Source organism: Peromyscus maniculatus, chromosome X, assembly GCF_049852395.1.
Source record: "Peromyscus maniculatus bairdii isolate BWxNUB_F1_BW_parent chromosome X, HU_Pman_BW_mat_3.1, whole genome shotgun sequence".
Taxonomy (NCBI): domain Eukaryota; kingdom Metazoa; phylum Chordata; class Mammalia; order Rodentia; family Cricetidae; genus Peromyscus; species Peromyscus maniculatus.
Genome location: NC_134875.1, coordinates 109984261 through 110115448, shown reverse-complemented (window position 1 = coordinate 110115448; position 131188 = coordinate 109984261). Strand labels below are relative to the sequence as shown.

The following is a 131188-nucleotide window of genomic DNA, read 5'->3' as shown; positions in this document are numbered from 1 at the left end:
GGGGGAAGGGGAGGGGGCAGGAGGGGGGGGAGAACAAGGAAATCTGTGGCTGTTATGTAGAACTGAATAGTATTATAAAATAAAATAAATTAAAAAAAAAGAATCACTTAATCTCACCAAAGGTAAAATCATGCAATATTTATTTACCTACACCATATGTAAGCATTACTCTGCAGCAGTACTGTCCAGTAAAAATAAGATAGAAGTCACACATGTTAATTTTCAATTTCTACTAGCCACATTAAAAATAAAAATCATTCAGCAAAGTTACTTTTTGCTATATTACACTATATTGTACATTTAAGATATTTAAAATAGCCTGTGCATAAATATAAAGATTATCAATATTTTGCATCTTTCATATTAAGCTGTGACACTCTGGTACATTTTACACTTGTACATTGCAATTCATAAACAACATTTTCATCAGAAATAATTTTATTTGTATTTAAATTTCACAATATTTATGGTTTTTTATACTGAAGGTCTTTTATATATAATTAAAAGTTACCAAAAGTGAATAATCCATTTTAAGGTTGTTTTGATATAATATTTTGAGCACTCCAGGCATTTAATCCAGTGATTGGTATAGCCTAACCATTAAAAATAAGATTTCTAGGTCCAGAAATGCCTAGGCTCAAGACCCAGACCACTTATTATGTGGCTTAATGTGTCTTAAAATAATCTCCTTGCTTCTAAAATGAATCCAATGGTATAATTTATGGAAAAGCCTTAGATCTGTGCCTGACACATACCAGAGCTCAAAGATGTTACCTTAAAAACTGAAGAGCTGTTTAAGTGAATTGACCTGCAGAGAGATTGTAGCTGAGTTTGAGAGGAAACTGGAGTCTGGCATGGCTCCCAGACCACCCATCACAGCTGGAATGTGTGATGTGCTATGTGGGGGATTTTTTTCAACCCCCATGTGGGCCTCAGAGGAGAGAAATGTGGAAGTTCTCTCTTACCGGGAAATGAGGCGAACCATGGGAAAAAAGAAAGGGCGATCATTTAAGGGAGGTCAGTTCAGTTGCTGCTCTAGATAAAGGCAACATACTGTGTGGGGGCTGATGTGTGGTGCTGGGCCCATGCAGAAGTATTGATTTGTTCTTTCCAGGAAGAAATACACATTATTTATTTTTAATAGGCTTTCTGGTTCTGGAAGGTACCTCCTGTGACTTTGAAATAACTCACTTGTGTGGTTTGGGTACTGGCCACTTTGGCAGGATGGTGTTCTGTTTTGATTAAGTAGGTACACAGGGGAGTTCTGTTCTTAGGACCATGATTAATGGAGGAAATTTTCTTAGTCCTTCTCTCACTATTCCAGCAGTCTCCCTAGAGATTATTATGACTAATAACTTGTTTTATGGTGATGTTGTCTCCCATCAAGTAAAATGTGGCTTTCTACACAATGGTTTGAAAAGTTTCCAGTCCAGAATGGTACTTATTTACCAGCTTTCCAGACATTTCTGCAGCACTGTATGATTTTGTCCTCGTGACAATTACCCACTGAGGTAACATACTAACCTACTTCTTAGCTAAGAACATTGGTGGTCTGAATGAGAATGGCCCCCATAGGTGCATATATTTGAATAGTTGGTCCCTAGTTGGTGAACTGTTTTGGGAAGGATAAGAAGGTGTGGCCTTCCTGGAGGGGGTATATCACTGGGGGAGGGCTCTGAGGTTTCAAAAGCCCACATCATTCTCAGTCTCTCTCTCTCTCTCTCCCTCTGGATCCAACTTTCAGATAAGATGTGAGCTCTCAGCTACTGCTCTAGCACCATAATTGCCTGCCAGCTGCCATGCTTCCTGCCATGATGACCATGGATTCACCCTCTGAAACTATAAGCAAGCCCTCAGTTAAATGTTTTCTTTCATAAGAGTTACCTTGGTCATGGTGTCTCTTCACAGCAATAGAACACTAGCAAAGCAAACAAACAAATGAACAAGGGATAGGTGTAAAGTGGGTAAAAAGCATAACCAGCCATCGTAAAGAGGGGGAGCTGCACAAGCAACTGGAATCTAACTAATCGATTAATTCGTTTAGTAAATGCATAGCAGATGGTACTTTTTCCAGTAAGAAAACTAAGAAAAAATAGATTTATTGAAACATTAAAAATTTAAATCAGATTCTTAAGAACATTTCCTCAAGATATACTGTCACACATGCCACATTTTGGAGTAGGGATTCCAAAAGTTGTACTAAAATAAATATAACTCGCTTCTATATTTATGAATTTATTCATTGTTTCTGCAAACATATATTAATATCTCTTAAATGCAAGGCTTATGAGAGAAATGGAAAGTGGAAGAAAAAAATGTTCCCTTAAACAAGTTTCCCATATACGAGAGGAAAATTGGAGAGTCACAGACAAGAGAGAATATAGACGTGCCATTGAGTTTTCAGATGTGGGAGCATCAGGCAATCCAGGAGGGGCTTCACAAAGGTGCCCAGGAACCTTAAGAAAGTTTGATTGCATCGATAGAGAGCATGCCCAGGCCCATCAGGGATAAGAACTGACATTAAAAGACCAACACCCATCTGGGGGCGGGAGGCATGGCGTAGGGTGAAGGGTGTTTGCTGCTCTTACAGAGGACCTAGGTTTGGTTCTCAGCACCAGGAAATCGGACACACTTTTCTTGTCTCCATGGATTTGTTTCACACATGTGGCAAACATAAAATAATTCAAGCAAACACAAATACAGATGGATAGATAGACAGGCACATAGATGGACAGATAGATACATCTATCTTGAAAGCACGCATAGCCAAAACCTGAGAGCAGTGGAATTTCTCACCAAGTCTAAGTGGCCACATTTGCACCTACTTCAATTTTTTTCTTTTCATGTTTTCTTAATTTTTTGTGCAAGTTAAGGCAAGCACTCTAGCTTGCTAAGTCTTGGGACTAAGCTCTGTCCCCTGTACTGAGGTTCACTTTAGAATAGTTGAAGAAAAGGGTTCCCTGAAGATCATGACCTAAATTATCTCATTGTGTTGAATTCTCCTGCTTAGTTTAAGCATTTCGCCAATTCAAAGCAGCATCAGGAGAAATTCTGGATAGTATACAGTGGTGTAGCTCTTGCCAGTAAGGACAGGCAGGAAAGAAAGCCGTTTGTAATTATATATGGATGTTATTTTTAGTATAAATTAGTTCAAGTGAAGCTCACAGATTAGGCTGGGCTGGGCTTCACCACTTCTGGTCCCAGAGAGAACTGGCCTACATTAGAAAGTTCCTTTGAAAAATTTCTGAGCATATGCAGGCATTGCACTCAGGTATACAAACCCACACTCACACACAGGTACACATAATTAATAATGAAATCAAATATTTTAAAAGAAAACAAATAATAAATCAATAAGGTCATCCTTTATTTAAAAAAAAAAAAAAAGCAGCTGAGGTTTCCAGGTAAGCATGTTTTGTGCCATCCTGGATTTGAATAGCTTTGTTTGGTGAACCCAAAAGGGAGTGGTTGTGTGATTTTGAGCTTAGAGATCCCCTACGCTGCATGAGTCCTGTGGAGCTGTTCCTCTGGCTGGCATCACGACATGACCTTTACTATCACAGCCTCTGCTCAAATGATAAACCCAAAGATGTGGTGTAAACTCTTCCCAGCAGGGTTTGTGTCAGGAGGATTAAGATGCCACCTGGCTTGTGCCCTCATGGAATTACTGATCTCAGTGGCCCAGAATGGCCTCTGAAATTATTTTTAAGCCAAGTAGTTGAGAATTAGTCATCGCCTAGAATTTAAGATGTGTGCTTCTTGGCTTCATAACAGAAAAGTTTGCTCAAGGCTCATGCAGTATATTTCCCCTCAGGCACAATGTGTAATACAACTGTGACACTTTGTAATTGTTGTTTGTATTGTCATGTAGAAACACAGACCATCTTGGGCTGCTCATTTTGGCCTCCAAAAGGAAATTGCTTCAGAGATTGACACAAGAAGGTGTGGTCTGACCTTATCTGAATACTCCCTTAGACATCAGGACCCATCCTGGGTTTTCTCCCTGGATGAGTAAGAAAGATACATGAGGGCTGGAGAGATGGCTCAGTGGTTGAGAGCACTGGCTGCTCTTCCAGAGGACCCGGGTTCAATTCCTAGCACCCACATGGCAGTTTACAACTGTCTGTAACTCCAGTTCCAGGGTATCTGACACCTTCACACCAATGCACATAAAATAAAATTATTCTGCTTATGAGTGTTCTACCCACATTTTTAAAAAAAAGAAGAAAGAAAGATACATGATTCTCTCCAGCTTAGGAAAAAAAATACCCAAAAGACCAAGACTTTTTAGTTGATGGTCCTCACTGATTTTTTTCTGGCCTTTTGGCTCCTGTGGATTCCAGTACTTCCTACATGATCATGTCTTGGCCAAGAGCTTAGTCCTCCTGAAGACTCACTGCTGTTGCCTTCCTGGGTGTTTAGTCTCCCCGACTCATTGTCCCTAAAGTACCTCAATTCTCTCTATAAAGAAAGAACTCTCCAGCATAGGGAACAGCTCAAGTGCCAGGGACAGATCCTGATCTCGCTGCTAGGAATTCCACAAACAGACCAAGCTACACAACTCTCATGGGGTGGAGCTCAGTCCTGCCTCATCTTGATGTGCCATGCTGTTTTCACGCCCATGGGAGGCCTGCCCCTTTCTGAATAGAGACAGAGGAGGAGTGGATAGGGGGATAGATGGGAGATGGATGGAGGGACCAGAAGGAGAGGAGGGAGGGGAAACTGTGGTCGATATGTAAAATAAATGAAAAAAAATTAACTGAAAATAAAAAAAAGGAGCTCTCCAGGCTCCTAAAGGTCTTATCTTCACTGTGGGCCTGCTTAACTCACAGTACCTTAATTAAAGAAAAACTCCATGGCCATCTTTTCCAACCTTCTCTTCTCCTTGTATTTATATCTGATACTTCTATGGACACTTGCCTTAATTCTGTAGATGTGTATGGGTGTCCTTTATTACAACCCCTATCTTCTGTGTTGATGATACCAATACTATGTCTGTATGCAAAGGCCACATGATCCAACAGCTTCATTCTTGAGTATTTAAACAAAAGAATGAAAGCAGGTACCCAAAATGACCTATGTCACTCATGTCCATTGTGGTACTATTTAGAACAGCCCAAAGGTGTAATCAAGCCAAATGTCCAACAAAATATGCTCCCATACAATGGAACGTAAGTTTGACATTATAAGAAATGGCATTCTGATACATGTTACAATATGGATGAAACTTAAAGACCTTATGCTAACTAAAATAAGCCAAACACAAAAGGACAAAAAAGTAGTATGATTCTATTTAGGTAAAATATTTAGAATAGGCAAATTCAGAGAAGTAAAAAGCAGAACAGAAGTTCCAGAAGCTAAGGCAGGGAGAAAAGATATTTAGTGTGTAGAGGGTTTAAGATGGGAAAGTTTGGGGTCTAGATAATGGTGATTGACAGTCCGCATTGTGGATGCAGTGAATGCCACTGAATTTTACATTTACAAACCATTAAAGTGATAGCCATTGTGATGCATGTTTGATGAAATCTCCATTGCCAGAGCCACATGAGTCACTGTGGATAGGCTTCTTGCTTTCAGTACCTTCTGCTCACTTTGTCTCCAGTATATCTGTGTACAGCGATGGCCCCTAGAAGTGCTCAGATATGAAAACAGATGAACGTATCTAAGGAGAGGACCAACTACCTGTTAAAGAGTTTCTCAGGTTATGCATAGTCTATGCAGTTGTGCTGTGGCCCTGCAGAGGGGCAGACATACTTACCAGGTGTCTTAGTTTCTTTTTCTGTCGCCATGATAAAATAAGCTGATCAAAAGCAACATAAGGGAGAAAGGGTTTACTTTAGCTCACAATTCCGAGTTATAGTCTATCATAGCAGGGAAGTTAGGGTGTCAGGTCTTGAAGAAGCAGAGGGAGAGAGAGAGGGAGGAGAGAGAGAGAGAGAGAGAGAGAGAGAGAGAGAGAGAGAGAGAGAGAGAGAGACTGACTGACTGACTAAATGCATGCTTCCAATCAGTTTTTTTTTTTTTTTTTATCTCTTAAGACAGGATTTCTCTGTGTAGCTCTGGCTGTCCTGGAACTTGGTTTGTAAACCAGGCAGGCCTCGAACTCACAGAGATCTGTAACTGAAGGTTTCCTGTGTCCACCTGGCTCCTGCAGCCACTCGGACCCAAGTAAACACATGGAGACTTATATTACTTATAAACTGTATTGCTGTGGCAGGCTTCTTGCTATCTAGTTCTTATATCTTAAATTAACCCATTTCCATTAATCTATAAGTTGCCATGTGGCTTGTGGCTTACCAGTACTTTACATCTTGCATCTCATGGCGGCAGCTGGCAGCATCTCCTGACTCAGCCTTCCACTTCCCAAAATTCTCCTCTCTGCTTATCCTGCCTATACTATACTTCCTGCCTGGCTACTGGCCAATCAGTGTTTTATTTATCAATCAATCAGAGCAATACATTCACAGCAAACAGAAAGACATCCCCAGCAGAGATCCACCTGCCTCTGCCTCTGAGTGCTGGGATTAAAGGTGTGTACCACCATGCCCTGCTCTCATTTCCTTTTTTTATACAGCCCAGGATGGACCAAAACCCAGAAAATAGTACCACCCTGTAGAGAGCTGCGTGCAGCCGCGCCTCAAAGATGGCGCTGGCTTCCACCTTCCACCCTCCCGACAGTGAGTACTCTCTGTGATAAACAACTCCTTATTTGGCTAAGGCTGAGGATTTGGCTTGCTTCCACGCACCTGGACCTATCCACAGTACCCACGTGGCAGATTGGGGTTGGCTGCCCAGAAGCTATTTAGATTGTGGGTTGGCTTTTCCCGGGGTCTGAAGTCAGAAGATTGTTTCAAGGTTCCTGAATAAACTGCTTGGAGAAGAGCCTGGTGTTGCATCTTCCTTGCTGGTCGAGGCGGACACAACACCACCTACTTTTAGGTTGGTTCTTCCCACATCTATTAATGTAAACCAATCACCCACAGACATACCCACAGGCCAACCTCAGCTTGATAATCTCTTGTTGAAACTCCTTTCCCATGTGATTCTAGATTGTATTAAGTGGACAATTAAAACTACCCAACCCCTCCCCCCCCCCCAAGGAGTCAAGGTCTATGTTTCTGAGAACAGCAGAGAGGAGGAACAACAAACTGAAAAGATACAATTCTCACTTGACACAAAGTAGGACCACTAGCTCGTGCCTTTGCAACACTCCAATTCCTCACGCTTCTTTCTAGGAGCAGCACAGCTATAATAATCGCTGTCACTTCTCCAAGAGTACAGTGTCTGGTATTTGTCCAGGAGACAAGCAGATTTTTCAGAATCAAACACTTGATTCAGACAGAGATCATGGTTCACAGCTAGCCAGGGTGAATGTTTGGTGCTTTTATTCTTCTTTCTTTAACTTCTCTCTAGTGTGTTAGAAAATCCTGAGGGTGGGGAGATGTGATTTTTCTTAACTAAAATTGTCTCCAGTAAATCTTCATTATATTCTGCAAACTTCCAAGTTTAAAAGCACAATGAACACGTTATAAAAATGACCTTCAATAATGATTTATGATATAATCTATAACCTTATGTTTAGTGAGCTTAAAATCACTTCCCACTGAAATAGTACCAGGCAGTGGTCAACACTCGATCCTGAACATAGTCAATAAAAGTACCTAAATAACAGTAGCAGCCTACTTTGGCTTGCTTGTGTGTGATGTGGAGCTAGGACCAAAATCTTCTGACTCTTATAATCCAGAACTCCTTTCCCAGACAATTTTGTGAACAGATTCCATGTGGGGATAAAGATCGGATTTCTTGGCCAGGCTCAAACTGACAACTCAGCTGTATGAGAACGTCTGACAAGTGAGAGATAAAGTGCTCAGAACAAGATGTTCAGAACTAAGAGTTCATTTGGGACCTGTTTTAGTTACTGTTCAATTGCTGTGAAGAGGCACCATGACCAAGGTAACTTATAAAAGAAAGCATTTAATTGGAGGCTTGCTTACAGTTTCAGAGAGTGAAACCATTATCATCATGGCAGGAAGCGTGGCAGCAGACAGGCAGGCATGGTACTGGAACAGTAGCTAAGAGCTTACCATTTATCTGAAAGTTAGAGGCAGAGACACTGGACTTGGTATGGACTTTTGAAACCTCAAACCACACCCCCAGTGATATACTTCCTCTAATGAGGCCATGCCTCGTAATCCTTCCCAAAATAGTTCCAACTAGGGACCCATTACTCAAATATATGCGCCTACAAGAGCCATTCCCATTCAAATAACCAGAGTCTTTTTATAGGCTGTATGTCTTCCCACCAGCATGGGCACAGCTACAAGCTGTGCTGGGATGTCACCTTAGCTGAAGGTTTATTGTGGAGGTACAAATTAGACAAAACAGGTGGCCCTAGGACCAAAGGAGGTGTCTTTGCCATCAGTGCCAGTTGTTGAAACAAAAATAACCAAAATGTCCAAAATAATATAAATGTCTTGGATCTGGAAAGACATCCACATGGAATGGGGTACAAGTTTGTGACTAGAAACCAGTGCCAGATGCTGGCAAGATTCTGAATCATAGTGAGTAAGGTATATAGTAAGGCTCAATTAGTGGCTCAGAACAGTTACCTCCAGCACTGTGGAGAGAGAAATACAAGATCTGGGACGGCTATAAAAATAAGAGTCTGGTTTGGAAGACACAATGACAATTTCAGTATAGGAACTAGCCACAAGGTTGAGACTTTGGGTATCTTTTGGGAATGCTTCTTGCTATAGCAGAGAAACAACTAACAATGGTTAAACCCCAGAGATAAGCAGACTTACGTTGTTATTTGGCCTTGCTCTTTGCTCTTTTGGGGGCCCACCACCCAGCTCCCAAGTACTTATAAATGCCCAACCTTAGCTTGGCTTGTTTCTTGGCAGCTTTTTTTAACTTTAAATTATCCCACCTACCTTTTGCCTCTGGGCTTTTTCCTTTTCTTACTTCTGTATATCTTACTTTCACTCTTACTCCATGGCTGGCTGGGTGGCTGGGTGGCTAGGTGGCTAGGTGGCTGTGTTGCTGGCCCCTAGCATCCTTTTCTCCTTGCTCTCTTGCTCTTTCTACTTACCCCCTCCCCAGATTTCTCTATTTATTCTCTCTGCCTGCCAGCCCTGCCTATCCTTTCTCCTGCCTTGCTTTTGGTCATTCATCTCTTTATTAGACCATCAGGTGTTTTTTAGACAAGCACAGCAACACAGCTTCACAGAGTTAAACAAATGCAACATAAAAGAATGCAACACATCTTTGCATCATTAAACAAATGTTCCACAGCATAAATAAATGTAACACATCTTAAAATAATATTCTACAATAGACCTAGGATTTTATTAGTTTTCAGTGTTTGTCTATGTAGCCTTTATTCAACTGGAACTGGTACTGTAACTAAAGCTGACCTCATACTTGTTACAATTTTTCTTTCCTTACCCTCCTAAACTCTAGGATCATGGGCATGAGCCAACATGACTGGCTTCAATCTTAGGATTATGTCTCTCTGCTTCTCTGTCTGTCTCTATGTCTCTTTCTCTCTTCCTCTGTGTGTATGTTCATGTGTATGCATGTGGAAACCAGATATCAACCTTGGGTGTCATTCTTTGTCTTATACATTGTACACTGTCACTGGGGCTCACTGACTAGGCTAATCTGGGTGGTCAGCAAGCTCCAGAGATGTTACAAGCACACACCATCATGCTTTGATTTTTATATAGATCCTGGGAATCAAAGTCCAGTCCTAATGGTTGTGTAGCAAGCATTTTACCAAGTGAGCCATCTCTCAAGCCCCAATCCTACATTTCTTTGAGCAGCAATGTCATTGAGATTTCAGGGTTTTTTTTCATCCTAACCTTCTATTATTCTTCAATATATTGTCTAGTTGATGGCATGAACCTGAGAGAATGGAGCATAAAAATGAGGCAAACTAAAGTCGCATGCAATAGTCAGCTTTATTCAGCACATCAGATAATTTATACTCTGAGAATTAGGAAGATTCACCTGAGTAAAGTATACAACCACAAGGACAAGCCACACATGGCAAAAAAAACCCACATATTTTCTCATAGAGGCATATGAATAACAACACCTGAAGTAAGTCACTCCTATCTGCTACACATGGGAGGAACACAAAAATACATTCCAAGAACAATTCTGTGTTTTGAAGAAACTAGAGTCACAAACTCTTGTTTTCTTGGAGTTTTCTCACAAGCACCCAGAATTCCCCTCACATGACTCCATTCTTGGATCATGTTGTGACTTCTATCTCACCCCTTTTTAGTTTTTGATTGCAGGATATGCAAAGTGGTTTTGATTTGAGATGTTATAGATAAATCTAGTTGTCATTTGATGAGTATCCTATAAGCAAGCAAATGATATTAGGACAGTGAAAGCATTGTGTGTAATACTCTGCCACCAAGAAGCACCAAGCATAGAGATACAAACTATGTCCTGTACTATTAGTTACATTATATTGATCAGAAAAATCTAGAGACTAGCTTGAAAAGAGACCCATATGATTAGTAGTTCTGATATCTTATAGATCATAAGCCCATATTTGCCTTTAGTAGGAATACAAGTGCTATGATGGCCTATGCAAATGGGAAGTGATTCAAATCCCAAGGAAAAATTAAATGCAGTCCCTTCTTCAGATGGATGAATGAGTCTTTTATGGTCTCAAGGTCCAGTCAGAAACACAGAGTCATTAGTAAAATAACTTCTCCCTTGGTGCATAGAGCTGTAACTTGGCCCCAGGTGGGCAGACTTCACTTCTGGTGATATGATCGATATCTCCTTTTGCTGTTTAGCTGGAGGGCGGTTTGCTATCTTTCTGGTGACTTCCAGAGTGTTCTTGATGGCCCAGGGCTGGAGGAGCCAAAGAGGAATCCATGATGTTTCAGTGGATCCATCTGCAATGACAGACACATACCCCTTCCAAATTTTCTTCTGGAGAAGTAAAAGTAGAGCAGGTTAATGCATCAGCTTGCTTATTTCCTTCTACAATAAAACCAGGGACGCTAGAGTGTACATGGAGTATAAGTCAGTTGCTAGAAGTACTAAGCAGAATCTGAAACAATATTTAGGGGTTATGAATTAACCATAATAGATGAATCAAAACAGCCAGTCCCATTTGTTTGGCTAAAAGAAAGGAACCATTAATAGACTGATAATATCTGGGCCATGAGCCACTCTATACCATTAGATGACTACCAATAAAATAAATATCTCCCTGTGGAATGGGAAAAGATTGGACCATTTTTGTAATCAAAAATTCAGTTTGTATGAGAAAATCCCATAGTTTGCCAGCTGGAAAATGATTTCCTATCCTTCCATAGTAATCTGAAAATGAAATTTGAAAATTCATAGTGTTCTGTAATGCTTTTTAAAACTGATTGTTAGGACTGGAGAGATGGTTCAGCAGTTAAGAACACTGACTGCTCTTCAAGAGACCCCAGGTTCAATTCCCAGCACCCACATGACAGCTCACAACTGTCTGTAACTCCAGTTCCAGGGGACCCCAGACATACATGAAGGCAAACACCAATGCACATAAAATAAATAAATAAATTTAAAAAATAATAAAATAAAAACTGATTGTTAGTTAATGCAGCAAGGATCAAGTGCTGTAGGATGTTCTGTATGTTAAATGTGTTGCTCTGATTGGTTAATAAATAAAACACTGACTGGCCAGTAGCCAGGCAGGAAGTATATGCAGAAAAAGCAGAGAAGAGAATGCTGGAAGGTAGAAGGCTGAGGCAAAGAGATACTGCCAGCTGCCACCATGAAAAGCGAGATGTAAGGTACCGGTAAGCCATGAGCCACATGGCAACTTATAGACTAATAGATATGGGTTAATTTAAGATATAAGAACAAGAAGCCTGCTGCGGCCATACAGTTTATAAGCAAGCTGCAGCCATGCAGTTTATAAGCAATATAAGTCTCTGTGTGTTTACTTGGTTGGGTCTAAGCGGCTGCGGGACTGGCGGATGAAAGAGATTTGTCCTGACCATGGGCCAGACAGGACCAGGAAAACACCAGCTACAAATGGCACCCAATAGGTTGGCAAGAGTTTCCACCTAAAACCTGAGAAAAAAGATTCTAAAACAGAGCTAAAAATAGCTTCCTAGTTGTCTCTCTCAAGTTAGCAGCAGCCTGAGGGTTTGAGCTACTCTATGGCGGGTTCATGGCGTGTGTGTGTGTGTGTGTGTGTGTGTGTGTGTGTGTGTGTGTGTGTGTTTGACCTAAGCTATGTTACACACAGAGGTGTCTCCAAGCTGCACACTATGCTGTGTGTTGGATATAGTTTTTGCTAGTTAAAAAAAAAAAAAAAAAAAAAGGTTTCTGTGCTACATGATTTGATAAAAGCATAGACCCACTGTTTCTAAGAGTTGATGGCTCCCAGAGCCAGTGGTAAATGTACCACCACCATGTTGGGAAGCTGAGGTGGGTGGAGCCAGCAGCCACAGCACAGTTTCAGTCTTAGAATGCTGCAGTTTCAAGCAATAGTTTCACAATAAAATGGATTCAGATGGAATAGTTTACAATGTGTATAAAATATATGTAGGTGGGCATCTACCCAAGGAATGCTGATTTATACCATAAAGATACATGCTCAGCTATGTTCATAGCAGCACTATTTGTAATAGCCAGAACCTGGAAACAACCTAGATGCCCATCAACGGAAGAATGGATGAAAAAAATGTGGTACATATACACAATGAAGTACTACTCAGCAGAGAAAAACAATGAAAGCATGAAATTTGCAGGCAAATGGATGGAACTAGAAAAAATCATCCTGAGTGAGGTAACCCAAACCCAGAAAGACAGTTATGGTATGTACTCACTCATTGGTGGATTCTAGATATAAAATAAAGAACAATCAGACCACAACCCATAGAACCATAGAGGCTATATATATAGCATGGAGGTCCCTAGGACAACTGTGGCATATAAATTCCAGTTTTACTCAATTATTGAAAAAAATAGCCAAATGAATGGAAACACATGAACTATGAACCAAAGGCTGAGGGGCTCCCAGCTGGATCAGGCCCTCTGAATAGGTGAGACAGTTGATTGGCTTGATCAGTTTGGGAGGCATCTAGGCATTGGGACCAAGTCCTGTGCTCATTGCATGAGTTGGCTGTCTGAAACCTGGAACTTATGCAGGGACACTTGGCTTAGTCTGGGAGGAAGGGACTGGACCTCCCTGGACTGAGTCTACCAAGTTGATCACAGTCCTCGGGGGAGGACTTGTCCTGGAGGAGGTGGGAATGGAGGGTGGGCTGGGGGTAAGGGGAGGGCGTGGGAGGGGGGAGAATAGGGGAACCCATGGCTGATATGTAGAACTGAATGATACTGTAAAATAAAAAATATATATCACAAAAAAATATATGTAGGCTTGAAAGAGACAAAAAAAGATGATATATACAGTTATATAAAGAAATACATAGTTTTAAAAAATAAAGTCTTTACAGAGACAGTAAAATCAATATAAAAAATAAGCCACATAAAGATGGATATTACACAGAGAATCTGGATTGTGTTGTCTTTGGGATTTTTAACTGCAGAAAAACATTTGATTGTAAAAACTGTTGAGTTAAGTCAATATGTATATTTTAAAGGTATCTTGACTTCAAAATTTAGATGTAAGGATATGTTGTTTTGGAAAGGAGGCCCTGATTTTGTTTCCACAGAAAGCCAGAGGCTATGGATTTGTTCCAGATTAAGATCCATCAGGTTTGACCAGCCAAGACCCCCTGAAAGGTCTCCAATGACACCATGGCCCAGATGATCCAACATCCAGAATGGTTTCAAGGCAACTGGCTCAGAGGATACACCCTCACGGACTACTCCATAATCCTAAAATTTTCTTTGTGTCCCCATAAGATACAGTGCCCCCTTCCAGCAGGAAGTAGTAAGAGAAGCTATGCCCAAATTCCCAAATATACCAAGCTGGCTTTGGAGATAGAATTGGCTCATTCCTTCTCTAAACCCAAACATATTGCCAAAAAAAAAAAAAAGGTTGAGAGATTCTTTTGTTCCATATCAGAAGAGCCCTCTGGTGTGGGACAGAGAAAATCCAATATTTTTATTTAAATCGGGTTGATTATAAATGTGATCTCTTTCTAAAGAAGAAAAGGGGATATGATATAGATATGACAGGATGAAAAGGTAGATTATTTAATCTACTTTTAAAGAGCAACTTCTTTAAAATGTTTTACATTGCTATGGATTTTAGTTTATTGATACAAGTTTAAACTTAATTTTGTTATACTGTATATATATTTCTGCTCTTATTTGAGGTTTTATGTTTATGTAACTCATTTAGATTGTAATGGTAATTAAGAAATACAGATTAATAATTAGTCTTCTATGATAGTCAAACTTGTAGCATGTTAGTTAAGTTTTCTAGGTATACATAGATATATTTCAGATAGATAGGTAATCTTTAAACACTTCAAAGACCAATAGAATATAGCATTTAAAATGTTTTAAAAATTTAGACTTTCTGGACAGTGAGACATGTCTGCTCCTGGCAGCACCGGATTTACTTCAGAAAGGAGGATGGGCATCTAAGACACTCCATATGGAGTTTATCTTCACCTTGGAAAAATAGCCATTTGGGCAAGAAATTGTTCTTGCCTGGACTGCTTGAAAAAATGTATCAACTGGACATGCAGGACCCATAGGAAGGTGACCACTGAACTTTGCTTGGCAAAATGGTCCTTCAGGTTCCTACTTTGCAGAGGAAACTGCCATACATTCTACAGGACACAGAGAAAAGTGACTGATAGACTCTAGGCCTGTGGACTGAAGACAGATGCCCCAACTTGACAAAGAAACTTTGGAATACTGTCCAGGCTGCCAGCTGTCTCTGTCTACTCTCACAAGACCCCGAAAGTTGCTTGTGTCCTTCTCCCATTTCTCGGGTAATATTATATCCTTCTGAAGTCTTTGATGTAGTTAAAGACTAGATAGTTATAATTTTCCTTAGTTATGATAAAAGATAAGTTAGATATGAAACCTTAGACTCATAAATATAAGACAGATAGGATATCTTCTTTAATTTTGCCAAATACAAATAGACTATTATTATAAATAGACTAGATATTGTAACTATAATTCTTGCTTGATAATTGTTGTGTTATCTGTAATTTTACTGTGTGAAAGTTAAAACCTTCCTTAAAAAAAAAAGAAAAAGAAAAGGGGAAGTGCTGTGGGATATTCTGTATGTTAAATGTGTTGCTCTGACTGGTTAATAAATAAAACACTGATTGGCCAGTAGCCAGGCAGGAAGTATATGCAGAAAAAGCAGAGAAGAGAATTCTGGGGACAGGAAGGCTGAGGCAGAGAGACACTGCCAGCTGCCACCATGAAAAGTGAAATGTAAGGTACCAATAAGCCATGAGCCACGTGGCAACTTATAGACTAATAGATATGGGTTAATTTAAGATATAAGAACTTAGGGCCGGGCGGTGGTGGTGCACGCCTTTAATCCCAGCACTCGGGAGGCAGAGATAGGCGGATCTTTGTGAGTTCGAGGCCAGCCTGGGCTACCAAGTGAGTTCCAGGAAAGGCACAAAGCTACACAGAGAAACCCTGTCTCGAAAAACTTTAAAAAAAAAAAAAAAGATATAAGAACTAGAAAACAAGAAGCCTGCTGTGGCCATACAGTTTATAAGCAATATAAGTTTCTGTGTGTTTACTTGGTTGGGTCTAAGTGGCTGCAGGACTGGCAGGTGAGAGATTTGTCCTGACTGTGGACCAGGCAGGACCAGGAAAATGCCTGCTACAATCGAGTCCATATAACTGTGGACATCAGTTCCTCCCTGATTTACTAATTGAACAAGAAGAGTAAGATAAGCACTTAGTATTTTATGGCCCTTGCAGGGTAAATAGATCCATTCCAAAGTTTCTCCTCTTATGCTGTAATATCAGTAGCAGACAATGTGAAGGGAAAAAATATGTAAGTTTAAAGGCAGTGAAGGAGCCATACTGTACACAAATGCCTTTTAGTCTGGATTCAAATAGCTGTGGTTCTTTTCTTGCCTCTCAAAATAACATTCAAGGCCTGTCCAGTGCAGCCCCTCCTTCTAGAGTTTTAAATAGGTTGGGTAGTGCCTGATTAGGTAAACATTTTGATTTTGCTGAAATTGCCCTTGGAAGTACCAAGAGCAGTTCATGAGGCTGTGGAAGAACTGGGAACTGAATTCCATTCCTCTGGCCTGCCCTAGCTTGCCTAGGTTGTAAACTTAGCATTTTTTTTATTTTTTATTTTTTTTAAACTTAGCATTTCTATAGGCTCTCCCAAATCCTCACCAGGAAGTGGAGAGGATTGAAGATTAGATTATCAAATTCCTCACCACATGCTTCAGGGTCACTTGCAGTCAATGGAGGATCCATATCTAAAGGACCCAGGAAGGGAGCTCAGGAAAGTGTCACTGTCACAGTTGTCAGTGGTGCTGTTTGGACTTTTACTTTTTCCTAAATGGGAAAAGAAATCTCATTTTGCCTCTTTTACCAATTGTAAGGTTTGATCATCCAGTTTGTATTCACTCAATGAATTAGCCATCTCTTCCTCATGATTAATATCCTCCTTATCTTCCTTAAGCATTTTAATAAGTCTTAATTAATGCCCAGGTGACCTGGAATTGAACAGAGTTCTTTTGCCCTGTCCCTATTTCTTCATCTGAAATTCCTTCTTCTAGAAACCATCAATTATGGGACTGGAGAGATGGCTCTGTGGTTAAGAACAGGGACTGCTCTTCCAGAGGACCCAGGTTTAATTCCTAGCACCAACATGGCAGCTCACAACTGTCTGTAACTCCAGTTCCAGGGGATCCCGTCACCTCATATACACATACATGCAGGCAAAACACCCATGTACAAAAATTAAAAATAATAAATAAATTTTAGAAACCAGTGATTATATACTTGTGTTCCTCCTTTCTTTTAAAAAAAAAAAAGATACACAAGCTTGACAAAAGGCAAAATCCTCCCTGGTTTCTGCCCCATCATGCTCACTCACCTTTCTGTGAGGGCCCTCACTGTCTTATAGCTGACTTCAGGTCCCTGATTCGTGGTGCCACTTGTTTACCGCTCTCGTTGGCAGTGTGAACCTGGGAGAACAGGGCCTAAAAATGAGGTGAACTAAAGTCTCATGCAATAGTTAACTTTAGTCAGAGCATCGGGCATTTATACTGTGGGGGTTAAGAAGAATCACGTGAGTGGAGTACACAATCACAATGATGAGCAGCAGGTGGCAAAAACATCTTTCTCCACAGAAGCACATGAATAACTACAGCTGAAAAAAGCTCACTCCAATCCACTACACCTGGGAAAGCCACGAAAACACATTCCAAGAACTGTTCCATATTCTGAAGAAACTGAGGTCACAAGACTCTTATTTTCTTGGTGTTTTCTCACAAGCACTCAGAATTCTCCCACAACTCCATTCTTGGACTATGTTCTTGGGTATGTTGCTTAATAACAAATAGCTGTATCATTCCCTCATGCTAGTGTCCCCAAGTGCAGAAAACAGGGTATTACAGTTTGAATATGAACTGTCTCCCACAGGCTCATGGCATATACATATATGGTGATTCTATTTAGGGGATAGCAGAACCTTTAATAGGTAGTACCTATCTGGAAAAAGCAGGTCACTGGGGACCAGTCCTTATGGATATAGTAGCCCAGGAATCTTGTTGTGCTTTTTCCCTTGTGCCATGCAAAAAAGACTATGCCCCCACACACACTCTCATCATCATGCCTTCTGCTCCATGACAAACTTAAATCACTCTGAAACTGTGAACCAAGTTAAACATTTCCTCCCCTAAGTCATTTCTGTCAAGCATGTTGTAATTAGAAAATTAACTAATACATAGAGAGAAGTACTTCTCAGAGAAATTCCCCTGAGACTCCCTTGACAACAACTGTGTCATATAACTGCCTACAAGATCAAGTAGGATATTTTTTATTATTTTCCCAGTGTGAGGGAGACACCAGAAAAGAGGAACGATTAGTGGATAATGAGATGAGGTGACAGCATCTGCCGCAGCATGGCAGAGAGGCTGTATCTTGAAAGGAAATGCCGAGGCAGAGGGATTCCCCATCAACTATCCCAGACATGACAGCCAGACCAATTGAACCCCATTTCCCTGTGGGAATGGGGATCCTAATACCCTTGTTTGGATGTCTCAGTCTTGTATTGGACTAAGTGGTTGAAGAGGTCTTTACCATGACAAATGTTTATAGAAAATCCCCCGTAACTGAATCCTGCAGGCTCAAAGCACTGTCATCATGCAAGAAGTATTAGGAAAGTCCATATTATGCCCTTCTGGAAGCCTGGCTGCAGCCACCAGTTAGGGCTTCACCCCTGAATCCATGTTAGGAACTTCCAGACTTGCCCTGGCCCTACTCAGGCGAGGGGTGGCGTTACCATCCCAGGGCTGACCTATGCCCCTTCCACCCTTGGACTTGTATAAGAGACCAAGGTCACATAGCAGTTTCTGTAGTAGGCTTTTGAGATATCCTGACAACTGGGTGTCCTGATAAAACTAGATGAGCCCTATCCTCACAGGCAGAATTCCAAATCACAGTTGCAGTTAATGTCTAAGTGGCATTTGCTATGAGCTGGAAATAAATTTCATGCCCTTTTGTTTACTGAATGAGACATAGAGAAATTAAGAAATGTGTTCAAGGTAACACAACTAATTAGGCAGCAATGCCAGAATTTGAAGCTAGGCAGCTTGCTCTGGAATCTAGTCTCTTCGCCACTTGACTGTCTCTTATCCAAGGAAATTCTGCAAAATAGCTGTAAGGAGAGAAAGAAGCCCAAAATGAATGATGTCCCAAGAGAATGTGTATTGTTGACATAGGCACAACCATGACAAAACCCAAGGCCTCAGGCCCATGGGAAACTGGCCAAACCTATCCCCATATGGGTCCAGCTCAGGATTGATAAAATCTCCTTCCCCTAGTCCAAATATGAGTATTTACAAATGATTGATTCATGTGTATAAAAACTAGCTTCCTCCTCGTGGATGTTTAGGACTTGAGACTGCTTATCTACAGAGACTTCCTACTGACCCTAGCTAACAATACTCCCTCCCCACACCTCCTCTGCCGTATATAATAAACACTGCTGAGGTCACAGGATACAGAGGAAGTAGGTGCACCTCCATCACAGCATGCATAGTGCACCTGACTACAGAGTTTTTGGTACATGTGTCTATCATTTCTTCATCAACTCGCCACCCCTAGTCAGGGTTCCAGACCCAAGCTTTGCAGGTCATAGCACACAGCCAAAAATAGTTGTCAGCTCATAGAGGCAACAGGAAACATACGGATGAAGTGGGGAGGAATGATAGGCACTGTCCTTTGTTTTTTTCTGTGATTCCCCCCCTCCCTGGTCTGGAGCCTTTACCCAGCTCTGTGGCAACAGCTCATGGTGGTTTCTGTACTTGGGAGGCCCTTGGCCAGGCAAGATCAGCCACGGCTCATGTTAGAATAGGGTTGTCACTCAGGTTACACTCACCATTTCCATATATTGTAGTCTTTGTGAACTTTTTAAGATATATAAACAAAACATCTTGCTTCTGCTGAAGTTACTTCAGAGAGATTTTTAAGACTGCCTGCTTAATGCTGACATGAAATAACTCTGGTCTTAACTCTTGGAGTTATCCCACACCAATACCTCAAACACACAGCTTTCTCCAATCAGTTTTAATTACTGTCGTCGATGGGTGTTTTTATTTGTTTGTTTACTTGTGAAGTGCCAAATATAAAATTCACTTTAAGAAGGCCTTTTATACAGATAGAATTCACTCAGGGTTCTTATCAAAACTTGTTTACTACTTTATAAAATAAACTAAATCTGAGCTACAATACAAGGACTGTTTATGAAAAATAATATTTTGAGATAATAATGATTAAAATGAATCTCCCTCTGATTTTGGACAAAACACTTAGGTAACACTGATTCTTGTCTAGGCAAATACAAAAATTCTCAAAGCTCAAAAATTATATTCAATCTAGGGGCTGGAAGTAGAATCAGTATTAGAACACACGCTTAGCATGCATAAGGCCCCACCTAGGGTTGATTCCCAGCACCATAAATCATAACCTAAGTCTGGCATTTAGGATTTGCTTTGGGATGGTGTATGAGTCACAGAGCAGATACATCAACTATCCAGCCAAATGATGACTCTCTAATTATAAAATCCAATTCTGGGGCTGCCATTACCTCATCTCAAATGGCATACAATGTGTGACACTAATGACATAACCACCAACAAGTACTTCATTCAACCTCTTTGACTGCTTCACACTTACTTTAAAAGATGAGCGCCGGGCGGTGGTGGCTCAGACCTTTGATCCCAGCACTTGGGAGGCAGAGGCAGGTGGATCTCTGTGAGTTCGAGGCTAGCCTGGTCTACAGAGCGAGATCCAGGAAAGGCACAAAGCTACACAGAGAAACCCTGTCTCGAAAAACAAACAAACAAACAAAAAAAAAAAAAAAGATGAGCAATACAGAATAAAAACTTTATTCTGCACTGTTGAACTAGAAACTGAAGTTTTTGGACACAGTACAAAAACCACTAACTTAGACGTTCTTGTTGCACTGATTAAGGATAAGGACTGGCCTTGGGTAAGAGGATGAACCACAAAACTGGCAACCCCCTGACTCTGATGTTCCAACTTTCCAGGCTGTTTAGATCCATTCAGATGGGCCACCCAGACTCATAGAAAATGAATATTGGCAGCGACATTCCAAATTAGCAGCTCAAAGCTGAAATGTAGTTTCTGGGAAGAGCAATGGATAATATGCTCCCTTCCTTTCAAGACAACCTGTCTGCAAGGTAGAGAAAACCAGGAATCATGTGACTAGGTGAGGGTAGCCTGTGGCAACAACTTCAAAACTTACAACCAGAAAAGTGTATTTCTTATTTGTGTCTTTCACAGCTCTGTGCTCTTCTGTTACTTCAGGCCACAGAGGCAAATGGAAGCGAAACCTCATGAACCAAAGCAGGGGTGCTAGAAGGAGGAGAGGGAGAGCGTTTAGGAGAACAGAAATGTAACTTACCACAAGTCATGGAATTCTCTGTCAGAAGGGCTTCAAGATTTTTTTCAAAACTGCCCCCTTACAACTCTGTTACCTAGGAAAGTGTGTGTGTGTGTGTGTGTGTGTGTGTGTGTGTGTGTGTGTGTGTGTGTTATGTATGTGTTGCATATATGTTGTTTGTGCATGTGGAGGCCTAGGGTCAATATTGAGTGTCTTTCCTCAATCACTCTCCACCCTTATTTTTTGAGACAAAATTTCTCACTGAACACGAAGCTCATCAATTCAGTTAGCCTGGCTGACCAATGATTCAGCAATCAACTATCTCTACCCCTTACCCCAAGGCTGAGGTTATAGGAGCATGCTGCCACCTCTAGCTTTTTATGTGGTTTCTGGGGACCTGAACTCAAGTCCTCCTGCTTGTTGGGCAGGCATTTTACAAACTGAGTCTTTTCCCCAGCCACCAACAAACTTTTACAAAAATGTCTATTTTGTTTCTAATTGTGTGTTTATGGGGGAGGGAGATTTAAGTGCACATGCATGCAAGTGCCCATAAAGGCCAGAAGAGGGTGCCAGATACCCTGGAGTTACAGGTAGTTATGAGCTGCCCAACATTGCTAACTGGTCCTCTGGAAGAGCAGCCAGAGCTTTTAATTACTGAGCCATTTCTCCATTCCCATCTTAACAAACTCTTTATTGTGGATTTTTTATCTCACTTCCTAGAGCTTATTTTCATAAACAATAAAATAAAGGGACTAGATTCTATTACTCTGAAAATGCTTTCAAACTTGGAAGGTGAGAGGAACCTTCCACTAGCTAGGGCCTATACCATACTACCAAAGTTTTTTTCTAAAATTTTGTCTGACTTTTAGAAAGTACCTTATTTGAAATAACATATTTAAAAACCTGATATTTCAACTGGCATTCTACATTTGAACTCTAGAACACAGAAGATGATTTTAGTCATGCTAGTCTCAATTCTTCCACAGAGAATTGATAGCAAATTTCATGCTAAAACAAACTTCTGGAACAGAAACTAAAGGAAAGAATTTATTGCATACAATTCATGCCCATGGCCCACTGTGGTCTAAGTCTCTCTTGGAGTCCGTTTGGGAAAAACACAATTGTCCTTTGCTTCTTTGATTTGGATGTGGAAGAGCTTGGCTCAATCCTTCCCAAACCTTATGAGGAAGTCCATGCCTTGTCCAGGTGTCTGCAGAGTCCTAGGAGCCCCTGATTCCTGCCTAATTTTTGCTAAGATTTCTGGTTCTTGGTGAGTACCACAAGTACATTTCTTACTGTCATTTACCTTGTCTCTGTCCAGGTGGGAAACACAGCCCTGCTTCCTCCATCTAACTGAGGGAAAACAGCAATCTCCAAAGCAAAGAAACTCTAGACTATGTATTACAAAAGCTAAAACAGAGCTAACAAAATAGATCCTTAAGCCTTTATTCCTTAGATGTTTAATCCCAACATTCTTGCTAGTGATACTATAATTCTTTTTACATAGTAACTTAAATCTTTCCCTAATGAACACCTTGATCTCGGTGTTTTCTTTTTCTCTTTTATTTTCTATTCTGGGGTTCAAACCCATGTGTGCCAAGCAAACACTCTACCATGGATCTACATGCCCAAACTACTGAGCTGCTGCTTTTAATACTATACCAATTTGCTTATGAATACAAGTGCCTCTGTTCCTTGTGGATGCCAATACAGTTCCCAGAAAGGGGTAGAATGGAACATCTCATACTGTACTAATGAATAAAAGAACCAAAAAAACTGATATGTTAAGAACTGAGGCAACAACTATTTGTCTGTCACGAGGTGGCATGGGTGAGGGAGAGATGACCCCCACTCACCCCTTGTCCTTCACCACCTACAGATGAGATATCTGGTCCTGGGGTCAGGAGAGTAGGAGAGCTAACCCTGCCCCTCACCAGCTGCATCACTCAGGAGAGCACGCCCTGAACCTCACTCTGGCAGCACATTAGTGTAGACAGACTTTTCTTTCCTGCCCACCAGTTCCCAAATAACTGACACGAAGACTTAATTATACATGGTTGGTCAATACCTCAGGCTTATTACTAACTAGCTCTTACAACTTAAATTAACCCATTTATTCTATTAGTTTATGTTTTGCCCCTGGCTTGTGGCAATGCCTTGCTCCCTTTGAGTCTCTTGGTGACTCCTCTGATTCCGCCCTTCTTCCCAACATTCTCTCTGCCCTGAAAATCCTGCCTAGCTATTGGTCAATCAGCTTTTTAGTAACAATGAGAGCAACACATTTTTACAATGTACAGAAGGATTATACCACAGCACAGTAGAGCTGACCCTGTTGGCAGGGGCACCGGTGATTTGGCCCTGAGAATGTGCATGGGAGATCTGGCCCCACCCCTCATCTGTTATGCGGGTGGAGTGGGTGAGTGGAGATGCCCTCCCTCTAGCCCCACCCTTTACTGCCTGTGGTGGGTGGGAGAGCTGCTCCTGCCCCTCACTGGTTGCAGCACTGGGGAGAGCAGGTCCTGCACTTTGCCTGGGCAGTACAGTAGAGCTGATCCTGTTGGTGGGGACATAGGTGAGCTGACCCTGAGGGTGTGAGAGCAGGAGAGCTGGCCTGGCCATCCCATATGCCATGTGGTAGCATAGGTGAGGGAAAGATGCCCTCCCTCACCCCTTGCCACCTGCAGCAGGCAGGAGAGCTGGCCTTGGGGGCATGAGAGTGGGAGAGCTGAACCTGTCCCTCACCAACTGCAGCACTCAAAAGAATGGGCCCTGAACCTCACTTGGGCAAAACAATAGATCTGACCCTAGAGGTGTGACTGCAGGTCAGCCAGACCTGAGGGCCTGAGAGCTGGAGAACTGAACCTTCGGTCCTTGCTGTCTACTTCATTGAGTAAGCTAGCCAGGGCAGTGCTGGAGAGCTTGCCCAGGTGGTGACAATGAGGGAAAGCTGGCATGCTGACCAACCTACCTACCAGCCAAGCCCCGAAGCAGCCCTGAGTTAGCCCACCCCAAAACCCACCTCATCTATGGACTGCTGGAACATGTGAAGGGGCCGGAAACTGCAGACCCAAAGCTGCAGGACCTTCATCACGTGAGGCAACAACAGGATATCCAAGAGGAATCCCAGTGAGAACCCAACATCGATAGTGTAGCAGAAACCAGAGGCCTCAAACCAGACCATTGCAATGAACACTTACAAGTAAAGATGTATGGACTGAAGAGTAAACTGCGTGACTCACTGGGCCACACTACAGTTTCCATGTCAAGATTTTGTTTGTTCTGTTTTTGTTTTCTGTTTGTTTTTGTTGTTTGTTTTTCTTTTAAATTTTATCTTATTTTGCAGGGAAGGCTGCGAGGGCAGAGGGTGGATACAAAGGGATGGGGAGATGAATGGGATCAGAATGCATGCTGTGAAATCAACAAAGAATCAAGAAAAAGTTTTAAAAAAAATAAAAGAAGTGAGGCAAATTAACATTTGGCCCTGGCTCACAGCTGCCTTCCTTTCTATCCATATAAATAATTTTAGTGAATGTTTCATTTCTCTTTCCATTTTATAGTGATTTCAGTAGAACACACTCTAAAAAGCCATAAAGTTTATAATATAATAAATAGATGCTAGCAATCTATGTTAAAAGACCCTCCTGCTACCAGGATTGCTCATGGCTCTTCTTTCCTCAGAAAAGCCAGTCCCTGGCCATGTTGCCCGTCTACTCTTTCTGGCTCTCATTCTCGCCTCACATTTACACTAGTCCTCATTTGCTCTCTCCCTCTCTGCTCCACCCTCTATGCTCTCTATCTTCATTCACTCCAGGAATTCCTATCAATTTCTGTATAGGCAATTCTGCCTATGTCTCCCTCTGTTCAGTGTCTAAAGGCTTCGTCTTCCATCTCCAAAGGAGCCTAGTGAAAGACTTTAGAGCCTTCTCAAACTGTAATGGTATAATTACATTTTTGCCTTGTTGTGACAGCCTGAAAGAAAACATTTGATACCAGTGTTAATAATCTTTCTCAAGAACTCCAAAACATGGTGGCTTAACACAATGGCAATGCTGTTTTCTTTCACTAGTACCTTTAGTGAGTGGTTCTTCTGTCCCTTATGTCATCTGGAGTTGCAGTTATCTGACTTCTTTGGTAAATTCTGGCTGTCTGGTGCCTTCTCAGCAAGCGTCGCTGACCCATATACCTCAGTTTTCCTTCATATGGCTTCTCGATGTGGTATCTCACAGCACAGTGACTTGTCTATGAGAAGAAAATATACTAAGAGAAGGATGCCTTAACTTCCAGTATTCTTGATGACAGTGATGGGTAGGTTTTGTTTTGGTTTTTGTTTCCAAACTTTTATTGATTTTTTTGCGGATTTCACATTATGCCTCCTGATCCCACCCATCTCCTTGCCACCCAATCCGCACTCTGCCTTTGCAAACCCCCCAAAAAATAAAACAAACTTCAAAAGAAAAACCAAAAACCAAAGAAAACTAACAAACAAAGCAAAAGAACAAACACAAAAGGAGAAGAATCTCCTTGTGGAAGCTGTGGTGTGGCCCGGTGAGTCACACTGTTCATTCACCCTTAGTCCTTCCAGCTTCCCTCGCAAGTGTTCACTGCCATGAGTCACTGGTCTGGGTCGAGGCTCCCCTCTGCTACACCATTGATTTGAGAGGCTCTCACCGGGGTTCTTCTGGGTTATCCCTTTGTTGTCCTGTGTCCTGGGGATCCTGCAGATTTGGATCTGTAGGTTTGTCCCCTTCACATGCTCGACAGATCACAGTTAGGGTGAATGTTCAGGTGGCCAACCCATAGCCCTGGTTCTGGGCCTGGGTGGTAGCTGGGTTGGTCAGCCTGCCAGCTCTCCCTCATCTTCACTGCCTGGGCGAGCTCTCCAGCACTGCCTCAGCCAGCCCGCCAACGCAGCCTGCAGCAAGGAGCAGGGCCAGTTCTGTTCTCAGGCCCCAGGTCTGCCGCACTCACACCACAAGGACCAGCTCTACTGTCTTGCCCAGGTAAAGTACAGGACCCCCTCTCTCCACTGCATGTAGGGGGCATATGGGGGCCGTGTCCACTCTCATTTGTTCAAGGCTGGCTCACCTGTGCCACCACCAAGAGGGTCAGCTCTAGTGTGCTGCCCAGGTGGGGTGCAGGGCCACCTCTCTATGTGCTCCAGTGAGGGACAGGCCTAATTCTCCCAGTCTTGTGACCCCCGGGGCCAACTCTCTCGCCCACACAGGTAGCAAGGGGCAGAGGGGAGGCATCTTTCTCATCCATGCCACTACATGGCAGACAGGAGGGGGCAGGGTCATCTCTGCTGCTCTCAGGACCTCAGGGTCAGCTCCCCTGCGTCCCAACAACAGGTCAGCTCTAGTGGGCTGCCCAGGTGAGGTGCTCACCCCATGGTGAGGGCTGGGTCCATCTTTCCAGAGTGCAATGGTCAGCTCTCCTGCAGCAGTGTCCAGCAGGGCAGGGGGCAGGGCCAGCTATCCCAGGGCCAGTGAGGGGCGTGGGCAGCTCAGTATGGCGCTTGGATGTCAACATGCATGGTTCCCATGACCCCCATGGCAACAAGGGCCATGGACATCAACACAGACCCCAGCTGCAATAGGACCAAAGGCCCAGACATGGCCCTCTGTAGCAGCTCAGGGCAGACATCACCATGGCCCTGGTGACAGCACAGGCCATCCAGATCAGTAAGGCCCTAATAGCAGCATGGCCCTTGGACACAAACATGGTCCCAGGTGGCTGACCAGACCCCGAGCATCTGCATGCAGAGCCCTTGGTGGTAACAGGAACCACAGACATCACCCCAGACACTGGCCACTGCAGCACAGCTCCCCCAAATCAGTATGGCCCTTGTAGTGGCACGGCCTTCAGAATCAACATGGTCTCAGGTGGCTGACCAGACCCTGGGCATCTGCTCAGCCCTTGGTGGTAACAAGATCCACAGGCATCAACCCAGACCTTGCCTGCTCTAGGGCCATGGACCCAGACATGGCCCTCAGCAGCATCCCTGGCTCAGGGGACACCACGGCCCTGGGTAACAGTGCAGGCCACTCAGCTTAGCATGGTCCTGACAGTGACATGGCCCTTGGACTCCCACATGGCCATAGGTTACTGCCTAGACCCCTGGCATCTTTTGCATTGTACCAGGCACTGAGTCTCTCCTCTGGCTTAGCCAGGCTAAGCCCCTGAACTCCCTTGAGAGTGATGATGACCCACTGGAATGACGTGGTCCTTGCTCAGTACTCCTTGAGTCCTGGGGAGACCCACAACTACAGGCTGCAGTGACATTTTCCTTTTCCTCTCTCATCTATGGGGACATGTCTTCCATATCCTCTCATTCCCCCTTGGGATGCCCCTTAGAAAACCCTAGCCTCTCCACCTGACACCCGACCTGAAGGGTACTAAACTTATTCGCTTTTGCAATCCAAGTTGGCCTCAATACCCCTTAGATAATCAATCCAAAGGGCCACCTAAGGGCACCCTAGACCCTAATATTATTTGGAACCTTCACAAATACTGTGAGTGATTGGGAAAATGGAAAGAGATTCCCCATTCCCTATTTCTCTTTTCTTTGCTCCAAGCCCTGTTTATTTTTGTCTGGTCTCCTCCACCCCTCACTGTGTAAATATCCTGTCTTCTCAGTTACCATAGATGGATCTGTAAGTTTATTACAAAGTGGAAACTGGGAGCCAGACCTACCAGAAGGGGAAGAAAGCAAATGAGTAGGCCATCTGCAACACACACCCTGCACACACTTCACTGGCTGGTGCATCCTTCAGCTCCCTCCTGCAGCATCCTCATCTATAGCCAGGACTCAAAAATTTCCTATTTCTAAGCCTTCTTTGTTATCAGCTTACTATATTCAGTTTTACAGGGATTCAGGTGTCTTTAAGGTATGAATGGCATTATGTTGTTTTCTACTATGCCCACTCCAATTAAAAGCTAGCTCTGGAGTTGGGTTATGGTTCCCCCTCCTCTAGACCCAAGCATGATTGTTTAAAGGTTTCTTCTGAAATCTCATATTAGGTGAGCCACCTGACTATGTGACAGAGAAAAAGAGTACAAAACAAAATCAAAAAGGGACAGACTATTCCCAGTGGGGATGACTGCTGCTCATCTCATGCTCTGGTCCGGTTTAACTCTCTAAAACTTTTGCTAAGGTATAAATCTTATCTCAAGATTTATAAGACTATATAATTATGTAAACTTTCCATACTTCAAGATTTGTAAGCATACTTAGTATGATGAAAACTCTGTAAAATCTGTAACAAAAGGATTAATTTAAAACTCATAACAGCAGGTTGACAGTTAAAAATCTACACATAGGTAATCTTTTTTTATTATAACTTTTATTGACTCTTTGTGGATTTCACATCATGCATTCCAATCCCACTTATCTCCCTGTCTCCTCAAATCTGCCCTCTGTGCTTGCAACCTCCCACCCAAATCAAAACTAGATAAAAGAAAAACCAAAATCCAAATAAAACAGAGACAAAAACAGAAACACACACACACACACACACACACACACATACACACACACGAAGAATCTTATGGAAGCTGTAGGTGGCCCATTGAGTCACACTATTTACCCTTTAGTCCATTCATCTTTTCTTGCAAGTGTTCACCGCCACAAGTCATTGGTCTGGCTGGAGGCCTCTGGTTTCTGCTACACCACTGATAATGGGCTCTCACTGGGGCTCCTCTTGGATCTCCTGTTGCTGTGGAGATAGAGCCTGCTGCTTTGGATCTGTAGGTTCATCCCCTTTACATGCTCCAGCAGTTCATAGCTCCAGCCCAGATGAAACCATAGTCCTGGTGTCATCACAGGCCACCTTGATCAGCACTTTCCCTGCAGCAGCATGGCCCTCAAGCACCAACATGGTCCCAGGGGGTTGACCAGATCCCAAGCATCTGCAAAGTCCTCTGTTGCAACTGGAGCCATGGATACCACCCCAGATCCTGGATGCAGTAAGACCACAGACCCAGACATGACCCTCTGCAGAAGCCCTGAACCAGATGACACCAAGGCTGTCCCTGATGGCAGCCTGGCCTTGGACATCCTCATGGCCACAGGTTGTAGCCAAGACCCCAGGCATCTGTGTGGCTTTTGGTAGCAACATGGGCCACAGACATCAAAACAGACCCTGGCTGTGGAAGGATCATGGACCCAGACATAGTCCTAGGCTGCAGCCCAAGCTCAGATGTCACCATGGCCCCAGGTGGTAGCACAGGCCACCTAGCTTGGCATGGCCTCCACAGAAGCATAGCCCTCAGACACCAGCATGGCTACAGATGGCAGCCCAGACCCCTGGCATTGGCATGCACTTGATGTTATCAGAAGCTATGGACATCAACATAGACCCTGGCTTTGGTAGGACCATGGACCCAGACATAGCCTTTAGCAGCAGCCTTGCCCAGATGACACCATGTCCCCAGATGGCAGTACAGTCCACTCAGATCAGCATGGCCCCCACCACAGTACAGCCCTCAGACACCAACATGGCCCTAGGTGACGGCCCAGACTACAGGCCTCTGTCACGCACAGCACCTCAGCCTCCTCGGCAGGCCCGGACATCACCTCGGACTCGAGGGCAAGCAGGCCATTCACATTAGCCTGTTCCTCACCCCCCCTCACCTCTTCAGATCTGTCTTTCTCCTCAGCCCATGAACAGCTCCAGCTCTGCCTCTCTCTCTTCCAGCTCCTGACTCTATAATGCTGGCCACTCCCACCCCCATCCCCCAACAGTCTTGGCTCCTGGTTGAGAGTCCTATTCCCTCCCCCCAGCTGCATAGCATGCCACAGAACTGTTGCTTTTGTTATGTTGCAGCCCTGGAGTAGAAACCCCAGGCAGCTCCTGGTTGAGTCCTGCCCCTCCAGAGGCATGGCATGGCACAGAGCTATTTGTGATGGGTAGCTTTAATTGTTAACTTGAATCAATCCATAATCACTTGGGATGAGAGTCTCAATAAGGACTTGTCTGGCTTGTGTTGGTCTGTTAGCATGCCTCTGAGGGATTTTCTTAATAGGTTTAAGCGAGGTGGAGGTGGGAAGGCCCCACCCTGAACGTGAGCAACACCATTTCAGGAACTGCACCCCGGACTGCATTAAGGCAAGAAGCAGATAAGCACCAGCTAGCGCAAATGCATCCGTGCATTCACTCTCTTTCTTCGAGTAGCTTTGCCAGGGGAGTTTGTCATCATACCCAGAAATAAAACTAAAGCAATGACTAAACAAAAAGAATCCACGGCTGTCAACATAAAGCCAGATAGGAAGCAGATTAGACAAGGAGGAAAAAACAAGTCCTACCCTGATACAGTGATATGTATGTGGCAGAAGGGAAAGGGACTGTTGGAGCCATCTGTGGAGACCAGTTAACCCACTGTCTGTCACTCCCAAATACTTAGTGACTGCTTCTCCAATGCCTGCTCTCAAGTCATTAGGACAATTAGACTTGGAGGGAAAGCTCCTCATTACTTGAAATGGGCTTGTCATTTTAGATCTTAGGCTATTCACAACAGTCAGTCTAGTAACAGTCACCTTCGAAATCAACCTTTTGGGTTGAAGATCTCTTTGTAAAACTCCTAGAGTTTTTTCCTGCTTCTGTTCTTAATTTTAAACACTGACTGCATGGTTCAAGATTCCATCATAATACAGAAGACATGCCAATTGTTTTAACAGACGAAACTGAATATAGTAAGTTGGCAAGAAAGCAAAAAGAAAACACTGAGATAGCCAACTATATTAAACTGTAGGAGGCAGGTGCTAAACCAGGGGCTGTGAAACAAAGGGAAGAAATGAGACTATACTTAGAAGATCAAGGGGAGGGTTGGCAGACCTCCAGAAGGGACCTGTTTGACTGATACTTGGTACCCCAGAAGGTATGTACAAGATTTTGTAGTACAGAGAACTGTGCCTCTGAAAAACCCTTGAAAGGCTGACTCTAGAGAAACTAAAAACAAACAAACAAACAAAAACACTTAGAAGTGCTATTTGCTGGGTCTGTTTGTGGGGTCTCTGACAGTGCAACCAGGATCTATCCCTGGTGCCTAAGCTGGCTTTCTGGAGCCCATTCCCTACAGCCTTGCTCAGCCTTGATGCAGGGGGAGGGGCTTGGTCCTGCCTCAGCTGAATGTACCAGGCTTTGCAGTCACCCCATGAGAGAACTTAACCTGTTAGAGGAAGTTATGAGGGGTGGGTTGAGGGGTTAGGCAGGGGGTGGAGGAAGCGGGAGGAGGGATGAGAGGGAGATCTGTGGTTGGTATGTAAAATGAATAACAAAAAGAATAGAAACACCTTTAAATTGTGAAAAAAAATAAGTACTATTTTTAATTTTGAAAAATAGATGCAACTGAATAACATTGTGTTAAGTGAAATAAGTCAGTCCCACATAAACAAGTATATGTTTTCTCCCATATGTGGAAGCTAGGGGGAAAAGATATGAAACTAAAGGAGTACACCAAAGTATATCATAAGCATGTATGTAAATGCCATAATGAAGCCCCCCTGTACATTTAATATATATTAATAAAAATAGGTGTTAGGGATTTAGCTCAGTGGTAGAGCACTTGCCTAACAAGCGCAAGACCCTGGGTTCGGTCTTCAGCTCCAAAACATAAAAATAAAAAATAAATAAATAAATACCTCCTGGAAAATTGGAACCAATTATTGGTGGAACCAACTGCTGCTGACAAAGTCAAAGGCCATTTAAGGGCTGATGCTCATAGATATAGGAGGCAGTAAGAAAGAAGTCTGATAGTTTGCATAAAAATGGCCCCCATAGGCTCATAAATTTGAACTCTTAGTCACCAGGGAGTGGAACTCTTTGAAAGGATTAGAAGGATTTGTAGGTGTGGCCTTGTTGGCATAGATATGGACTTGCTGGAGGAAGCGTATCACTAGAGATGAGCTTTGAGGTTTCAAAAGCCCAAGCCAAGACCAACATTTCTTTCTCGACCTGTGGATCAGAATGTAGAACTCTCAGCTACTTCTCTAGTGTCATGCCTTCCTGCCTGCATGGCATCATGCTCTCCATCATGATGAAATGGACTAAACCTCTGAAACTATAAGCAAGCTTATGGTTAAATGCTTTCATTTATAAGAGTTGCCTTGGTCATAGTGTGTCTTCACAGCAATAGATCTAAAATGAAGTCTTTTGTCCTCTGTTCAGCCCAATAAGCTATCTTTAATGCTCTTCTAGGTAAAGCCTAACAGGGACAGCTAGCAACAGAGGTGTCATTTGCAGAATCTCATCCTTAGCTTCTCAATCACATACACATTACTTTACCCTGAGATGGAATAGTTTGAGTGAGCTATTTTGCTTCCTTTAATAATTTTTATACTTTCTTTATGGGTGGGTACTTGTAAGGGGAGAAGATATAATGAAAAATCCAAATGAGGATATAGCTCAGTGCTACTGTACTTGCCAAGCATGTGCAAGGCCATGGGTTTGATACCCAGCATATAGCCCCACAGCCCCCCCAAAAGAACTGTCAAGTCAGTAAGTGAAAATATATTTTCAACTACAATCTAGGAATAGATAATTAATATTGAAGGGCTCAACCCAGTAGTACATATTCTGGGGTAGCTATGTAAATATAGCCATCTGGATCTTCCCTAAGTTTTGTATGGTGTTGCTTTGTTGTACTGAGGATCAAACACAGGGCTGCCCTAGGGCTTTTATATTCACTGAAGGGGTATTAGAAATAATTTCTTGTTTATGCCATACTACCTTGAACTTGCCAGATCTAATCTGATCTTGGAAGCTAAGCAGGGCTGGACCTGGTTAGTACTTGGATGGGTGAAATAATTTCTCAGGCCAGTGAGATGGCTCAGCAGGCAAAGGAGCAGGCAACCAAGCCTCAGGACCAGACAGTTCTATTCCTAGAACCCACTTGGTGGAAAGAGAACCAATTCCTGTAAGTTGTCCTCTGACCTCCATACACATGACATTAGCACACACATACACACATGCAGGCAGGCAGGTAGGCATGTATGCACACAAATTTTTTTTTAATATAAAATAAAATAATTTCTTGCTGGTAGAATCAGAAGTATAGATGAGAAAGAAGAATCTAGCATACCCAGAATCTAGACACAGAATTCTATTTGAATGTGTCCTACTCCCTTTACAAAAGACAATGAGGCCTACTGTCTGAAATATTTCTTCCTTGTGTTTGTTAATCTTTTCATTGATCTGACAAATGCCTGAGGAAAATGATTTCAAACTCAGAAGATTTTATTCTGGCTCACAGTTTGAGTTCATAGTTACCTGGCTCTTTAGCTTCTCAACCTGTGTGCCATGAGGCAGAATGTCATGATGATAAGGACCATGGGGTAGATTAAAGTGGCTCATCTCAAGGCACAGGGAAGACAGAGCATCGTGACCCAGAGTCCCTTGAGCCACATACTTTCTCCTGTCACATACCCACCCCCTAAAAGTCCATTTAACTATGACCTCAAAAATGGACTGATCCATTCAGTAGGTCAGAGCCCTTATGATCCAATCACCTCTCTGGAAACACTAGCTGTGAACTAAGCCTTCAACACATGAACCTTTTGGAGAGATACTTATACACAACCAGAACATATTCAGAACATTGTTAAGCCTATTTTGAACTCTTAGAGAATAGTGGAAGGCCTAAGAAGTGAGTCACTGAGCTTAAAGAAACAGGTTCCTATTTCAGGACTGGCTGCTCCAAGTTCTTGATGATTGACAGAATGTAGGTTTGAGTTCTATTTTTAGAGTTATGTCCCAACCTGGTTGTGGGGGAGGACATACTGAATTTTCCCAACTATTGCTGACCATATGCATTTCTCTCTGTTAGCCAAAAGTACCTGAAATTCTGGGGAGTGATCTGGGCTTACATTCATTTACAAGAGCTCTAAGGTAAGGGTGGTGACATCATTAGTAAGAGAAAATCCTAGAAAAAGCGACACTGGGGGTGTGTGAAAGCATGGTCAGCAGATCATCTATCCATGAAAATTCCTTCCCAGAACTTCCCCCTGAGATTTTGGAAATGTTGTATAGAGAAGCCACTTCTCATCTTCCAGTTCATTATCTTCTAGTTTTTTTCCATCCTACTATATAGAGACTGTGACATCCACTTTCATCCCTTTCTTGTGTGGTATTAATTTTAAGTGTCAATGGGATTAAAAATACCAAGAAAACTGGTGAAGCACTGTTTATGGGTGAATATGTAAGGTTGTTTCCAAAGATTTTTGAATGGATGAAGTAGAGATACGTCCTCAATATAAGTAGATACTGTACAAAAAGCTGAGCACCTAGACAAAAACAGAAAGAGGAAATGTTACCTCTGTCTCCTAAACCTGGGATATACTCTGTTTTCCTTCCTTTGTTTACCAGGGCTCCATGTTCTCTGGCCTTTGCATACAAGAATATATACTAGTTGCTTGCTATGCACCTCTTACCATCAATTTCTAGTGACTTTGGCCTCAAACTCATAGTTTCACCATAAGTTTCGGTGGCTTTCAGACACCTTCACATGTCCAGCTTGCAGGAGGCCTGCTGTGGGACTCCTTAGCCTCTATAACCACAAGAATTACTAACCCTAATAAACTCTGTGTAATATCTACATATCCTATAGATTCTGTCTTCCGAAACACCCTGCCTCCTTACCCAGACTCGGCCCTGTTTAGTCTCCTCTATCTGGCTATTGAACAAGTCTTAGTTTTTTCCCACCTGTATATATGTTCATTAAATAAAAACAAAATGAAGTTCACTCTTCAAGTAGGTTACAAAATGTGCAAAGGAGAAGACTCCAAGGCCCTTATCATGTTCAAACACTTACGTTGAGAATTTCATGGCAACTTTTGAAATCATTGAGAAATGAAGGGCCACAACAACAAAGAATGAGGTATATACAATTTGGAAGGGACTAATCATAAATCTAAAGAGTTTTCCATATCCCTGCTCAGTCCTTTAAAGTGGAATTTCCAAACTCTCTTCACAGCTGTTTTAGCAGTCCAATACATATATGAACACACATACTCTACCCAAAAGGATTGCTGATCTCATTTGAGAAACAACTGATTCCATGCTACCAACCATAGCTTTAAGTTAGCCAGAAAAGTCAGGGCAAATTTTTAAGGAATCTGACATTATACAAGAAGAAATTCAGAAAATAAAAAATAAATAAATGCCCTACTCTATATATGATAACCTACAATGATTGGGACTTTGGGGGAAAATGGAAACCATTTTGCTCCTTCAGTAGTGGTTTCTCTCTTAAGATTTGCCCAGGATGTTCATGCAGCTCATTAAGTATGTTATTATGTTGGCTTATGTTTCTCTACCTAGAAAACATTTATGTGAAATGAATCCAAATAGTTTAGGCCTCATAAGCAAATCCACTTTGACTAATAAACAACTAATTTTCTAAATAAAGCAAGGTGCTTTTTCTTAAATGAGAATCTAATTGTGAAATCCTGTATCCTTAAATCTAGCCAATTACTAGCATCAACATTTTAAGCCTATGCAACTTGAATCTAATTTCTCATCAGAAAAAAAAAGAATAATTTCTCCATCATCAAAATCTGAAATGAGATGCAAGAACGCGAGCCTCAGCTGGCAATTAACTCCTGAAGTAAACAAATCCATATGCTGGGACCCTGGAAGATCAGGGTCTCTTCCATTACTTCTCCTCCTCCAACAACCCACCCCTACTTCACACCACCCAACCAATCACTTTCTAATCCTTAATCAATTGGCCTTCTTTTCTGCCATTTACTGGGAACTAAGAATGGCTTCTGTTCTAATGAGATTTTCTTCCTCAAATTCCAGGGAGAAAACATTATTGTTCATATTTTCATGCAGAGCAACTAGTCAGGTGTGACTGATTGACTCTTCCAGCCTTCAAGCTAGAACTGCATAAATTGACACTCTCAAAAAGAAAATTAGCATGTAGCATCTGGGCCTCTTTTTCACTCAGAAACACATTGATTAACAATTAGTCTTCTGGCCATAAACAAATAACTTGGAGCACTGTAGCCTACAAAGACAGAACCTGCCACTCTCTCTTGGGGGACATGCTGCTGTCTGTCCCTTGGCATCCAGTCAGCCACAAGAGCTGATCATTATTCATGATGTATCCTTTGAATTGCTGCAAACATTAGCAATCAGGTTCTGTCTTATTATAGCCACAGGAAAAAGTCTCTCTACGGACTACATGGGTAACCTGCAGGCTGTCTTGAAATGTAGTTTGTGGACCACAAAAGCCTAACAAAAGAAAGACTTGTATAATGAAAATAAACAGCAGAAAACAGAGCAGCCTTTGAAGCATGCATGGGCTGTGCATAGATGACATTTTCATAAGACTTGAGGACATTTCTATACAGTAGACTTCTCAAAATAAATTTCTTTGAATAGATTATAAAACCAAACTGTATCTTTAGTTTTTTCCCACCTGTATATATGTTCATTAAATAAAAACAAAATGAGTACTCCTCTATGCAAGGCATATTAGGTACTGGAGACACAATAGTGAAATAGCATGATATTCCCAACCTCAGGAAGATCAGTCCAGAAGGAGATAGTCAATTAAATAAGAAAAGCTTTGTAACAGAACCTTTGTAACAGAGGCTCTGATGAAATCAAGGGCTGAAGCTTTGGCAGAGCAGAGATGGAGCTAAAATGCACAGCTAACATCTGTACTGCTGAGCAGGCTGGGTGGAGACACTGTAATGAGTAGCTGTCAGAACAGAGAGGTTGGAAGAGAGGGCTAGGACAAGGAAACAGCAGATGTGAAGGCTTGAAAAAGAAAGGCACCACATTCCACCACTGGAACTACAAGACCACCTGACCAGGAGGCTAGAGTAAGGAGAAAGGCATTGCATGAGATGAAAAATGGATTGCTGGACATGGAAACATATGCCTGTAATACCAGCGCAGGAGGAGTGGACTACATAGTGAGTTCAAGACTAGCCTAGACTAGCATAGGAAGACTCTCTCAAAAAGAAAATAAAAGGGGAGAGATAAAAACAAAGGGTGGAGTGGCAGATAGTGTGGTACTGGTGAAATTATTAAGGCCACTGAACGTAGTTAAAAGGGAGGTTTATTTTGTGGGGTAACTTACAAGTGAAGGGATAGTTTACAGGGTCCGGGAAAGGTGTGGTGCACAGTCCGGTGGTGTTCTCTGGAGAACTCTGCCCGGTCTACCGCCAGCGTCCAGGGTCCAGGAACCAAGAGGCCGGTGCATCCGGATCTCGGGTCTTCAGCGTTCTCTCTTGGCCCTGCCTTGTAGGTGTGACAGTTACCGAAGCCTCAATGGGGGTTGGAACTTCCAGATCAAAGCTGGAATGACTACCCACTACAATGCCGGGATTGGGGCTTGCCTATAAGATCAAGGAAAACAAAAGTTGATTGGATTAAAGTAGTTTCCCCTTATTTTTAGTTTTGCTTTCTAAGATTTTAATTATCCAGTCAATAAAAAGAGCGAGCACAGTACAATATTGGGAGAGACCAATAATGTCTCTCATATGACTTTGTTAAACTATATTGAATTTGATCTACTTTATTATGATCACTGTATTAATTCCTTTTCTTCATAGTGCACCAAATAACTGAGATAAGACTTGTTTTGACTCATTTTTAGGATTCAGTTCATTGTGGCAGTAGAAGAAACTCAAGACTGGCAGCAGGGGCTGGAAGCTGTTTACTCACATCTGGGGAGACTAGGAAGCACAGAAAGAGGAATGCTGGAGTTCAGTTGAAATGCTTTTTCCCTTCATATTCAGTCCAGGACTCCAGCCCATGAGATGGTACTCCTCACATTTAGGGTGGGTCTTCTACCCTCCATTGATCCTCCATGAAAATGCCCTCACAGATACATCCAAAGGTGTATCTAATAATGCCCTAGAGTCAGCATGTCCAACCTTTTGACACTGAGGTATTGTCATCTACAAAGCTCACACTCCACAAGTGTGCAATCAAGTAACAAAATATAATGATGGGGCTTGAGAGATAGTCCAATGACTAAAAACACATCCTACTCTTGCAGAAGACCTAAGTTTGGTTCCCAGAACCCACTCAGGCAACTTACAACTGCCTGTAACTCCAGCTTCAGGAGATCCAACACCCTTTGTGGTATCTGAAGTTACCAACACTCAGGTGCACCCTAAACACACATAATTGAAAATAAAAACAAATCTTTAAAATAAAATGGCAAAAATCCTCATACTCTTTTAAGTAAGTTATGATTTTGTTTTGGGGTACATTCATAGCTATCTTAGAGTGCATGCAGCCCAAAGGCAGAAGGACAGCTATGCCTACTAGACAACTGTTGATCTGATCAAGTTGTTAGTGAAGATTATCCAGCACAGTTATCTCTTATGATACCTAATTTATAAATTAAACTTTATCATATATACATATGATAGCATTTAGTTTCAGACATGCCCTGAAAGTCTCGGAATATCTCCCCAATGGCCAAAGTGGGGGGGACTATTACATGTCTCCCAGTTTTCCTTCCATTGGTTACAGAAGTAGCACTCCCTGTCCTTTCCATGGCTTCATGGTGAATTGAATCAACTTTTGGTTTAGTACAATGACATGTTCTGGCCAATGAAATGTTAGCAAGCAGAAGCCATGAATGAGCCTGCATGGTTTAACAGCTCATATTCTCCTTTACATTCCTCTGGCTCTTCTTTCATGACAGTGTATTACAGCCCTTACAGCATATTTTGGCAATTATCTGTTTCCAGGTCTGTCTCTTTTCTGCACTATGGGCTTTCATATAGACTCTTCTCTAGATGTACTGTAGATATGAGAAGGAAGTGACACAGCAGAACTAGCAGGATGCTACTCCCTCAGACCTTGAAGAAGTCACACTGGTCTAAATATAGTTCCTGGTTGCTACAAATCTATTAACTTCATTTCAGAAATCCTGATTCATACTGGCCCACCAGAAACCAAATGATTACTGCCAGTATGTTTCATGATTAATTTTTGCTAAAATACAACTAGAATGAATACCTTTTAGGTTTTTTTTTTATTCATTATTTATTTTACATCCTGGCCACGGCCTCCCCGCATCCTTTTAAATTTCTACCTAACCAGTTCATTTTTTTCTTTAGATAAGTCACAGGCAATACTTAACAGAAGGTAACTTAAGGTTTATAAAATTAGAGCAAAGAACGAGGGCTTTAATATTAAAATGGCTCAGATATTCTTAGCCTGATGTCAGGGTATGAAGTGTCAGGGATTGGGGAGATGCACAGGAAACCTTCTCTGCAGGACAGTGCACAGAAAGGCATGGGACACACTGAACTAGCTCCATCACTGGTTATTTGTGACTGACACTTGGGTTTCCATGAAGCTTCAGTGGCCAATAAAGGCCACAGGGCCCTTACATATGGAACTCTCTGACAGGCAAAAGCAACTTGTGAAAACTCAGTAAAACAGTACTAAGTAAATTAAAATGCAATGTGGCTGGTGTTCAACTGATATCTCCAGCTCGGTCCACTTCTCTCTCTCCAAACCCGCTCTCTCAGAAAAAAAAAACACCAACAGAGATGGCGGCTCCTCCCCTGAAGCTGCCAGCTCCCCCATCCCCACCCCAAGCTTTATAAATGGGCACAAACCCAACTTGTGGAGGATGCATCATCGCCCCATGCCTATAGGGTATTTAAGACCCCTCCTATAGATCAGCCATGTTATTTCCCTCCTGCCCCTTACCACTCCCCACCACAAGATCTCTGGGGGATGGAGGACTCACCTGGGAGTTGATTTGCTCAAATATACCTGGTCTTTTACTATTTAATTCAGCTTGATCTGGTTTACTGCATCAGCAGAGAAACCTATTATCACATCACAGAAAACCTATCAGCTGGTTGTAGCATTATACTGTGAGCAAAATTTTATTGTGGGATTGTAATTCTAGGAAAAAGGATTAAAGAAAATTTCACAAATATTTGAATCGTCCTTTGTAGCTAGAGTTTTCCTGAACCTTCCTTTTTGAAAAAAAGAAAAGGAGAAGTGCTATGGGATGTTCTGTATGTTAAATGTGTTGTTCTGATTGGTTAATAAATAAAATGCTGATTGGCCAGTAGCCAGGCAGGAAGTATAGGCAGGACAAGGAGAGAGGAGAATTCTGGGAAGTGGAAGGCTGAGGCAGAGAGACACTGCCAGCCGCCACCATAAGAAGATGTTAAGATCCTGGTAAGCCACGAGCCACGTGGCAACTTATAGGTTAATAAAAATGGGTTCATTTAAGATGCAAGAACAACTAGCTAGAAGCCTGCCACGGCCATACAGTTTGTAAGCAATATAAGTCTCTGTGTTTACTTGGTTGGGTCTGAGCGGCTGTGGGACTGGCGGGTGAGAGAGATTTGTCCTGACTGTGGGCCAGGCAGGAAAACTCTAGCTACAGTCCTTGGTTTTCTGGAGATGAGCAAAATAATCAATCATGTGTCAATGGAGCATTCACATTTACAACCCCTAGTTAACTAGAGCAGTCTCAAGTTACAGTGTTTTGGAGATGTACATGAATGTATGTATATGTTTGAGGGGTGGGTGAGAGGACAACTTCAGGTGGTTTTTCTCAGGTCTTAAACATTTATTTGAAGGCTTGTTAATCCCAGCACGCGAGAATAAGACCACTACCACAATTTTGAGCCAAATTTGAAGCAAACTTTAATTAAATAATGACCAGGATGATGGACTCTGGACACGTACATACTGGGGTTCCCAGAAAATGGCCACAAGCTACATTGGCCAGGTGCTTATAAAGGCAAACCCACAAGACTACATACTTCCCACATTTGTCCAATGGAGCACAAACATACATCCTGATATACTTCCTGCCTATGTATCTCCCACTCGCATGTGATCAACACATCCTGTGCAGTTGGGTCGACCAACCTTGTTTAGGGAAGTGGAAACATGTGGCTTGTTATCTTATATGAACAACAGCCTCCAGCACCTCAGGGAGTATCTATCTTTAGGAAAGGGGCTTACAGGTTAGAGGCATTTTTGTTTTATGGATCTCTTAGGCACAGTAATTAAAACTTAAAACATAACCTTGGCTCTCACAGGCTCTGTCTCTGCATCCTACCTCACCATTGGTGGGCTGTAAGTACATAGCACTGTGCCTGGCTTTTTATGTGGGCATCTGAACTTGGGTCCTCATTCTAGCAAAGCCAGAGCTTTACCGACTGAGCCCTCTCCTTGGCCACAGATTGCCATTTGGTCAAATTTAGCCTAGGAACATCTACCCATGAATTTATTGCTATATAGGTTACTGGAACACAGCAGCATTTTGGAATGGGGAAAGTTGCTTCAGATCACATGGTACAGTGAGGATCATAGTCCCTTGCAAATTTCTACATCCTAAACAGAAGCCCTTTCCTGTTTATTTAAAAAGAACTACAGGCACATTAAGGCATTCTCAGATCTAGGAGAAATCATCTTCCCAAGGGAAGAGTCTCCCAATTGGTTATCCAATACAAAGTGGTCAGCTCTGAAATAATATACATAAAAAGAACATATAGATTGAGCAGGTTGTAGTTATATATTTAGGGATATATAACATATATGTGTGTGTATGTATGTAAATATATAGTTATATACTATTAAATATTATATAAATGAAAAATTAAAGAAAAAGGGGCCAGCCAGGCATGGTGTCACACGACTTTAATCCCAGCACTTAGGAGGCAGAGACAGGTGGATGTCTGTGAGTTCAAGGCCAGCCTGATCTACAGGATGAGTTCCAGGACAGCCAGGGCTACACAGAAAACGTGTCTTGAAAAAAAAAAAAGAAAGAAAGAAAGAAAGAAAGAAAGAAAGAAAGAAAGAAAGAAAGAAAGAAAGAAAGAAAGAAAGAAAGAAAAGAAAAAGGGGCCATGAATTTGAGAAAGCAAGGGGAGTATAAATGGGAAGGGCTAGAGAGAGGGAAGGGAAGGAGGAAATAACGTAATTATATTTTAACTTCAACTAATAAAATATTTTAAATGTTTTGGGTTTGTCTGTTAATATTTCTACCACAATTAGTACATGGCTTCCCACTTGATTTTTTTCTTTTTTCTTTAGCTTTGTGTCCTCTTCAGGACACCTGGTTCATGGCTTATGCATTCACATTTGCATAGAAATCCAGGCCGTACAGATATGGCTGAAGGTCAGCCCAGCCTAATCTAGGCTGGCTCCAGAGTTCAAAGAGCACAGCAAACAAAAATTCAATGCCTGGGAACCTCAAAAGTCAGAGGTTATCACTTTGGTTTGCTTTTACCCCATCAAGCAAATTCTTGGTCAAGGACACACTTCTGACCCCCCACAGACAGAAGTAATTGTTGGGGAAGTTGTCCCCGAAGGCCAGTCTGCTCTCCACACCCGGAGTACACGGGCTCTGCTTAATATTACATCACACCCATGTCTCTCTCCAAGTCCATTTCAGTCTCGCTTGAGTGTCTCCCTCAAGAGACGTCTTGCATTTGATTTTGTCACAAGTCCTCCAAGTGTTCCACCCCGGGGCCAATTTCACACCAATTTTTCAGTTCAGGGCTGCTTGATCACATAGGACATATGAATTCAGACTATAAATTATCTGAAAAATATCAGGATATTAATTCTAATGGGTATAGATTTTTTTTTAATTTTCAGTCAAATTTCAAACAAAAGCAGGAAAAGATTATTTTAGACCCCAGCTAATGAATGGCTTTTATTTCTACTCAGATACAGCCTTTTCAGAGTCCCACATTTATACAAAACTCTTGTGTCTAATGCCCTATCCAATCTGTGCTCAGAGCCTTATCTCCTGGCCAACAAAGATATTCTCACTCAAGGGGAGTACTCTCCCACTCTGCCAGCAGATACAAGTGTCAACACTTGTATATCATGCAGAATTGGATGCCCAGGTCTAATTTTGCTCCTGAACTACAGTCTGATAGTGTATAATGACATTTCATGCTGCAGAATGCATTCCCATCAACAACACTGGACCATATATATAGCAAAGAGTCCATAAGATTATAATGCAGTTGGAAATTTCCTATTGAAAAAATTGAAATTAAAAAGGAGGACGTGACTGTTTCTAAGTATGGTGGAGGAGGTTTATTGTAGATTAAAGGGAGAGCATATCTAGAGGCAGAGGCATTTGTGAGAGTTGAGAGTGAACATGACCCTGAACCAGGCCGAGAGGGGGGAGTGGAGAGAGGGGATTCAGGAGACCAAAAGGCCAGGAGGGTAAAGAGTAGACAAAAGGGGCCGAGTTACCAAAATGGCTGGATTATATAGTGAAGATCAGCTGGGGAAAGGGTAGCCCAGACCCTGGGCTGGAGAGTTCAGGGTAGGGGTTGGAGTGTGCCAGCCATTCCCTGGAACAGGTAGGGGATGAGGGATGCTGGGAGAACCTGGCAGCCAGATCCATTTTGATATGTTAAATAGGCACTTCAGTTAACTGTTAGTCCTGTGTTTGAGACCTAACACCTATAGCCTAGTGACGCTGAGGCTGCCCCACTGTAGTAGTGTGGTGTATTTTATGTGTCTGTGCTAATGCCTGTATAAAGAGACTGAGTTGTCAGTCACTTAAAAATGTAACGCATACGCTGAGCAAGGGTGCACACACCAGTTGTGGATTATTAGTTCAAGATGTGTTGCACGAGTATGGGGAACAGGTTCCCAAAGGCCAGCTAAGCGCCAGGGACAGGTCCTGATCTCTCTGCTAGGAGCTTTACAAACAGACCAAGCTACACAACTGTCACACACATACACAGGGCCTAGATCAGTCTCATGCAGGTTCCCTATCTGGGGAATGTTTGTTTAATTATATAAAGATATGTTGTATTCTTTTTTTCTTTCTTTTTTTTTTTTTTTTTTTTTTTTTTGGTTTTTTCGAGACAGGGTTTCTCTGTGTAGCTTTGCGCCTTTCCTGGGACTCACTTGGTAGCCCAGGCTGGCCTTGAACTCACAGAGATCCGCCTGGCTCTGCCTCCCGAGTGCTGGGATTAAAGGCGTTTTATGTTGCATTTGTTTAACTCTGTGAAGCTGTATTACTGTGCTTGTCTAAAACACCTGATAGTCTAATAAAGAGCTGAACATCCAATAGTGAGGCAGGAGAGAGAATCAGGTGGGGCTGCCAGGCAGAGAGACTATATAGAAGGAGAGAAGAGTGAAAAGGGGGAGAGAGAAAAGGGGAAGGAGAAGAGGATGCAAGGGGCAGCCACCCAGTCACCAAGCCAGCAACAGAGTAAGAAGTAAAGAAAGACATATAGAATAGACAAAAGTAAAAACCCAGAGGCAAAAGGTAGACAGGCTAAATTAAATTAAGAAAAGCTGGCTAGAAACAAGCCAAGCTAAAAGCCAGGCATTCATAAGTAGAAATAAGTCTCTGTGTATTTATTTGGGAGCTGGGTGGCTGGGCCCCAGAGATCAAAGAGTAAAAAAAAAAACCAACAACACACACCTGCAATCACAGCACCCATGAGGCTGAGGCAGGACTGAAAATCTGAAGCCAGCCTGAGTTACATAATGAGTTACATATCTCAAAAAATATAATTCATACAATTATATATAGTACATATTTGATAATTACAATGACTGTATTACTAGTTTATTTATTTACTATGCTACTCTTTTTTGAGGGGGGTTACAAGACAGGGTTTCTCTGTGTAACAGAGTCCTGGCTGTCCTGGAACTTACTTTGTAGACCAGGCTGGCCTCGAACTCACAGAGATCCTCCTGCCTCTGTCTCCTAAGTGCTGGGATTAAAGGTATGTGCCACCATGTTGTACTATAAAATAGTATGCCAGGCCTATGAGGTAGCTTAGTGGGTAAAGATACTTGCCAGTTTGACCACTGGAACTCATAAGGTGGAAAGAGAGAACCAATTACAAGTTATCCTCTTACTTCCACATGCATACTGTGGCAGTACCAATACACACACACACACACACACACACACACACACACACACACACACACACACAAATATACATAAATAAATAATGTTAAAAAACAAAACCGTATGCTATGTTAGTCTAGCACAGTGATTCTCAACCTTCCTAGCTGTGAGCCTCTAATATAGTTAGTTCCTCACGTTGTGGTGACTCTAAACATAAAATGTTTTCACTGCTACTTCATAACTGTAATTTTGCTACTATTATGAATCATAATATAAATATCTGATATGCAGGATATCTGATATGTGACCCCTGTGAAAGGGTCATTCAACCCTCCACAAAGGGACTGCAATGCACAGGTTGAGAACCACTGCTCTAGCAGCTCAATCTACCAGCAGCCACATATATCTCATTTATCTGGTTTCTTGACTGTATCATTTTGCCTTGTGTTTGATTTAATCTTGTGTTGCTTTGTTCATTGCAGCTGTAGAAGCAACAGGCTATGCCATATCATATAGCCTAGGTACATAAACAATGCTGTATGATGGTCCCCCAATAACAAAATCACTTAAAGAGACTGTTAATCCACTTTCCATCACTGTGATAAAATCATGAGATAACTTAAAAAGACCAGAGGTTCATACTGGCTCTAGTTTCATAGATTTCAGTCTATGAATATATGGCTCTATTGTTTCTGCTGCCTCCCCCCATGAGACACATCATGGCGAGGAACATGTGCTAGCACAAAGTTGCTCACCTCGTGGAAATCAGGAAGTAGTGACAAAAAGGAGCTATGAGCAAAATATATTCTTTAAAAGCAAAACATTTCTCCTGTGATCTACTTCCTAATGGGCTCCACCTCCTAAAGTCTACCACCTCCCAATAGCCCAATAAGTTTTGAATCCATCAGTGGATTAATCAACTGATGAAGATATAGCCTTAAGTGATCTAATCACCTCTTTCCTTTGAATAGGAACCATGAGCTTGAGGGTAAATATCAAGTGTAAACACTAACAGGTATTCCCCCCCCCCAGATTTTGTATTCATGGATAAGCAATAAATAACTACAACTGCCTTATTATTCTCCCTATAATTGTTTGTTTGGGGGGTTAGTGGTAGAGATACCCAGGGCTTGCACATGCTCAGCAAGTATTCTACCATGGAGCTTCACTCCCAAGTAACTATGCATTTAACGGGATGCTTTCCTCATTTTACCCAGTGCTTGTGTTTTGTAGTAGGAGAGTTTTCATATGATGCAAACTGATATATGGCCAAATAAAGACATCCTATAGAAGCCTAGAGAGTATGTAAACATTAACAAAGAGTCTCAGCTTCCCATATCATCTTATGTCAGAACCAAGCTGTTTTGGAAGATCCACACCCCTCCAGGAGATTCTAATGTATATCTGAAACATGAATCTAACTAGTCTTAATAAAAAACAGGAGTTGCCGGGCGTTGGTGGCGCACGCCTTTAATCCCAGCACTCGGGAGGCAGAGCCAGGCGGATCTCTGTGAGTTCAAGGCCAGCCTGGACTACCAAGTGAGTTCCAGGAAAAGGCACAAAGCTATACAGAGAAACCCTGTCTCGAAAAACCAAAAAAAAAAAAAAAAAAAAAAAAACAGGAGTCACACAACATATATTTCCACTTAAGAATTATTGCAAAAGAAGGTAAGAAGCTTGGATGATTATATTGCTTAAGTTTACATAATAAATGAAATTATTCTTTAAATTTACAAAGATGAAAGGCTTTTGCTACACATGATTGCCTTCTGATGGTTATTTTTACAACTAATTAGATACAGAAGATTTTGTTGGAATTATATAATATAACTTACTGGACAATTCCATTTTCTCAAAGGGTAAGGAAAAAATAGATGATTAGATCATGTTTCCCGCATGAAAAATTTCTTTGGCCAAATTTTTGCTGAGCTCTAAAACCATTTTTAAACTTTTTGCATCATTTGATTTGCTGAAATCAGGATCATTGTGGTTGACCTTTGGCAGGTTTTTAGCTGAATGGATAATAATTCAGCAGTTTTCAATTGTCTGAATGATAAGATAACTGAATAAGTAGATGGAAAAACTGAAAGTGCCAAGTGCAGCTGCTTGCCAGTTTGCAGTTCTTACTCAAATTCATTAAAATGGAATGAATGAAATGTTCTTTGTGAATATGCATAGAATATTATACAATATTTACACAGAAAATATGCTATGATTTGAACAATTTTCCCCCTCCAAAACTCATGCCAGAATTTTATTAGTATTGTGGCAATTCAGAGAGGTAATTGGGCCACGAGGGCTCTGCCATTTCAAAGAAGGAAATTCCAACCATTTTTGCTTTCTAGCTCTGATTTCTTCCATGTTAGAATGCAGCAAGGCCCTTACCATGGGACTGGAGAGATGAGTCACTAGGAGCACTGGCTGCTCTTGCAGAAGACCCAGGTTAGGTTCCCAGCACCCACATGGTACCTTACTATATATACATCTGACACTCAAGCTTCAGGAGAGCTGATGCCCTCTTCTGGCCTCTGTGGGTACCAGGTATGCAAGTGGTATACATACATACATTACATAAGTAAGAATGAATAAATCTTTAAAACAAAAAGAAAATGCTTACCAGATGCCAGCACCTTAACCATGGAGATCCAAGCCTGTATAACAGTATGAAAACAAAGTTATGTTCTTTATAAATTACCCACTCTATTGTATCCTGTTACAAAAAGTCAAAATGGCTTAAGACAAGGTGCAAACTATACTATGCAAATTATCAATGGGAATACTTGTGGAAACAATTTATGCTTCCTGAAAACGTGATACAAATAAAAAATTCAAAACTAATGTTTCTTTAGATTGTCACACTAGAAAATATTACAAAGTAAATGAAAGAAAACTGTTATTTTGTTTTGACAATCCTTGTTATGTCAACTTGACAAAGGCAGAGTCATCTGAGAGGAGGAACCTCAATTGAGAAAACACCTCCATAAGATCCGGCTGTATGCAAGCCGGTAGGACATTTTGGGGAGGACCCAAACCATTGTGAGTGGTGCCATCCCTGGCTGGTGGTCCTGGGTTGTATAAGAAAGCAGGTTGAGACCAAGTTTGGATAAAGCGCAGGGACAAATAGCCAAACGAATGGAAAGACATGAACTATGAACCAAAGGCTGAGGGCCCCCCCCCCCAACTGGATCAGGCCCTCTGAATGGGTGAGACAGTTGATTGGCTTGATCAGTTTGGGAGGCATCTAGGCAGTGGGACCAGGTCCTGTGTTCATTGCATGAGTTGGCTGTTTGAAACCTGGGGCTTATGCAGGGACACTTGGCTTGGCCTGGGAGGAGGGGACTGGACCTGCCTGGACTGAGTCTACCAGGTTGATCTCAGTCCTGGGGCAGGAGAGGCTTTGCCCTGGAGGAGGTGGGAATGGGGGGTGGGTGGGCTGGGGGGAAGGGGAGGGGGACGGGAGGGGGGAGAATAGGGGAACCCATGGCTGATATGCAGAACTGAATTGTATTGTAAAATAAAATTAAATTAAATTAAAAAAAAAAGAAAGAAAGCAGGTTGAGCAAGCCACGAGGAGCAAGCCAGTAAGCAGTACCCTTCCATGGCCTCTGCACCAGCTCCTGCCCTATTTGAGTTCCTGTCCTGACTTCCTTTGGTGATGAACAGTGATATGAAAGTATAAGCCAAATAAACCCTTTCTTCCCCAACTTGGTCATGGTGTTTTATCCCAGCAATAGAAACCCTAACTAAGACAAAACACTTAAACATTACCTGCGTTTTACAAATGAAAAAAAAATGTATTAGTTTCTTTTCTAGTTACTGTGAAAAAATACTAACCAGGAAACAAGGGAAGAAGGATTTATGTGGGGGCTCATGGTTTGAGAGGGATGGGATGATAGTGTTCATGGTAGCAAAAGAGTATGACTGGGACTCACATCTGGAAGGACACGGTTGCAGAAAGAGGTGAATGTGCATGTGCACCCCATGTTCCCTTTTCATTCAGTACAGAAGCCTGGCCTTTGGGACAGTGCTGCTCACATACAGGGTAGATCTTCCTTCTTCAGTTAAACCTCTCTGGAAACTCCCTCACAGACACACCTCAAGGTGTGTCTTCTAGATAAGTCTGAATTCAGTCACACTGACAACAGAGATTAACCATTACAGGAATGTTGAAATTTGTAAAATTGCACAATTGAGTTGCAATTTAAACTAAGGTCATCTAACCCTAGAGCCTGTGTGCTTAAGGATTAAATTATACTGGTCCTTAGGGATATGTGAACTGCTGACTGAGAATGGGTGTGGGATTCTGGAATGTCTTCTATGGTGGTGAAATAGCTATAAATATATGTCAAAATTCAGGGAGATTAACCTTTAAAGTTGTACACCAGACTGTACATGAATAATATGTCAAAATAAAAGAAAAAATAGAATCTGACAAAGGTATTTAAAGGCCAAATGTTTTAAGCACAATAAACAGCAAGTATCCTAAGGTTAGTTTTTTTTCTCCTACTTAAATCCCTCATAGTGGACATCATACCTATTACTGATTAAACTTCAAGACACTCTAATTACCACAGAGTCCTCCCTTCATCTCTTCCTACTTTCAATCTTAATCCCAGGGTTGCTCTAGCTTTTCACTAAATCCTTTTCTCTTTCCCACTAACTCTCAGATTCCCTCCTCTCTGTTTCTTCCTTTCTCTATTTTAATGAGTGAGTTTTAAAAAATTTTCATTACATTTTATTTCTTTCAGGGATGAACACATATAGGCCACAGCAGCATATACAAAGGCCTCCAGACCTTAGCACAACTGACACCATGTTGGACAAACCATTCTGACCTAGCACATAAGCCCCAGCATCTGCCAAGATGGAAGTAAAGACTGAAGCCATCAAAGACCTAGTCCGTAGTTCCAGGATCCAGGAAAGTCCCTAAATGTACTAACTTGGCTTTTTGGCTTCTGTAGTTTTGATTTTTGCTAAGTGTTCTTGCTAACTGAAGTGAGTCAACAGGGATGTGGGTTTTGTATATAAAAGACACAGGATGGTGAAACTTAGGGCTGCACGATTTGGGCAAGTTCCATGTGAAGCCACCAGCCAACAAAACAGACTTTCTATTTGGCTTTAAAAGTGTCCATGTGTGTTCTCTGGTGGAATTACCTCACAAAAATACATTCCATAAACTTGTGGGAACTGATTCTCTCCTACCTCCATGTGGGTCATGAGACTCAATCTCCACATAGGTTCTCAGGCTTAAACTTGGGTCCTTGGGCCTGGAAGCAAGATCCTTTACCACTAAAGCCATCTCACCATCCTGGGTTCTCTTTCTAAGTCCACTGTGAATGAAATAGAACAGGAAACAGAAAATTAACTTTAAATACTTATTCACTCATTTTGTGTGTGTCTCTGTGTGTATGGGTATGTATCATAAGTGTGTGTGTGTGTGTGTGTGTGTGTGTGTGTGTGTGTGTGTGTGTGTGTGTGTGTTTGAATACAGGTACATGCATGCAATGGCACATGTGTGGAGGTCAGAGGACAACTCTTAGGAGATGTTCTCTTCTACCACCTTGTGGGATCTGGGGATCAAACTCAGGTTGTCATGCTAATCCTCAAAGTTGTCCTCGGACCCCCCACATACATGCGGTGGCACACACATGCCCACAAACATACACACAGAAAATATACAAATAAATGTAATTTTAAAAATGTTAAAGCACTGTGATGAGCACAAGGCACAGCATTAACCAGTAGCACTTTCCCTCCCTCCCTCTTCTCCCTCTCCCTCCCTTTCTCTCTCTCTCTTCCCCCTACAGATCAGGATATAGAACCCTCAGCTACTCCTCCAGCTTACCACAGATTAGCCCTCTGAAACTGTAAGCAGGCTTACTATTGAATGTTTTTTTTCTTTCTTTTTTGGTCCCCCCCCCTCCCTGAGACGGGGTTTCTCTTTGTAGTTTTGGTGTCTGTCTTGGATCTCACTCTGTAGACCATGCTGGCCTCAAACCCACAGAGATCCGCCTGGTTCTGCCTCCTGAGTTCTGGGATTAAAGGTGTGTGCCACCACCTGGCAAATTTTTTTTTTATAAGAGTTGCCTTCATCATGGTGGTCCCCCAACACAGGAGTTTAGACAAGCAGGTTTTTCCATGGGAGCTAGAGATCCAAACTTAGGCCCTCATGCTTCCATGACAGGCACTTTTTCCAACTATACCATCATCCCCATAGCTGGAGACAATATACTTTTTATGTAGAAATATTTTCAAATGAGAATTTTTAAATATGGAAGGTGCAGAGAGAGCTCAGTGGGTAAAGCGCTTGTCTGTAATCCCAGAGCTTCTATGGTAAGGTGGGAAGTAGAGACAGGAAAATCTCCCAAAGCTGGCGGACTATTCCCAGATGCTTGAAGGCTAGCTAGTCTGGCATACACCAGGATAAACAATATGAGAATATGCAACCCTTGTGACCTAAAATTCAGCCTTATCAATGGTAACCCTATACAATGCACATCAGGAGCCACCAAGATCATTTATAGGACTATTATAAAGACACATAGTGGGATTCAACTGAAAACCCTAGACCTGTGTGCCTCTATTATGCCCTCCCCATATCATGCTTAAAATCTCTTCCCTACAAACAATTTTGCTTCATACTGGCTGTGGTGGTTTGAATGAGAATGGTCCCCATGGGCTCATATATTTGAATACTCAGTTCCCAGTTAGTGGAACTCTTTGGGGAAAGTTAGGAGGTATGTATAACCTTGTTGAAGTAGATGTGTCACTAGAGGCAATCTTTAAGATTTCAAAGGCCCATGCCATACAGGGTGGTTCTCTCTGGTCTGTGGTTGTGTCTCAAGATGTAATGTGCTCCAGGGCCATGCCTGCCTTCCTGCCTGCCTGCTGCCATGCTCCCTACCATGTTGATCATGGACTCTAACCCTGGGAAAACATGAGCTCTCAAATTAGAGTTTCTTTTAAATGCTGCCTTGGCCATGGTTTCTTATTATAGCAATAAAAAAAATAAGTAAGAAGTTGCTAGTCCTGAAATAGCTTTCTGCAGTGAAGTCAAGAATCCTATGTTTGCCAGGCATGGTGCGCACGCCTTTAGTCCCAGCACTCGGGAGGCAGAGGCAGGCCAACCTCCGTGAGTTCCAGGCCAGCCTGGTCTACAGAATAAGTTCCAGGACAGCCAGCCAGAGCTACATAGTAAGGCCCTGCCTAAAAATAAATAAATAAACAAATAAATAAAGTCGGGTGGTTGTGGTGCATGGCTTTAATCCCAACACTCGGGAAGCAGAGGCAGGTGGATCTCTGAATTCAAGGTCAGCCTGGTCTACAGAGCAAGTTCCAGGACAGTCAGGGATACACTTGAAAAACAAAAAACAAAATACAACAAAAAACCCCTATTTCATCTGAGTAGAGATCTATGAACTCAGGCTGCTATAGGTAGCACCAAGAATTTGTGTCTCTTGTCTGTGGCCTCACTTTCTCTAACAGCTGCCAGGAGCCAAGGAAAAGAGAAATGGCAAGTTGTGGTTTAAGGGGTACAGAATTTTTCTTTGGCAAGATGAAAAAGTTATGGAAATACACAGTATTTTAAGTAGTCTAGAGCTACTGATTGTATTTCCCAGACATCAACCAACAGGCTTCATTGCCACTCTTGATTGGTATATTAGTTATCCACTGTTGATAAAAATTACTCCAGAAGATAGTAGGTTGAAACAACATTTATTATCTCACCAATTCTGTGGGTTGGGAACCACTGTCTCTCTTTCATCTGGCACAAGGTTTCTTCTGAAGTGGGAATGAAAGTGTTTGATGGCAAAGCAGTCATCTCAGGCACAACTAGGGAAGGATCTGTTTCTATTCTCACTTAAATGGTGGTAGGCACGATTTAGTTTCTCACTACCTGTTGGTCCAAGGGTCTCGGCTTCTCACTGGTTGCTGGGTAGAAGCCACATAGTCTTTTTCACAGAGAAGCTGAGAAAACAGTAGAGAAGCAAGTGAGAAAATCCACAGAAAGAGTAACAAGATGGAAGTCAATGTTTTTATATCCTAATTAAAGATGTGAAAGCATATGCTTTTTACCACGTCTTATTTGTTAAAAGTCTATCGCTAGGTCCAGCTCACAAACAAGGTAATGGATTATACAAGGCATGAATATCAATGAGGCAAAGATTATTGCGTAGAAAGCAGTAACAGCTGGACTAACATCTGTCTCTATTTAGTAAATAAAGATGAAGAATTTCTGTGATTTGCTGAAGCTTTGAATTCTACATAAGTTCTTTTACAAAATTTGTTATTAAAAACATTTTTGAATTGTATTCTGCTGTGTACAGAAAGGCTACAATATTGCTAAGTGTGCTACTTTATATGGACATCATAGATTAGGTGTGGAGAAACAACTACAAGTCATACTGGAGTTGGACAAATGATGAATCACTGATGAATTCAGCTCTGCTTGGGCTTGGTTGCTGGGAGATTGCTGAGATCTTACACAGCTATTAGCATAATACAATTTGAAAACCCATACATGGGGTGAAAAAATACATAAGGAAGCAAATCATGATATTGCTGTCAATAACATAGCAAACTCAAGCTGACGTTTAAGAGTGACTTAAGAATCAGAAACATGTAATTTTGTTTTGTTCATTCCCTTTAGTACTCTAATCAGAATGCAAATATACTTCCCTCATAACAGGATATTAATAAGCCAATTCACTCATCCTCAGTCAAGACAAGTTACATGATGTCCAAGGAATTTAGAAGTATCTTTGCCATATGCTTATCAAGATAGAATCACAACCACTACATATTAAAGTCATCATGAATGAAACAAAAGTATATACTTCAGATAAAAAGATATGTCAATGTATTGAAACTACCTACAGAGAATATAACTGGATTACTGGAACCTGAGAAAAAACAATGATATAATAGCTGTTGAAGATGTTTTCGTTCTTCTCCAGAAAGTGCTCATACTATGGCATATACAATAGAACAAATGAAAATGGAAGAACCAAGATCACTGGCTTCTTGAAGGCCAATTATACTGTTCCATTGTCATATCTGTAGAACAAAGTGGAAGGACAAATTTTATTCAACTGACTATATAGCTAAGTGCAAGCAAAAGAAAAAAAAGGCAAAGAAAGAAAAAAAGAAAAAAGACTTCCCCCTAAAAAGGTTCAAAAAATATATTTCTTCACCTGGTAATCAAAGCTTTCATTTGTGGGACTGATTCTGAAGATGAATCTTTAGCTAGTCAATTCCTACTCAACAGAAGGAACGCTAAACCATTTTAATTTTACAGCAGCATGAACACTAATAAGTGTCTCATGATGGCAGGGTCAGGCAGTTTCTATCTGCTACTCCTCCTTCCCCCTTAAGTGAAAATGAGAGCCTACCTGGCTTGTCTTCAACTTCCAGATACACACAGGATTCGGCTCCCTCGGTCCTTGACTAGTCTGCACAAATAAAGCCTGAGTAGAAGTAACACTGCCTATCTATTGAGGGATGCTATCAACATTTCACTGCCAGTGGTGGAATCCCCAGTCACCCTTCCCTCCATCTTGAGGAATCCTAAAACTCATCTGGAACTATGGACATGATAAAGTCTCCATTTGATTGCTATGTTTCCATCTGTGCAAACTGACATGTCATGAAGATACGTAGTGCAAACAAATCAGAAATATTTGCTGTTTAATCCCAGTGAGGGGGTGGTTAGAGTGATGGCTCAGTGGTTAAGAGTGTACACTATTCTTTAGAGAACATGAGTTTGATTCTTAGCACATATGTTGGGTGGCCTGTAACTGTAACTCTAGGGGATATAATACCTCTGACCTCTAAGAACATCTGCAAACACTTGCACATAATTAAAAATAATAAATATTTAAACAGAAAACAAATCAACTGAATTTGAGTTTGTTTCGAAGGTACACACTAATTAATCCTGGTTGGTAAAATGTTAGTATCAGAAATGTAAAGAATAATAACCCCAGAAGCAAATGATCGGCTTAAATTGAGGAGAAATATTCATGCATGTAATAGCAAACTCTCAATTTTTGAATACTAATATTTTAATTGAAAAATAAAAATGATATATTTACACTATACGGCATGCTTTGAAAATATGAATACGTTATTCAATGACTAATTGTATACCAATGCTTTAATTTAAAATTATACAATTTTTAAAAATTTACATTTCATGTATATTTTTATCTCAGAAGATAGTGACATTCTGTTTCTGCCAAGTATCAATGTTTAATATGCAGCTGTTTGTACTCAGCCAAAATACATATTTGATGTTCCTCTACAAATAATGAATAAAAGCTCAGTTATGTAGCCTTTAGTTAAAACAGTTCCTTGACAGAAATCCAAAATGTTTTGCAAATGAAGTCACAAGCTTATTTTACTGAAAAATACCTTGATCTTTTTTAATCCCAGCTTTCTTCATTGCCATTCTGTCTCCTATCTGGCCTCTTCTGCTGCCACCAACTGGCTTCCACTACTGCTAAATTCCAGCAACCAGCAGGATTCAATTCAGTGCTTTGTTTTGACTGCTGGGCTCCTGGTAGGAAAATCAACTCAGATGAATAACTACATTTTTAGGCTGGGAACTGAAAATCACAAATAACTCATTTCCTTCACATCTAGGGTTATCAGATAGCCACACAGTAGCTGGTACTTGTCCCAGCAAGTGGTCCAGACAAAGCTCCAGGCTAACAAAAGAGAAGCCATTTCCACTGTTAAATTAATAGTCTCCTCCCAGGAAGGAACAAGGTTAAAACCACAGAGCCATTATATAAAAGCAAACAAAGGTCAAATCAAATGTAACAGTGTACCAATAGACTTGGAAATTCAGAAGTACAAATTCTAACACATTCATACAAAATAACGTTTGAAAATAGTATGTAAATAAAAGTTCAACCATGTTTATTTAGTTTTGTGAAATTTTGAGCAGTAAATATCGCTTAACTTTTTGTTTCAGCCAATGTCATTTTTTGTTAGAGGAATTAAAAGATTAAAAATCCAAAACTATTTAAAATTTACTATTATAAATTAAAGTTAAAATTTTAAATTATAGCCAGGTGGTGGTGGTACACACTTTTAATCCCAACACTCAGGAGGCAGAGGCAGGTGGATTTCTGAGTTCTAGGCCAACCTGGTCTACAAAGCAAGTTCCAGAACAGCCAGGGCTGTTACACAGAGAAATCCTGTCTTGAAAAACTAAAAAAGGTGGAAGGGAGGAGTGAGAGAGAGAAAGAAAAATAAACAAAACAAAATAAAAATTAGTTTAAAGTATAAAATTAATTTAAATAAGCTTTCAGGTAATGGTTTTTGTAAGTGGATAGCTATCATTTATACTTCAGAAATTCTCAAAGGTTATCACAGTAGGGAAATATGGAAAATCATGAATCCACAGGGTGCTTGAATGTCAACATTTATAACACTAAAAGAAAATTCAAGTCATTTTTAAAAGCACAAAAATAATGCATACAACTAGGTAAAACAAAACCAGTTTTGAAGCCAGAGAGACATTGCCCAGCGAGCCTTTTCTTTCTGACTCCAATGCTAGCATGCTCGCTGGCTCACTCAACAGCTTTGACATAAAACACAGTACCATACTTTGCTACAAGGCTAGAATGTTTAGATTACTAGTTCCACATGAGTGAAGCAAGTGAAAAAAGTCAGGGCATACAAGTAACAAAAGTGAAGAGAAATTGCTCACAGGAATATACCTAAATAAGGCCTTCAAGTTCACCTGGTCTTGAGTAATCAGGAATTAGGTTCCAACTAGCTTCACTGTAGACAACACCTATGGTATGTATCCTAGAACAATTGTCTAGGTTACATTACAGAAACTTGAAGGCCACTTTTGCTTAAAAAGAAAGAAAAGAAAAAGAAAGAAAGGAAAAGCCAAACCAAAACACCTCACAAACACAAACAACAAACAAAACTGTTTTTCTAGTACCTATGGACATCTAATGCATGACCAAAATGGCTTGGCATCTGGCCTCATATTGAATCTATTCCCTTGGTTGTCCTAACTTTTCAGACATGGTTTCTCTGTAGCTCAGGTTAGCCTTCTAGACATGCCGAGCCCTCTGCCTCAGCTTCCCATGTGCTGTGATTATAGACATGAGCCACCACACCTGGCTTTGCTCTCTTAACCCTTGAGCTCACTGTACTCAGTCAGTTTTCTATGTAGAGATATTGACTTGAGTTCGAGACTAATGTGGCTTATTACCTGTTGGAGGAACATTCACTATTTTCTACCCAACCCTTACACTTTTGTGGCAGCCCAAGTACAATATACCTCAGCTCTATAAAGTGGAAAGCATGCTATGAGGCTAGGGCATTTATGCCATGTGACGACAATAAGAAAAGGAACTCAATTGCTCCAGAGTCAAGTTCTAAAAGACCTTCAGAAAAGCAATAATGCCAGCAACAGGATGAACTCAATTGTTCCCTGGATAAGTCACCTCAGGTTTGCCCATCCGGTACAAGACCAAGATGTTTGCTGCAAAGAAAAAGAGCATCTATTGAAAAGATGCTCACAATTAATGAGGCAATTGCCAAATCACTCCACTCTCCCCAAAAAGAATCAGTAAAAGCATGCTGCACCTTTTCCTCAACAAAGCAGCCTGATAGCTTCTGTCTAGTGTTAGCTCCCTTCTGCTCAAGAGCTGAAGTCCCAATAAAGCTTGCCTGTCTTGTCTGCCGTACATGACTTAGTCTCATTTCTGTTGATCCCAGCATCCAACAGTAGCTAGCTGGAAGTGGAAATAAAAGGACCAGAAGTTTTTTGTGCTGTGTAGGGGGGATTCCGGGTCAGTAGGGGATACAGATACTTTGTTTTAAAAAATGCAAGCCAGGCAGTGGTGGCTCATGGCTTTAATCTCAGCACTCGGGAGGCAGAGTCAGGAGGATCTCTGTGAATTCAAGGCCAGTCTGGTCTACAGAGTGAGATCCAGGACAGGCTCCAAAACTACACAGAGAAACCCTGTTTCGAAAAACAAGACACACACACACACACACACACACACACACACACACACACACACACACAAAGAGACAGAGACAGAGACAGAGACAGAGACAGAGACACAGAGAGGAAGAAGGAAGAGGAGGAAGAGGAGAAAGAGGAGAAAGAGGAGGAGGAGGAGGAGGAGGAGGAGGAGGAGGAGGAGGAGGAGGAGGAGGAGGAGGAGGAGAGAATGCACTATGGCTAGAAGGTGTAGCTCAGGGTTAGTTACAATATATCCCTGGCCATACTCAAAGCCCTGTCCTTACCTCAGGAGGTTATCTAGTTTGGTGGATCTATATACTTGGGCTACATAGTGACATGACATGACTGATTTTAAAAAACACAGACTTGGGTCTGTTTCATGAAGCCTCTGATTTAATTGGTTCAGGCTATACAGTAAGCATCAGGAATTTTAATTCCCCTGGGGAAGCTAATGTGCAACCAAAGCTGAGAACTACACTCTATGTCATTGGGCAGATATTCAATGCTCCAAGTTTTACAAGTTTCACCTAAGGCAGATGTTCAATGCTCCCATTTTTAGAAGTTTCCCTAACTTATTATTTACCTATTTTATGGGTGAGTAGCTCAAAGGACACTCTGCAAGGGCTGGTTCCCTCCTATCAAGTCATTCCCTGGGATTGAACTCAGGTATTCAGGCTTGGCAGCAAGTGCCTTTACCTGATGAGCTATTTTGCCATCCCCAGAGCTCCATCCAATATGTAATAGTAGCACCAAACTCCAAACTCGTTTTTTTTGTTTTTGTTTTTGTTTTTGTTTTTTTTTTATGAGAAGTTCTTAAAAATTAGTGAACAGCCAAATTTTGGTGCAGGGGGATCTCTGAGAGTTCAAAGCCAGCCTGGTATGCACAGTGAATGCCAGGCTAGGATTGCATAGTGAGGCCCTGTCTTAAAAACAAAAACAAGCAAACAAACAAAAACAGTGATATGGACATATCTTTTTAAAATGTCACGTAAGCCGGGCGGTGGTGGCGCACGCCTTTAATCCCAGCACTCGGGAGGCAGAGGCAGGCAGATCTCTGTGAGTTCGAGGCCAGCCTGGGCTACCAAGTGAGTTCCAGGAAAGGCGCAAAGCTACACAGAGAAACCCTGTCTCAGAAAACCAAAAAAAAAAAAAATGTCACGCAAAATAATCCCTATTTAAATGTTGTGATTCTATTTACGCAAAATTAAATATTAAAAAAATCAGAATGGGATAGGGGGCAAAGATGACTAGGAAGGGAAGCCTGGAGGGAATTTCAGGGATAGACATGTTACTTATTTGGACTAAGGTACACAGACAGATACACTTATCAAAAAATGTCGCCGTAAATAAAGCGGTTACAAAGAGACGTGGTTAATTTGAATGTGGGTATGTATCATTATTTCTAATAACTCCAAAGCCCTGCTATGTTAAAAAGCACAACAAACCGGAGTTAAGAATCAGTGAGAAGGGAGAGCAAACAGCAGGGAGGGTCAAGCCTAAGCAATCACTAGCACTCTGGCAACCGAAAGCACGGTGCTTCTAAAATGACCGAGCGGGAGAGTCCCAGGGGGGAAAAAAACACCCAAGCTTTTTCCGGCACTCGCAAAACCGGCTGAGTGTCCTCACCGGAAGAGTCCGGAAGGAAACGTTGCCACCCGGGCAAAGAACCCGGTAGCAACTTGGTTCCCGCGCGGGTGCTGGGGCTGTGAGGCGCCGGGCGGTCGGCTGGTTTGTGGATCGAAGAAGGAGGACGCCGGGGCCCGCCGACCATCCGCTGCTACTATGATTCCGGTGTCGCTGGTGGTGGTGGTGGTGGGTGGTTGGACTGCCGTCTACCTGGCCGACTTGGTGTTGAAGGTGAGGGCCTCGGGCCTAAGGCCTTAGCCGGCAGAGTCCAGGGCTGGTGCGCGTGGTCCTGTGGTGTCCGAGGCCTTTTCTCCTCCCTTGCCAAGTTTCCTCCGGGGGGCTGGAACCCGCTCCGCCGGCGGTGTCTACGTGCACCCTCCCGCGTGGTGTATCCGTCCGGCGGAGTAAATAAAGCCGGGCAGGCTGCGGGAGGGGTGTGGCGGCCTGCGCCGCTGCCGCACTGCGGGCGCCGGGTCCCTGCAGCTTTGGGCTCCTTCCCGGGAGGAACCTGTGGTGTGGGCTTGGGAGGCAGGGCTCGAAGGAGGAAAGAAACTAAAACATCCGCTTAGGAAAAGGCATTGTTTTCCTTCTTTGTGCTAAGGTTACGACCGGAGAGACACTGCTGGTATTGGGATAAATCAAATTCAAATCGTGATTTAAATCACCATTGTCAAACTCGAAAGTGCACAAATGTATCCGAGGTTCCGGTTAAAATTTAGATTCTGATTCAGCAGATCTGGAAAGAAAGCTAAGATTCTGTATTTTCAACCAGTTCCTCTGTCCCGCCGACAGTGCTGACCCACAGACCATGCTTTAAAGTAGCATGCTTAAGTAGTAAGAATTTAGATAGCCACATTTTCTACTCAAATTACATCCCACACTCCCTTCTTCACAGTGACGACACACACCCAGGGCATACAGTGCGTTTTTTGAGTGTTGTGGGTGTTGGAATGGTAAGAAGAAATTTCAACAGTGCCTGAGCACGTGCTTTAGACACCTTCAGAATGGAATGGGTGTGGAGAATACGAACATAAAAATTCCCAAGGGTTTAAAAATTAAAATCATGAATAGTAAAACCTACATGTGTTCTTTTAAACAAAATGCCTCATGGCATTGTGTTTTAGATAACAATAAAATGAAATGGCCTTTGTGCTTTTTTGTCATATTTAAACTTTAAAGCCAGATCTAGGAAGTGTAGTCCTTAGGAGAACTAGGCTCTGCCAATTCCTAACCTTGGTGACCTTGGACAAATAACTACCTGTGCTCCATTTCTTGTCTTTAAATAGGAATAACAATAGGAAGGATCACCTAAAATTACGGAGAGTATTATATTAATGCATCTCTATGATATACTACATAAATCTGAGGTTAAACGACCAATAACACTTGGATATACTGGGCACTTGTTAGAAAGACAGAACTTCAGGTCTTACCACTAAGACCTGTACAATCAGAATCTGTAGCTTAACAGGACTCTCCACTGATTTCTCTGCACATTTGTTTGGAAATCACTGATGGATTTGGCTGTGTTTAGCAGCACAGGCCACAGTGATTTGGAGATTGGTTTCAAAAGAAAAAACCATGTGGTTTTTTCTTGTTTCATATGTAGAAAATTTTCCAAATAAAAGGAACTCATCAAACTTGTACAGTCAGCCCCAGGTCAAGCAAATGAGTGATAAGGATGTGGCTTTAATTTCTGAGGCATCCTCTATATGAAAGCATCAACCCCTGAGCTAATGGTACTGATCAGTGTCTGGGGTTAAGACCTTGCCTTAAAAAAAAGTGTATATGGCTGTTTTGTCTGTTTGTATGTACACTACATGCATTCAGTGCCCTTGGTGGCCAGAAGAGGTTGTAAGATCCCCTGAAACTAGAGTTACAGGTGGTTTTTAGCCACCATGTGGGTACTGGGATTTGAATCTGGGTCCTCTGGAAGAGCAGCCACTGCTTTATGGGTTAAGCTGTCTTTCCAGTGCCTGAGACCTTGCCTTTTAAAAACATTCACCTTCTCTGGGTTTGCTGTTCTACTGTTGATTTTTCTAGCTTTCCACAGTGGACTGTTGCTGCACAGGTATGCCAATCTCCTTGTCAAGTCCTGGAAAACAAGCAAACTTAAAATGCCATCAGAAGACAGTAGAGACAATTACAGATACTGGCATTCAGACTCAGGTCATTTCTTTATGATGGTAAAAGAGCTGAAATAGCCTTGTAGGACAAATGCATTTTTTATACAGATGACAGTAAGGTACTTCCAGTGCTTTCTGTAACTGCCTTGGTATTTATAGATCTACCTTAGTCAAGGACTTCAGCCTTTCTAAAAGATAAGACCCTTGTGACTGTTTATAAGCAGCTATCACTGTAACCCCTGGGGAAATTTAAGAGCTGCTACTGAGACGAAGAGGATAATGGGTAAATTTTGTACTTTCATTTGGTCAAAGTTGGTTTAACTTGAGGCTTACTTAGATGAAAATAGAAAATACCAATTCAAACTAAGCCGGCTCTTCTGTAGAATCCACTGGAAGTCTAAAAATGATCTCAAAAGATGTCTTTCCTTCGTGTGGCAATAAAATAAACCTGTGCTGTCCACTGTGGTAGTTATTAGCTATATGTGGCTACCTAGCATTTGAAAAGCTTGTCTGAATAGAGATGTGCTATGAGTATAATTTTGATACCACAGTTCAAAGAATACTAGAAACAAGTGTCTCAGTGTTCTTATGTTGATTATACATTAAAATGATATCTTGGTATTACAGATTACAAATACATAAAAATGAATCTCTCCTTTTTAAAATTTGGTGACTAGACAGTTTAAAATTATATGTGGCTTGCATTTTTGACTCACATATTTCTTACGGACTTCATGGTTGTAAGCAGAGGTCAGGATTTTTTTTCCCCCAGGGACACGGTTTCTCTGTGTAGCCCTGGATCTCCTGGAACTCGATCTATAGACCAGGCTGCCCTTGAACTCATGGAGATCTACCTACCTCTGCCTCCACAGTGCTGGGATCAAAGTTGTGTGTCACCACCACCTGGCAAGGTTGGGATATTTTTAAGGGCTGGAATAGTAAGTATCTTAAGCTTTATGGTTCATGGGATCTCTGTTACATATTCTTGGGTTTTGTTGTCTATTTAAAAGAGACAGGATTGAGACAGCATTTCTCTATGTGTGTCTGGCTGGCCTGGAACTCATGATGTCAACCATGCTGGCTGTGACCTTGCAGAGATACTTCTGCCTTTCCTTCTCCAGTGAAGTGATGGGGTTACAAGCACACACCACTGTGCTGGCTGCTTTTGATTGTTGGTTTAGTGGGATTTAGAATCACCATGGAAACAATTCCCTGAGTATAGCTGTGAGAGATTTTCTAGATTAGGATAATTGAGGGAAAAAACACACCCCAAATGTGAGAAGTAGTATTCGTATTGGATGGGGTCCTGGACTGGACAAAAAAGGAGAAAGCACTTAAGCACAAGCTTTCATCTCCCTCTGCCCCCCGACTGTGCATATAATGTGACCAATAAGCACCAACCTCCTCAGCCTTTAGCTGCCATAGCTTCTGCTCCATGATGGGCTCTACCCTGGAGCTGTGAGCCAAATTAAAGCCTTCCTAAAGCTGCCCTGTTGTCACAGTATCTAGACAAGTAACTAACATAACCCCCATCCCCAGCAGTTGTTTTTAAAAAGAAATAATCCCTTAAAAAATTAAAAACTATTCTTATATTGTAGGCTATAAGCCAGATTTTGCTCTTGGACTATATTTCCCTGGACCCTAACCCAGCTACTCAGTTAACCCAAGACCTTTAATACTTTGAAGAATAAATGTAAGGCTTTAAGATTATAAATATTTGAGGCGGGTATTGTGGCTCTGTTTGTGGAGCGCTTGTCTAGCATGCACAAAATCCTAGGTTTGCTCCCAATACTATGTAACCAGACATGTTGTCACATGCCTGTAATCTCAGCACTTGGGAGGGGGAGTCAAGAGGATCTGAAATTCAAGGTCATCCTTGGCTACATGGAAACTAGAGGCCAGCCTGGGTTATGTAAAACTATCTCAAAAAATACTATAAACCAGTGATTTCTCAACCTATGGTTTGAAACCCCTTTGGTGGGGGCAGTCAAATGGCTCTCTCACATGGGTCACTTAAGACCATCAGAAAACACAGATATTTACTTTATGATTCCTAACAGTAGCAACATGACAGTTTTGAAGTAGCAATGAAATAATGTTATGGTTGGGGGTCACCACCACCACATGAGGAACTGTGTTAAAGGGTCGCAGCATTAGGAAGGGTGAGGACCACTGTTGTTGAACCACTAACATCTTGATTTCTTATACAGTACTTATTTTCTTTATTTTTAACCTTTATTTATGTTATAAATCTGTCCTTCAAATTTGAGTGATGCTGAACTTTTCTTTCTCTTAGTCATCTGTGTATTTTAAACATTCTTATGAAGACTGGCTGGGAAAAAATGGATTGAGCATCTCTCCTTTTCATATAAGATGGCAAACTTCAGTTTTTAATCGTGCCTTTTACAGTTGGGGACGGCGGAAAGCAAGGATGCTTTACCAATGGTACTTTTTATCTTTAATTTTGGGGGTTATTAGTAATTTAATTAAATTATCATAAGAAATAGCTTAAATATATATATTTAAGCAATTGTATCATTGTGCTTTTTCATACATTAAAAATCATGGCACCTGACCATATTGGTGCAGACCTCTTATTCCAGGCTATCCTAAGTTAGATTTCAAGTTTGAGGCCAGTCTGAGCTGCATGAGGACCTTGTCTCAAACAAGCAAAAAGATAAAATAGAGGAGGCTGGAGAGTGGTTCAGCAGTTAAGAGCATTTGCTGTTCTTCCAGAGGACACAAATAAAGTTAAAATAAAATAAATAAGTAAATAAGACACTTAGGGAAATTTATGATTTTGTGTTTTCCATGGTCTTTGGGATACCTAATATCCTAACAATTTCTTTTTTTAAAGATGTATTTATTTTTTATTTTGTATGTTTGTTTTGCTGAATGTGTACCACCTGCATGCAGGACTCACAGGAGAACCCCTGGAACTGGAGTGGCAGACAGTTGTGAGTTGTCATGTGGTACTAGGAACTGAACCTGGGTGTTCTGCAAGAGCAGCCAGTGCTCTTAACCTCTTAAACCATATCACCAGCTCCCCATAAAAGGTTCTTAGTTAAGAGAAATTTGGGTTTGTGAATAGTGTACTTTAAATTACTTTTTGTTAAAAATAAAGCTCCCAGCAGGAATCCCAGCACTCAGAATACTGAGGCAGGAGAATTGAGAATTTGAGGGAAGCCTGGACAACATAGCAAATTCCAGGCCAGTCTGAGATCTCTCTCTCTCTCTCTCTCTCTCTCTCTCTCTCTCTCTCTCTCTCTCTCTCTCTCTCTCTCTCTCTCTTTGCTCCTCTCTCTATAGATAGATAGATATTGATGTGTGTATATATATATTACACAAATATACAAATATAAGTTCCAAATATGTTCAAGCTAAATGTAAATAATTAGATAATCAAAAAGTATACAGTAATAAAAATAGGCAAACCTAAAATTCAGTTCTCTGGAAAGACTAATAAAATTGATTAAGACTAGGCCATGAATGATTAAGAAAAAACAGTAACTAAAAATAATTGAGCCAGGCGGTGGTGGCGCACGCCTTTAATCCCAGCCAGCACTCAGGAGGCAGAGCCAGGCGGATCTCTGTGAGTTCGAGGCCAAGCTGGTCTACAGAGTGAGATCCAGGACAGGCACCAAAACAACACAGAGAAACTCTGTTTTTAAAAACCAAAATAATAATAATAGTTGAAAAAGATAATACTTCAAATTCTGTGAACAATAAAACAAAAATAATACTATTACAGTTCTACAACTTTAAATTTCACAACAGAACTTATGAAAAGAAACAGATCAGCCCCAACTATGAAAGTAATTTTAATGATTAAAACAGCAGAATAAAACTATTAAACTTGACTCCATTGATATTTAAACTACTTTATCACAAAGTGAAGCTAAAATAAGATGCAAACAGTAGAATGGATGAAAAAAGAATGCATGCCCCAATGTTAAGAACATTCCTAATTATATTAAAAACAATCAAAACAGTGCTATATAAATGATCAAATGGAGAGGAAACCCCCATCCCCTTTTTAAATTGGCAATAATATTCAGCTTTTTTGGGTGTCAGAGTATTTTAGTTTGTTAGAACTGTCTGTGAGTCAGTTAGTTTAGATGGAGAAAACAAGGCCAGCTATTGATCTTTTTACCCGTTGTTTAAAAGTTGTGAAACATGGCCAGTCAGTTACTTTGTTAGTGTATGCATTGTGAAGAATTGTACACTTACATGTTTGTTTTTGTCCTTGTTGCCAGGTTCAATTTTGGAATGGTGTTTGGCGTAATTGCCATGTTCAGCTCCTTTTTTCTTCTTGGAAAAACATTGATGCAGACTTTGGCACAGATGATGGCTGACTCTTCTTCTTCTTCCTCTCCTTCCTCTTCTTCCTCTTCCTCATCTTCCTCTTCTTCATCTTCCTCTTCCTCCTCTCTTCACAATGAACAGGTGTTGCAAGTTGTGGTAAGTTTATGCTTTTTTGCTTTAAACTGCTGAAAACACATAAAATTTTCTGGCTAGTATGGCTGCAATGTATAACATAAACATGAAAGTAAAACACGTCGTAATTTTTAAAATTACACACTTAACTACAAACCATTAGTACAAAATTAGCAGAAAGTGTCACAGTATTTGATGGCAGTGGCAATACCTGTAGCAGAGAATAAATTAACCACTAATAAGACAAGGCAGCCATTACAGGTACCTCTCAACTCAGGTTGTCTTCTTGAGATGTGATTGCAAGGAGTAGGCATTCTGACTTGAGATCTCTATAACATGGAAGTAAACTGCATCTTAATGCTGTGCAACATTCCCTGTCATTTTCATGGTTTTTCAGAATTTAATCAATAATCTTTAAATTAAAAGTATAAGGCTAGAGTTGAGGGTAAAGGTATAAGACATTTTTGAATGACCACTATCATTTCTTTGAAACTGGCTCTCACTCTGTTAGCTGGACTAGCCTAGAACTTGCTGTATGGCCTAAGCTGCCCTTGAACTCAATGGAGATCATCCTGCCTCAGCTTTCCAAGTGTTGAAATTTCAGATATGAGTCACTACACCTATGTTGTGAATTTTTTAAGAATTTTTAATTTTATTTTATGTGGCATTGCATTCCCTGGAACTGTAGTTACAGACAGTTGTGAGCTACTATGTAGATGCTAGGAACCAAATCTTGGTCTTCTTCAAAAGCAGCAAGTGCTCTTAACTGCTGATCCATCTTTCCAGTCTCTACCTTGTGATTTCTTAATATAAAAAAATAAATAATGTGCTAGGTTTTATTCCTTTGGTTGTAAGATATAGTAATTCTTATTTTAAAGCACAGGTGTAGGCTTATATCTTATCTTTTGGCAATACTGGGGTTTGAAAGTACAGCATCATGCATATAAACCAAGTGCTCTACTCCTGCGCTGAAGCCCCTGCTCTTATCTCTTACCTTTTGCTTTCTTCAGTTTGCAAGAGTACTTGATGTTGGCTCGCTTTTGCTTCATATTTTTTCAACTTTTATTTAAGTATTTCTAACTTACATTTTTATACTTGTAGTTTCCATTCCATGAGTTATAAATGCTATATTTAATCATGTTCTTGTTAATAGGACATTTAAGGATTAGGAACAGATTTTTTTTTTTTTTTTTTTTTTTTTTTTTTTTTTTTTTTTTTTTGGTTTTTCGAGACAGGGTTTCTCTGCGTAGCTTTGCGCCTTTCCTGGAGCTCACTTGGTAGCCCAGGCTGGCCTCGAACTCACAGAGATCCGCCTGGCTCTGCAGATTTTTTTTAAAAAAAGAAGAAATTACCTCTCCTAAGCTGGGACAATGGGGAAAAACTTACATGTGATTTATAGAGAGTAGTACTCAGTCAGTAGAACATGAGACTCTTAATCCCAGGGTCATGGGTTCAAGCCCCACTTTGGATGCCAAATGTAACTAGAGGCTTTTCTCTGTCCCGCCTTGTCCCATAGCCATTTCCAAATAATCACTCAGGGGCTTATATTAATTATAAATGCTTGGCTGATGGCCCAGGCTTATTACTAGCTAGCTCTACATTTAAATTAACCCATTTCTATTAATCTATGTATCTCTACATGGCCTGTGACTTACTGGCTCTATCACATCTTGCTTCTTGGGCAGCTCACAGCATCTGCCCTGATTCTGCCCTTCTTCATCTCTGTCTTCGTTTGAATGTACTGCCTAACCTTATTCTGCTTCGCCATTGGCCAAGCAGCTTTATTTATCAACCAGTGAGAGTAACAGTAAAGGATGGTCACAACTCTTTCTTAGAAGTTGAGATGTTTTGTCAGGTGAAGCTGCATAAGACATGATGTATTTCTTCACTAAACATTTATGTGTGTGTCCTGCTTACTGGCTATGTACTGAGTCCCAGGTCCCTGGGGAACAAAACCCACTGCTCACACTCATGGAACTTTTAGTCTAGAAGGTGAGATGCTATGATTGTTATTTGATTGTACTTTTTTTTTTGAGATTGGGTTTCTCTGTGTAGCTTTGAAGCCTGTCATGGACCTCGCTTTGTAGACCAGGCTGGCCTCAAACTCACAGAAATCCACCTGCCTCTGCCTCCCAAGTGCTGGGATTAAAGGTGTGCGCCACCACTGCCCAGTTTGATTGGACATCATACAAGGTGCTATGGCAACAAAAAGAATGTAAGGTGTATCTGGCACTAGGAAAGAAGAGAGTAGAAGTGTGAGGACAGTCCACATAGCCTGAAAAAGGAAGATGGAACTCAAGAACTGAGCACCTCAGGAATAGAAGGATCACTGTAACATGGAACACAGGGAGAATTATCATAGTGATCATAAATAAGTAGGTAATAAGCAATGTTTTCCATATGAGATTTCTGTATGTGTTTGATTTTGTTCTCTCAGAACATGGCCAATAGGCAGGTGTTGTAGATGATTGGTTGATAAATAAAGTACTGATTGGCCAGTAGCCAGGCAGGAAGTATAAGCGGGACAAGGAGAGAGGCGAATTCTGGGAAGTAGGAGGCTGAGGCAGAGAGACCCTGCCAGCTGCCACAATGAGAAACAGATGTTCAGATACTGGTAAGCCACTAGCCGGTATCTGAACCATGGCAACTTATACATTAATAAAAATGGGTTAATTTAAGATATAAAAACAGTTAACAAAATGCCTACCATGGACATACAGTTTATAAGTAATATAAGTCTTTATGTATTTACTTGGTTGGGTCTGAGCGGTTGCGGGACTGGCGGGTAAGAAAAATTGTCCTGACCGTGGGCCAGACAAGACCAAAAAACTCTTAACAATAGGCAGGATACACTCAAGAAGTTTATTTTGTTCTCCCTGACTTACAGATGAGAAAACCAAAGCCCAGAGACATTACATCATTTGCCCATGGTGACAGGAAATAGTGTGTCCATCATCCATGATGATAAGAATCTATGCATATTATGTTGTACTCTTTTAAAAAGATAAATAAAAGCCAGGCCTATAATTCCAGCTACTTGGGAGGCTGAGGCAGGAGGATTGCAAGCTTGCTTAGCTATAAAGCAAGTTTAAGTCCAATGTGGGCCACTTAGTGAGAACCTCTCCCAACGTAAAAAGTAAAAGAAAGTGTTGGGAGGCATAACTCCATAATCACTTGCCTAGCATGCATTAAGCCCTGGGTTCAATTTGAGGAGTAAGACGGGGAAACAGGTGAGTAGATGGGTTGGGTCATTCATTCAAAGAAGTATATATAATTTTGGCCTGCCCCTATGAGTAATATGGTGAAAGTTTAAGTAAGCATATATAAGAGAACAGTATGAAAAGTAGGAGATAAGATGGGAGATATAGGTAGTATCCAGACTGAAAGACCTTTCTAGAAATTTTCTTTTACTTATAGATTGGTGTTCTGTGCAAAATGGGCCAAAGTTAGATCAAAGATGGGGAGACCATTTAAGAGTACAGATGGAATGATTCACGTTAGAAGTAATAAGGATCTAAACTAAATTTGTGGCAAAGAGAATGAAGGCCCCTGAGAGGCTACCCATGCAGAAGATGGTCCTACACCCATCCATATAAAAGGATTCAGTGGATTAAAAAAAAGAACAGATGAAGTTGGGAGGGAAAAGTGGTGATGGGATAAGGAAGGAGTTGGAGGCTTGACACTGGAGGGTGGACTTGATCAAAACACATTATCTGTATGTGTGAAATTTTCCAACAGTTTTCAAAGGGGAGAAAATGAGAATAAAGGCGGTGGTTTTTCATTACAATTCTCAGATAGAGATTAATTTAATGTGAAGCTGGAGGGTGCAGGGACAGTTTAAGGATGACTCTTGGCTATACAACTAGTTAGTGTTCAAAAAAGACAAGGGAAGGAAGCTCGTTTAGAGAAAATCTGATCATTAGCCTGTCTGCCTGCTAGAATGCAATGGCAATTGTCATGTAGAGAAGAAATTATTCTTCTCTTTGCTTCTCAGTTTAATCAGTATTCATAAAAATACCACGTGTGCTGTACTTTGGAACCGTTAAAAAACCAGAAGCCCAATAGTCTACCGTGCATATTTGTGTATAATTTAAAAAATGCCTTGTCTCTTGTTTTTGATATAGCCCTTGGAGCTTAAGGAACATACTTCTGGCTTCCTCTCTAATTCCCAGCAGTCTTGTTCAGTATTAATTCCCACAACCCTGGCACTGTGTGCTGTTGAAAGAGTGTTCTGCATTCAGTGTTCTGGTACATCTAATACTCTGTGCAATCATATTAGAGACAGATGGTCATCTTGTACTGTTGCCAGGCAATAAGACCTGCCATCTGTTGCTATAGTCAGTCACAAACTCAGACCTCTTACCTTGTCTTACTTATTAGTGTATCCAGAAGATAATGTAGAGAAGGAATAAAGAGCTGGTTGCATAAAATGAAATGAGTTATTTGAAATAAAGGCAAGCTGTGCTTTGGTGTGGGTTGTTTTGTGAGCTAGATGGCATGTATGAGAGCTAATCTTAAGGGAAAACATTTAAAGAGGCCTCAGAAACAGGGAAGCTACTAAGCCAAACAGATGAGTTACCCAGCATGGGAATGGAAAAATTGTGGAACACAAGGGACACTGATATTTGTGGGAGAAAAAAGTCATTCATTGAGGTCTGCATGAAGAGAATTCCACATAACAAGATAGCGCGCGCGCGCACACACACACACACACACACACACACATACACACCACACATTAAGAATGTCGATTATGAAAATGGGTTTCATAATCAGACCATGGGACCTTGGAATGAGTGGACTTTCAAAAATGACTGAACCACACTCTGCGAACCTCTCTTGGATCAAGGCTTAAAAAGTGAAACACATTTGCTGGGCAGCCCCTAAACAAAGTCTGATTGAGAGAGTGGTAAAACTCAGGGTCACAAAAATCCTGGAAGGAAAAGAAAGAATCAGGCTCTTCATTCATGTGAACATGGAACGAGGAAGACATAAAACTAACATCAGAACTATGGGATGATTTATGTAACAGTAAACAGTGTATCTTTGTTCTCAGTTATTTTTGATTTTTAAAGATGTTATTTTTAGAGCAGGTTTAAGTTTATAGCAGTATTGGGAGGAAATACAGAGATTTCCCATGTACTTTCCACACAAACACAGCTGCCCCAACCAGAGTGGTCCACTTGTTACTGTTGGTAAATCTAAACCAATGGACCATCATCACCCAGGGTCCATGGTTTATATTTAAAGTCAGTCTTGATGGTTTAGGAAATGTTGAATATTGTTAGATTTGATACCCCTAAGTTTTTTAATACCAAAAACTAAAAGCAAAGTAAGATTCAAAGGCAAATAAACTGGAGGATACATTTCTGACATGTATTACAAAGGACCAATACTAGTATTTGAAGTGTAGTTAACAGACTAGTAAGAGAGGAATACTGCTGAATCTAACAGTGCATGTCTGTAATCCCAATACTCAGGAGGCAGAGGCAGGAGGGTCACTGTCAGTTCAAGATCAAGCTAGTCTCCCTACCAATTTATATGTCATTCTGTTTCAAATAAAACAACAAGTATATGAATTACATCAGGAAAAAAACAAGTTAGGTCAAGAATAGACTACTGAGACTGCAGATTGAATAAAATGAGCTTGCCTGAAGGTATAGCTAAGTCTGTTTTTAAGAGAGCAGCTTGATAAGATATACATATTTATGGTGGCTAGTCTTATGTCAACAAGCTAGAGTCATCAGAGAGAAGGGAATCCTCAATTTAGAAAATGCTTCCATAAGATCCAGCTGTAGGGCATTTTCTTAATTAGTGATCAATGGGGGAGGGCCCAGCCCATTATTGGTGGTGCCATCCCTGGGCTGGTGGCCCTGGGTTCTATAACAAAGCAGGCTGAGCAAGCCATGAGGAGCAAGCCAGGAAAATAATAAGCAGCACTTGTGCTTCCAGGTGCCTGTCTTGTTTGAGTTCCTGTCCTGATTTCCTTCAGTGATGAGCAGCAATATGGAAGTGTGAGCCAAATAAACCCTTTCCTGCCCAACTTGTTTTTTGTCGTGGTGTTTTGTTGCAGCAATAGAAACCCTAAGACAAAGGTACCAGGATTATAGGGTACTGCTGTGACAGATCTGATCATGTTTTGGGGGGATTGTGGAAGGACTTTGGAACTTTGGGCTAGAAAAGCCACTGAGTGTTGAGAGCTCAGTGGAATGTTCTGTGGAAGCTTGAAAGATAAGAATTTGAGAGAAGTACAGAGGATGGAGGCCTGGCTTGTGAAGTTTCAGAGGGAAGATTCAAGACTATCAGGGCCATTTGCTATTTTAGTTCTGTCGGTGTGGTCAGCTGGGGCTGAAGAATCAGCTGTGATTAACAAGATACCAGAACTACTAAAGCGAAACCTTTGCAGTGCTTGGATACTTGATGCTAGTCGGCAAGAGCTGAGAACCTGACATTGATTAAGAAGAGACCAGCATTGTTAGGGTGACATCTTCTGGGAGGTGTTTCCTGAGAGCACAGAGAAGCTGTGTTCCAGAGGCATCCTAGGTTGTACCGTGTGCTGGCAGCCGAACTTGGTAGTGTAAGAGTCACCCAGGTGGTACTGGTTTGGAAGGCATGAAGGGGTCATGGAGAGCAGCTGAGAGGCCAGGAAAGGCCATTGGTGAAGGTGCAGCCTCAGTGGCAGTTTAAGGCCGAGGATTGAAGGGGTCATGCAGAGATGTTGAAAGTGCATCCCAGTTGCAGCAGAGGACCCCAGCAGTTTTGGAGATGGTGGTACAGTGGGATAGCCACCAAGGACAGCAGCAGCAGTGGAGTGGAGCCAACCAGAGCCTAGAAGACATGTTGTTTGTGTGGCTGAGGGTGGAGCATAGGAAGTGACCCCCTGAGTGGATCCTAGACGTTGAACATTGTGTTGTTTACACGGTTAAGGTTTGGTTTTGATTTGATTTGATTGTGACTGTGTCCTGCTTCTTCACTCTTGAAATATGAAGATAATGTAATTTTGATTTTTACAGGAGACCAGAGCTGAAAGACTTTGGACTTTTAAAAGAGATTTTGAATTTTTAGAGAGATTGAATATTTTAAAAGAGACAGAGATTTTAATGTATTTGAATTTGTAAAAACTGTGGGACTTTTAAAGTTATTTATGATTTTATTGTGAGATCTTGACAAATAAGAAAGGAAGGATTGTGGCTTATTAGTGATGTGTTTGTGTGTCAAGTTGACAAGGGATCATTTGTGCTGGCTAGTCATGTCAACTTGACACAAGCTAGAGTTATCTATAATGAGGGAACCTCAGTTGAGAAATGCCTCCATAAGATCCAGCTGTAGGACATTTTCTTAATTAGTGATTGATGGGATGGCCCCAGCCCATTGTGGGTGGTGCTTATGTCAAGTTGACACACAAAACCAGCCAATACATAAGTAAACAAGTATAAAAAGTAGCATGGTGTTAAATTGATAGAAATGTTCACTGCGCTAAGTCAGATTTGTCACTTTTTGGATGAAGAGATGGCTCAGTGGATATAAGAGCACTTGCTGTGAAGGCAGGAGGATCTGAGTTCAAATTCCCAGCACCCATGTGTCTTTGCAGCCTGCAACCCCAGTATCATGTGGTGAAGAAAGGCCAGTCTCTGGAGCTCACTAGCCATCTAGCCTAGCTGAAATGGTGGAGCTTTGGGTTCAGTGAGAGACACTGTCTCAACACATAGGGTACAGAGGGGTCCAGCAAGATGGCTCAGTGGGTAATCATAGCCACCAGGCCTGATAACCTTTGTACTATCTGAAGGATCCACATGTTGGAAGGAGAGAGCCAACTCCACCATGTTGTCCTCTAGCTTCCACAGGCACAGTGTAGCAAGTATATACCCCCAAACATACATGCAACAATTAATTTACTAGTTAAGGTAGAGAGCAATAGAGGAAGGCACCCATCATTGGCTTCTGCATATGTGTGCAGAAGCATGTATGTACCTGCACACACACAAAAGTTCACACTTGAGAATTGAATTAAGTCACAAAAATAAGTACAAAGAAGCAAAAACTTGCAAAATAGTTAAATGACCAACAACTCATTCCAAAAAAACATAATGCAAGCTATTAAAAACCATAATGAGATGCTAGTTTAAAAAAAAACAGGCCTGATGGTGCATACTCAAAACTCTAATGCAAGAAGGTAGAGGCAGGAGAATTCTTGGGACTTTCTGGCAGCCTAGCCTAATTATTGAACTCTAGGTGAGAGAGATCTTTTTTTTTTTTTTTTAAGATTCATTTATTATGTGTACAGTGTTCTGTCTGCATGTATGTATGTATGTTTGCACACCAGAAGAGGGCACCAGATCTCATTACAGATGGTTGTGAGCCACCATGTGGGTGCTGGGAATTGAACTCAGGACCTCTGGAAGATCAGTCAGTGCTCTCAACCACTGGGCCATCTCTCCAGCAGAAAGGGGGGGGTAAGGGGGAGGGAGGGAGGGAGGGAGGGAGGGAGGGAGGGAGGGAGGGAGGGAGGGAGAGAGAGAGAGAGAGAGAGAGAGAGAGAGAGAGAGAGAGAGAGAGAGAGAGAGATCGAGATCTTCTAAAAACAAGGTAGTGGCTAGAGAGGTATCTCAGATATTAAGAGCACTTGTTGCTCTAAAGAGGACCAGGTTCAGTTCCCAGAACCAACATGGTGGCTCGTGACCATCCATAACTCCAGTTCCAGGGGATCTGATGTCCTCTTCTGACATCATAGGTACCTGGCACATATGTGGTGCACATACATACATTCAAACAAAACACTCATACACATAAAATTAATCTAAAAATTTATTTTTTTGATTTATGTTATATGTATGAATGTTTTGCCTGAATGCATATATGTACACCACATACATGCCTGTTACATTCCCTGGAGCTGGAATTACGAATTGTTGGGAGCCAAGAAATGGGTGATGGATCCTGTATAAGAACAAGTACTCTTAACTACTGAGCAATCTCAACAGCCCTAAAAAAAGCATATTAAGCTAGTTGTGGTATAATGCAGACATGTAATCCCAGCCCTCTGGTGACTGAGGCAGGAAGATCTTTCTTAGTAGGTAGACTCGGCTGTATATGTAAGACTCTGTCTCCCCCCAAAAAAAAGACAAGAAAAAAATAATCATAGAACTAGAAAATACTCAGGAAGAGATATTAGATGAAAACACAAGTTTCAAAATCATGTTGATAATTACAGTATAATTTTTGAAAGTAGGTATAAAGGGGAAAGACTAGAAAGATAGGGCAAAGCATTGAGAATGGTTGTTTTCTCTTTGCAAAGTGAGCAGGATCATAGGCTTCTACTTAAGTTTTCCTGTTTAGTTTTCTTAAGGATTTATTTATTTGTATTTTATGTGTAAGATTGTTTTTGTCTGCATGTATGTACATGTGTGGACTTGGTGCTCATGGAGGCCAGAACAGTGTGTCAGATCCCCTGGACCTGTAGTTACAGTTTTGTGAGCCACTATGTGGGTGCTGGGAATTTAACCCAGCTCCCCTGCAAGAGCAGTATACTGCTCTTAACTACTGATCCATCTCTCTAGACCCCAATTTGCCTGTAGTAAGCACTTTTAGTTAGTATTCAAATGATAATTCATAAATGAAGGGATTTTCTCCAGAGAGATTTCTTTTGGGTTCTAAGTCTTACTGTGAGAAATGTGTGGTCCGTATGTTCAAGCTCTCTCCTTAACAGATACTACCTTGTTCCTGGACCTCTTGGCTCTAAGAGAATCTTACTGTTCAGCCTGGCTATAGAAAGCTTTCCTTAGGTATGCACTGATACTGATAATGCGCAACATTTTTAGAGTACATGATTATAAAACAACTCCTGCTTCTTCATCTGGCCGTGAGTCTATATTGTGTTAAGTCGTGTATCTTTGCTTCTATTTTTCTGATAGGTAAATTGATAAGGGTAAGAGGAATAAAGGGCATGGTGCACCAACACTGACCAAGCACTTTGTTGTAATACCTTCCATTACCTTTTATTACCTCTTATACCTTGTGAGTATTAAAAAGAGCCTCACTGGGAGAATGTCCTGTCTGACTCAGCACAAACTCTTGATATCTCTTAACAGTTCAAAAACAGGATTTTTGACTAATTTTTTTTTTTGAGACAGGGTCTCTCTGTGGTAGCCCTGGCCATTCTGGAACTCGCTCTGTAGACCAGGCTGACCAAGAATTCGGAGATCCACCTGCCTCTGCCTCCTGGGTGCTGGCATTAAAGGCATACACTGCTACCTCTGTCTAGGACTAAGAATTTTAAGAAGAGTTCCCAAATTGAGCATCCAACCCTTAAGGATGGCTCAACCACTGCCAGCTTCATTGTCACCCTGCTTTCCCTGGCACTCAGGGTACCCTCATTCTGTCCCATGGTGAAGTTCTTGGGAATCTAGATATGTAACTTTTTAATGCAGTCCTTCCCATTTTCTTTAAATTGATAGTAAGCCTAATTTATAGAAATTACCTAAATTAAAATAAAACAAAACATTGCTTCTTTTCCTTAGTTATGCTAGAAATAAAAATTGATCATTAATGGTCATAATGCTTTTAGATCATGGAATATTAAGTTTGGAGCTTAGACAGAGTGAAGGTCATACCTCTTGGTTTTTAAATAGGACTCTGCTGTACTCACACTGATAATCATTGCTGTGTTATGTCTGTAAACAGGTTCCTGGTATAAATTTACCTGTCAATCAGCTGACTTACTTCTTCGCTGCAGTCCTCATTAGTGGTGTTGTACATGAAATTGGACACGGTATAGCAGCTATTAGGTAATAAGATTTAACTTTCTTTTTTCTACTACATGCAAAGCAGCTTTTCATTTAAGAAGATTCATTCCTCAAATCTGGTATATTTGAGGTTTTGGATTGTTTGTTTGTTTTTTTCCTTTCGGTAGATATTACTCAATGTATGCCCTCCATTTATTATTTTGGGGCAGCGTCTCTTTTATAGAAAAAAATTAATATATTGCTGATGTGTCCTTTTAATCATGTGATCATCTGTATTCTAACTCTTTCTGTTCTTTGCTTTATGCCAGCATGATTATAATCTCAGTGCTTCAGGGGTTTTATCTAGTCTTTTTTGTTTTAAAATTATGCTTATTTATCGTATATGTATGCGCACACATGCACATGCTGTGGCATGCTTGTGGAAGTCACAGAACAACCTGTGAAAGTTGCTGTGTTCCTTCTGCCATGTGGATCCCAGAATTCCAACAGGTCACAGGATTGGCAGAAAGCTCCCTTATCCACAGAACCAGCTTGCTAACCGGTCCTCTAGTAGTCACTGAACTCAAGTCTCTGCCACTGCTCAGAATGTAGTCAGCAGGAAAGGTCTCTTTCGCCCAGGATGGCCTCAAACTCAGAGTCTTCCTGCCTCAGTCTCTGAAGTATTAGGAAAATAAATGTGTGCCACTGTACCTAGTTCTACCTTATCAACTGAAACAGTTTCCTGTTTCTGTCCCTGTCTCATGTTGGCTAGAATAAAAAGTTGGCTAGAAGTGCTGGGTTCAATGATATCTAAGCCTACCTAGCAACCCAGGTGGAAGATAGAGGATGAGACCTAGGACTGACTTTGGGAATCATGCTGTGTTGGTGGTTTTGACTACCCAAATGTATCTTTCTATTTACACCTAACTAATTAAGATGGGAAGAAGGCAAGGGTAGTCACAACTTCCCTGATACTCCATGGCAATTCCTGCCATAATAAGAAGCATGCTGACAGGTATGTTTTCTCTTTTGTATGTGTGCACCAGGGAAAAGGTAAATCACTATTCTGGAGGAGAAGACTAATCATCATTTTCCAGTTTCTTATGAACAAATCTAGCTTCTGATAATAGACATTCATCTTAACACAGCATGTTTGAACATATATGCACACTACTGGTTTAAAGAGGCAGTGTATATGAGTGTAGGGATGGGTGTATACATGTGTCACATGTGTGGAGGTAGAGAACATTTTTCAGGAATTATTTCTCTTCCTATAGGTGAGTTCCTAGACTTGAACTCAGGTTATCAGGTTTGATAGCAAGCAGCTTTATTACTGAGCAATCTCACCAGCCCTGGTTACCTCTTACAAATTTCATTTTTCCTTCCATATGTTTAGCCCTATAAACTTAAGGGTTTTACATCTAAAAACATTATTATTAATAGTTTCATAATTTACAGTATGTTTGTGAAACAGCTTGGAAAACTTTTAAAATATAATACTTTTATTTATTCTTTGAGAATTTCACATATGTGTATGATACATTTTGATCATATCCATCCCTTACTCCTTGCCTCCAACTCCTCTCAGACCCCCACATCTCCTTCTCCCCGCACCACTTAGTAAGTAACCCACTAAGTTCAGTTAGTGCTACCTGGTACATACATGGTTGTAGTGCCATCCACTGGAGCATTGGCAATCTCCCAGAAACCATCAACTGCCAATCACTCCTCAGCTGGGTGAAGTGCCTCATGAGCTCCTCCCCCAGTCATGCTATGCTGTTGACTGGTTTGATCTTGTGGTCCTATGCAGGCAACTATAGCTGTTGTGAGTTCATGAGTGTACTGGCCAAGTTACATCAGGAAGGTAGTTTGGCAGCAGTCCTTCCCAAACTCTGGTCTTACAATCTTTCTGCCTCCTCTTCTACAGTGTCTGCCTGAGCCTCGAGGGAGTGGGTGTATATCAATGTCCCATTTACAGCTGAGCACTCACAGTCACTTATTTGCTGCACTTTGACCAGTTGTGAGTCTGTTTAACTGCCATCCATTGCAAAAATTAAATAGCACAAGTGTCTCTGATAATGGTTGAGAACAGCACTAATCTATGGATATAAAGATAATTAATTCTTTAGAAGGCAATTTAATATGATATCTATTTAGCAAAACAATAATAGTAGATTCTTCCTTAGGGCCTGTGACTTCCTGTCATAGTCACTATTCTATTACTGTGAAGAGACCATGACCGATGCAACTTTTATAAAAGAAAGCATTTAGCTGGGGGCTTGCTTACAGTTTCGAGGTTTAGTCCATGATCCTTAATGGCAGGAAGCAGGAAGGCACACATGGCACTGGAGCAGTAGCTGAGAGCTCTACTTTCTGATCTGCAGGCAGAGAGAAAGAGACTGACATGGGCTTTTGAAACCTCAAAGCCCACCCCCAGTAACATACTGCCTCCAGCAAGGCCATACCTACTCCAACAACGTCACACCTCTATCCCTTCTAATCGTTTCAAACTTCAACTCCCTGGTGACTAAGCATTCAAATATATGAGCTAATGGGAGCCATCCTTATTAAACCGCCACACCTCCCCACATGTGTTTTAGCCAGGTTTACTAGTAGTAAGCATGAGTTCCCTCCTGTGGAACAGGCCTAAATCCAATCAGAAAAGTGGTTGGTTATCCACAGAACAATCTTGGCAGGTTGGTGTGTTGTTATAGCTCATAAGGTTTACAGTCCTAGCAGGCTGCATAGACTGTCTGCCACTATGAACTAGGAATTGTTTATAAATCTCATTACCAACAAAGAGTGAATTACATAGTTGTCTTGTGCATTTACTGTTCAGCTAGTACTTTCCTCATAGTACCAGTTTGGTCCTGTGAGACTATTAAATATATGTTTTTTAGAAATAAAATGGTGGGAAAACTACTCCTTTTAAGGACTATCTTACCATTAACTTTTTTTTTTTGGTGTTTTTCAAGACAGGGTTTCTCTGTGTAGTTTTGATGCCTGTCCTGGATCTCGCTCTGTAGACCAGGCTGGCCTCGAACTCACAGATCTGCCTGGCTCTGCCTCCTGAGTGCTGGGATTAAAGGCATGCGCCACCATTGCCTGGCACCATTAACTATTTTTAAATGCAGTCAACATTAGCTCAACAGAAATATACCTACATAAATCTTGAGGATTATTTATAATAACTAAGATTACAAATGTGTTTGAATCATATATTTGAGTTATTTATTCCTCCTTGTCCTTCTCTGAAAATAGTTTCTAGTACTTTATATAAATTTCTATCATTGATTTCTCATAAAATTATTAGCTATATCTTTATATTCATCAAATTTCAATTATATATTCAACAATAGCAAAATCCTAAAAATTTGGCATTTTAAGTATATTTCAGTGTTCTCTAGAGCCTAGGCCAAAACTTTATTATTTATTACACTATTTTAAAGTTATGATTATTAGTTTTTATTTTATATGTTTTACTTATTCAGGGAGATTATTTTTTATTTGAATTACAATGAATTTTAAGATTATATCATTATGCCGGGCGGTGGTGGCGCACGCCTTTAATCCCAGCACTCGGGAGGCAGAGGCAGGCGGATCTGTGAGTTTGAGGCCAGCCTGGGCTACAGAGTGAGATCCAGGAAAGGCGCAAAACTATACAAAGAAACTCTGTCTCGAAAAAGCAAAAAAAAAAAAAAAGATTACATCATTATTAACTTAACAAATACTATTATATCAGTAAATTTGTTTTCCTTACATGATTTCTTCCATGTTTTCTTAGGGAACAAGTTCGATTTAATGGCTTTGGAATTTTTCTCTTCATTATTTATCCTGGAGCATTTGTTGATCTGTTCACCGCCCATTTACAACTTATATCACCAGTCCAGCAGCTGAGGATATTCTGTGCAGGTAACAAATAGACTTCATTGTTTTTTTAAATGTTTCTGTGTTGTTTGGGTTTGGATTTTCTGTGCTTAGTGATTTTATTGAAAGTACTCTTATAAAAAATAACATTTGGTTAATAAATTTAGCTTCTTATACTACCTCAAAAACAAATTTGTTTTGTTTTGTTTTGTTTTGTTTTTGCTTGTTTTTTGAGACGGGGTTTCACTGTGTTGTACAGCCTTGGCTGTCTTGGAACTCGTTCTGTGGACCAGGCTGGCCTTGAACTCACAGAGATCCACTTGCTTCTCTCTCCTGAGTGCTGGAATTAAAGGTATGCGCCACCACCACCTGGCCAAAAGCAATTTTTTTAAACCAACATAAATTATTAAAAATTTAAATTAAAAACAGAGGAGAATGCTTTATATTTACTAAAGCAAAGGAATGGTCAAAACCTGAAACCACAACATGAAGAATGTCAACTTAGCTGAAATATACAAAGAAACGTGCAAAAGTCAAGAGAGAACATGAAAAGTCAGTCACATGATAAATCCTAATTCAAGAATGAAGAAAAGATGGTATGCAAGGATTGATGCTGAACTCTGGCACTGTTGGAGTTCAACCAGACAGAAAGACTCACCTGGAGGTATACAACATATATATATATCTCCTTTCAATTCCATAGGGAAGATTTGTTAAACAGGCCCTTCCATGGGTAATTTATTTCTCTACAAAAGCATGTCACTGTATTTCACTGGTAGGGTGCTTGCCTAGCATCTATGAGGCCCTTGGTTTGATCTCTAGCAGTACAAAAAGGCCTTAGTTAAGATTTAAAAAGTATTCCAAGTTTGTGGTGTTTAGAAAAATCTATCCAAAAATTAATCAAATATTGGAATATCAGAATAGTCTATGCAAATAATAGAAAGTCACTTAATAAGAAATAAAATCTATTATGAGAACTAATAATTGTGATTTTTATTCTGTGAAATACAAAATCAGAACACCAAGCAAAATGGATAAAGTAGAAGGACAAATATAAATATAATATATTCATCTCATAACATGGGAGATAATTATAAAGTAAAACCATGGAATCTCATAATTAGTTATATAAAAATAGGTAAGTTCGATTGTATGTTATGAACACAGGAGTCACTTTCTTTTTAAATGTCCATGATGTTGACAAACAAAAAATAAATCCATATATTCACAAATCTCAAATCTAAAGAATAATAGGAGAATTTAGAAATTTGTCTTAATCACACATTGGGTCCATTTAATTAAAAAACAATAGCTTAATGATATGATAATTATGATTAATTATTTATAGATAATAATGAGATCATTTTACTAGATACACAGTATAAAGCTTTTTACTAAAATAAAAATTCAATGCCATACACAGTTATTATAAAATTAGAAATGAAAATAAGTCAGGCAGGCAATCAACTTAAGACATATGAAGACAAGTATAAAATAGTTAAGAAATAATGGGATATGAGCTAGACAGATGGCTCAGAGTTTAAGAGAACTAGCTACTCTTGCAGAGGACCTAGCTAGCTTAGGACCTTAGATCCCAGCACCCACATGGCAGTTTACAGCCATCCTTAACTCCAGGGCCAGGGAATCTGATGAATCTTTAGACTTCCACAGACACCTGATAGGCATGTGGTGCATGTACATACATACAGGGAAAATTATCACACATAATATAAAGAAATATACAGGGAAAATTATCACATATAATATAAAGAAATAATGGGGTAATTAATAATGATACAATCAAAAAATAAGAAATTACAGAAGAGCCAGAGTGTTAAACCCAAGAGTTATTTGGAAAAAAATAAATAAAACATTAAACAACAGGGAGAAACAGCTATCGACAGAATTTATATTCAGATTGGTGAGTCATATGATTTGTGTTTTTTGTTCATGTAAAAGAAGTTTTCAGAAAATGAAGAAATATAAGAATGTGAAGATAGCTGAAATTAACTAAACAGGCTAGTTACACGAGAAGAAATTACAAAAGTTGATAAAGAATTTCCCTAAAAGTTTTATAGGTAGAATAATAAAAGCCTGAATAAAGGCCTGGTGGTGGTGGCGCATGCCTTTAATCCCAGCACTCGGGAGGCAGAGCCAGGCAGATCTCTGTGAGTTCAAGGCCAGCCTGGTCTACAAAGCAAGATCCAGGACAGGCACCAAAACTACACAGAGAAACCCTGTCTCAAAAAAAAAAACAAAAACAAACAAAAAAATCCTTAATAAATTTTTTTCTTAAAAAAGATTATAAAGTGTATGTATGCCTTGGTAGTCAAAAAATGTGTCATTTTAAACATTAAATAATTGCTGAATGTCATCATGGTAGTCCTTTTCCTTTGATATTATAGTACAATGCAGTTCTAATACCTAAAACAATGCTTATACAGTAAATATTAGTTCACTGATAATGTTTATATTGAGGCAAATATTTAGATACACACAGCAGTTAGAATGTATTGTATAAAGCTAACATTCCAAAGTACTATCATAATTCAGAAGTTTAAGTGACATGCATAGTACTCAGCAGATATTTTCAAAATAGTTCAAGCATATTTTGTAGTTTTCTCCACAGTTTTCATTCCATATATATGTATTTTATCAGAAGTAGAGTTAAAAAAAGAAAATTTAGCATAAACTTTTTCAGATCGTATACAGAAGGCAGCTAAGCTTTTCTATTGTTTTGATTGTTGTAGTTGGATTTTTGTGGAGGGTTTGGGGTTTTTTGTTTTGTTCTTTGAGACATGGTCTCACTATGTAGTCCAAGCTGGTCTTGAATGCCAGTTCCTCCTGCCTCCACCTTCAGAGACTTGAGAGTGTAGGCATATGCCCTCTAATACCTAGCAGAAATGAAGTTTTGTTAAGAAAATACAGCACTGACAGATATTTTTTGTGGTAAAGCACAAATGTCGTATATTTCAAGAAGGCAAGGATACTTTAACAGTAAATTTTGAAAATGAAAATTTACTGTCAGGGAAAATTTTCCTCATCTAAGATGTTAAGACTAAAACAAAATTAACATATTAATATTTTTTAAGTCATAGTAAAAGGAGTAGTTGGATATTTCATGTATTTATTAAATATATTAAAGGACAAAGCCAGGTAGTGGTGGTGCATGCATGACTTTAATCCCAATACTTGGGAGACAGAGACAGTCAGATCTCTGTGAATTTGAGGCCAGCCTGGTCTACAGAGCGAGATCCAGGAATCCGGGGCTACACAGAGAAACCCTGTCTCGAAAAACCAAATATATATATATATATATATATATATATATATATATATATATGGACAAGACAATCAAGTATTACTTATGGCATATATATTAGTAAGTCTTGTGGTTAAATAAGGGGAAATAAAGAATTATAAAGGGGCTGAAGTTATATAGCTCAGTGGTAGGGTACTTGTATAATATGCAGACACAAAGTGTAAAATTAAAAAGGAATAGACTTGCCGGGTGGTGGTGGCACACATCTTTAATCCCAGCACTCAGGATGCAGAGCCAAGCAGCTCTCTGTGAGTTCAAGGCCAGCCTGGTCTACAGAGCAAGATCCAGGACAGGCACCAAACCTACACAGAAAAACCCTGTCTCGAAAAAACAAAACAAAAACAAAAAAAAGAAAAAAGAAAAGAAAAAGAAAGAGACTTTTCTTTTCTCCAGATCTGATATAAGCCTGTGTGAGGGGAGTTAAGAAAATCAACTGAAATAAAATAAGGAAACTTCAGAAAAGAATCTCCTAGAAGAGAAACTTATATTCAGTCAGTAATTAGGACAGCAGGAAAGCCAATGCAGGCTCCACAAGCCCTTCAGAGGTGCACTATCATTTAGGCAGATCATTTAGGCATGCGCAGGATATGCTTCCTGGATGGTCTGTCGCAGTGCAGTGACGTATTCAGTGGCACGTCCAATGACGCATGCAGTGGCGTGTCCAACGCATGCGCATATCCTGCCGGAAACAGCACTTAACGCCTCAGACGACGGCCAGCTTTTCTCCGAAGCGCACGCTTTTCGTCCAGCTCTTGGGTTCGTTTTCTCTTGTCATTGTTGAGCTTTTGGGTTTGTTTTTTTCTTGTTGTTTTGTCGTTGTTGAGGTCTTGGGTTCGTTTTTTCTTGTTTTGTCGTTGTCGAGCACTTGGGTTCGTTTTTTCTTGTTTTGTCGAGCTCTTGGGCTCGTTTTTTCTTGTTGTTTTGTTGTTGTCGAGCTCTTGGGTTTGTTTTTCCTGTTGTTTTGTCGTTGTCAAGCTCTTGAGTTTTTGTTTTGTTTTGTTTGTTTGTTTGTTTTTGTCGTTTTGTCGTCGTTGTTCTTGTTGTTTCTAAGCACGCTAGCGCGTGCTTTTCTTTCCTGATTTTTTTTCTACTCCACAGCAATCTCCCACCTGCTTGCTACCCAGTACTGCTACGTGGGTCTCAGCCATGGCCTCAGAGAAACTTATCTGTCTCACCTCAGAAAACGCAGAGATTCCCGATGATTTTGTGGAGCTTCAGCCACTCAATGTAGAAACGGTTTCTGTGGAAACCAGTGCAATTCAAACCATCGAATTGTACGAAGACGTAGGTGTCGATTGGGCACATGGTGGCCACTACCACTCTCCTCTTATTGCTCTGCAGCCACTTGTAGGCAGTACCCTGAGTAATGGGGACCATGATCAGGAAATGGTCATCGTGCAGACACGAGAGGAGGTGGTGGGCTACCAGGACTCAGACAACCTGCTAATCAGTGCTGAATTTGAAGGCCAGATGGTTGTTCCAGTTACTAATCAAGACGACTATCTCCAGCCGACCACTGCCTCTTTGTCAGGCTTCTTGGAGGCAGAGCATGGTCAAGGTGAGCTCAGCCCCTATGAAGGGAATCTCTGTAGTTTGGCGACCATTATCGAGGCCAGTGCAGAAGAAGGGATGAACCCTGACCTGGGCGAAAAACAGTGGGAGCAGAAGCAGATAGAAATTGAAGCTCTTGCAGGAGAATTACCTTTTGCCATGTGGGAGGCTACTGAACAAGAAGATCCCATGGCCGAAGGGCAGGCTGGCGATTCACCTCCTGATTATTCTGAATACATGACGGGAAAGAAATTTCCTCCTGAAGGAATACCTGGCATTGACCTGTCTGATCCCAAACAGCTGGCAGAATTTACAAGCATGAAACCGAAAAAGCCCAAAGGAGACTTCCCAAGACCTATTGCTTGCTCTCATAAAGGCTGCGAGAAGATGTTCAAGGATAACGCCGCCATGAAAAAGCATTTGCACATCCATGGGCCTAAAGAGCACGTCTGTGCAGAATGTGGCAAAGCCTTTGTTGAGAGTTCGAAGCTGAAACGTCATCAGCTGGTTCACACTGGAGAGAAGCCCTACCAGTGTACCTTTGAAGGCTGTGGGAGACGCTTTTCCCTGGATTTCAATCTGCGCACTCATGTCCGAATTCATACTGGAGACAAGCCCTTCGTGTGCCCATTTGATGCCTGCAACAAGAAGTTCGCTCAGTCGACCAACTTGAAATCACATATTTTAACACATGTTAAGAGCAAGAATGACCATTAAAAAAAGTGAGAAGATCCTTCTGAAGCCTGGGAAGTATTTTACACTAATGTGCCTGGGAATAAATATGCCTCTTGTTTGAATAGTTCTAGAAAAGTTATTGCAGATGAATTCTACATATCTGAGGTTTATCTTTTGATAGAGTAAAAGTTAAAAGTTTTATGTTGGTAAGATGCTCTGTTTTGTGCTGCAGTGAGGTTTTTGTGAAGTTTGGTTTCAACAAGATAGACTAATTCACTAACCTCACATAGTTGCTGAAATGCCATGTGTTTTGTACTGATATTTTTTGAAGCTTGGTTTCAACAAGAGACAAATTCACAAAGCTCATATTGTTGCTAAAGATGGCCTTTGTTATTTTGCACCGGACTTTTTGAGAAGTTTGTTTTCAACAGGAGACTAAATCATGAAACTCATATTGCTAAAATATCCTATCTTCTGCAGTGGTACTTTCATGAAACTAGTTTGAACAAGAGACTGTTTCACAAACTAGATATGATAAAATGACCTGTTTTATTCTCCAGTGGTATTTTTATGAAACTTGCTTTCAACAGGAGACTAACTCATAAACCACATTGTTTCTAAAGATGGCCTGTGTTATTTTGCTCTGAAGTGTTTTGAGAAGCTCGAATTCAGCAGGAGACTAAATCACCCGCCTCTTTGTTGCTAAGATGCTGTGTTTTCTGCCGGGTGATTTTTTTGTGATTTGGTTTCAACAGGAGACTACATCATAAACCTCATATTGCTAAGGTATCCTATCTTCTTCTGAAGTATTTTTCTGAAGTTTGGTTTTAACAAGAGACGATTTCATGACCTTTATATGCTAAAATGACTGCTTTATTCTGCAGTGGTGTTTTTATGAAACTTGCTTTCAACAGGAGACTAATTCATGAACCTATTACTAAGGTGCCCTGTATTAATCAACAGTAGTGTTATTGTAAGTTGGTTTTGACAGAAGAATTCATGAACCTTACAGCATCATGTTGCCAATATGCCCTGTTTTGTTTTGCAGTGGTGTTTTTGTGAAGTTTTGTTTCAACAGGAGACTAATTCATGAGCCCCGTATTCTTGATAAGATGCTCTGTCTTATTTTGCAATGGTGCTTTTGTGAAGTTTGGTTTTGGCAGAATAACTCATAAAATTCATGTCAAATTACATGTCTTTATACAACTGTGTTAGAAATGGCACTTTTGAATTCTCATGAATAAGAAGTTTACTTACTATTACGTTTTTTTAATTGTGTATTCCAAGTGCTCATGTTTATACTTTTAGGAATATGTTTAGTAATTGTATATATGGTTTCTGTGGAGTTGATGTTTATAACAGGTAGTCTTTAAAACATGGGCAGTTTTTTTTTTGTTGTTGTTGTTTTTTGCTTTTGTTTTTCGAGACAGGGTTTCTCTGTAGCTTTGAAGCCTGTCCTGGACTAGCTCTGTAGACCAGGCTGGTCTCAAACTCACAGAGATCCACCTGCCTCTGCCTCCAGAGTGCTGGGATTACAGGCATGCGCCATCATCACTGCCCAGCACATAGGCACTTTTATACATACATATTATCCTGCTAAAGAAATGTTATAGGTTTGTTTACTGTCTTAATTTTGGCACTGTTCTTTGATGTCAAGACATTTTGTGTAAGTTTCTCTTAGCAATATTGTACAGTATAGAATATTAGATGATTTAGTCATATTAGCCAATTTAAGCATCTTTTAGTCACTTCATCCCCTCCCCTCATAGTACCTAAGGTGCTGTTGTTGAGTGTAATTTCTTTGATCAATTAAGAGTAGTGTTTGATTTTATAATATTTTGTCTTCAAATTGATTGCATGTTTGGTGTGTACTTTTGTGTGGTAGAAAAAAGCAAAAATAAAGTAACTGTTTGGAGAATTAAAAACAGCTTGCTTGTGTGAATGCGTTAGCTAGAAAATAAGGAAAGGGGAAAGTTGCTGCCATCAGGTCAGTAACAATCAGTAATGGTAATTCTAACAAAACATTTGATAGTGCACAGGACAGTCACTGGTGACAAAGAATTATCTAGCCAAACTGTCTTTTGTGTCACTATTAAAAAACTGTGCTCTGGAGAAAGCAAAAGTTTTATAAAGTATTTCAGAAGTATACTTATAAACAAAGCATTAATGGACAAGGAGTTGTTTAGATGAATGAAACATGTCTGCTTCACACACATCCATTCTCACCTTGCCATCATTGGCAAATTCAGAATTTAGAGGGTTAACAGTACCAACTGCAAGCCTGGAAGACAATTGGAAAGTATCCATAGGGTCAAAAAACCAGTGCTATTGTGTGACCCCACATTTGTTCACTTGCCTATGCCTGTTTCTGTTACTAGCAACTAATTCATACAGTATTATGAATTAGTTTGTTTGGAAGAGATTCTAGTGCATGAAATAAGGAGGGGTTTTCTTTGGTTTTGATTGTTCTGTTGTCATAGCCCAGGCTGCCTTGAAATTCACAAGGTAGTCCATGCTGGCCTGTAACTTGCAGCAATTCTTCCTCAGCTTCCCAAGTGCTGAGATTATAGGCATGACGCACCATGTATAGAATGACTTATCTTTATTTTTTAATATTCTGTCTGTTTAGTGAAGTTAGGAGAGAGGTGGGTGTGGCCATGTGCATGCTATGGCATGCATTCGAAGATCAGAAGACAACTTAAAGGAAATCTGTTGTCTTCTGCCGTGTGGGACTTGGAAATGGAGCTCGGGTCGTCAGGCTTGGCAGCAAGAACCCTTACCAATCTAGTGATAGAATTGGTCCCTTTTATTTTATTTTTTAATGAAGCTTTGAAAGTACTATAAGAAAGTGTGAGTATATTATTACAAAGTGGGAAAGATTTATTACAACAGAGCCAATGGACCATATTGGGGTTTCTGTTTGTTTGGGGTTTACTTGTTGCTGCTGTTTATTGGACCAGGGTTTGTTTCCCTATGTAGCCCAGGTTGGTCTCACTGATGACCCACCCTGCTCTGTGGACTGTTATGTTGACTCCAAGACAGCCATAGCCTTCCCTGGTTCGGTATCCCACTATTATTCTGTTTGTATCAAAAAGTGAATTGATCATATTAAAAAATAATTTACACTTAAAATAGGATGAGGTAGAATTCCCCCCATTTATGTATATATTTATTTTTAGAGCTAAAAAACTGCATTTAAAAAGTAGTTGATAAAAATATTCCTCTGGAAAGCCAGATGGTGGTGGCAGACACCTTCCTTTAATACCAGCCCTTGGGAGGCAGAGGCAGAGGCAGGTGAATCTCTGAGTTCAAGTCTAGCCTGGTCTACAGAGTGAGTTCCAGGACAGGCAGGGCTGTTACACAGAGAAACCGTGTCTCAAAAAAAAATAATAATCCCCTATATTATACAAGGAGGGAGACAGACATGATGTATGGTTCGTCAGACTTTTGTACTTCAGAGGCTGGACTCCCGTGTCGGTCTCTTGGTTGTTTTTCTGCAGGTAGATCTTTAGTTTCTTGGTCAACCACTTCAGCCTGTTTGTCCATTGCTCCCCTCTTCCCTTTCGTTTGCACTTTTTTGTCTAATGAACCATAACCTCCCCTCCCCCACACTCATCCTTTGAGGCCTATTTTGGCTTGGGGCAGGCCTTAGCAGAGTAATTGCCTGCCACCTATTGGAGCAACGCTTGGCTTTTTTACCACAGCTGCAGGCGCGCCTTCCCAGAGCCCGCCTTCCCTGGGCGCGCCTTCCCAGAGCCCGCCTTCCCTGGGCGCGCCTTCCCAGAGCCCGCCTTCCCAGGGCGCGCCTTCCCAGAGCCCGCCTTCCTTCCCCAGGGCCCCTCCTTTCTAGGGCCCCGCCTTCCCAGGGCGTGCCTTCCCAGGGCGCGCCTTCCCAGAGCCCGCCTTCCTTCCCCAGGGCCCCTCCTTTCTAGGGCCCCGCCTTCCCAGGGCGTGCCTTCCCAGGGCGTGCCTTTCCAGAGCCCGCCTTCTTTACCAGGGCCCCGCCTTCCTAAAGCCCGCCTTCCTCCCAGGGCCCCGCCTTCCTACTAGAGCCCGCCTTCCTAGGGCCCTGCCTTCCTCCCAGGGCTTGCCTTCCTAGAGCCTGCCTTTCTAGGGCCCCACCTTCCTAGTAGAGCCCGCCTTCCTAGAGCCCCGCCTTTCTAGTGTTCGCTCTGCTCTTGCACATACATACTTACTTAGATGCATAAACAGTTAAAGCAAGCTGTTTATCACAGAGCTGGTAAAATGATCGTTAATAAGGAGCTTGATAAGTAAATAGGTAGGTTTATGGGCTGGAGAAATGGCTGAGCCCTTAAAAGCATCTTCTCTTCTAGATAACCTGAGTTCAGTTCCCAGCACCCACATAGTACAGCTTGCAACCGCCTGTGGTTCCAGCTTCAGGGGATCCCATATATCTGGCTTCCACAAGTTCACACACACATAATAATTAAAAGATTAGGGGAGGAAGGTTGAGACAGGGTTTCTCTGTGTAACAGTCCTGACTGTCCTGAAACTAGCTCTGTAGACAGGGCTAGCCTCAAACTCACTGCCTCTGCCTCCTGAGTTTTGGGATTAAAGGCATGCGCCACCACTGCCCAGCTAATGAAAAGATTTTAATAATGAGTTTATAATAATTGCATTTGTACCAGATCTAAGACATGGGATTGATGAGATTGCTATAATTTTGATAGTTTTTCCATATTTGCTAACTATATTTGATAAATAATTTTATACTGAGGCATTGAGGCAACTCAGTGGATAAAGGCATTTGCTGCCAAGTCTCATGACCTGAGTTCAGTCACCAGGCCTCACATGGGAGAAGACGAAAACCTCTGACAAGTTGTACTTTGATTCCCATGTGTATGTATACTGTAGCACACATGAGCGTGCACACACTAAAATAATGTAATTTTAAATTTTTAAAATACATTTTCAAAATCTTTAGGGGTTGGGGATTTAGCTCAGTGGTAGAGTGCTTGCCTAGCAAGCGCAAGGCCCTGGGTTCAGTCCTCAGCTCCGAATTTAAAAATAAAAAATCTTTAAAAAAATTTTATTATTGTGTGTGTGTGGGGGGGGGGGGTTATGCAAGCATACACTTGAGGAGGTCAGAGACTGATGTCCATACCTTTCTGCCTCCTCCCCACCAGGTTTGGTGAGACAGTGTCTCTCACTGAACCTAGAGCTCATGGTTTTAGACTGGCTAGCCAGTGAGCCCCCAGGATCTGCCTGTCTTCACCCCCAGTGCTGAAATTACGGATAGGTTCCTCTGTGCTCAGCTGTCATGCAGATTCTAGGGATCTCAGTTCGGATTCTTTGGGGGCGGGGCGGGCGTTCGAGACAGGGTTTCTCTGTGTAGTTTTGGTGCCTGTCCTGGATCTCCCTCTGTAGACCAGGCTGGCCTCGAACTAACAGAAATCCGCCTGGCTCTGCCTCCCGAGTGCAGGGATTAAAGGCGTGCGCCACCGCTGCCCTGCTTCAGTTCGGATTCTTATGCTTGCACAGCAAGTGTTTTAACTACTGAACCATCTCCCCAGCCCTGAGAATTTTGCTTTTTAATTTCACCTTGACTTTGGTTTGTATTTACTTGAGCTTTGTATCAAAGAACATGAGCATGTTTAAATTAAGGATGTATGTGTATATTCTATAAAGAATGCATAGTTAGAAGGTGTTAGTTCTACTTATATTAAATCCTAATCTCATATAGTCTTCATAATTATAGTATTATGTACATTTCCGATTTTAGTATCTGAAATGAAGGCTGACTTAGTGAGCATATGTCTGCTGCAACAGGAAGTAGATCCTTCTGCCTCACCACTCCTGTTCTATTTATAATCTTATTGGAATGCCATGTGTTATGAAGTCAAGCAAACTATCTCATTCTTGCTACGGTTGAACTTACTACTTTGATCCTCTCTCTTTGCAGGTATATGGCATAATTTTGTCCTTGCTCTCCTTGGGATTTTAGCTCTTGTTCTCCTCCCGGTAATCCTCTTGCCATTTTACTATACTGGAGTTGGGGTACTTATCACTGAAGTCGCAGAGGTTAGTAATGGGTCACCTAGGGTGTGCTCTCAGCAGATGCTCGCTTGTAATTTTTAAAATCCCTCCAAATGCAAACACAGTGTGGGGAAATATGTTGGATATTTTTTTAATGTCATGAAAATTGTTTTTTGTTCTGAGCTAAAAAGGTAATATCAAGATTTTGTGTATGTGGTTTATTGATAAAAAGGCTTTGCTTATCTTTATTGTTTATTTTTATATTTCTGCTTTTCAACACTACTAACAAGAATAATTCAGCTAGGTTACCCAGGCAGAACATTTTGTAGGAGTTTTAAGTTATTGCCAGTTCTGTATTTTAGTAGCTACTATGATGCTGTCAAGTCTCTGTGCAGATCTTTTCAAGGGGAACATTGCCTTTGTGTATATATTTGTGACTGTGTTTATATAAAGACTTATCCTATGGTTTTGTCCACTAAGGATATAAGGAGTTTCTCTTGAATTTGTAAAAATTTTATTTATGTTTATATATGCTACACATATGTATGTGCCAGTAAAGGCCTTCTAGAAGAGGGTGTTTGATCCCCTGAAGCTGGAGTTGGAGGTGGTTGTAAGCTGCCTGACATGGATGCTGGGGACTGAACTCAGGTCCTCTGAAAGAGCAACAGTGCCCACAAAGTCTAGAAGAGTGTCTGGGATACCCTGGAGCTAGAATTAGAGCTTCTTAAGAGCCACTTTCCATGGGTACTGGGAACCGAACTCAGGTCCTTTGGAAGAACAGCTTAACTGCTGAGCCATCTCTCTTGAATTTTAATTAGCAGGTATTTTCTATGTGTTTATAATCAGTGTTCAAGTGGGTGTGTGCATGTGTGTGTGTTGATGCATGTGGAGGCCAGAGATCGACATCAGGTGTTTTCCTTAATGCTCTCCCCTAATATGCATTTATTTATTGAGACAGGGTCTCACTATGTAGCCCTAGATGTCCTAAAACTCACAATGTAGAGTGGGCTAGCTTTGAACGCTTATTTTTTTTTAAATTGTATCATTTTATATGTATGGGAGTTTTGCACATACACACACACACACATAGGAATGTGAATATGTGTACACACACACACACACACACACACACACACACACACAGAGAGAGCCATACCTCTCAGGTGCTTGCCTAGGTCCCATTGAAGCCAGAAAAGGGTTTTGGATCCCCTGGACCTGGAGTTACAAACAGTTGTGAGCCACCATGTGGGTGCTGGGAATCAAACCCTGGGTTTCCTGGAAGAACAACCAGTGCTCTAACCACTAAGCCATCTCTCGAGGTCTCCTCCTTAATATTTGAGACAGGGTCTCTAACTTAGCCTAGAGCTCACCCATTTGACTATGCTGGCTGGCCAGCAAGCTGCAGGGATCTTACTGTCTGCTTCCGCAGGTATAAACCACTCTGTGTTTTTGTGTGGGGGTGAGTTCTGGGGATCCCCACTCAGGTCCTCATGCTTGCCCAGCAAGCACTTATCAACAGCTGCCTCCTTGGCTCCTGTTTCTGTTCATTGTGTTGTTGTTTTTTTTTTTTTAATTTTGTTTTCCCCCTAAAGGCTCGCACAGATTTTTCTTTTCTTTTTTACAATGTATTTATTTTGAGACAGGGTCTGACTGTGTAGCCCTCGCTTTCCCCAGTGCTGAGATTACAGGTGTATGCCACCACACCCAGCTTATTTATTTATTTTTAGAGTGACAGAATTTGTTTATATTTATTAGGTACACATTTATTCTGCTTTGGTTCTTTTTAATTTAAAAAATACTATTCTTTGACAAGTTCATATAATGTATTTTGGTTATATTCACTCTTCCCCTTAACTCTTCCCAGATCTACCCCCATCTCCCTGTCACCACCCCCAAACTTCATGTCTTCCCCCCCCATGCGCACTTCTTAATCAGAGGAATGCAATTAAAATTGTTTGACTATAAATTTTGGATTTAGAGATGAATTATTTTATGCATTATTCAAAATATTCTACTTTGAAGAAAACTCCAAGCTGAATGGAAAGGAATAGGAGAGTGGAGAGGGTTGTTTGAGGGAGTTGAGGGAGGGGTGAATAAGTTCAAAATACGTTGTGTGAAATTCTCAAAGAACTAATAAAAATGTTAAAAAGTAGTCTACTTTTAATTAGTGCAGTGTCTATTATTATGGTTAGTTTAGATTGACTATAGCTTGCTATTGTACATTGTTTGGTTTGATTTTCCTTCTTCCCAAGGATTCACCTGCCATTGGACCCCGAGGCCTTTTTGTGGGAGACCTTGTCACTCATCTTCAGGATTGTCCTGTTACTAACGTGCAAGATTGGAATGAATGTTTAGATACCATTGCATATGAGCCCCAAATTGGTTACTGTATAAGTGCATCAACGTTACAACAATTAAGCTTCCCAGTTAGAGGTGTGTGCATTTTCTCAATATAACATAATGCTTCAGGTACCAGTCCCTTCCATTACTGACCCTAAGACCTATTGATTTATTTTGTTTCAATTGTTTTAAAGCAAGGTATTAAAATAAATAGGCCCAAACTAATAGATATTCTTCTTGGTATGCTGGGTATTTGTTTCCTGTATTATATATTGTTGAACTTCTAATTTCTTTTATACTATTATATTTGACTTTTAGAACTCAGAACACTTTTGTTCAGGCTGAGTGTGTAACTCAAGTGATAGAAGATTTGTATAACCTGTGCAAGGACCCGAGTTCCATCTCTAGTACCACAGAAAAATAATAATTTTAAAAATGTGTAAAATCAGCTGGATGTGGTGGTGAACGCCTTTAATCCTAGCACTTGGGAGGCAGAGGCAGGAGGATCTCTGAGTTCAAAGCCAGCCTGGTCTACAGAGTGAGTTCCAGCACAGCTAGGGCTACAGAGAGAGAAACCCTGTCTCACAATAAAAACAAACAAACAAAAATGTGTCAAATCAATATCCATGCTCAACAGTATGGACTCTGGGTGTGTAGCTCAGTAGTAGAGTGTTTGCCTGCCTTTGCAGGAGGCCCAAGGTTCAATCCCCACTACAACCAAAAATCAAAACAACCATCAACTGTAATTAATTAACCACATTTTAGTAAATACACCAGTGTAGTATATTTTCACATGTGTAGACACATAATTGTATCTAAATTTAAGTCTAAATTTTAAGCATTTAAAACATTTTTGAGATTATAATATACTTACATTTCTCTCTTCCCCTTTCTTCTCTCAAAACCATCCCATATACCCCTTCCCACTCTCCTTCAAATTCATGGCCTCTTTTTTCACTGTTATTGCATGCATAGATGTATAATTATATAATATATATTCTTAAGTATAACCTGTTCGGTCCGTATAATGTTACGTGCATGTTTTTAGTGCTGATCATTCAGCACTGGACAACCTATTGATGTGCTCTTCCTGGGGGAGATCATCTCTTCTGCTCCCAGCTATGTCTAATATTGTAAACATAACAAGAAGCAATTCTTGCCAGAAGCATTTTTTTCCTTTGGTGCTAGATAAACACTGAGTTAAACCTGTATATGCTGTTGTATGATCAGATAAAGAACTAATAGCTAACAACCAAGGAAATAAGATCAACGCATAAGCATTCTTTTTTGTTTGTTTGATTTTTGAGACAGGGTTTCTCTGTCTAACAGCCCTAGCTATCTTAGAACTCACTAGGTAGACCAGGCTGGGAACTCACAGAGATCCACCTGCTTCTGTGTTCTGAGTGCTGGGATTAAAGGTGTGCACCACCACTGCCTGGCTGCATAACAGTAATTCTGTAATAATACACAGACATGCAATAAGGAAAAATTACAACAAATCCAAAGAAATTGGCAAAGACAAAGCCCTCTGCACATTTAAAAGAGTCCCTTCCAAGCCAGGTGATGGTGCACGCCTTTAATCCCAGCACTTGGGAAGCAGAGGCAGGTGGATCTCTTAAAAAAAAATCCCTTCCTTTTTCTCACTAAAATATACCTAAACAGAAGCAGTTCTAGTAGCCATGTATGGATGCTAACATGTCCAAACCTATCTGGGGTAGTGTTCTTTAGTGTGTTTTGTTTAGCAGAAACCTTTAGAGAAGGTTGTCTCAACTTCCAAAAAGACCTGGGAAGTAGGTTTGTTGGCCTGTGCGGCAGATGAGAAGGCTAAACTCTGAAAAGGTCACCTCCCAGATCCTTTTCAGATTTAATCTTCCATATATCCATGAGCCTTTTATTATAAAACATTTTCTTTATTTCTGCATTTATTTACTGTGTGCATATATGTGTGTGGGGGGGGTACTGCTAATGTACGGAAGTCAGAGGACAACTTTGTGAAGTTGTTTCTCTCCTTCCGCCTTTCTGTGTGTTCTAGGAATGGAACTCAGGCCATCAGGCTTGCGTAGTTGGGTGACAAGCGCTTTTACTCACTGAGCTATTGTTTTAATGTTATGGTGTTATTATGCCTTCTAAATCTCTTCGGTTTATCTCAGTACCCCTTGTTTTTGAAATGTCATGTTTATTGAAACTGAGTCACTTGTTTTCTCAAATTTTACGTAGTCTTTTTCAAATTTAGAGGCTTGATTTGATTTAGGATTCTTTCCCTCTCTTCCCTTCTTGTCTATTTCTGTCTCTGTCTCTCGCTCTCCTTCCCTCCCTCCCTTTAAAGTATTTCATAGGTAATGCTCAGTGCTTTGTTTTGTATGATATTGGGAGAAGTCCAGATGACTGGTATTCCCTTGTTCACTAATAATAAGTTTTTTGTTTTTGTTTTTTTTTTTAGTGATTAATCTGATTCTTTAAGGTTGGAACATTTGTCAGAGTCCCTTACTCCCAAATGTCCCTTTTTAGAAGTTGGTAGATAGGCCCTTCTTCACTATATACTTCAGAAAGAGCCTGGAGTTCCTATCACAGAACCTAAATCTCACTCTAGCTTTAGCTTTATGGGTGGATCCATTTATAGGGACACCTAACCTGGGGTCAGTGCAGCTGCTTTGTTTGCTTGTTCGTTTATTTTTTGAACAAGGTCTCATGTAACCCAAGTTGGTCTTTAACTCAGTACTTAGTTGAAGATGAGCTTGAACTTCTGGTCTGCCTTCACCTTCTATGTGTTGGAATTATATGTGTGTGCCACCTTGCCTGGCTTATAGGATGCCAGGGATCAACCCCAGGCTTCCATGTGTGCTAGACAAACACTGAACCAACTGAGCTATACTAATGCCAGCACCTGAATGTAGCTTCTTATTTCAAATTGCGTATTTTTAATATTATAAAATTAAATTATAGCCAGTAGCTGTTAAGCTAGATACTGCATTATCAGTTGCTTCCAGATTTATATACCACTCTACTTACTGTTTTTGTCTTTAAAAAGCAGAATTTTTAACAAATATACTTCTATGTAAATCGATTCTAATGAGTACTATGTTTCTTTTTAGCATACAAACGACTAGATGGTTCTACTGAATGCTGTAACAATCACAGCCTCACAGATGTGTGTTTTTCCTACAGAAATAATTTTAATAAGCGTTTGGTAAGTTGCCCCCAAGGCAGTCTTACTTGTCTCACATAGTTCCTATAATAAATAGATAAAGCCAAAACAAAAGCTATAAAACTTTCTTTATTCTATTTACTTTGTGTCATTTAATTAAGAACTTCATGTTTCAGATATCACATTTTATCTGAGAATCTAAAAATTATAGTGGTATGATATCCATAGAGCAAACATGGAATATTGATATTTATTTTATAGTAGGTGCACATAAGTAGCATTCCTTTTATATGAAGGTCATTCCTAATCTGCTGGATTATGAAAAAAACATGAAGGAATGCAACCTAGATTCTTCATGTTAATAAATAATTTTTTAATATTGACTAATATATTTTTAGCATACATGTCTACCTGCCCGGAAAGCAGTTGAAGCTACTCAAGTTTGTAGAACCAACAAAGATTGCAAAACCAGCTCAAGTTCAAGTTTCTGTATAGTACCATCTTTGGAAACTCACACTCGATTAATAAAAGTGAAACATCCACCTCAAATTGATATGCTGTATGTAGGGCATCCACTGCATCTTCACTACACAGGTAGGTATTATGGGAATAGACTCTTTAAAAATCATGAAGTTCATATGTATTCTCAATTGAAAGAACTCAATATAAATCCTTGTGTTGATTCCATTTATTATAAATTTGATCACTTATCAATCAAAGTTTTAACTTGTTCTTATGCGTTAAGTGGAGTTAAAGTAGAAGAAAAATAATTAGCCTATGGAGAATGGCTTTTCTTTTTTCTTCCCTATAATTTTTTCTCAAGTCAGATAGATAATCTCTGATGTTTTCCACAAGGTCATAAAATGTTTCCAAACTCTCCAAAACAGTGACAAGAGCTGCATGTTGCTGAGATTACCAGAATACATAAAAGTGCATGACACATGAATGTGACAAGGTCTCATGTAGCCAAGACTGGCCTCAAACTCCCTATATAACTGAGGACAATGTTGACCTCCTGATCTTCCTGTTATCACTTCCTGAGTGCTGGGGTTATAGGGGGTACACCACCACACCCTCTTTCATATGGCTCTGGGGATAAAACCCAGGGCTTCATACATGCTAGGCAAGCGTTCTACCATCTGAGGTTTATCCCCAGCCCAACATGAACATCCCTTGCCTTTGGCAACCACTAATATACTTTCTGTTTCTATAAATGTGCCTGTTCTATAAGTTTCATATAAAGTGAATATTTTACAGCTGGCTTATTTCATGTAGCATAATGTTTTCAAGGTTCATCCTTGACTGACTATATTTCCTTTTTCCGTTTATCAGTAGATGAATATTTGCATTTTATGCTATTCTTTAAATGGCTTTTCTTCTTGTTTATTACATTTTTGTTTTTAGTCAGAGACTTACTATGTAGCCCTGGCTGGCCTAGAACTTGCTACATATACCAGGCACAACTTAAAACTCATAGAGATATGCCTGCCACTGCCTCCTGAATGCTAGGACTAAAGGCACGCAGCACCACACACAAAACTACTTCATAGTTTTTGTTCTTTTTTGTTTTTCTCTCTGTCACCCTGGCTATCCTGGAACTCACTTTGTAGAACAGGCTGGCAGTGGCCTCAAACTCAGAGATCCGCTTGCCTCTGCCTCCCAAGTGCTGGGACTAAAGGCGTGCGCCACCCCATGTGGCCTGTCTTATAGTTATATAGTGAGAGACAACCTGCATCATTTTCCTTGTTTATTGGTTTGATGTTAAGTGACTCCAGGCAGCTATTGAGTATATTCTCAATAAATGAAGAAACGGTTCTAGTTGGGGTTAATTTAGAAATATGGTTTGTGAGTTTTGCCTAATGACTGAATACATTTTAGACCAAAACAGGGTAATGGAATCCATAGAGTAGGGGGACTTTAAAGATTCCCTCATGTTAATCATTATCTTAGCAATAAAGAAGCAATCATTTTAAATAGCATAATAGTTGGAACAAATTTTTAGAATACACCGCTTTGAAAAGATAAAAATGCTTTTGATATAACTTATATTTTCAAGTCACACTATATTTGGTAGTCATAATTGGTCTGTAGTCTGCTTTATCTAACTGTAACCTCAAAACATAAGTATACATTGGGACATGAGTTTTTTCATTCCATTATACTTAGTGGATGCTTATTAACCGCTTTCTCTTCCTCCTTCTATCCGTCTTTTTTTCCCGTTTTTTTTTTTTTTTTTTTTGAGACAAGGTCTTACTGTATAGCCATGGCTGACCTGGAACTTGCTTTATACACCAGGCTAGACTCACAAAGATCCTCCTGCCTCTGCTTCCCAAGTAATGGAATTAAAGGTTTGGCCCTGATTCCTTATATATAAGGTATATAGCTTGCTTATACATGTGTAGGAAAGGTTTGCTCACCCATTTTAATAGACTAGTGCAATTTTTGACCATATGGTAAATCTATAATGTTGTTGCTTATCTGATATGGATAACATTTATTATTCCTTGTTTTTCATTTTTAGTGAGCATCACGAGTTTTATCCCACGTTTCAACTTTCTAAGCATAGATCTGCCAGTGATTGTGGAGACATTTGTCAAGTATCCTTTCTGGTTTGAAAAAAAATACTTTAAAAGTGTGTTATTTGAGGCTTCATCATTTTTGCCTTGAGTAGAGCATTACAAATAGAGGCCTTATCATTTAATTGCTTACAACTGAAAATGAGACTAAAGATGAAAGAGATTAGGTTTTACATATGAGGGAAAAGTCAGTGAAGAAAACTCGATTGGGTATGACTGTGGGAAGAGCAGTGGGCGGGCATTACAACAACTTAGCTCCCAGGAAGGAAATGCCTGAAACACACAGAGAGGGCTGGCTATCCTTACAGGAGCTTCATGTCTCCACTGCTTGCCAGCTTCAGTTTTCCTCAGAGTTCCAAGGAACACATTTCCACCAAGACACCTCAGGTATGTCTGTGTACTATGTGCATGCAATGCCCACAGAGGCCAGAAGAGGGCGCCAGAAATGAGTTGAATATGCTGAACTGCCTTGTGGGTACTGGCAATTGAACCCAGGTCCTCTGCAAGAGCAACCACTGCTCTGCTGAGCCATGTCTCTAGCCCCACAAAATCATATAGTTATACAGGAAATATAATAGAGATATATAAATACACCTATAAAAAAGGTGCAGAAAGGAAAGAACCCATAATACAACTTGAGAGCTTAATTTACAATAAATTTATAAAGGATGATGCTTCAATTACTCATGAGATGATGAATTCTCCCCAACTTGAGCTTTTTGCTTTTTGTGTGTGTGTGTGTGTGTGTGTGTGTGAAACAGGGTCCTGCAGTGTAGCCCTGGCTGTTCTAGAACTTGCTCTGTAGACCAGGCTGACCTCAAACTCACAGAGATCTACCTGCCTCTGCCTCCTGAGTGCTGGGATTAAAGGCATATAGCACCACTGCCCCACCCTACTTGAGCTTATTAATAATCAGACAGTGGTGGCGTATGCCTTTAATCCTAGCACTTGAGAGGCAGAGGCAGGCAGATCTCTGTGAGTTTGAGGCCAGCCTGGTCTACAGAGTTAGATCCAAGACAGCCAGGCTACATAGAGAAAGCCTGTCTCAACAACAACAACAAAAAGTAATTTTGGGCTGGAGAGGTAACTCAGCGGTTAAGAGCACTGACTGCTATCCCAGAAGACCCAGGTTCCATTCCCAGCACCCACATAGTGGCCCACAACCATCTATAACTCCAATTCCAGGGGATCTAAACACCTATTCTGGCCTCCATGGCCTTCTGTATGCATGTGGTACACATACATTTACACAGGCACACATATATACACATAATATAAAAAAATGAAGTAATTTGGGGACTGGTGTGTTGGTACATGGTAATCCTAACACTTAGGAGGCTGAGACAAGAATATCACCAGCCTGTGCAGCAAGACCCAGTCTCAAGATTTAAAAAAATAATAATGTGGGGTCTGGCATCATAGTTCAGCAATAGAGCATTGCCTAGTGTGCACAAGATCCTAAGATTACTGGCAGCTTTTTCCTTTTTTTCTTAGGCCTGTGTAGCTAGAGTTTTCCTGCCTTGCCCACAGTCAGGACAAATCTTTGCTACCCGCCAGTCCCACAGCCGCTCAGACCCAACCAAGTAAACACAGAGACTTATATTGCTTACAAACTGTATGGCCGTGGCAGGCTTCTTGCTAACTGTTCTTATAGCTTAAATGAATCCATTTCCATAAATCTATACCTTGCCACGTGGCTGGTGGCTTACCGGCATCTTCACATGCTGCTGGTCATGGTGGCAGCTGGCAGTGTCTCTCTGCCTCAGCCTTCTGCTTCCCACAATTCTCCTCTCTCCTTGTCCCACCTACTTCCTGCCTGGCCACTGGCCAATCAGTGTTTTATTTATTGACCAATCAGAGCAATTTGACATACAGACCGTCCCACAGCACTTCCCCTTTCTTTTTTTTTAAAAGGAAGGTTTTAACTTTTACACATCTCCAAAGCCAGCTTGGTATATTTGGGAATTTGGGCGTAGCTTCTCTTACTACTTCCTGCTGGAGGGGGGCGCTGTATCTTATGGGGACACAAAGAAAATTTTAGGATCATGGAGTAGTCCGTGAGACCGTATCGTCTGAGCCAGTTGCCTTGAAATGATTCTGGATGTTGGATCATCTGGGCCATGGTGTCATCAGAGACCTTTCAGGTGGTCTTGGCTGGTCAAACCTGATGTATCTTAATCTGGAACAAATCCATAGCCTCTGGCTTTCTGTAGAAACAAAAGCAGAGCCTCCTTTCCAAAGCAACATATCCTTACATCCAAATTTTGAAGTCAAGTTACCTTTAAAATATACATTTTGGCATAACTCAACAGCTTTTACAATCAAATGTTTTTCTTCAGTTACAAATATCAAAGAGAACATAATCCAGATTCTCTGTGTGGTAGCCATCTTTATGTGGCTTATTTTTTTATATTACATTGAGCCTATTGCTTTAAACTGAAGCCTTTTAAGCTGAAACAGTGCTGTGGCTGCTGGCTCCGCCCACTTCAGCTTCCCAACATGGCGGTGGTAAGTTTTCTGCCAGCTCTGGGAGCCATCCTGGGTCTATGCTTTTATCCAAGCAGCGTGTAGCCCAGAAACGTCTTTTTTTTTTTTTTATACTAGCAAAGGCTAAATCCACCATGCAGCTTAATGTGCCACTTGCAGAGGCCTCATTCCCGCCATACTGCAGATCGAGCTTGCATGCTAGGAACCCGCCAGTAGCTCAAACCGGCAGACTGCCGCTCATTTGAGAGAGACAATTAGGAAGCTGTTTTTAGTTCCGTTTTAGAATCTTTTTTCAGGTTTTAGGTGGAAACTCTTGCCAACACGTTGGGCGCCATTTGTAGCTAGAGTTTTCCTACCTTGCCCACAGTCAGGACAAATCTTTGCTACCCGCCAGTCCCACAGCCGCTCAGACCCAACCAAGTAAACACAGAGACTTATATTGCTTACAAACTGTATGGCCGTGGCAGGCTTCTTGCTAACTGTTCTTATAGCTTAAATGAATCCATTTCCATAAATCTATACCTTGCCACGTGGCTGGTGGCTTACCGGCATCTTCACATGCTGCTGGTCATGGTGGCAGCTGGCAGTGTCTCTCTGCCTCAGCCTTCTGCTTCCCACAATTCTCCTCTCTCCTTGTCCCACCTACTTCCTGCCTGGCCACTGGCCGATCAGTGTTTTATTTATTGACCAATCAGAGCAATTTGACATACAGACCGTCCCACAGCAGCCTGCATTTCTTTCTGTTTGTTTTATCATTAAATCCATTGTAGATTTGTTAGTTTGCCTTTATTTTTCTATTCAAAGTTTTTGAACTTCCAAGTAATATTAACTTACTTGTTTCAAAGAATAGAGCTATAAAAAAAGAATGTTTGAGACTTCAAATAGAGAAGCCTACCGTAATCTCACCTCCTAGTCCAGTGTTTTCTGACTTCTCAAAAGATGATTTCCACTTGCACTTCATAGCTAGCTCTTTAACTCATCTTTACCCAGGTATCTGATTTCTCTTTCTGGAGCTCTGGCTATTGTTAATGCAGTGCCCTGCTTTGCCTTGGATGGTCAATGGATTTTAAACTCTTTCCTGGATGCTACCCTTACCTCAGTGATTGGAGACAACGACGTCAAAGATCTGATCGGATTTTTCATCTTGCTTGGCGGCAGTGTACTGTTGGCTGCCAATGTGACACTGGGACTCTGGATGGTTACAGCACGGTAATATTTGCTCTCATCCAACAGAAGTACAGCTACATGGCAACATCTGTTGCCACTGAAATTCTTACTAGGTATGAAGTGTAAAGTGTTTCCTTAAAACGTCTTGGCCAACATCTTTGAGCTCCTCCTATATCTAGAGAATCCAAACTCTGTAGTAGAAAAGGAGTGGAAGAAATGAAAAGCATAAGTTCTGACTACGTTCTAGGTTTAAAGATTGAATGTGCAAACTTGGAATGTTTGTGGAACAATCTGTAAACATGTGAAAATTCATTGTTGTAATAATATTTTGTGTGACTATATAGCATTTTGGAATAGTAAAAGGGAAAGCAGAATCTGGTGGTAAAATTGTGTGTGTGTGTGTGTGTGTGTGTGTGTGTGTGTGTTTTACTAGAGTTTGAAGCCAGGGCCTCACTTATTCTACTTAATGCTAAGCAAGTTTTCTCCCACTAAGCTATATCCCCCACCCCAGGAAAAAAAATTATTGAAAAGTGCCATTAAGGTGATGTGGTGGTGCACACCTATAATCCCAACACTTGCCTCTATGTGTTTGGGAGGCTACACAAAAGGGTCATAAATTCAAGGTCTTCCATCTTTAGCTAAATAGTAGGTTCCGGAACAGCACTGGCTATATAGCAAGACCCTGTCTCAAACACACACACACGCACACAAAACAAACAAAAAATGGATGGACACACACACACACACACACACACACACACACACACTCGTCATTAAAGATTTAGGGAGACTTGATTTTGGTTAAATGGAAGATTAAGCAAGTGTTCTTGTTTTTATAATGCTTGTCTTTACCTTGTTTGAAAAGTATTTTAAAGTTTAATGGTGTATTATTGTATACTCTGAATACCGAGGTCTGAATTACAATTAAACCAGTGAAATTCTAGGAAAGTATCTGCTAACATAAAAGCAAAAACTCTGTGCAAGTGATGCCAAGTAAATGGATAAAGTTGAAAGTAGAAAAGGCCTGTGATGTGATAAGACAGTTTTGTTGCACAAGTATCGTCTTTTTCACAGTGTATCTTCACACCCTCACAACACACTAGCCTTGTTCTATAGAGTATGCTGCGGGGAGGATCTCCCACAGCAGCATGTGAGCTCAGGCAGTTAGGTGGATTTGAGATCTAAACTGAGTCCTCTAACAGATCACAACAGAGCAGACACTGCAGCAAATCTAGTCACCACTTTCTAGAGTTTTGCAGCTTGGAACTCTTCCAGGGTAGATCTTTTCCTTTATGCTGCAACAGCATTCAACCCTGAGCCATACTCTGTCCTCACCAGCATCTACTATGTTTTTCTCTGTTGGGGGATTAAACACCTACTCTTTGTTTTCCGTCTCCCCCTAAGCTACCTCTGTGAGTACACAAAGACTCAGCAAGATAGTGAGAATGGCTGCCCAAATGTGGATTTCCCAGTCTCGGAACAGACTCTTGAGCCCTAAAGAACCGCAGGTGGTCTTGTGGGTAACCGTGGAACCCTGGGAAATTCAGAAAAGTAGCTGGTCGGTGAAGCTGTTAGTCTTAGGGATATATGCACATACTGTTTCTTTCATGAAAAATATACATTTGATGAAACACACATTAGAAGTAACAAAAGACAATGATTCATTCATTAATAGCCAGCTATATACCTCCTTCCTGAAGTAAGGTACTTCATGAGGTTACCTTTTTCAGAACATTAGTCATCTTAAGCGCCTAAAACTTTTAAATCAATTTTTAGAAATTTTTAGACTTTATTACAAATTTGCCTTCATTCTTTAATAGGAATCATCCACCAAATATCATTTTGAGATTTTATGAATGATGGGCCATTAGTTGCTAACAGTACTAAAAGCATACAAATTTAGTAATTTTTACTTATCCCAGAAAATATGGCATTTGCTGTCTTCTGTGGTCACTCAGGACCAAAATGTATTTGCATACAAAAAATGCACAGACCTTTTTAGGTAAAGCTTAGAGAATGCCGTGAATACTCACATAATTAACTTGATCGCATGCATTAAGCAGTTTACTAATGAAAATGTATGTGTGTAAATCATTTTTGTCAATACTGAGGAAAACAATTGTTGTTTGGTGTGGTACTTTTGAACCCAGCATAGCCTCACATGCTAGGAAGCACTCTACCACTGAACTACCCCATAGGCCTTGAAAATACTTTAATAAGAGGAAATTCTGTCCACTAACTTCATTTTCTGGGTGAAAGCAACAGCAACAACAAAAGAAAACCTCATTTCATATTAGCTGCTGAACACCTCTGTCAGCTAATCTGTAGGGTTAGGGTGTGGGACCTTCTCTCCTCCTGGAAGTCCAGCAGATTTGTATACAAATGGCTTCATTGATTAAGAAAGGAGATGTTACATATTGTCTCTTCAGCTTCACTGTGGGTCTTCTACTGTGAGGACTGTGTCATTCATACACAGCTTTGTCTCCCTGCACAGTGCATGAGATATCATAAGTGCTTAATGTGCTTGAATGGACGATGATTAGTGTTTATTTATGGATAGAAAAGCATGCTTCTATTTAAGTAAGCTGTAAAAAGGATTGTTGAATATTTACTGTATATATATGTTAACATAAAAAAAACTTGGAAGGTCTTTATGTCACTGGTGTATTATGATCTTTATGGAAAAATCCATTTTGGTTTCTGTAGAGCAATTAGAAAAATGAATTATATTGGAAAAATGATTTATTTTGGTGATTTGAAGAAGTATCTTTGTGTTGTCACTTTGTTCAACAGTAAGACTTTATTCTCAGTGTTCCTATTCTGCATTGTTTACATTTTAAGGTTTTTATTTTAATCATCTGTAATTGTAAAGAATGTATATATTATTTTCAGCATCTCAGTTTGAAGAAACATACAGTTAAACTTGACTTTTTGATAATCACTTCTAGGTCATTGTGCTAACAGCTAATTGTAAACATATGCTTCATAGTGATGTGACTGTCTGTCATCATTGTGTTCTTGGTATTTATTGAGCATCCACACACTAGTGGCACACAGATATTTTTTCAATATCTCTTTTGAGTGAGCTGTAATTAATTTTTAGGCCTTAACTTGATGGTATAATAATTGTCAGAATTTGATGTTTAACAATAAAAGAACACATGTAAACCAGCATTTTATGGTTATCATCTGTGTCTTGTTATATTTTTTTATACTTGATCTTAGCCAAAAAGGCCAAGAAGCAATTGACTTTTTTAGTGTACATTTTTTTTCTATAGAAATGTCCCCCTTACATAAAGTAAGATCTTAGTTGTTCTTAAATTCTTAATTCTAAAAGTGGCCTTCTATTTCCATTTATATATTTGTATATGACAGTTACTACAGGCCTCAGAAAAAAATCTTTTAGGTAAGGTGTTCATGTTTATCATTTTGGAAGTGTTTGCTTAAAGAGGACAGCCACATTTCATTAGTGGTGTGTGTTTGTGTGTGTGTGTGTGTGTCTGTCTGTCTGTCTGTCTGTCTGATATGTGTTAGTATTATTATATTAATATTATTATAAAAGTATGCATGTGGAGGGAGGTCGCATGTCCATGTAGAGACCAGAGGAGGTTATTGGATATTCTTTTGTATGACTCTTCACCTTATTCCCTGGAGACAAAGTCTCTCACTAAATATGAAGTTAGGCTTACAGCCAGCAAGCCCCAGAGATCCTCCTATCTGCACCCCCAACAGCATTTGAGTTACAGCTGTGCATGGACACACCCTATTTTTAGCATGGGAGCCAGGGTCTGAAGTCAGACAGATCCTTAAGCTTGCAGAGAAGGCCCTCTAACCTACAGAGCCATCTCTCCTGCCCATTGTTAGTGTTTGGCAGAATTCTCCAAGTTTCTATGTGCTTTTAGGAATTCTTGAAAGAAAGCATTTGGTGCTTTGCTAGTGGTGGCATCCACCTGCAATCTCGGGACTTGGAAAGTGGAGACAGGAGAATCAGGAATTAGTTTGAGCCACCTGAGAACCCATCTGAAAAAAGAAGGGTGGAGAAGAAAGCAAAGGAAGAAAGAAAAACACATTTCAACTAAAGTATGTAGTAATAGTCAGCTTACTGTTTTTCATCATTCCAGATTCATTTTATTTGTGGGGATAGGGGGGCTGGGGATCCAACCCAAGGCCATCAGGCATATTTAAGCTCCAGTCCTCACCCACATAGACTCACATTTTTTACAAAGGGCTTACAGCTTGGCCTGGAACTCACAGAGATCTGCCTGCCTCAGCCTACTATGTGCTAGGATTAAAGATGTATAGCAGCATATCCAGCAAGTCTATTATCTTTTCTAGGTCCCTAACTTTCAGACCTTATTCATAGCATTCCTTTCTTACCTTTCAACCACTTTGTTTAATAAATTTAATGGATTTTAATATTTCTTTTTAGGTTTCATGTATCACTAGACAGCTACAATGCAGGTAGCACTGTGCAATTTACAGAATGTGCACTTCTCCAGTACAGGTCACCTCTTTTCCATTATGGAAATACCTAGCAAAAAGGTTAGTAATCAGGAGTTTGTCTGGAAATTTTAGAATTGGAAGAAAATAGAATAATGCAATTTGGAGGACAAATTATATTGCTTTTGTAATTGGGAAAATATTTTCATATTGAAAAGAGAAATACAAGTTCATTATAGAAAGCAGGTTAATGAAGTAGTGATTTATTGAAAAATGATATGCAAACTAGTAAGCTATACTTTCAAGTTGACAGTGTATTAAGTATTTTCCCATGTTATTAATATTATAATGTTATTTCAATGGTTATATAATAGTTCAGTATTAAATATGACAAAAACAGTACTTATTATTTATAATTTTGTACTTATATAAGTCTTAGTTTGGGTTATTATTGCTGTGATGAAACACCATGACCAAAAAGCAAGTTGGGCAGGAAAGGGTTTATTTGGCTTACACTTAAATATCACTGTTCATCATTGAAGGAAGACAGGACAGAACTCAAGCAGGGCAGGAACCTGGAAGCAGGAACTGATGCAGAGACCATGGAAGGGTGCTGATTACTGGCTTGCTCTTCATGGTTTTCTCAGCCTGCTTTTTTATATAACGCAGGACCACCATTCCAGGGATGGCACCTCCTATAATGGGTTGGGCCCTCCCCCATCAGTCATTAATTAAGAAACTGCCTTACAGGTTTGCCTACAGCCCTATCTTATGGAGGCTTTTGCTTAAATGAGGTTCCATCTTCTCAGATGAACCTACCCTTTGTCAAGTTGACATAAAGTTAGCCAGCACAATACATAAAGGCACTAGGAATATATTTGAAATAGTTGTTTCTATAAATGATTATATAAAATTTAGAAACTTAGGAAAATTCTAGATGAAACATTGGATGTCTTGAAATCTGAGTAGAGTTTTATGTATACACATTGTTTTGTTGAATTTTTCTGTTAGACAGATATACAAAATGACATCTTTCGTTAATTTGCAGTTTTGATTAGAAAAAAATCATTTTAAAATTGCTTATCTGTCACTGTATTTGTTTAACCATATCCTTTTCTCATTTTCATTTTTTAAGTGTATGTGTGTAGTGTATACACATTCATTCAATTAAGTGTTTGGGGCCTCGTGTTCAAGTGTATATGCACATGTGTGCTCATGTGTGTGATGGCCTGGGACTGATGTCAGGAGTCAACCTGGATTTCCCCCCACCTTATTAATTGAGGCAAAGTCTATCAGTTGAACTCAGAGCTTGCCAATAGCTAGCCAGCTTCTAAGAGGATCCCCTGTCTCCACCTTGCAAGAGCTGGTGCCAGGCCCACCCAGTGGGGATCATAACTCCATCCATATGCCTCATGCTTGTATAATGAGTGCTTTAGGCACTGAGCAGTCTCTCCAGGCCCCTTTCCTATTTTTCATGGGAAGAATTATCTTACTGCTTTTCCTCCTTTTCATTCAAGTATAGTGCTTAGCTTTACATTTTTTATTTTACTGTCTGTCACTTTCTGCCTTTAGGAATCTCTTCAAAAAGCCCTTTCTTGTGCCTTTATCAGACTCATGGTATCAGGTCTTAGGTTGAGATCCTTGATCCATTTGGAGTTGCTGTGGAATGTCATTCTGTATGCTGTGAATGTATGTTGCTCTGATTGGCTGACAAATAAAACACTGATTGGCCAGTAGCCAGACATGAAGTATAGGTGGAACAAGCAGATGAGAATTCTGGGAAGAGGAAGGCTGAGTCAGGAGTCTCCAGCCAGACACAGAGGAAGCAAGATGACAAGGCAGAACTGAGAAAAGGTACCATGCCACATGGCTAAACATAGATAAGAATTATGGGTTAATTTAAGTATAAGAGCTAGTCAGTAATAAGCCTGAACTAATGGCTGAGGAGTTATAAAATTAATATAAGCCTCTGTGTGTTTACTTGGGGGACACTAGTGGGAGAGATTTGTCCCAAGCATGGGCCAGGAGGGACACAGGAAAACTTCCAACTACATGGAGTTGAGTTTTTGGTAGGATAAGAGATAAAGATCAAATTCCACTCTTCTACATGTAGTGAGTGATCCAGTTTGACCAGCACCATTTGTTGAATATGCTGTCTTTTCTCCAATATATACTTTTGGCTGTTTTTTTTTTCCAAAAATTAGGTGCCTATTGTAGTGTGGGCTTCTATGTAGATCCTCAATTCTATTTCATTAATCAGTGTTTCTGATTTCAAGGAAAGGGTGCAAGAACAGAGTGGTATAAAAGGTTGAAGTAAAATGATGAAACGGGAATCGTTAAAAGGGATGGTGGCTGAGAGGGCAAAGTAGAAGAGGGAATATGGGAGAGATAACAAATACAAAGGTATTTTGAAGGAGTCATGTGGAAATCTAATGTAGAAGCTTCCTAAAATATATACATACACATAATCAAACAGTTGAAATGGAGTTACCCTATAATGGGGCAGCAGTGCCCCTACTAGACACCACTGACTAACAAATAAAAAGTTCAATGCTAGAAACAGGTTGCCTCTTTTGGAGTTGTTGCACAGTGAGGTCCCGTAGATACCTTACCCCAGTTTACAGGCTATTGCCAACGTTTTTGATTACACTCCAGAACTTGAAAGGAAAACCCTATTACTGAAGATACTGAATACTCAATCATGAAACATGAGAAATCAAGCTGATATGCACCTGGAAGTTTCACCCAAACTGACTAGATTTCATAGTGCTATGAGGTCCTATACATGCTACCAAAGGAAATCTTACCCAGCTGTAGACCCTATTCACAAGGAAAAGGTTTTCCAGACACAGGAAGTTGGTTGCACATATGAGCTCACAGCACTTATGATAACATGCAGATGACCCACATAGGCTCAAACCAGGCAAAATCCCAGCATGGACAGGGGAGGTGAGCACAAAGTCCCACCCCCAGCTAAGGAGCTGTTGGCAGTTGATATCTGCTAGGAGAAGAGAGTCAGTCTTCTTCAAGGATGTGGCCCCTGGTTATAGGTCATCTACATGTTGATGGAAGGCCACACTCTATTACTGAAGATTCCAATTACTTGAATCATGGAACATGAGAAATCAAGCTGGTACACAATGTATATGGACAGTGCAAATTGTACTCTCTCTATATATTTTAGAAAGAGGACACAAAATTGGGTGGGTAGAAAGAAGGAGTGGATTAGAGAGGAGTATGGGAGGGGGTAAATATGATCAAGATATATGAAATGTCCAAAGAACTAATAATTGTAAAGAAAGTATATCATCCATAAAAATACATAGTTATTTTTGTGGAGAATATAAATATAAGTAGTAATTACGTATCTCTTGTTTGAAGAAAATAATTATTTGCATAAGTAGCAACTATTATTTTCTTTTTTGAATCAATAATACAATAAAATGATTATATATCATATGTTTTGACAGAATAGATTATTTTTATCTTTAAACATTTTGTTTTTTATAAGAATAGTGTTTCTTAAACAATATAGTTTAATAGTTACGAGATTCTTCTTATCATATGTCATGATTGAAAGGTATTGCTTCCTTCAGCTTCTTGCTAGAAATGTTTTTGTTTGTTTGTTAGTTTGTGTGTTTGTTTCTTGGGTCTTAAACCTTTAATACCTCTATTTATGAATTATTGAGTAATAGTCTTTAAAGGTTGATAATTCATTTTTAGCTGGGTGTGGTGGTGAATGCCTTTAACCCTAGCTTTCAGGTGGCAGAGATCAAGACAGGCAGATCACTTCAGTTCAAAGCTACTTGGTCTACACAGTGAGACCTGTGTCAAATTTTCAAAGAAGAGAAATTCCTTTTTAGGCGTCTAGATGGCTCAGTAGTTAAGAGCCAATGATACTCTTGCAGACCTGAGTTTCATTCCAAGCATATATGTTAGATGACTCACAACCATCTGTAACTCCCACTCCAGAGGGGTCCAACACTCTCCTCTGCCATTTTTGGGCACATATACATGTACATACACACACACACACACACACACACACACACACACACTTAAAAATGAACCTTAAAAAATCTTTAGAAAAGATATCCTGATTTTAAAGTATTTTTAGTTTTAAATAATAATTAAATATGAAACTTGTTCAAATACATGCATTAGTTTTCTCATCATTTAAATGATGAAAATAGCCAGGCAGCAGTGGTGCATGCCTTTAATCCCAGAGACAGAGTCAGGCGGATCTCTGTGAGTTCGAGGCCAGTCTGGTCTACAGAGTGAGATCCAGGACAGGAACCAAAACTACACAGAGGAAACCCTGTCTCAAGAAACCAAAAAAAAAAAAAAAAAGAAGAAGAAGAAGAAAAGAAAAGAAAGCTGGGTGTACTGTCGCATGCCTTTAATTCCAGCATTCAGGAGGCAGAGGCAGGGGATCTCTGAGATTGAGGCCAGCCTGGTCTACATAGGGAGTTCTAGGACAGCCAAGGCTATGTAGTAAGACTGTCTCAAAAAAAAAAATAAAAATGAGGGGCTGGGGATTTAGCTCAGTGATAGAGCACTTGCCTAGCAAGCACAAGGCCCTGGGTTCGGTCCTCAGCTCCAGGAAAAAAAAAGACAAAAAGCCAAAAAAAAAAATTGAAAATAAGAGTAACTGAGCACCCTTGCACAGTGAGCTGTCTTGACAGCCCTAATTGACCAATGTTTTATCAGTTTAACTTATAGGCCTTCAGAAAAAGTAGTTTTTTTCTCCCAGTAAACTGGCATGCTTGAAACTTATTCTCAAATGATTTCCAGGCAAAGATAATAAAAGTCATTCCAACAAAACATTGAAGTTTGAACTTCAATTGAAGGTTTGGAAGGGATGGCTTGGTATTTGTCCTGAAATTTTTTTAAAAAAAATTTTTGTACAAAATTATTTTTGACAAAGAACCAGCTTTGATGTGCACAGTAGCTCCCATCTGTAATCTTACCATGTGAGAAACTGAAGCAGGAGAATCATCTAAAATTCAAAGCCAGCCTGGGTTACAGTGTGAGACCCTATTTCTCTCTCTTTCTTTCTTTCTTTCTTTCTTTCTTTCTTTCTTTCTTTCTTTCTTTCTTTCTCTCTCTCTCTCTCTCTCTCTCTCTCTCTCTCTCTCTCTCTCTCTCTCTCTCTCTCTCTCTCTCTCTCTCTCTTTCTTTCCTTTTTTGTTTTGTTTTTGAGACAGGGTTTCCTCTATGTAGTTCTGACTCTGACTGTCCTGGAACTCGCTCTGTAGACCAGGCTGGAATCGAACTCACAGAGATCCACCTGCCTCTGCCTCCAAGTGCTGGGATTAAAGGTGTGCGCCACCACCACCTGGTGAGACCCTGTTTCAAAACAGTAAATTAATTAATTTATAAACAGCTTCTGAAAAAAATACATTAGGGATTATCACTGCTTTTTTTAAACTTCTGATTTGTTTCCAGTGTCGTTTTTTTTTTCTGTGTACATGTGTTCTATGTGTGTGTTATATATGCACATGTGTTTGAATGCACATGCCCATGCATATGCAGGGTCCAGAGGAGGATATTGACTTTTCTGCTTGATCATTTTCTTCATTATTCCCTTGAAAGGGATCTTTCACTGAATCTGGAGCTAGGTTGAAGGCCAGGAAGCCCCAGCAATTCTCAGCTGTACCCCATTCAGCACTGGGGTTACAAGCCATGCAGCACCTGACTTTTTATGTGATTTGTAGGGTTTTAACCTGGGTTTTCATGCTTGTAAGCAAGTGCTTTTGGACCAGTACATAATTACAATTGAATTTGTTTGTAGTTCCTATTGGATTGGCATACAATTTTCAGTTTGGAATGGTATATAATTCTTCTAAATATTAAAGTCTTAAAAGAAGAAAGTAAAATGGCATATTTTGAGTCCAGATTTTAGCTCTGTCACCCACTGATGACATTCAAAAATTAAAGACTTTTTGGTTTCTCCTCACTAGTACAGCCACACCTCCACCTTTAAGAAATAGCAGATGTTCACAGGCAAATCTGGCTCGAAGAATATGGCCTGGCAGAGATCATCATCTCACAGAAACCAGTAGCAGAACACTCGGGGAATCATAATATGCTTAATATAGTGTGTTTGTGTGTGTGTGTGTGTGTGTGTGTGTGTGTGTGTGTGTGTGTGTGTGTGTGTGTGAGAGAGAGAGAGAGAGAGAGAGAGACAGAGACAGAGACAGAGACAGAGACAGAGACAGAGACAGAGAGAGACTGCAGATGGGATTTGGAGTCTCATGGACACTAGTACTCTACCACTGATTCTACAGCCCTAGCCCCAGACTGTGTTTCTTAAATCTCAAAACTGAAAAATATACAGATGAGGTAGCTGCATTGAACTTATAGCACTATTATAATATTATACTGTAGTTTTTGTTTGGTTATATTTTTGGTGTGGTTTGGTTCTATTTTGTTTGGAGACTATCTCCTATGTAGCCCAGCTTGGCTAGACTTAAGGTAGTCCTTCTGCTTCAACCTCTCAGCAGCTGGAATTACAAGTATGTGCAACCAACCTAATTTACAGTTGTTTATTTTTTTCCAGTTATTTTTTTAATGTAAAACAGTCTGTCAAAATATGGATCAGCACACAGGAAAATCGGTCTTCTGTCTTTTCTCTTGTACAGTATATACTTCTTGTGACAGAAATTTCAAATACCAGCTACTTTCTCTCCCTGCCACCCTGCAGGTAGAACTAGTCATGTGGCCCATCTTGCCAAGTAAGCTTTTTGGCAGCATTCTTCCCAGAGGCTTCAAAAAGTATTTTCTGTCTTGATAAAAACAGGACTTATTTGGGGCAGGGCTGGGGAAAGGGTTCAGCAGGTAAAGTGCTTGCAGTGTGAACATGAGACCCTGAGTTTGAATCCCCAGTAGACATGTAAAGTTGGGTGCATGCAGTACAATTCACCAGTAATCCATCCCAGTGCTCTTACAACCAGACAGGAAGAAGAGACAGGCAAATCCCTGAACTCTTTGACCAGATAGCCTGGTATATGTAGTAGCTAACAACTGTCTGTAATAAGGTGGAAGGTAAGAACTGTCATGTAGTATTGTCCTCTGACCTTTATACTTGTACTATGCCACATGTGTGCCTGTACTCACATACATGAATGCGCGCACGCGCACACACACACACACACACACACACACATACACACACACACACACACACATACACACACACACACACACACACACACACACACACACACACACACACGGGAGGTGGAAGAATGGGAAAGAGGGAGGGAGGGAGGGATGACCAGGAATTGTGCAAAGCAAGCACTGTATCAACTGCACCTCATCCCTAGTCCTCCTCCTTGTCTTTTCATAGACATTTCATATAACTGAACTATAAGAGGAATATTGCATTCATCAGGTAATAGAAAAAAAAGCAATTGTTTACGATGGCTACATGTAGGGATGCAAAGAGCCTGGGTGGCTGATGACACTGTTTACCCTAGACTATGGACTTGTACTGTTTTTAGGTCGAACAACTGAACTTGTTGAATGTGTCCTTATTGGTTGGATATCGTTATTTCACAGGTGAAAGCATCCTAGTTGAACAATGAGAATAAAGGAGGAAAAAGTTTCACACCAAGTTCTTACTACTTTCCCTCATATATTGGTAGGGTGTCTTTTTAAACGTAAGTATAAGAAAATCCTGTAGTGAACAGAGTGTACCAGGTTCGACTCCTCCCTCAGGGTTTCCCTTCAAGTCTTAGGTGTGGCAGACTTAAAGAATTTTTATCTTGGGAGGAGGAAAGACATGGAGCAAGAGTGAAAATAAAAGGCCTTCAGCGATGGTCCAGTGGTTCAGATGGTTCAGATGGCTCAGCACTTGTTAAACTTGCAGAGGACCCAGGTCCAATTCCCGTCACCTGTATGGAATCTCACAGCCATCCATAAAACCAGTTCCAGGGGCTCTGACACCCTCTTCTGACCTCCATGGGCACCAGGCATGTACATGGTAAACATACATACATGTAAGCAAAACATTTGCATGCAGAAATAAATCTTTTAAAAGGTGAAAATAACCAGGCGGTGGTGGCGCACGCCTTTAAACCCAGCACTCGGGAGGCAGAGGCAGGTGGATCTCTGTGAGTTTGAGGCCAGCCTGGTCTACAAAGTGAGTTCCAGGAAAGGCGCACAGCTATGCAGAGAAACACTGTCTTGAAAACAAACAAACAAAAAAGATGAAAGTACCGCCGGGTGGTGGAGGAGCACACCTTTAATAATTCTGCCTCCTTGTCCAGGTGTATGGACAGAGGCAGATATGAAGAGGTAAGAGAGATGAGGAGCGGGCTGAGGTGGGTGGCTTCATTGCTGCCCAGGGCCCTGGTGATGTCTGGGCCTGGGCTGCTGCTGGGACCCATGTCTGGGTTCATGGCCCTGATACAGCCATGGGCTCTATTGACGTTCATGGCTACTGATAACACCAAAGGCTGAAAGGATAGGGCTGCACAGAGTTGGCCCTGCCCCTCACTAGCTGAAGCACTCATGAGAGAGGGTCCTATACCTCATCTGGGCAGCACAATAGAGCCAACCTTGTTGGCGGAGGTGTGAGTGAGCCAGCTCTGAAGTTGTGAAGTTGTGAGCATGGGGGAGCTGTCCCCACTAATCTGTCATGCAGCGGTATGGGTGAGGGAGAGATCCGCCCACCTTGCACCTTGCCCCTCACCGCCTGTGACAGACAAGGGAGCTGACCCTCCCCCTTACCAGCTGCAGCACTCAGGAAAGTGGACCCTGCTCCTTGCCTCGGCAGCACAGCAGAGCTGACCCTGTTGGCAGAGATGTGGGTGAGCTGGCCCTGAGAGTTGGAGAGTGGGAGAGCTGGCCACAAAAACCTCGTCAGCCATGTGGTGGTGAGAAGAAGGGAAAGATGCCCTTCAACCTTGCCTCTGCTAACTGTGGTGGGCAAGGGAACTGACCCTCCTCCTTACCAGCTGCAGCACTTGGGAAAGTGGACCCTGCACCTCACCTGGACAGTGCAGTAGAGTTGTCCCTATTGACAGGGGTGCAGGTGAAACACCTCGAGAATGTAAGCATGGGAGATCTGGCCTTGCCCCTCATCTGCCATATAGTGGTGTGGAGGGTAAGAGATGCCCTCCCCCACCCCTACCCCTCGCCGCCTGTAGCAAGTGGGAGAGCTGTCCCCTACCCCTTACCAGCTGCAGCACGGGAAAGTAGGCCCTACACTTTGCCTGGGCAACACAGTAGAGCTGGCCCTGAAGGTGTAGATGTGGGAGAACTGACCATGAGGATGTGAAACAGGAGAACAGGCCCCGCCCCTTGCTCGAAGCTATAAGGGGTAAACTCTCAAGGACTACGCTGGAGAGCTCACCCTGGTGGTGAAGACAGGAAAGAGCTTTCGGGCTGACCAACCCTGCAACAACCCATGCCCAGAACCAGGGTTATGTGTTGGTCCACCCCAACATCCACCCCATCTGTGATCTGCTGGAGCATGTAAAGGGCCCGGTCCTGCAGACCCAAAGCTGCAGGATTTCTGTGATACAGGGCAACAACAGGTTATCCAAGAGTAGTCCCAGTGAGGGCCCAGCATTGATAGTGTAGCAGAAGCCAGAGTCCTTGAACCAGACCAATGACTCTTTGCAATGAACACTCGGAAGTAAAGATATATGGGCAAAGGGGTTTACAACATGACTCACTGTGTCACACTGCAGATTCCATGATGAGGTTTTTCCTTTTTTATTTTTTTTCTTTTAAATTTCATTTTATTTTATTTGGGGGGGGTTGCAAGGGCAGAGTGCGAATATGAAGGAACAGGAAATGAATGGGATCCAGTTGCATGATATGAAAGTGAAAGATACAAAGAATAAATAAAAAGTAAGTTTAATAATAAAAAAAGCTAGAGAGGTGGCTCAGAGGTTAAGAGCATTGGCTGTTCTTCTAGAGGTCCCGAGTTCAATCCCCAGCAACCACATGGTGGCTCACAACCATCTGTAATGAGATCTGGTGCCCTCTTCTGGCATGTAGACAGAACACTGTATGTGTAATAAATAAATAAATCTTTTAAAAAATCTGTTAAGAGACAGACCCAGCGGTGGAGACAAGCAGATGCAGGTAGGCCTGCGGCGGCAGCCCGCAGGCGGCGGCAGCAGCAGCGGCCGACAGGGACATTCAGGCCTGGCGGTAGCCGGTAAAATCATACAGGCCCAGCGGCGGCCCACAGAGGTAGACAGGCCCGGTGGCAGAGACAAGCAGGCACAGGTAGGCCTGCGGAGGCGGCCCACACAGGTAGACGGGCCCAGCGGCGGCAGCCGACAGGGACATTCAGGCCCGGTGGCAGCCAGCAGAGACATTCAGGCCCAGTGGTGGCCCACAGAGGTAGACGGGCCCGGCGGCAGAGACAAGCAGACGCAGGTAGGCCTGTGGCAGCGGCCCGCGGAGGTAGACAGGCCCGGCGGCGGCCAACAGGGACATTCACGCCCCGGCGGCAGCCCACAGAGGTAGACAGGCCACGCAGAGGAGACAAGCAGACGCAGGTAGGTCTGCAGGGGCGGCCCACAGAGGTAGACAGGCCCAGTGGCGGCGGCTGACAGGGACATACAGGCCCTGCGGCAGCCTGCAGAGACATACAGGTCCGGTGGCGGCCTGCAGAGGTAGACGGGCCTGGCAGCAGTGACAAGCAGAGGTAGGTAGGCCCGTGGCAGCAGCCGGCAGAGACATACAGGCCCGGCGTCGGACCTCAGAGGCAGACAGACCCAGCAGCAGCTGACAGGGACATACAGGCCTGGCGGTGGACCACAGAGGTAGACAGGCCCAGGGACGGAGACAGGCAGATGCAGCTTGGAACAGGGACGCCCCTAACCCCAACATCTGGGGAAGAAGCTATCTCCGTGGGTCAGAACCAGAACGAATCTGAGGACACTCCATCTGAGGACAACCCAGGGCCCAGCTGCTGATCCTGTGAAACCCAACAACTTGGAGGTGTTGGTGAGACTACCCCGCTCAGCTGAAACCCATCTGGGAGAGGATTCAGATGCCTATAGTTTGAAGTCTGAAGAAACAAGATCAGCTGAGGAGTTGCCAAATGAACAAAACGTGACCTGGGAACACAGAAGAAGGCGCTACCCAGCCACCAAACCAGATCACCAGAATCATAAGTATATAATTCACCGACTGAAATCAGCTGCCCCTGAAGAAATAGCCCAATAGCACCAATTTAACCAAGAACCCCTACTAACCCAAGACTAAAAATTAGAACAAGAGAGGCACTCTCAGACACAGACACCACCTACACCGCACAGAGGAAGAGATGAGTAGACGCCAGTGCAAAAATACAGGCAACAACATAAAGACCTATATGGCAACATCAGAACCTAGTGATTCTACACCTGCAAGACCTAAACATACCAAGACAGAAGAAACAGAAGAAATCAACCCTAAAAATGACTTTAAGAAGATGATAGAGGCCCTTAAAGAAGAAATAAACCATTCCCTCAAAGAGGAAATAAAAACTTTCCTTAAAGAGGAAATGAAAAACTCCCTTAAAGAGGAAATAAAAACTTCCCTTAAAGAGAAAATGAAAAACTCCATTAAAGAGGAAATAAAAAACTCCCTTAAAGAAATGGAAGAAAAAAACGAACAAAAAATGGGAAGAAATCAAATCAAGCCAAGAAAAAGCAATTAAACAGATGAAAGAAACATTCCAAGATCTGAAAAATGAATTTGAGACAATAAAGAAAACACATGCTGAGGGAATGCTGGAAATAGAAATCCTGACTAAACGAACAGGAACTACAGAAACAAGCATAACCAACCGATTACAAGAGATGGAACAGAGAATCTTTGACACTGAAGACACGATAGAGAAAATAGATTCATCAGTCAAAGAAAACACTAAAGACACAAAAGTCGTAACACAAAACATCTAGGAAATTTGGGACACCATGAAAAGACCAAACCTAAGAATAATAGGGATAGAAGAAGGAGAAGAATACCAACTCAAAGGCACAGAAAATATATTCAACAAAATCATAGAAGAAAACTTTCCTAACCTAAAGAAAGAAATACCTATGAAGATACAAGAAGCTTACAGAACACCAAATAGGCTGGATCCAAAAAAAAAAGTCCCCTTGCCACATAATAATCAAAACACTAAACACACAGAACAAAGAAAAAATATTAAGAGCCGCAAAGGAAAAAGACCAAGTAACATATAAAGGCAAACCCATCAGAATAACACCAGACTACTCAATAGAGACTATGAAAGCTAGAAGATCATGGACAAATCTCATGCAGACACTAAGAAACCACGGATGCCAACCCCGACTATTATATCCAGCAAAACACTCAATCACCATAGGCAGAGTAAACAAAATATTCCAGAATAATAAAAAAAAAACAGACCTAATGGTTTGGAAGGATAATTTTTTCAAAATGTCTTAAAAAACAAACAAACAAAAAGATTGTCTACACATTGGTGGTTTGAATCTGTGGTATGGTTATTAGTAATAACACACATGCAAGTCTACCATGAAAAGTAGAAGTGGGTCAGAAAAAAATACAAAATATACAATTTGGAGGAAAAAAGAGAACAGTGGGAAGCTTAATGTTTTACCAAAAGCATGTGCTGGAAAAGAGGCTGTAACTGTTAAGATTAACACAGGTAAGGAGAGGCCTCCTGCAGTGGAACAAAGGTAAGGGTGCAGACGCATCCTGCTGCCTTTAGAGACAGGAAAGATGCGTGTGTAAAGGGATCATGGATTCTTCCTTTGTGCTTGCAGAGACCCACTGAGACCGGGCAGCAGGTGGCATGGGAATCCCTGCATGAAGGCCCTGAGAGGGCAGGAGGCTGAGAGAGGCCAATGCAAGAAGCTGTGAAAGTGAAGCCTGGGTTGCAATGGAGACACCAGGATGTTGGAGATGGCAGAGCTGTGAAGCATTTGGCAAAGAAAGCTGCATTTAGGGAGTTCAAGCAGTTCATGAGAAAATTATTTGTTAGAAGGAATAAGGACAGAGCCATCTAAATGCTTTAAAACTAGTCCCAGACACCAGACGTGAAGTTATAGGACTTGGTATTTGCACTGCTGTGTTTTAGTCTTGCTCTGATTCAGTATTTCCTCATTATGCTTCCATTCATCCCCTTTGAAATGTTAGTGTATATTTTGTGTCATAGTATATTGGAAGTATGCAATTCATTTTTTTATTATTTTACAGGGGGTTACATTTAAAAGATTATCCTAAGTCTCAGAAGAGACTTTGAATTTGGAATATTGAGACTGTAAAGGACTATAGGGATTTTTAAAGTTGGATTAAATGCAACTTGCATTATGATATGGTTATAAGCCTGTGGAGGCCAAAGAGTAGAATGTGAGAGTTTGAATGAAAATGTCTCCCATAGGCTCAGGTATTTGAAGATTTTGTCACAAGCTGTTGTTGGTGTTTGGGGAAGGTTACAGAAAGGTACAGCCTTTATGGAGGAAGTGCATCACTGAGGATGGGTGTTGTGGAATATTAGTACACTGTGTGAAAATGTATTGCTGTGATTGGTGTAATAAAAATCTGAATGGTCAATAGCTAGACAGGAGGTATAGGCAAGAGGACTTCAGGGCAGAGAGAACTCTGGGAAGAAGAAGGCAGAGTCACCAGCCACACACACAGGAAGCAGAGCATGCAGGAGGAGAGATAAAAGCCACAAGCCATATGGCAGCACATATATTGATAGAAATAAGTTAAGTTATAACAGCTATTTAGGAGCCTAAGCTATAGGCCAAGCTTTCATAATTAATAAGAAGTCTCTGTGTCATTATTTGGAAGCTAGCTGGTGGGACAGAGAAAGACTCAAGAATTCATATGCTGGCTCTATTTCCAGTTCACTCTCTCTGCTTTCTCGTGGTTGAAGATATGATCTCTCAGTTTCCTGTTCCTATCACCATGCCTGCCACTTGCTGCCATGTCTTCCTGCTATGATGGATTTTTATCCCATTGAAACCATAAGCTGAAATAAACTTTCTTCCTTAAATTGCATTTGGTTATGGTGTTTTTATCACAGCAAATGAAAAGTAATTAATATAAATGTAAATATAAGTTTGAAAGGATTTTCTCCTCCAAAGTGGTTATCTTTGAATAGTGGAATAATAGGAAGATTCTAGATTAATTTTGATTTTGCTTATTTATATTTTTAAATATTTCTTCAAGAAAGACGAGGTGCTTTTGACTTAAAACAGAAAATATTTGAAAATGTTTACAATGCTGCCCATGGACCTAATTTTCTTTTCTTTTCTTTCTTTCTTTCTTTCTTTCTTTCTTTCTTTCTTTCTTTCTTTCTTTCTTTCTTTCTTTCTTTCTTTCTTTCTTTCTTTCTTTCTTTCTTTCTTTCTTTCTTTTTTCTGTGTAGCTTCAGTGCCTGTCCTGGAACTCACTTTGTAGACCAGGCTGGCCTCGAACTCACAGAGATCAGCCTGGCTCTGCCTTCCAAGTGCTGGGATTAAAAGCGTGCACCGAGGTTGGGGATTTGGCTCAGTGGTAGAGCGTTTGCCTAGCAAATGCAAGGCCCTGGGTTCGGTCCTCAGCTCTGGGAAACAAACAAACAAAAACCACAAACAAATTTAAAAAAAAAAAAGCATGCACCAGCACCGCCCAGCTGATCTAATTTTCTTAAATTTTGCTTCTTTCATGTTCCTACTTTTAGTTACTTCTTTTCCTTAGAAAGAGAATGAGCAGTAAGACAATGGTTCTCAACCTTCCTAATGCTGCAACCCTTCAATACAGTTCCTCATATTGTGGTGATCCCCAATCATATAATTATTTTCATTGCTACTTCATTATTCTAATTTTGCTACTGTTATGAATCATAATGTAAATATCTGATATACAGTATATCTGATATGCAACTCCCGTAAAAAGGTTGTTTGACCCCCCCCCACCAAGGGGTCAAGACCCACAGGATGAGAACCATTGTATTAAGAGAAAGCACCATCCAGCTGGGTGTGGTGGCACATGCCTTTAACCCCAGCACTGGAGAAACAGGCAGGCTAGGCTGAGCTCTGTTAGTTTTTCAGGACAGCCTAGTCTTTATACTAAGTTTCAGGCCAGCCGAGGTTGCATAGTAAGACCCAGTTTTGAGAGATAGATAGATAGAGGTGGGAGGATTCTTCTCGGGTCAGTCACTTTACTCCTTTAAAACACCTGTCCTAGATAAGATAGACCAAGTTGTGCTGCCATAACAAACAAGCCTAAACAATAAAGATTGATTTCCCATACTTACCATGTCTGTTAAAGAGTTTATCTGGGAGTCCTGCCCACCATAGTGCTCCAGAAACTGAGTCTGTCGCTCAACCACTATGTCAGACTTTGCCAGCAGCTGCACTAGAAGGAAAATGAACTCAGGAAAGGTGATAGCATCAATTAGATGCTTCCACCTAAAATTTATACTTAAGATAGATGTAATGGCCCCGATTAGTTACTGCACCAACAGAAGGGAGCCAGGAAGTGAACAGAACAGCTTGTATCTGTTGAATAACAATAAATGACATTCAGAATACAGTAAGCAAATATTAGAAGAACTATAAGGAGATAGTACCAACTCTATAATCACAGTGGCACTTGCTATTCTAGTCTGTGGCCAGTTTTAACTGGGTAGATGAGCAAGGATTGTAGGAAGCACACAGATGTATCCAATGGAGACCAGAAGTCACAAACACACTAGGACTTGGATTTTTGTGAAATCCAAGGCTAGCAGTGCCTTTGCTGAGTCAGAAAGAGGGTGGAGGAACATATATCACACACAGTGGACAGCATTTTCAATTTCCTTAGGGTGCACTCTCAGCTGTCTGAAGAAAATACAGCTGGTTTTCTCCTTTCTTTTTTCTCTAGTGTCCTTACATGCTTCTGCCCTCTGTGTAGAAGGAGGGATGAAGTGGATAAAATGGAGTCCAATTTATTAACCTCAATTGGATCCATAATTTAAAATGTTTTTGTAGGTGAACAGTCTAATTGGATGGCTTAGTTAAGTGCTCAACTCAGGAAGAGTTCCATTCCTCCCTCTGCACCCGTCCAAGATAGCATCAGGTATGTCATGAAGGGGTTGGCTTCTGTAACCTGGTAGAAAACTGCAGATGTTAATCTCCCACCTTACCCCAAAAGAGAAGGATCCAGACCTCCCCTCCTCCAGTCCTGTGCTTTCTCAGCAATGCAGCTATCATACATCTTGCCCTGGGATTTCAACCTGGAGCAGGGAGATTGGGACAGTTGAAAATTGAGACCTGTCTCCCAGACTGTGCTCCCTACAACTGAGTCTAGAAGGGGGTGAGGAGTGTCTATTCTTTCCTTTTTACAACAAGGGTTGTAAACAAGGTACCTCCTTTCTAGCCTACCCACATGACATGTATATTGCAAAGAAAATTTTGTAGTCTAGAAATGCCTTAATTGAGAAAGGCTCGGTTTTATTTATTTATTTTATTTTTATTTTTTTTTTGCTATCTCTTTTTTAATAAATATTTTTTATTTTATAATTAATTTAATTTTACATATCAGCCACGGATTCTCCTGTCCTCCCTCCTCCCATCCCCCAGCCTTCCCCTCTAATCCACTCCCCATTCCCACCTCCTCCAAGGCAAGGACTCCCCTGGGGCTTCAGCTAGGTCTGGTAGATTCAGCTGACGCAGGTCCAGTCCCCTCCTCCCTGCCTCAAGGCTGAGCAGTGTGTCAGCATAGGCCCCAGGTTCCAAAAAGCCAGCTCATGCACTAAGGACAGGTCCAGGTCCTACTGCCTCAGGGCCTCCTAAACAGTTCAAGCTGATCAACTGTCTCACTTATCCAGAGGGCCTGCTCCAGTTCCATGGGGCCTCCTCAGCTATTGGTTCACAGTTCATGCGTTTCTGCTAGTTTGGCTATTTGTCCCTGTGCTTTTTCCAATCATGGTCTCGATCTCTCTCTTACTTTTATTCTTTCATTTTTTTTTATTAAAAAAGCTCACTGCATGAGATAGCTGTTTGAAACCTGGGATTTATGCAGGGACTCTTGGCTCAATCTGGGAGGAGGGGACTGGACCTGCCTGGACTGAGTCTATCAGGTCGATCTCAGTCCTAGGGGGTGGCCTTGATCTGGAGGTGGTGGGAGGTGGGGGTGGGCTGGGGGGAAGGGGAGGGGGGCGGAAGGGGGGAGAATGGGGAAATCTGTGGCTGTTATGTGGAACTGAATAGTATTGTAAAATAAAATAAATAAAAAGAAAAAAAGAAAAAGAAAACAACAACAACAATAACAAAAAAAAAGTTTTCTACTCACTCCACATACTGTCCACAGATTCTCCCCTCCTCCCACCCCCCAGCCCTCTTTCCCAAGCCACCCGCATCCCCACATCCCCCAAATCAAGGTCTCCCATGGGGAGTCAGCAGAGCCCGGCGCACTGAGCCTAGCTAGGCAGGTCCAAGCCCCTTCCCAGTGCACTAAGGCTGTGCAAGTTGTCACACCATAGGCACCGGGTTCCAGAAGCCTGCCCATGTACCAGGGACAGATCCCGATCCCCCTGCCTGGGTGCCCCCCAAACAGTTCAAGCCAAACAACCATCTTCCATATCCAGAGGGCCTTGTCCAGTCCCATGGGGGGCTCCACAGCCACCAGACCACAGTTCATGGGCTTCCACTAGTGTAGCTGGTCATCTCTGCACATCCTCCCATACTGATCTCAACGTCCCTGGCCTGCAGTATCTCTCCTGTCTCTCATCAATTGGATTCCTGGAGCTCAGCCTGGTGCCTGGCCATGGATCTCTGTATCTGCCTCCATCAGTCACTGAACAAGGGCTCTATAATGACAGTTAGGTTATTTGCTAGGCTGGTCACTAGAGTAGACTGGTCCAGGTACCTTCTGGACCACTGCCAGCAGACCAAGGTGGGGTCAGCCTTGTAGATTCCTGAGAGCCTCCCCAGCACCCTGCCTCTTCCTATTCCCATGATGTCCTCATCTATCATGGTATCTTCCTCCCTGCCCTCCCACTCTGTCTCTATTCCAGCTTGACCCTCCCATTTCCCTATGTTCTCCTCCCCCACTCCTCACCCTCTGCCACTCCCCCACACCCAGTCCACTCAGATATCTCTTGCTCATATAATCCCTCCTCTCTCTTGTCGGTTGGACTCCTGGAACTCCATCTGGGGTTTGGTCGTGGATCTCTGCATCTGCTTCCATCAGTCACTGGATGACAGTTCTATCATGACAGTTAGGGTGTTCAGTCATCCGATCACCAGAGCAGGTCAGCTCAGGCACTCTTTCGACCATTGCCAGTAGTCTATAGTGGAGGTATCTTTGTGGATTTCTGGGGACCTCTCTAGCACTCTGCTTTTTCCTATTCCCATGGGGTCTTCATTTTTCATGGTGTCTCTTTCCTGGACTGGAGAGATGGCTCAGCCATTAAAGGCTAGGCTCACAACCAAAAATATAAGGCTGGGTTTTATGTACAGTGTCATGCTGAAAAGACATCAAGAAAATCAGCTTTGAATTTCAAAACCAGTGAATGAACTCTGTGTTCTAGGCAGCACCTATCTGTTCTCTATTTCCTGTAACAATAAGCTTGATGGAGCTATCAGAACACTTCTAGAAATAGGACTCATAGGTCGGAGATATGATCTCATGCAACGGTCAAATTATTTTTTTAATTATTTTTATTTTTTTATGTATGACTTAAAAGACTTTTTCCTCCATATATGTATGTGTACCATATGTATGCCTGGGTGTCCATGGAGACCAAGAGAGGCATTGGATCCCTTGGAACTGGAGTTATAGATGGTTGTGAGCTGCCACGGAGATGCTGGGCATCAAACTTGGGTCCTCTGGGCGAGCAGCTCTTAACTGCTTCAGCTAACATTGGTTAAATTCTTACAAATGAGTTCCCTAGAAAAGTAAGATTGGATGAACTTAAATCATTTAGGGGATCTTGTGAAACCAATTTCCTTTATGAAGAGAACATATAATTTTTAAAAATATGATCCCAAACCTGCATGGTTGTAATTCCAGAACTTGGGTAATGGAAGCAGAAGGATCAGGAGCTCAAAGCCATCCTTGACTACACAGCAAGCTCAAATCCAGCCTTCGCTAAATGAGATCCTGGCTCAAAAAACCAAAACAAAACAAAAACCAACCAACCTACATCTATAGCTATGTCTATAGATATTTGACTCTTTATATAGAATTACTATGTGTTATAGGCATTATGCATTCAGGAGAGAAACAGCAGTAGAGTAAATCTAGGTCAAAAGAGAATTCAAAAGAAACAGAATGCTGAAATAAGTTTGCTAAGTGAAAGGCAAAGATTGTAAAATTAAGTCGTTCCCTTTGGAGCTATCACTTCTCCTGCACAGATATCATTCCCCTATCTTCTGGGCCAACTCATCCAAGTTAATGTGACTGGGTGTTAATCCAGCACCAGCTCATTTCTGCAGAGACCTGAATAATTCCTGCATGGGATCTGGAGATAAAGGCCATTAATGAAGCTTCTGTCAGGATTTTTAAAAGAACAGGAAGTCATCTTTTTTCTCTGTTTCCAAGTGTCAAGTAATTTCTCTTAACATAGTTAAGCATTGTATATATCTTCCCCATTTTCAGATATATAAACCCAGTTGGGTAAGCACTATCGGAATAATGAGCCCCAAAGGCACTTCAGAGTTCAAGGTATTGTAGAGTGTTTGCCTAGCATGTGGGAGACCCTGGGTTCAAGTCACAGCACTGTAAATAAATAAATAAATAAATAAATAAATAAATAAATAAATAAATACCAGAATTCTGCCTTAGAAACACAAATGAGTGGCTATCTGTAGAAACCTAAAACCGTGACTTTGCTCTGAACCTGTAGATGTTAAGGATATTTATGGTATCTTTTCTTTAGAACTATTAAATAAACCAACTTGGGCTAACAATTGCATTACCAAAGTGGGTTCATCCAGTTAAAGGAAGCCACAGAGCACGTGGTTGTTGTTTTTTAATTGTGCTATAAGTTACCATAGCCCGTGAAATGAATGCTAGCCTATTAGATTACTGAAATGGTAGACATAACTGTACTGACAGCACGTATTCAGTTGGCTCAGCTCCCAAGAGTGGTTTTCAAAATAGATGTGATTCTTTTTAAATCTCTTAACAGCTCATTTGTAAGGCCATCCTCTGTACTCAGATTTTTTTCCAAGTCTCCACTTGGGTAGAAAGAAATAAAAGCAAACAAGTGTCATAATAGAACAAAGCCTGCCTGCTCTGAAGTGAGGTGCCCATGGAATTTCATTTTCTGAGGAGAAAGCTGGATCATCTGATTAGAAAGCTCAGTTTCTCTGAAACTTTCTGCCAAAGACCATAGTGTGTAACTCGAGCACACCTCCATATCAAGGTCATTCAGCTAAGGAAACATGAGCACATGCAAAGGTTCCTTTAAAAGCTATCCCTTTTTAAAAGTTGAGGGGAAATCCAAAACACTGTGTGAAGGTGCAGACATGAGAAAACTTTCTCTTTCTTTCTCTCTTTCTCTCTCCTTTCTTCCTCCCTCCCTTTCTTTCTCTCTTTCTTTCTTTCTTTCTTTCTTTCTTTCTTTCTTTCTTTCTTTCTTTCTTTCTTTCTTTCCTTCCTTCCTTCCTTCCTTCCTTCCTTCCTTCCTTCCTTCCTTCCTTCCTTCCTTCTTTCCTACTCGAAGGCACAGACAAACATTTGGGGAAGCATAAACAACTCAAGAAGCATGAGCAAAGCTCACAAAAGCAAGTACCTGTGTCACAGCAACACAAGAACCCACATTCTGCTGGCTAATCCAAATAGATAATTAATCATGCATGCTCCTGACAGTGTGAAATGCACATTGGCCTGCTCTTTGCAGAGACTTTAGCAGGCAGTCCAAAAGCTCTCTGAAATCTTGGGATCTGAGTTAACTTGAGGAATTGCAAGTCAGTGATTCTGAGAGCTGCAGATTTCTTTGGCATGCAAAACTTCGAAATATTTTTCTTTTTCTTTTTCTTTTTTTTTTTTTTTTTTTGGTTTTTCGAGACAGGGTTTCTCTGTGTAGCTTTGTGCCTTTCCTGGAACTTGCCTTGGAGACCAGGCTGGCCTCGAACTCACAGAAATCCGCCTGCCTCTGCCTCCCGAGTGCTGGGATTAAAGGCGTGAGCCACCACCGCCCGGCCAAAATATTTTTCAAGGCAAGCATGTTATTAACAACTTATTTTGATAAATAATAATATTGCGGGAAACATCATTTGTTGTTGCCATAAGATATGGTTTCACAGATTCTATTTTTATAAAAGATAGCTGGCCTACTAGAATAATTTTTTTTTGGTAGGAGGGCGCTAGTTCCAAATTGAATTTATGGAGGATGTGAGCATCAAGGTAACTTAGGTACTGCTGTGGGATGTCTTTCTGTATGGTGTGAATATATGTTGCTCTCATTGGCTAATAAGCTGCCTTGGCCTATTGCATGGCAGAATGGAGCCAGGTGGGAAATCCAAGAGGGATAGAAAGAGAAGAAAGGTGGAGTCGGGGCAGAAAGCTTCAAGCCACCACCAGGAGAAGCAAGATGTAAGAGAACAGGTAGTGCCACAAAGCCACGTGGCAAAACATAGATTAATAGGAATGGGTTGAGTTAAGTTATAAGAGCTATCTATCAAGAAGCCTGACCCATATGTCATACAGTTTGTAATTAATATAAGCCTCTGTATGTTTACTTGGGACGGAGTGGCTTCAGGACTGGGCGGGACACAGGAATGCTTCCCACAAGGTACCTCCTTTCTTCCTACCTTTCTTTCTTCCTTCCTTCCTTCCTTCCTTCCTTCCTTCCTTCCTTCCTTCCTTCCTTCCTTCCTTCCTTTCTTTCTTTCTTTCTTTCTTTCTTTCTTTCTTTCTTTCTTTCTTTCTTTCTTTTTTCCGAGACAGGGTTTCTCTATGTGACAGTCCTGGATGTCCTGGAACTAGCTCTGTAGAACAGACTGACCTCAAACTCACAGAGATCTGCCTCCTGAGTTCTGGGATTAAGTTTAAGAAAGAAGGTACCACCAGGTGAGGTACCTTCTTTCTTAAACTTTTCATTGAAGTCTATTGAAAGTGCCTGCCATTGGCTTCTCAAATATACATTGTGATGTAGCCACTGGCAAATTGCCTGTGCTGCAGTACATCACCTCTCACCCATGCTCATATAAGCAACCCTAATTAAACCCGCCAGATAATTAAAAAAAGGTAAATAAACAAATCCATAAAAGTAGAAGGGTGGTGCTAGTTGGAAAGAGAGAGGAGATCAGTGTAAGGAGGATGGGGACTAGACGGCATGGAGGTGAGCATGATCAAAGTACATTATATGGGTGGAGGAAAATGTCTTTAAAAGACATAACATTTTTTAACTTTTCAAGAAAAAAATAAATATATATATAATATATATTACTCCTTTAAAATTTTTTATAAACTTTATTCTTTTTTAAAAAAGCCCTTTCAAATAAATAAAAACATCACACAACAAAATTAACTAGACACAAAAGTCTATACAACTCATTGAGTTTCTATATAGTTAGAATAGGTATTTAGAATGGAAGCTGTGGAGCTTCATGTTAAATTTTAGACTTTTAGTACTGAATATATTTTATTGCACTCAGATTGACTGCAAGTAATCAGCACAAGTTATGAAGGAGGATATAAAGCTAATTGTGTTTTTGTGTTTTTGTTTTGTTTTGTTTTGTTTTGTTTTGTTTTGTTTTGTTTTTCGAGACAGGATTTCTCTGTGTAGCTTGGCGCCTTTCCTGGATCTCGCTCTGTAGACCAGAGTGGCCTCGAACTCACAAAGGTCCGCCTGGCTCTGCC

At 41.1% G+C, this 131188-nt stretch overlaps 2 protein-coding genes and 1 long non-coding RNA gene across 12 annotated transcripts; 2 read left to right on the top strand and 1 right to left on the bottom strand.

The window, feature by feature from the left end:
• Positions 1-9889: 9889 nt before the first annotated feature.
• Positions 9890-59686, bottom strand: LOC107400732 (uncharacterized). 9 transcript variants are annotated; one of them, XR_006068234.2, is made up of 10 exons: positions 59550-59686; positions 55337-55481; positions 54316-54375; positions 53801-53980; positions 52652-52891; positions 50126-50253; positions 47541-47574; positions 37163-37421; positions 25143-25312; positions 9890-10956 (listed from the first exon to the last, which is right to left on the bottom strand). It is a non-coding gene; the product is annotated as an uncharacterized LOC107400732 (long non-coding RNA). The 9 variants fall into 9 exon arrangements; XR_013048092.1 differs by lacking the exon at positions 54316-54375 and having other exon boundaries at positions 52821-52891; XR_006068235.2 differs by lacking the exon at positions 54316-54375 and having other exon boundaries at positions 9891-10956.
• On the top strand, positions 59643-107134 carry Mbtps2 (membrane bound transcription factor peptidase, site 2). 2 transcript variants are annotated; one of them, XM_015992157.3, is made up of 11 exons: positions 59647-59780; positions 63972-64120; positions 65932-66136; positions 76793-76896; positions 80618-80745; positions 92172-92290; positions 94498-94678; positions 97678-97772; positions 98129-98324; positions 100252-100327; positions 103784-107134. In XM_015992157.3, exons 1-11 carry the CDS (start codon positions 59706-59708, stop codon positions 104004-104006), a joined length of 1551 nt encoding a protein of 516 aa, XP_015847643.1. In that variant the 5' UTR covers positions 59647-59705; the 3' UTR covers positions 104007-107134. The 2 variants fall into 2 exon arrangements, with proteins under 2 accessions (XP_015847645.1, XP_015847643.1); XM_015992159.3 differs by lacking the exon at positions 63972-64120 and having other exon boundaries at positions 59643-59780.
• Yy2 (YY2 transcription factor) lies at positions 80618-92288 on the top strand. The gene is made up of 3 exons (XM_015992161.3): positions 80618-80745; positions 85121-87034; positions 92172-92288. The coding sequence occupies exon 2, from the start codon at positions 85169-85171 to the stop codon at positions 86288-86290; it is 1122 nt and encodes a 373-aa protein (XP_015847647.1). The 5' UTR covers positions 80618-80745; positions 85121-85168; the 3' UTR covers positions 86291-87034; positions 92172-92288.
• Positions 107135-131188: the final 24054 nt, after the last annotated feature.

Bases quoted from the DNA above. Each gene is read 5' to 3' on its own strand.
- Mbtps2 (XM_015992157.3), top strand. From the start codon at position 59,706: ATGATTCCGGTGTCGCTGGTGGTGGTGGTGGTGGGTGGTTGGACTGCC. The intron at 97,773-98,128 runs GTAAGTTGCCCC...ATATATTTTTAG, and splicing joins ATAATTTTAATAAGCGTTTG to CATACATGTCTACCTGCCCG. The intron at 98,325-100,251 runs GTAGGTATTATG...TTTCATTTTTAG, and splicing joins ACTGCATCTTCACTACACAG to TGAGCATCACGAGTTTTATC.
- Yy2 (XM_015992161.3), top strand. From the start codon at position 85,169: ATGGCCTCAGAGAAACTTATCTGTCTCACCTCAGAAAACGCAGAGATT.